This window comes from Oreochromis aureus, linkage group 15 (genome assembly GCF_013358895.1).
Source record: "Oreochromis aureus strain Israel breed Guangdong linkage group 15, ZZ_aureus, whole genome shotgun sequence".
NCBI lineage: Eukaryota > Metazoa > Chordata > Actinopteri > Cichliformes > Cichlidae > Oreochromis > Oreochromis aureus.
The window spans coordinates 1,297,500-1,441,678 of NC_052956.1; the positions used below are offsets into that span (position 1 = coordinate 1,297,500).

The 144,179-nt window shown below is 40.9% G+C and overlaps 1 protein-coding gene and 2 long non-coding RNA genes across 7 annotated transcripts; 1 reads left to right on the top strand and 2 right to left on the bottom strand.

Annotated features, from left to right (window-relative positions):
• Window positions 1-8,297: 8,297 nt before the first annotated feature.
• Window positions 8,298-12,002, bottom strand: LOC120433083. Its single transcript, XR_005608307.1, has 3 exons — window positions 11,970-12,002; window positions 10,854-10,880; window positions 8,298-9,307 (listed from the first exon to the last, which is right to left on the bottom strand). It is a non-coding gene; the product is annotated as an uncharacterized LOC120433083 (long non-coding RNA).
• A 10,718-nt stretch (window positions 12,003-22,720) lies between these two features.
• LOC116315550 (alpha-1-antitrypsin homolog) lies at window positions 22,721-31,457 on the top strand. Of its 4 annotated transcripts, none has more exons than XM_031733879.2 (5): window positions 22,721-22,806; window positions 25,177-25,789; window positions 25,960-26,230; window positions 30,186-30,333; window positions 30,461-31,457. In XM_031733879.2, the coding sequence occupies exons 1-5, from the start codon at window positions 22,798-22,800 to the stop codon at window positions 30,650-30,652; spliced, it is 1,233 nt and encodes a 410-aa protein (XP_031589739.2). In that variant the 5' UTR covers window positions 22,721-22,797; the 3' UTR covers window positions 30,653-31,457. The 4 variants fall into 4 exon arrangements, with proteins under 4 accessions (XP_031589739.2, XP_031589740.2, XP_039455451.1 ...); XM_031733880.2 differs by lacking the exon at window positions 22,721-22,806 and adding an exon at window positions 24,973-24,985; XM_039599517.1 differs by lacking the exon at window positions 22,721-22,806 and having other exon boundaries at window positions 25,086-25,789.
• Window positions 31,458-37,833: 6,376 nt separating this feature from the next.
• LOC120433345 lies at window positions 37,834-57,029 on the bottom strand. Of its 2 annotated transcripts, none has more exons than XR_005608504.1 (3): window positions 56,571-57,029; window positions 55,634-55,732; window positions 37,834-38,525 (listed from the first exon to the last, which is right to left on the bottom strand). It is a non-coding gene; the product is annotated as an uncharacterized LOC120433345 (long non-coding RNA). The 2 variants fall into 2 exon arrangements; XR_005608505.1 differs by lacking the exon at window positions 37,834-38,525 and adding an exon at window positions 41,276-41,467.
• Between the last annotated feature and the right edge of the window lie 87,150 nt (window positions 57,030-144,179).

Sequence of the window (144,179 nt, forward strand, 5' to 3'; positions counted from 1 at the left end):
ATCAAGAAAATATAATTGTCTGTATTTATTCATGTGACCCATAATAAATACCTGCATTTATCTGGGATTTATTTACTATTTCATATTTGAAAGCCCTTTGAGGGGAAGCTCTCGTTTGTTGAGATACATACGTCACAGTAAAAAAAGTATCAAAAAAGGAGATGACAATTAACATCCATGAAAAAATGCATTAGTAGATTTAGTCATTTAAAACATGAGAATAAAAAATAAACTATGTCTGTTTAATACTTTTTGCAGCATATTTCAGATCAGAGGTGCATGATAACAGAAAGCAGATCTCCCGGCTCTGCATGAAGTACAGCCATGATTTGGTGAAATGATTAATAACATTGCAATAAGAAAGGGTCTTCTTACAGACACAGTAGGGAAGACAATATGAAGAAATATGATTTTTCAATGAAAAATCTTTTTCATGCTCTACAATCAGTAAACTCTGTAACAAACATGATCTGTAATTGTTTCAAAACTCACCAGACGACTTCATGATTGGCTCAAGGACAGGACACAAAACACAGGGTTGTGGTAACTGTAATATGTTCTCAGGACACCTGAATAGAGACTTTGCTGTGGCTGAGAAACAAAAATGAGGTCAAGCAGGGTGTTCTTGTCTGTAGTGGCAGAAGTGATCAGCTGTGAATACCCTCTTGACTGAAACTGCTCCAGAATCTGTTTTCTTCCACTCTGTAACTGGTTCTCATTAAAATCTCCACACACAATTATTGGGTGACAGTCCATTATTTCAAGTGAATCTAAAAGACTTACCAGGTTTTGCATGAACGGTGTCAAACTGTAGTCTGGAGGTCTGTACACAACCGCAATGAGCGCAGGGAATGGAGCCTGAACCTTCAACACTAAAAACTCAAGATCAGTGACATTATGCAGATACTGTTTTACCTGAACCTGAAAATGATTCCTCAAATACACAACAACTCCACCACCACTTCTGCTGGCCATGTGAGGAAAGTTTGTGTAGGACACATGTCTGTTGCGTTTGAACATGGTGTAGCCGTCCAAATGAAGACTGTCTGCAACAAAGGAGCCTTGGAGGTGAGACTCTGTGAGACACAAAACATCTGCTAAGCACATTTCATGATGACTCTTGATGTCACTGATGTGAGATGGCAAACCCTCCGTATTGTGATGGATCAGTGTAAGAGTGTCAGGTCTGCTGGCTGTTTCTCTGACCTGAAGAAGAGGCATCATTTCCTCAAAGCTGGCTTGTCTCATGGTTTGGAGCGCTGCAGTTACCTCGGGATTGGCGTAAATCTTTTTCTCATCCAAGTCCTGTAAATAGAGTCCACTGAGAGACGTCACCCTGCTGAGAGCAACATAAGCCATACCTGGTTCAAAAATGTTCTTCATTGAAACTACAGCTGTCTGTGTTGTAAGACCCTGGGTTTTGTGAATTGTGCAGGCAAATGCTAGCTTTACAGGAAACTGTCTGCGTACTGCTCCTTTAAACTTCAGACTCTCCTCTGCTCTCTCAATGTAAACCAGATCATCAGATGCTGCATTAGCACTGCGGTTGTGTCTCATAGGCTGCCGGTTGTCCATTCTGAGCCCCAGTTTAATTATGTGTCCATCATTTTCAGATCTCACCACCTTTATCAGTATACCAAAAGCACCGTTAACCAAACCGTTTAGTGTGTCCAAGTTTCTGGTCAGCATCACTCGAGCTCCTTCAGCAACGTTCAGGGTGTCGGGTAAATCATTTCGCCCACCTGTAAATGGTTTGTCTCTTCCTGCCATTCTGCCTGTACGTTTATCCTTCTGGAAATCGTCTGCAGTGATGATTATGATGTTTGAATGAAGCTTCTTGAGCGTATCTGTGTTGTGGGATTCAACATTCTTGTTGGTGGCATAAATGTGTAAGACCTCGATTGGACATTCTTCTGGTGCAGTCACAGCCTGTGACAACAAATCTCTGTCGCACTGAGAAAGCTCATCTGTCTTTTCTTTCACTCTAATCCTGTTCAGCATCTCTGCAAAGGCCACATCATCTTTCTGACGCATGATCTCGGTTAGAGTGATCATCTGAAAATGTTCCTGCCATAGGTCAATCTGTTCTGGATCGTAAACACAGAGAGGTTTAGACTGTCGCACTGGTGGCAGCTGGTAAAAATCTCCAACAGCTAAAACTGACATTCCACCAAAAGGTCTCTGAGTGCCTTTGATCTGTTTCAGTCTTGCATCCACATAGGCAAAAAGGGGTTTTGAAACCATCGAAATCTCATCAATAACAATAATTTCAGCATTCATCAGTTCAGATCTGACTTCATCCAGTTGGTTACCAAGTCCTTGAATGGGTGGTTTCAGACTCCTGGGTAGTTTGAGTAGGGAATGTAACGTAGAGCCATTGATAGAAAAAGCTGCTGTCCCAGTAAATGAAGTCAGTAAAACAGTTGGATTTGATATGTCAGCTTCTTCTGCATTAGCAGGCAGTCTGCTCAGGATCTTTGATGCTTCAGAGTGAATACATTTAATCAGATGTGACTTTCCAGTTCCTGCACCACCGTTGACATACAAGAAAAATGGATCTGGGTTCAAACCACAAACTCGCTGAATACACCAGTCTCTTATGGCATAGAACACGCAGGCCTGCTTCTGGTTCAGATTCTGATACATTACGCGTACCACAGCTGGATCTACTGCAGGTTGTTCTCTGACGGCTCTGATCTCTGTTACAGCATCAGACTGACGACTGTAGTCGGGAACATTCTCCTGTTCGTTCTCATCATCAGAATGTCTCTCAGGAAGATTCTCATCACATTGCAGCCTCACAACTTCAGATTCAGGAGCAAGATTACACCATTCATCAATCACAACATCCCTATTTTGTTCAAACTCTTCCAGTGCACTCTCAATATCCTCAGAGTTCTTCTCATACTTGTCTTTATTTCTCTTCACAACCCTTTTCACAGACTCACTGTGGTCTGAACATGGAAGTCGTACAAAACCTGAGTTGTAGAAGGACTGATAGGTTTGGAACCCTTGTGGTTTCAGTTCCTGCTCTGATCTGTGTGGAAGGTAAAGTCTCAACAGTCGTCCATAATATTGCTCAGGATCTTTTTCCTGTGAACAATGGTAATACCTGATTATAGCTGGTTTATCATTCTTTCGCCTTTGTACAAATCCAAGCTGGTTTAGAAGAGGAAGCACATCTTTTCCTTCATTTGGACCACTCACCAACCGGCACAAGGCAGCAAAATCAGCCAGGGACATTTCCTCATATTCTGGTGTCTCAGGTCTGCATTTGTATTTATCACTCAAACTTGTCATCCAAATATTACAACTGTCGTGTGTTGTGGTTTCCAGGTAGCTCATGGGGCGACTCATTTTTACCGGGTTATCATCTGTTGGTACAAATACAACACTGCGGGAACATTTTTTCATTTTTAGGCCACAGACTCGAGTCACACACTCCTGTGCACTGATTTCTCTCTTTTTTGAATAAGCCTGCATCACAGCTCTCATTTCATCACATTCATTGACCGTGTTGTTTGCAGAGTTGTCAATAACTGTCTTCAGGTATTCAGAGAGGCCAGATTCTTTCTTCGTTATATATTTACAGAGGTATTCTATACAAGAATAGGCATTCAAGATTAATGAGACATCTAAATTAGAGTTCCAGGCTTCAAGCAGGTCTGGGTTGTAATTGTTGATCCAACAGTCCTTTGGGTCACGTTTCAGAATGAGAGCTGTTTTCTTGTTTATGTCTTGGAGACTTTGTTCATACTCATTCATTGTCAAGTTACATCGTGACAGAATCTGCTCTATGGTGAGCGAAGCAGCTTCAGGTTCCTTCAGCAGGTTCAACAAAGGTCTGAGTTTGGCTTTTGCAGCTTCAGTGTCTGAATCCTCATCCTGTCTCACAATCATTGTTCTTGTGGCTGGTGGTTTTGGAAACCCAAATCTACAACCAGAGTTTACACTCTTAAAGCATGTTTTTGTGTGGTTTTTACTGTGCTTTTGTAGTTCATTGACTTTTTTGTGCAGTTCAGGTTGTTTTTCTGGATCAGGGAGTTGAGCTGAGATGTATCTGTCCACAAAGTCACAGACAGTTTGATCATCATCCACATCTACTTCTACCTTTTCTCGAATCCACAGCAACATGTGTATATGCGGACTACCTCTGTGCTGGAACTCAACTCTGTAAAAGTAATCAATGATCTCACCAAGGGGCTGTGCAGGAGAAAACAGCAAATCTCTGAACAAAGCCTCAACACGCTTATCAAACATTCGCATGGTGGTTACTGGATTTGATCTTAGAATTTCACACTTTTCTGACCAGTCCAGGGCTTCAAAATCAACCTCTTCACCTTGCTGTCTCTTTATTGCTTGAATCACTTCAGGCCATCTCATCTCAGCAGCAGAGAATGTGACAAAAAACTGAGGTGTTCCTATTTGACGAACCATACTGAATAGATCTCTGGTAGTTTTCTGCCAGTAAGCTGGAGTTCCTCTGAGTGGCTGCATAAATCTGATTGCATCTTTATTTCTTACCAGTTTCTCTACTTCTGTCTTACTTTGTAACATTCCTGATGTGATTTTGCGTCCATCTTTGGTCATAGTTTTACCTTTCCTTAACTGTATTGTCATGCTGGAATTAGCCAAGTGTATTTCAGTGACAAACTGTGAGAAAAATAGGTAATTTGTGTCTTTAGCAAATCTTGCATCAATGTTGAAAAGCCTTGACTTGAAGTAAGCACTTGGTGTGAGTTTAAGAAGTCTCTTTTCATCCAGTGTATTCTGACCAGTAGGAAACTGCACAGGAAATGCCATGGCTTCCAAATGAGGAGTTCTGAAGAAGCTAACAGGATTGTTTCTTTCTGCAGGAGCCACACAATATGTGTTATCAGTGAAACAGAGAATCTCTTCTGAAATGTCTACAGGCTGCAGACAACTTTCTAGAGCAAAACCTCCATTGTTCAAATCACTTTCTGGTTCCTCTGGATTTTGTTCCTCTGGTTGTTCATCACAGGATTGCATATTAATATCTTGTTCACTTTCAGACTCAGTTTCACACAAAAGGGCATCTTTTTCATAGTTGTCAATTTCCATTAAATCTGCTTCATCATAATCATCACTTCCCATGCTGGCTTCATCACTGCTGTCATCATCAGGTAATGTTGGATCACAAAGCAATGCATCGTCTCTGATAACAATATCTGTGTACTGTGGATGAATTTGTTTCAGTTTACGCAGGGCTTGGATCAGTTTAGACCAGGTGACAGTATGGAACAGCTGATGGCCTTTGTAGCACAGTCGTCTTTTCAGCTTAATTCTCATTATCTGTGATTGGCTTCTGAGCCGAGGCAAACAGTCAACTGTTTGTTGGACCTCAGATGGTACACACACCACATTACCACGTATGAGTCTTTGTCTGCCCTTTGGAAGTGGAATAATCTTTGCAAATGGTATGCATTTGGCAATCAGATGTCTCTCCAGAATGTTGAGATCACACAGTTCAGCTGGAATATCCTGCAGTTCTAAACCATTGACAGCAGCAAGCCTTGGCATGCGTCCACTTTTGAGGGAACTGTGACACGTGTGACAGATATACTCCTTTTTTCTCTCAACAGGAAAGCTGCAGTGATCATTACATGCTTCATCACACACATGAACAAATTTACCAGTTAGACACTGGTGAGCTACAGTTTGGTGTTTTGAGTAATTTTCTCTTTTGCAGATTTTCACCTGATTAGGAAAAGAAGCTTTTAGACAAACAGTACAAACATAAGATGGTGCTGACTTAATGTTTGATCTGAAACGAGATATGGCCTCATTCATTAAACTGTTATCTGGATGATACTGTAAACTTTCAGCTGGTCGATGCATCTGACGATATTTTCTTTTTATGTTCATTGCACATCTGATATTATGCATCTGTCTAAAAGAAAAACCGTTCCAATATTTTGCTCTCATTCGTTCTCTCATATTCTCTTTGTGTTGTTGCTGAAATTGTCTTTCTTCTCCATAACGTTTAGTGATATAAGAGAGTTTTTTCTTTTTAAATTCTTCACTTTCTTTATATAGTTTATATACATGTGACCTCATGCAGGCTTTATGTTTCTCTCTGAATTCAGCAGAACTTCTGTATGTTCTTCTTATACGTTCTTTCTGCTTTTCTCGGAATATAGAAGACTCTCTATATGTTCTTCTTATGCGTTCTTTCTGCTTTTCTCGGAATATAGAAGACTCTCTATATGTTCTTCTTATGCGTTCTTTCTGCTTTTCTCGGAATATAGAAGACTCTCTATATGTTCTTCTTATGCGTTCTTTCTGCTTTTCTTGGAATATAGAAGACTCTCTATATGTCCTCCTTGTATGTTCTTTCTGCTTTTCTCGGAATATAGGACTGTCTTTGTATGTCCTTATGACACGTTCCCTTTTTCTCTCTCTAATTTTAGCACTTTCTCTATACAGCCTTTTCATTTGCTCCTTCTGTTTTTCCTTAAAATCATCTCTTTCTTTGTAGATCTTTCTCAAATGTTCTGTCTGTTTCTCTCTATATGTAGCATTTAGTTTATACAGATTATTTTTGTACACTCTCTTCTTCTGTCTGTGATCTGGATCATTAGACTTTCTACTGGAATTTCTTTTCTTTGCCTTAAAGCTTTCATCACAACTGTACATCTCCCTTTCCTTCCTTTTCTGATTTTCCTTTCTTTGTGGTAATTTCTGTTGGGCCAGTGACCTTCTCCTCATTTTTTGTGCTTGCTGTTTATTACGTTTCAAAATTTTATGTGGCAGTTCCTGTGTTGCCTTAGTTGAACAGGAGGCAGTGTTTGAATCATTCTGAGGAACAGCATCTGATATTACCTGAGTTTCTCTCACAGAAGATGCAGAGGTTTCTTTCTGTAAATAATCAGAAGGACGATTCTTGTTTTCAGTAGCATTTGTCTCATCTGAATAATCCACTCTGGATGATGTCACTTCAGTGATTACAGTCTCTGTAACAGTTTTCCGTGTCTGCTCAGTGGATGTTTGGGAATTTAATTCATGGACAGGTTCATTTAAAGCTGCGGCTGGAACACTTGCAGCGGTTTGTCTGGATTCGGTGGCTTGATTAGCATCTCTTTGGTCAGCAGCGTTTTCACTGTGAAACTCAACAGGCTGTAGCTCATAAGTGCAGGTTGGTGCGATGCTAAACATTCGGTACAAGCATTTGATCCTGTCAATCATGTCGTTAAGACGTGTGAATTTTAACATAACTGCAGTGCCACCACTTACAGCTAGCGACAATGGCATTCCTGTAGACTTACGTGGGTGAGGATCAAAATATGCGTATTCACCTGAAATCAGCCTGCAAACTGCAATCACGGTTCCTCCCATGACTAGCAAAGCATAGCGAACGTCTGAATCCAAACACTGTAGTCCCTGTTCAAGGCTCGGAAGGTGAGCTGTACCATCAAATGTGCCGTAACGAGCAAACTGAGACATGTCCACTTGATACTCGTGTCTGCGGCTGATGATCACAGTGGGAAGCTCATCGCAGGCTAGAAACACGCTGTTCACAAACCTCTTTCTGGCATCTGAATACACGGCATGGCCTTTGTCCAACACACTGTTAAGATCTGCTCTCGTAATGAATTCATCCTCGTGTAAGAATGACAGGAAAACCAAACTGTTAGCCATGCATTGTTGATTCCTGTACTTTCCATACCTAGCAGAGGCCTGGCTTCGGGATGCACAAATGCTGCTCACTCGTGAACGACTTTCTCTGTTTGTAACTTGTACATGAGACTGTCCTGGAGTTTCTCCATCACGCTGCGTTTGCACAGTTACCTGGGGTTCAGTCTGGATTACCTGCTGTACTTTAGCGTTTGGCACACATGCTGAGCGAACACCTCTCTTTACCACATCTGCATAAGACACTGCGGCTGTCTGAACGCTGCTCTGCACTTCTGGACTGGGAATACTTGTAACAGACACCTTTACCTCCTCACCGCTCTGAGAAACATTTACCTGTTCTTTCTGCTTTTGCCGTCTAAGCTTCTGAGACTGCGACCTTTGACCTTTCCTTGGCATTTTGTTAAGTACAAACTACACCTTAAGTGTATTTCTACACAAATATAAACAAAACTCAATCTGGAAACAGTGAAAAACTTGCAACTCTTCAAATTGCTATCAAATCTGAGAAATGTAAAGTTCTTCAAATGTTCTTATGGATATGTAAATGATGTAAAAGGCTGACTTAAATCCAAACTCAATATTAAAGATATTCAAAGTTCTCTGAAAACACTTGGGTCAGTGTTATTGTAGCTTTTTCAGAAAATGTATATTTTTTTAACCAGACTGGTTAATGATTAGATCTATACTTCTGTAACGGGATATTTAGAAATCACAACAATCAACAGGATATAATAAAACTTCTGGCTCTTAAATAGAGTTTATGTAAATCTTTCAGATATCTAAAACTTAAATCAACTATATGGAGCTGTGGTGGTGCGGTGATCAGATGACAGGCGATGAGGATTCTTCAGCTGGATGTTCTGCAGCAGTCAGGAAACAGGAAGTCTGGGACCTCAGGGCAGCTTCTCGATGACAATTGTGACTGAACACTTACACTGAGTAATAGAAATGGGTTTGAATAACAATAGTATTTATATATAACTTACTGTAGTCAAATGTTATAGTCAATGAAACAGACTTGAAAAATGTATTCGGATCTGATTTAATATTTATGTGAATACAGCAGTCCGAATGTATGTATTACAAAATAACCAATTATCTCATTACAGATAAGCCTTTATAAATGTGTATATTTTATATAATTTATCAAAGTAATTGCACCTGTAAGGCAAACTATCAGTGTAATGCCAAGTCAAACCTATAAATGTGGGGCTGTGTAAGTAGTTTGTACTGTAAAATCTACTGTACTGTAATTCTACTACTGTATATTCAACTTTCTACTTGCAATTTCCAGCAAAACTAGTGGATATGAGAGAGTTTAACAACAGGAAAGAAGGAGCAGTGAGAGCAGAGATCTCTCAGAATTCTGAAAACAGATCGACGAAGTTCTGGTAACTTCAATTCCAAAAACTTGGTTTCTTGACAACCTTGGTTTCTTGTCAAACTTGGTTTCTTGTCAAACTTAGATTTCTTGTCAACACAGGTTTAAGCTTGTCAAAATTAGATAGAGCTCATGGCGGAGAAATGACAGAAGATAGAATGGCTTGTCAAAAAAGATGGAGCAGGGAGAGGGAGAGTGATAGGACAGACTGAAATTGCTTGTTAATGGCTTGTCAACGATAGAGGGAGAGGGTTTTCTGCAGCAGGTCTCCTGTAAGACAAAAAGGGACTGGAATTAGGCATATTTCCAATAAACATGGCTTTCCAGTATTTTTCGGACTATAAGTCACACTTAAAATCCTTTAGTTTTCTCAAAAATCAAAATCAACCTTATGTATTAATTCTGGCTGTGCTTACTGACCTCAACCCAATTTTATGTGCTACACGGGGCTCAAACATCAGTCAAAATGTTTTAGTACGACTTTGGAAAGCTACAAAGCTGCACCGTTTGATGGATTGTTGGAGCATTACAGCTACAGTAGTCAGGTGCCTCGCGGAGTAATTCGTATTGTGCTTAAACATAATATTATGGTGTGTGTATGAGGACCTGGCATCTGTTTAGAGACACGCGTACGAAGCAGATTTCAAACCGATCAATCCATGAAGAATTTGATAGATTTGTGGAAGAGTACTGAACAGAATAATTGAGTGTACTGTTCTGTGTTACCACTGAAAAATGTTGAGAGTTATTGCGAGTGAGTTGAATAGATGGACTTATCTGAATATTTGGTTACTTGAATGCACATTATAATCCGAAAAATACAGTACATACAGGGCTTTACGTATTGAAGAGTTCCACAGTAAATTATTGGACTGAACTTATTGAAAATGCTCAAAAATGGTGGTAGAACTATTCTAAAGAAACTTTTAGATTCTATTAACACAATAAAAACAAACAGTGTCTATAAACTTAAACCAAGATGTGCTGCTACAATAATCTACTGTAAATATCATATGGTCCAACAAAACCCACACACGGAGGTTAGAGCAGACAGTTTCAGGCCACCTGCTTAAAATTTATGCCACATCACATGTTCCTTAATCCCCAAAGTTCTCAAATCCCTGTTTCTGTGTGTACTTACCTGGGACAACAGTACATCATAATATCTGGGCACACAGAAACAGGGATTTGAGATCCGTTAACATAAAAGTAAACAATACTTTACTCAGTATGACTTTTGGCAAAATGAGAAATTTGGAGATGGATGGTTCCTACAAAGCAGTTTCTACATATTTCAGTCACATTTGGGGCACGTTTAATACACAGCCATAAGCACTCCACTAAATCTAGGACATACTTATAATGGCCGATTTAAAGGCCTAATTAAAAATGTAGTATGATGATAATTTCTTTGTAGATCATTTAATCATAAAATACAGAAATGAGTGCTGTATCTGTGCTTTAGATTTTTTCCACTCATCAACAAAATCTTTAATTAAAAGACTAATTCAAAGAGCAGTTTTCAGACAGTGACTTAATTTAATGAAGGGAAAGAAGCTTTTGAAATCCACAAGGCCCTACTTGAAGACTTAATTGTACCTAAACTGCTGTTCATGAGCTGCTGTAATGTGAAAAAATATGCGCTGCTACAATAACCTACCGACCTCTGTAGGTCTGGAAATGTTTACACAGACTTTTCTAGGATTTGATGACTTTTGATGATCACCAATAGCTGTGCTGACTCACAGCACTACACTGAATCTCCTATAATGAGAAACATTTCCCAGCACTGCACCTCAGACAAACCTTTACTTACCAGACTTGAGATGATCGGATCAGCAGTCTAGAGAAAGGAAACAATTCATCAGATCACTGTTTGATGATTCAGACTGTAGAGCCTCTTCACACACAATCCAATTTACTGTGACACAAATTAACTAGTAAAATCCTCAATTACTTTAAGCTTTTTTAAGTTTACTGTAGTCTAAGGAAGAGATAATTGAACTGCAGGGTCTCACATGGGTATAGCATGTGTAATAAAAGCATTATTACTACAGAAATGCAAAGAATGGGCACCAATATTTGTTGGCACAAGTGCAGGATACACCAAATATTTCCTACACAGAAGCCTTGTGGCTCCAACATTTTTCTACAACAGGTCAGAGCTAATAAAGTGTGAAAAACCAAAACTTTTAATGTCCTTTCAGGTTAAAAACATTAAATACAAAGTAATTCTTGAAATCAGAAGCAACAGAAAACCTCATCAAGTTTTGGTTAGTCTGATATGAATATGCAAATCCTAAAATACATGTAAATATTGACATTTTACAATAACAGAGGTGCAGAATGTTTTGTGATTAAAATTAAATGTCTTAAAATATTACACTAAAAAGTCCTTTCATTGTACCGGTTGCTAGGAATATTTATGTATGTTGCAATGTCCCTTTTTGGCAACATTTCTATTTAATTTTAAAACACATTATATTCACTAAATAAGTAATAAACTAATTAGACACACTGGCTGTAAATTACCTAAGAATGTCCACTCACACCTCAGCTCTTAAGTGTTTGAGCAACCACTTATACTGACTCCCCTAAAACACTTTCATTGTTTTGTCTGCTACTTAAATCCACAAACATAAGGAGAAAATGAACAACTGTATAAAGACATCTGACATTTAACTGTTTGGATTCAATAAGCCATAAAAAATTTAAATCATACATAAATCGGGTATTAAACTTCAGGGACATTTTCAGGGACAGTCAGAGGCCCTGTGTGGGGGCTTTGCTGCTACAGGTCAGAAATCCTGTGTTTTTGCCAATCAGTAAATTGAAACATATCACAAAAAGTCAAACTACTGTATGTAAGTCGTCAAATGTGCTACGCAATGCCAGGTTCATACTGCTTCAGTTACAGTCACTGTTTACTTACCAGCAAAGGCAAAACCAAAGATCTCTTTCATTCTGTGTAACAAAAGACAAAGCACAAAAACACAGAATGAGACAACTCAAATCAGCATCACAGTCAATACTGCATCACTCTGTGTAGTCCAAAAGATTCAGTACACTTCTTTGTTTACCACAGCAACAAACAACTCACCTCTTTTTTTCTACACCTTATTAAAGATTACTGTCTTCATTAAGGTAATATGTGGTTTCATCCATTTGTAATAAGCCACACGACTTTCTCAGTTATGTGATAGCTCTATTAGTTTGGTGCTATTAGATAACACAGTAGATTTAATAAGTAATGATTTGCTACACCTAGTACTGCACACGTTATCAAATTTTGACATCACAATTTCAAAGCATGAACAATCATAAATGAAAGCTTGGATGATATATTTGTAGGCTTCAACATTTGAGTTGGTCTGCATTCAAATTCTGCTGCCTAAAAATATTATCACATGCACACAGTATCATTTAGTATCATTTAATATGCTGTTGTTGAAATATCTACATATCATATTTATAATATTAATGGTGCACTGCTGCATTTTATTTATTTGAAAGTGGCCTTTTTTATATTTCATTAATTTTTCACAAAGTGAGAAGTTAAACAGAGCTGCAGGTGTAGGATATATATAAATATATATATATTCCCTTCTGTTAATTAACCCACAACACAAACCGGCACAGGCACGTGACTCTTTTTCTCCCTCCTTTCAGTCAGAGGCGGTAAAATGGCTCCTTTGAAGTTGCCGACCCTGCTGCTTCAGCAGTTAATCAGTGGTTCTAAAATGGCGGCTCATTACCTTACAACCAAGACTGAGGCCGTTTTAACTGACTGATTTGTGAAGAGGAGAACTAACTTCAGCTTCCCTAACAGACTCAGAAACACTGACAAACCGAATGAACCAAATACAACACAATAACTGTATTAAACAATCAAATGAACCATATCAATCTCACACTGGGCCTATAGGAGCTAGGCTAGGCGTTAGCGCTTAGGTTGTTAGGGCTAGCATACCAAACACTCCTTTTAAATACTAAAATTACAACGTTTCACAAAAAAAGCAGCCATTGTGTTACTTTAACATGACTTATACTTCGACTGGCTTTATAAGTCACTAACAACAACTGGGTAAATCACTCAAACAGCTTATAGACATTTCATTTCAGAGAAGAGAGACAGAAGCAGGCTTACCGGTAGGGATCGAGCAGAGAGTGGGCGGAGATTCAGGAGTCAGCCAGAGACATAAAAAAAAGAGGCATTCACGGGTAGTGGGAAACTTCGCCATTACACAAAATTGGCATTGAAAACGTGAAAAATATATGTAAATTTAAATATTATTATACTAGATTTTTTTTGCAACAAAAAACAACTAGCAGAAATTTAATTCTATAAGTTTAATACATGTTTCAAACAGGATTCTTTGATTTTGAAATAATGGTTAAAAGACATAAATAAACATAAGGTCATTATGTTAAAATGTACTGTATTATGATAGATTTATTTAACTGACTGCAGTAATAAGAACAGTCTTCTTCTGAACACCAACACCAAAGAGCTGGTGTTGGTGATCACCTAATCATCCTCACAGGACAGTAGGAGCTGCAGAGGCTCACCTCACTGCTCTGCAGGACTCAAGAGGTCCAGGAGGTCCTTTAACCCCACTGCCATGAGACTTTTTAACAGTGATTCCTGACATGTTCATTGCACATTTATTTCTTTTATTCTAATACGTATTTGTTGTAATCATATGAATTCTGACCTAAATGGACTTGCACCCACTTCTTCACCCCTGCTGCAGTGAGGTAAAGCTGTGGCTGTCTCCAACAAGACTCTTCGGTGAAAGTTTTAAAGACAACCATCTAAACTATAGCCTTAACAGTTACACTTTCTGAAACCACATGTTAATGTAAAAATCATATTTGTAAGAAAAATCGGTTTCATAGAGTGGAAACCTGTTAATACACAAAGACTTGTTCTGAACTATCAGTAATTAGTGCAGGGGTGGCTTTTACACACACACACACACACACACACAGTAATAGAGAGAGAGAGAGATACATGCTTTAGCCAGCACATAAGCAAACACAGCACAAAAATTAGGTAAAAGTGAAAATGACTGGAGTCATAGGAACACAACCTCTTGAACACAATGAGCTGATGATGGAGTTCTCCAGACCTATAACATGGTGCTGGTCACTCTGCATAGATAATAATAGATTGAATTTATATAGCGCTCTTTAAAGCACCCAAAGCGCTTTACAATGCCACTATTCATTCACTCTCACATTCACACATTGGTGGAGGCAAGCTACAGTTGTAGTCACAGCTGCCCTGGGGATAAGATAACACAAATCCTATGATTTAGCAGAACAGGTGCACCCTTACACACATGGAGAAACAGAGAGAGAGACCGTTTTTTGCTGTCTATTTCTCATATTGAGAATTCCCCTCAAATAAATCGCCATAATTTCCTAACTGTGGAGGCTAGAGCGGTGATTCTTACACCGTTTTCTTCAGAAGAGATGGGGGAATCGTCAAGGGTTTTTATTTAAAATAAAAATATGAATTTCCAGAGATATGTGACATGGATGACTGGTTGGCTTAGAAGCCATGAAGGCCCCAATATGCAAATTTGAATGTCTCATCCCTAAGATATGATTGGCTGGCTGGGAAGCCGTGCAGGCCCTGATATGTAAATTTGAATGTCTCAGTCCTCAGAGGATTGGCTGCCTGGGGACCTGGCAGAAATATATAGTAATAGTATGATTAAGCATAAATACTACATTTAGCAGAAATACTGTATTAAGCACAAATCCTATAAAAAGCAGAAATACTATATTAAGCAATATAAATATCCTATAAAAATCCTATAAAAAGCAAAAATACTGTAATATGATTTGGTAGAAAAACTATAATTAATCAGAAATACTATATTGGGCAGAAATACTATATTTAGCACAAATCTTATAAAATAGCAGAAATAGTATGATTCAGCACAATAGTAATAACTTAAACAGAAAAATTGGAAAAGCAAAATGGACAGCTGAAAAAATGCTGAACATGCTAAGGGTCCTTCAAATGTACTTGTTAAATGAAAAAAAACTCAGCAAAAAAAAGTATAACAGTCACACAATCACAAATATGGACACATATGGAAACACACATGCACAGACACGCACACAGGATCAAATTCAGTCAACCAGTCTAAATATATTGAATTTAAATCATACAATAAGATGCTCCCATAAAAACTCTCTCTCGCCCTCTCTTTCTCTCTCTCTCTCTCTCTCTCTCTCTCTCTCTCACACACACACACACACACACACACACACACACACACACAGGGAGAGAAAATCAAGTTTCTAGGTCAGTCAAGCAGCCTGGGAGCTGCTAAATTTGAATCCACCAATCAGAGAGCCTGTGTACTTTTTCCCGCCAAAACTGGTGCACTAAGTGCAGGCTTTTACACACGCAGCACAGAGAGAGACAGGATTTTTGCAGTCTATTTCTCATAGTGAGAATTCCCCTCAAACAAACAGCCATAAATTTCTAACCGTAGGGGCTAAAACAGTCATTCTTAGACCATTTTATTCAGAAGACATAGGGGAATCTTGAAATGCTGACCATTTAAAATAAAAATATGAAATATTAGAGATATATGACATAGATCATTGGTGGGCTTAGAAGCCACGAAGGTCCCAATATGCAAATTTAAATGTGCCAGGACTCAGATATGATTGGCTGGCTGGGAAGCCATGAAGGCAACAATATGCAAATTTAAATGTGCCAGGACTCAGATATGATTGGCTGGCTGGGAAGCCATGAAGGCAACAATATGCAAATTTAAATGTGCCAGGACTCAGATATGATTGGCTGGCTGGGAAGCCATGAAGGTAACAATATGCAAATTTGAATGTGCCAGGACTCAGATATGATTGGCTGGCTGGGAAGCCATGAATGCCCCAATATGCAAATTTGAATGTGCCAGGACTCAGATATGATTGGCTGGCTGGGAAGCCGTGCATGACTTGATATGTCAATTTGAAAATTACAGTCCTCACAGAGGATTGGCTTCCTGAGGAGCTGGCAGGAATACATAGAAATACTATGATTACCCAGAAATACTGCGTTTAGTAGAAATACTATGTTTTAGCACAAATACTATAAAATGGCAGAAATACTATAATTAAGCAGAAATATTATATTAAGTACAAATCTTATAAAATAGCAGAAATAGTATGATTTAGCACAAATGCTGTATTTAGCACAAATCTTATAAAATAGCAGAAATAGTATGATTTAGCAGAAATGCTGTATTTAGCACAAATACTGAAAAGCAGCAGAAATCCTATGACTTAGCACAATAGTAATAGGTTAAATAGAAAAATTGGAAAAGCAAAATGAACAGCTGAAAAAGTCCCACAATCACAAATATGGACACATATGGAAACACACAAGCACAGAGAGACACACAGGATCAAATTCAGTCAACCAGTCTAAATATATTAAATTTAAACCATACAATAAGATGCTCCCATAAAAACTCTCTCTCGCCTCTCTTCTCTCTCTCTCTGTCTCACTCACACACACACACACACACACACACACACACACACACACACACACACAGGAGAGAGGAGCAACTTTCTAGGTCAGTCAAGCAGCCTGGGAGCTGCTAAATTTGAATCCACCAATCAGAGAGGCTGTGTACTTTTTCCCGCCAAAACAGGTGCAGCCGCTTTTTTTACACACACAGCACAGAGAGAGACAGGATTTCTGCAGTGTATTTCTCATAGTAAGGATTCCTCTCAAACAAATGGCCATAATTTCCTAACCGTAGGGGCTAGAGCGGTCATTCTTACACCGTTTTGTTCAGAAGAGATGGGGGAATCTTAAAGTGTTGACAATTTATCATTAAAATATTAATTATTAAAGATATTTGACTTCTAATGCACCATAACTGAGTAGAGGCAAGCGAAAACTGCCTTGACTTGCCCTCAAACAACGCTTTCTAACTCTAAATCTATTTGGAGTATCGATATCATTCTTTCACCGTAAGAGACAGCAGGCTTTGGTGAACAGTCATGGAAATTTTCAGGTCTCTGTGGAAATCCAAAAAAAGATATGACGAGAGAAAAAGTGGTTCATTTCCAGAGTTTGAAATCTGAAGAAATCTGAGCGAAGGACTAATTTCCTACCCTCAAACAAGTCTAACTCATTTCAGAACGGTAATAGGTGAGAAAAAATTCTTGAATTGTGAGCGTCAGGAGTGTCTGAAGATATACGGGGACAAGCCTCATGTTTTAACTTCGCTTCGTTAAGGAGATATGACGATTCGAATATGCCTCTCATTACAGAAATCAAGCGGTGATTTTGAACAAACTCTCCATTGACTTTCTATGGAGAGTTTTCAGAGTTTGTGTTGGTCTTAGGAGATTTGCCAAAATTCTATAAATCTCACAACCATGATAGTGACATTTTCTGAAAGCCAGCAAAAATACCTACGTTTTGATGTATAATTTGTGGAAGTTGAGTGAAAATTGAGCAAGTAGCAAGAAGTTGTTCGGACATGAAGAGAAGACTGCAAAACCTTCAGTGGCACACTGAAAGCCAAGTGCATAGCAACCATAACAACGCATGTATTTTGTGAAAAATCACAAAAATGAAACTCAAAACTTAAAGAGGGATAAGATGAAAACTGTAACAGATATGAAAAAGCTGATTTATACCTGAATAGCCCAATAATTTCAAAACACTTTAAAGTTTGAATGGCTGTTCTAGGTGAAAGTATGAAGAAGTAGATAAGTTTCAAAAATTAGCAAGTTTTAGCAGAATTTTGGAAGTTTTCCATTCATTTCAATGGGACAAAAAATTGCATAAAAAGCTTAATATTTTAAAAAGTATAACAGCAAAAAATACCAAAAGATATAGCGCACATTAGCAGAAATAGCAGAATAGTTTAAAATTTGAACGGTGAAAATCGGCTGAAAATTGTGGAAGTAGATCCACGACGAAAAACGTACGGAAGCAACTTGAAGAATAATAATAATAATAATAAAGAATAAAGAGAAACAGGAACTCAATAGTGTGGATGCTTAAAGCATCCACACAATAATAAAGAATAAAGAGAAACAGGAACTCAATAGTGTGGATGCCTCCAGCATCCACACAATTATAGATTCAACTCCACAGTTTAAAGTGGTTCTTCTTGGACCTGCAATAAAGACTTATATAATACCAATTTGTTTGAACATCTGAATGCATCTGGATGCAACATCACTATTAATAATGAAATGGTAATGATGATTATAAAAATAGCAGCAAATAATAGCAGTAAAATATTTCTCCTCTTGACAAGACATACTCACAAAACCCACTAATTAATGATGTCCTGGCTAAAAATGTTTTACAAGTGGCCATAGACTGATACAGTGTTAGTGAGTTGCTATGTATATATATATAGGAGAAAAGATCAAACAACAGGAGGGAATGTTGAAAGATTTTATTATGTTTATGTTTAGAAGTACATTTCATTTAAGGTTTTCTAGATGTGTTTGCTCTTTTTTACTAGAGAAGTTACGTTGTGCAAGCTCTGCAGGAAGCCTGCACAGTTGTATGTTATCTCTTCCTGCATGTTTCTGAGACGCAAACATGCTTGAGTATAAATAAAGGCTGACAACTGCTCCAGGGTGTGTGAGTCTCCCTCGAGCTCTCACCCGTGTGCACGTTAATTTGTAAAACCTGTCTGAGTGTCATTTGTTCCAATCTGAGTTGCATTACAGGAAAGCTCCTCACACTAACCTTATGAATAAAATAAAGTTCAACATCAGTAACATCACAGCACCCGCGCAGCTGTATAGAAACTCCGTCATGTTAGCTAGTACGCAGTACGAGTTATTGTAACTGACTGTAAAAAGTCAGCACAACGAAAATAAACTCCACCTAAACTTGGTTTATATCTGACCCAGATAGACTGCAGGTCATAACTTCTTACCTGAAGTTCAGCTCACCTGACACTCGGACCGGCGGCTGCCTGGGTCTCTCCTCCTCCTGCCTCCCCTTTTCCTCATCCACCTGCTGGCCTCCACCACTTACTAATGTTACTGAATCTATGGAAGCTCCGCCATAGCCACCACCAAACAACTGAGTTATTTTTACACATCTGCCAGCATCTGGCCAATCCACCACCTGTCATTGTTTATACTGTTACGAAAAAAAAAACAACAACAACAAAAAAAACATCGGCACATCAAAATGAAAAATCACCATCGGCCCACCGAGTCCAGCTATGGCTGCATATGTGTTTAGTAATAATTTATTTTTGTAGAGGGCTAGCAAAACAACCGTTTTCGAGGGCATTGCCATATTGGAATCCCGACTTCTCAGACGAGGCTAACCAGAATGCCATTTACTTGAGTGTGACATTATTCCCAGGTCCGTGTTCCAATTTCCGAGGTAAGTCGAACGCAACACACGAAGTAACGAATACCGACCCTATCTTAATCCCAGTAACGATTAGCACGTTCCTGATTTTGGCATAATGACTAGTTACCGTGCTCGTTACCACAGTAATAACGTAGTTACTGTAACAGGTTACTTAATAACGCGTTAGTCCCTACGCTGATTACAAATGATCTTCTTATGGCCTCTGACAGTGGACTCATCTCTGTGCTTGTCCTGCTAGACCTCAGTGCAGCGTTCGATACTGTCGACCATAATATCCTATTAGAGCGATTAGAACATGCTGTAGGTATTACAGGTACTGCGCTGCAGTGGTTTGTATCATATCTATCTAATAGACTCAAACTTGTTCATGTAAATGGAGAGTCCTCTTTACACGCTAAGGCCAATTATGGTGTTCCACAGGGTTCAGTGCTAGGACCAATTCTGTTTACATTATACATGCTTCCCTTAGGCAGCATCATCAGAAGACATAGCATAAATTTTCACTGCTATGCTGATGACATCCAACTCCATCTATCCATGAAGCCAGGTATCACACACCAATTAGTTAAACTGCAGGAATGTCTTAAAGACATAAAGACCTGGATGGCCGCTAACTTTCTGCTTCTTAATTCAGATCAAACTGAGGTTATTGTACTCGGCCCTGAAAACCTTAGAAATATGGTATCTAAGCAGATTCTTACTCTGGATGGCATTACCTTGGCCTCCAGTAACACTGTGAGGAACCTTGGAGTCATTTTTGACCAGGACATGTCCTTCAATGCACATATTAAACAAATATGTAAGACTGCTTTCTTCCATTTGTGCAACATCTCTAAAATTAGAAACATCCTGTCTCAGAGTGATGCTGAAAAACGAGTTCATGCATTTATTACTTCCAGGCTGGACTACTGTAATTCATTATTATCAGGATGTCCTAAAAACTCCCTGAAAAGTCTTCAGTTGATCCAAAATGCTGCAGCAAGAGTCCTGACAGGGACTAGAAAGAGAGAGCAGATTTCTCCTGTTTTGGCTTCCCTTCATTGGCTTCCTGTTAAATCCAGAATTCAAAATCCTGCTCCTCACATACAAGGTCTTAAATAATCAGGCCCCAACTTATCTTAATGACCTTGTAGTACCATATCACCCTATTAGAGCACTTCGCTCTCACACTGCAGGCCTACTTGTTGTTCCTAGAGTATTTAAAAGTAGAATGGGAGGCAGAGCCTTCAGTTTTCAGGCCCCTCTTCTGTGGAACCAGCTTCCAGTTTGGATTCAGGAGACAGACACTATCTCTACTTTCAAGATTAGGCTTCAAACTTTCCTTTTTGCTAAAGCATATAGTTAGGGCTGGACCAGGTGACCCTGAATCCTCCCTTAGTTATGCTGCAATAGGCGTAGGCTGCCGGGGATTCCCATGATGCATTGAATTTTTCCTTTCCAGTCACCTTTCTCACTCACTATGTGTTAACAGACCTCTCTGCATTGAATCATATCTGTTATTAATCTCTGTCTCTCTTCCACAGCATGTCTTTATCCTGTTTTCCTTCTCTCACCTCAACCGGTCGCAGGAGATGGCCCCGCCCCTCCCTGAGCCTGGTTCTGCCGGAGGTTTCTTCCTGTTAACCCTTTAAGACCTACCATAGAACCAAGTCCGCCAGAGCTTATATTATATTTTTACATGCTGTAGTGCCAATTTTGGGAGCATTTCAAGTTGCTATACATCAATACAATCATTATAGCCCACATTTTAATAATATGTATGCATTAAGTGGATTGTAATTACATAAATTGCAAAAAAGTGCAATAAACTACAAAAAAATTGAAAATCATTTTTGTTTTTTTAACATACATTTCTAGTTAGAGAAATTTAAGAGGCTTATCCCTCAAAACTGTAAATACAAAAAAGTTGCACAAAATAGTTTCCCACCACAGGAAATTTATTTTGAGTGTCTTCATAGTTTTATTTTTGAAATACACCAATTTTTATATACTGCAGAAAAAACGAAAATAAATATTATAATGCAAATTTGCAAAAAAGCAGCATATGCATCAAAATAAACTATTTCCAGCAGTGCAATTTGAGTTCTAAGCATCCCAGAAACGACACAGAAAGTCATAAAGTCAAAGATAACTTTTAAAAACACCAGTATAGGCTCATGAGGTCCTGATAGTAAAAAAACTACATTTCCGCGAAATGACGTCACTTCCGGTTTCTGGCAGGTAATGGCGGACATGCGAAAGTTCGCGCTGACGTCTATTCCAACGTAGGAAGTGTTTTGCGAACAGCTGATCGGATCGGCAAAGCGTGTTTCTGGAATATTATGTTTTTGTTGCTGCAAGCGCTTTTTATGCAGTTTTTGCAAAGCTATATGTGGAAGGAAACCGTGACCTAGGACAAGCTAATGGCACAAGGTGTAAGTACAACTCCTCCGGTCTCATATGCAAAAAAAATTATTGCTCTAGCTTACGTGGTTGCAGTGCTACCGGGATTTAAAAATAGTTACGCAAAACGGAGCGTGCCCGCTCCGACCGGTTTTAAAGGGTTAAAAGGGAGTTTTTCCTTCCCACTGTCGCCAAAGTGCTTGCTCATAGGGGGTCATATGATTGTTGGGTTTTTCTCTGTATGTGTTATTGTAGGGTCTACTGTACAATATAAAGTGCCTTGAGGCGACTGCTGCTTTGATTTGGTGCTGTATAAATAAAATTGAATTGAAATGTCTTTGTGCGATGCAGAAAAGGTCAACGGATGGTCTCTACATGAATGGTTCCCAGATTGAAGCATGGAGCAGGAGGTGTGATGGTGTGGGGGGGCTTTACTGGTGACACTGTTGGGGATTTATTCAGAATTAAAGGAACACTGAACTTGCATGGCCACCACAGCATCCTGCAGCAACATGCCATCCAGTCTGGTTTTCGTTTTGTTGGTCCATCATTTTCACCCCAAACACAACATGGTTAATAATAGTGCATGTGTTGTCTATATATTCTAAGTGTTGTTTAACACCTTCATCTTTAAATAAATATCAATATAAAGATAGGTTTTGCTGTCTGTTGCCTGTATGAGTTGCAAGTTCAGTTAAACATAATTGTTGAAAAGAAGCTACCATGTATTTCATGAAAAGGCTCCAGATTTCTGCTGTCTTCAGTTTTTTCTAACAGTTGTTTTCATTTATTCACTCAGAGTTATTTACCTGTGCTGTTGAGCAAGTCTTGTTGTATGAACAAAGTCAAATGAATCAATCCAAAAGTTCTGTAAAGAGAAGGCTGATCTGTGTTAATCTTTAACAGAAATGCCAGCGAACTGTCTTTAACCTTGCTGAAAAAAAACACAGAGTTTCTGGAAACTGCACTAAATAAGATGTTAATGGTAAGCATAAGCCTCCATTGATTGACTGCTTCTTTCATTCTTTTCATTCGTTGTATTTTATACGGTGTTATGAGGTGTTCTCAAAATTTCAGTTCATTCTGCTCTTTGTTTTTATCCGTATGTACAAGTCAAACATCTACAGTGGCAGACACACTGAACATTTTGATAAAGTTTTCAGTAACAGGTGACAGTGCGGTAATAAGGCAGAAACGAGAATGGGAAGATATAGAAATATCAAGTTCTGTGCATTAGAGTTTCCTAACATTAAAATGATTTAAACCTCAAAATAAATAAATAATTAATCATTGTAGATGTTCCAACATTTCAGGATCGGATTACAACATTATAATATCGGAATTGATTTTATGCTTGTCTCCAGCATTTGTCTTTGTTAATTTTTGGTTTCCTGTTATGTGGAACCAAGTTTGGTAGTTTCTGTGCAGAGAATCCAGCCTGACAAATACAGCTTTAATTCTATGTTAATAACGCATTCAAGCAAAATCCATAAAGTCTGATGATTACTTAGAAAAAAGTGAATTAATTTCTGTGTAATCAAAAACAACCAGGACTGCAAAATGCTAAAACTGCTACGACTTTGAAGTAAGTATAGAAAAATTCTAATTCCCTGATGTTTCTGTTCTACTGGCAGCAGGTTTTAAAAGTCCTACCAAAACATTACTGTGCTATTATTTTGTGGTTTTGCGCTGTGGCCGCCTGCTACCTACCTGCGGTAACACCATTGCTGGTGCAGGATGTTACTTACTTGAATATTACATTGTTAATAAAGTGATAGTAACTTGCTATTTCCATATGTTTACCTTCTTGTTTCCACCCACTATTGCAACATTACTACTGAGCTGTAATAGAGCGCAACCAAGTTTCCTCAAGGTGTACTGGTATATTTTTCTGCCACCTTCAATGTAGGTGCAGACATTTTGCATATTTCGAGGGGAGTATGGCCATCATAGTAAAACTGTAAGCTACTGTATTGGCAAATAATGTTTGAGTGATTCAGTGAAGCACAGTAATGTAAGCTGGCAGTAGATTAACAGGAAATAGTTGGGAAAATGAGTCTGCTAAAGTATGATAAAGGTAAACAATAATAACTCCCTTTAGATTTCAGATACTGTAACTGCATTATTTCATTAAAAAATCTAATTGTTCCACTCTGGAGGTGGCCTAGCTGAGAGGCAGTGGGCAGGAGTGGGTATACTTGTATCCCCCTGGTTCTCTGCCTGTATGTTGGGATTTTACACCAGTGGATGCTTCCTGTGCCTTCAGGTTCGAATACCTTCAGGACAAGTTATCATTCTACCCATGTAACACTGGACTAGCTCTTTATTCTCTTGAGGATATTCAAGGGGTGGGAGTTTTCCCAACCATGTGTTTTGTGGACTTAGAGAAGGGCGGTGCTTTGAGATTATGAGGTGTCTGGCTTGTTGTTGCAGGCCATGGCGAGTGCCTAGTTTGTATTGTCAGCAGTAAACCGGACTTGCTTCTGTCTCTGCTACAGCTTGTCACAATTCTGGTCATAATTCTTATGGACAGAATATTTAGATGTTGCACGGTGGTGGAGGATGTACGCTTTGTCGGCCTCAGTATTTCATCTTTGCTTTTCTTAAATGATGGAGTTTTGTTGGCTTGATCGGGTGATGACCTCCAGCTGGCACTGGAGCAGTTTGCCGTCAAGTGTGAAGAAACAGAAATGAGAATCAGCACCATGGTTCTCAGAAGGAAAAGGGTGGGGTAGCTAACTCAGGCCTGGGTCTCAAGGTGTTGTTTATGAGTGAGAGGAGCGTGGAGCATAAAAGCAAAGCTGTCAATTTACCAGTCAATCTATGGTCCTATTGTCACAAGGTCCCACGAATGAATGATGTTGCGGATAAAAACAACAGCACTGAGTTTCCTTTAAAGGATGTCTGGGATCTCACTTAAGGATAGGGTGGGGAGCTTTGACATTCAAAGCAGCACCGTTGCTCCTCCAAATTGAAAACAGCCAGCTGAGGTGGTACAGGCATCTGACTAGGATGACTACTGGAAACCTCCTAGGTGAGCTGTTTGAATCTCATGCTGGGAGGAGGCTACAGGGCAGGCCCAGGAGTTGCCGGAGAGATTGTAATTTTTGCCTGGTTTGGGAACAAGTCAGTCTATCTCGGATAAGCTGGAAGAGGTGGCTGGGGTAAGGGGAGTGTGTACTTCTCTACTCAGACTGCTGCCCCTGTACAGGTGGTAGATGAAAGCTTTAATTAGATGACTTCTTTTTACCAAAGGTTGAGGAATTATGATTTACAGTACAAATAGATGCTTCCTGTAATGAAAAACTTTAACTGGAACTCATTTTGTATTATTTCTTTGATTTCCAATCCACAGACTCTAAATATGCATTTCTGTAGCTGTGCACTCATTGCACTGTTGCTCGCTGTAGCCTCGGCAGACCACCATCTCCACCATAACCGTGGTTCTGAAGACCATATGAGCTGCCACAAGCTCTCTGCTCCTAATGCCGCCTTTGCCTTTGCCTTCTACAAACGTCTGAATGCGAGGACTGCTGCTGGAAACAACATTTTCTTCTCACCACTGGGCATCTCCACTGCCCTGTCCGTACTGTCTACTGGGGCCTGTGGTGAAACCCACAGCCAGCTGTTCTCCAGCCTGGGCTACAGCACCTTAAACCAGACTCAGGTCAATGAAGCCTACCAACATCTTTTCCACATGCTTGGAGAAAGCCAGGAGAACCAAAAGCTGGATGTTGGCAATACTGTTGCAGTGCACTCTGGTTTCAGTCCTCTGGAGAGGTTTCTGAATGATGTCAAGCAGCATTACTCTGGTGAAGTCTTGCAAATCAACTTTACTAACCCTGCTGAGGCAGCAGATAAAATCAACAGACACATTGCAGATAAAACACAGGACAAGATCAAAGATATGGTGAACGATGTTGACCGTGAAACGATGATGATGCTCATTAACTATGTCTATTTTAAAGGTAAGAAGCCTGATCAAGTCTATTGTTAGGCTACACTAGACAAACATGAATATCACATATATTTAAATAAAAAAGGTCAGCTGATGATTGAAACATACTTTCAACAAGTAGTATGATTCATGCTGACACATCCCAATATTGTCATCACCACTTTCCACTGTGTCGTGCAGGATACTGGAAGAAACCATTTAATAGTGAAATGACACATAAGGCGGACTTCCATGTTGACGGCAGTATCAAAGTTCAGGTTGACATGATGATGAGGACGGGATACTACCACTTTGTTGAGGACAGAGAGAACCACACCAGCATCATCGTGCTGCCATACAAGAGTCACACCTCCATGATGATTGTCCTTCCTCATGAAGGCTGGATGAGGAGTGTAGAGGAAAACATGAACAAGGACCATATAAGAAACTGGCAAAACTCAGCATCTGTGATGTAAGACTTATTGCATTATGTCTGAATATTCTTTCTTGGTAGTAGATGAAGTGTGTTACCCATTTCTGTGTCTCATAAAACTTCTGCTTTAAGCTTTGCTATTACGAGACCCAAAGTTTATTTACACTGAGAATCAGATGCAAGTGCAATGCACTAAAGGTATAGAGTTTATTTGTGACCATTGGAAGGCTGTACACTTCTCTCCCTTAACGGTCGTCATCTTGGCTATGCAATACAATAATTTTCTAAATTTCCATAATCAGTCTTGGCAGTATTTCCAGTGTTACAAGCTAGCTAAAAGGGGCAGCTATGACACCGGACACCTGCTGCTCTCTGGCAGCAGCACCATGCCCTCCCATATTTTAAATGCACTTTAGAAAAACAGGCAGCAACACTACACTGAGCGGGAGGAGGGAGGTATGGGGTCTTCACACGCCCACATTCTCTGTTAGCCATCGGGGTGGAGGAGCTGAACAGAGGTGTTGGCCGTCCAACTGGGGTCTGGGATGCGGGGCCTCTCTGCTGCCGCAGGGCAGGGCGCGGTCTGCTTGTCTCCACCCCGGGGGAAAGGGTAACATCTCCTGGGACTAGGTGCAGTTTCCTCCTCTGCGGGCGAGGGTACCTGGACCTGGGGTATAGACTATGTTTGGGGAGTGTGATTGTGTGTACAGTGTCCATTTGTGTCTGTCTCCACGTTGGGTGAGTGCCGAGTGTTTGTATATGTGTGCATGAGGGAGGGAATGCAAGTTTGTGTCTGTGTGTGCCTGTTTGTCTGTCTATACATCAGGTCGGGTCTCAGACTCCACCCCTCTGGGAACATCTCAGGCCCTCCAAAGAATGGAGGCCTATCTCCCTTCACCACACTCCCTGCCGGTGGCTGATGGCCTCAGCCGTAGGTGCGTTGGTGGATCTTGTTTCTTGGGGTGCTCGGGTATGTACTGGCTCACTCCCAGTGGCTGCATGGTGGGGCCTGCTGCCCATGGCTCAGTCGGGCCCTTTCCGGGGGGTGGGGGGCCTTCAGACCTCTGGCCTCTGGGCCTGGGGCTCGGTTCACTCTGGCAAAGCTGGCTGCCGGCAGAGCCCGGGGGCATGCCACTGCAGCCTCCTCTGGCTTCTGCTCTGTGGCTGCTGGGTGACCCCTCATCTGGGGCTCTCCTCAGCTCTTCCCAGGAAGGTGGCATGGATGTCCCTCCGGTGGTCCTCCTTGGGCTCTCGCACTCTGGGGGCCTCTGGATGTCTAGGGCCTGGATCTCCTCCATGCCTGCTTCATGCCCTGGGGGACAGGGCTATGGCTCCCCACACCCTCTAGCAAACAGGTGTCGAACTCCAGGCCTTGAGGGCCGGTGTCCTGCATGGTTTAGATGTGTCCTTGATCCAGCACAGCTGATTTAAAAGGCTAAATGACCTCCTCAACATGTGTTGAAGTTCTCCAGAGGCCTGGTAATGAACTAATCATTTGATTCAGGTGTGTTGACCTAGGGTGAGATCTCAAACCTGCAGGACACCGGCCCTCGAGGCCTGGAGTTCGACACCCCTGCTCTAGCAGATCGTTACGTGGAGAAACCTTTTGAATACAATATGCCTGTGAAGGTTCTCAGTCATCCAGGTAATTGTAGTCTAAGGAGACCCTTAGCCTTTTGAATACAAGCGTGCTGATCCACACAGGTGTACACACGGGTGTTCACAGACACAAACTACACCTTTCTTGGCTGCTACCTCATAGGACATTGTGCGCTGTCAGTCCTGCATGCTGCACAACACAATTCAACATTTAGTATTTACTGTTATTTATACTTAGCTAGATTAATGCGATGGTGCTGTGTTTATTATGTTGCGCTCTGTTTTTGCTTGTTTTCTCTTTTTTTTTCTCTCAACAGGTGATCCGGGAGATTCTTTTCTTTTTAAGTGTCCTTCCTCACTGTCCCTCTTCCCCTCTGCTTTTCTTTTCCTTCATCTTTCTTTCTCCCTTTCCTATCCCCCAGCCATGTCTGTCCCGTCTGTAACAACTGAAAAAAAAAAAAAAAAAAAAAAATAGTAACCATAAAGGTCGATCAAATGGACCAACACAGCAAGGCCATGATGGTCCATATGGTAAAGAAAAATCCGTTAGATATCTTTGTTGGGTTTCAGACAATTCTGACGGCTAAAGAACCAAACAGGCAAAATGGGCAGCTATGTATCAGGTTTTGATGTTACATGTGTTGTGCCATTGTTTATGTAGGTTAAAAAGTAATTCCCATTGTATGTAGAATAATCTAATGTGATCAGATGCACAACAAGCTAGAAACATTTGCAGATGTGGCGACTTGTGGGACTGTGGAGTCAAAATGATCATTTTGCCATAGTAGAACAACTTTCTGTGTTTGATTAGTATAAATCTGCACACTGTGTAAGTTCAACACTATATAGATATTACGTGTACTAACAGAACCCAAACTGAGGAAAAGTGTGTTCTTTGCAGAATATGTTTTGTATGATGAGGTAACACTGAAATATGTCAATATTGCATGAATAAATGTGAAAGTATTCCGGATGGGAAAGCAGGGCTGGGCTCGGGTCATGTTTGGGCAGAAGAAATGCTGACCTGGACTGGGGATATTTTTGGGTTATGGAAAGAGCACTTTGAGGAACTCTGAGTCTGAAGACCCGAGGGTTCCCTATATCGCCTGTGCATTAAAAAAAAAAAACAGTTATAGCTTTATTACACTGCTGGAAAGGAGGTTCTTGGCAATCATTGAACCTTCAACCAGATTGTTACCCTTTGCAGGACTTCTGGGGGTATCATGGCAGGCTGATCCTCCAGTATATATGTGTTCCGTAGACTTGGACAAGTGACTGAAGAGACGTATTTGTATTTTTTGTGGACAATGTGATACTGTTGGCTTCATCAGAGTGTCACCTTCATCATGCACTGGAGTGGTTTGCACCCAAATGAAATGCACCCTCTGGTTTGGGAGGCTGCGTCTGTCACAATTTGCCAGTGTAGTTGACAGGATGTGCATCCAAATGTAGGACTCATGAGAAGGAAAGGAAATGCAAAGGAGAGACTTAAAGAACTCTTTGAGTGGTGTTGAGTGGAGCAACTCTGGGAGCTGGCCAAGCAACCAGCAGAAGAGGGTAGCCAGGTCAGGGGGCTGGCTGGGAAACCACCGGCAGAGACAAATCAACCCTGGTGGCTGAGATGAATCTGGATGATAGGGATGGAGGGTCTGACAGGAGACCACTGAAGGCTTTGTCCTTTGGAGGCTGAGGGTGGCTGCAAAGACCCTCTGGTAGCACCGCCAGAGATCAACGAAGGTATAGAAGACCTTCTGGTGGCTGTTACAGGCCGATGATCATGTAGAGAATTTAGGTGGCTTGGCAGCAAACCGATGTCAGTGGTGAAGACCCTCAGTGTGGCTAATGGTAAGGGTGATGGGACACCTCTCAATTGAGAGCTGAACCAAAATGAGACAGGTCTTTGGCTGATAAACACCCTGCTATCGCCAAGAGAATCCGGAGCAAGGAAAACACAATACCAAATAGTAAGGACGCGTACATAAAGCACATGGGACCAGAGACTGGCAAAATAAAAAAGGAAGAAACCAACCTACAGTGAGGGAGACCTAACAGCTGCACACAGGAAACACAGGGGAGGCAGCACAAGCTGATATAAGGATTAGAATAAACACAATTACAAAGCACTGAAAACAGAACCTAGAAGCAAAGCCCATTTCTTACAAAAGCAATAAAGAAATATAAAGCTCAAAACACTAAGTCAATGGCCCAGAAACAATTACAGCTTCAAGCAAGAGAGTTAAAGTATCTTGCAAGTTGGACTGGCGGATTGGCGTGGCATCAGCAGGAATGTGGGTGTTGTTCCAGACTGTTGCAGTGAAGATTGAGCTGAGCCAGTTAGAAAAAAATGGAACCACTAGCAGTTTAACTGTATAATTATGGTTTCTCTGTTTCTCAGGTATGTGGAACTTTATATGCCAAAATTTTCCATTGCCACTAATGCCTCCTTGAGGAATATATTGCAAGAAATGGGCATCACAAGTGCTTTTGAAAACATCGCTGATTTCTCTGCTGTGTCTAACAAGTTTCCACTTAAAATATCAAAGGTGGGCAAAGTTTCTTTTTTACTTCTTATTAGAGAACAGGACTAGAGCATGCCTACTCTTTTAGTTAAACTGAATTCTGTGTTAGAAATTAGTTTTGATCTGCCCGCTTTCTTATTTCTTTCCACAGGCGTCCCATAAGGCCACGATCAGTGTCACCGAGATGGGGACAGAGGCAGCAGCAATCACCATTTCTGAATGGATCCCACTGACTACACCAACACCCGTCAGAATTGACAGGCCCTTCTTAGTTTTCATTTTAGAAAACTCGACTGGAAGCATCCTCTTCATGGGCAGGATCAACAAACCAACAGCTTCATAACTGCACATAGTTGTGAGATGATATGTTTGATCACAGTTGTCATCATAAGGATCCTTTCATGATATAAAAGACTGATATTTGTCAGTCTGCACACACTAATTTATGTGGTCTACAAAAGTAATATTGAGGACAATTTGCTCAGGTAAAAAAGAAGAAATCTTAAGACTACCATTGTTTTTAAATAAAAATATTGATACTAAATAAATGAGAAATTTGCTGTGGTTTGTTTCTGAGACGTGGCTCATAGGGCAAGAAAACTAGTTACTAAATCCCAGGCTTACAAAGACACTCTGGGATTTACAGAAGCCACTCGCTCCATTTGGGGGTTACTGTCCCGACTGCTCCAATTACCAGGAAGATCTCTGTTTAATTCTCCCTCCAAAGGGAGAAGGTTAATATCTAACCCCGCTCACTGACATTACATCCCGAGTAGCATTTCAACAGATTCTAATAAATATTCAGAATATTCTCATCTCTCGTCCACTTGTGAATTCTGGTTCCAGTCACCCACTTCTCATCAGTGTGTCCTGACACGACCTTGTTAATCTTTGTGACATCCGAGGAAGCATGAGCACAAGAGTTCAGTAGCACAACTCTTATCTCAGGTAGATACTCTCTAAAAGTGAATACACACTTAACCCTGTAATGCCAACACACCTGTATATCATCAGTGTGATTCTTTCGCCCTCAATCTGAATAAGTTGTACATTTTTAAGGAAAAAATGTATCAAAAATGTTAAAAATCAAGATCCATATTTGAAAACTGATATTTAATTGCACTCTCTTTTTTTAAAAAACTGTCAGAAGGTTCAATAAACATGTATTTTTTAAACAAATTGAATATTCTTGCAGTTATTTCATGTTTCCAGCTTTACAAGGTTAAACAAGGAAGGGAAACTGCTCAGGTGGATATTAACCCAAATTCTACAATCAAATAAATTTAAATCATTTTAGGTTTTGAGTTAACTGCTAGGCAGTTTTTAATGAAACCTATTAAAACAAGTTAAAGACTCATCTGGGTGTCCTTTTGACCTTCCATCTTTTCCTGATATTATTTTGAAATGTGAGAGAAATGGTAAAAGTAGAGTTTAAAAATAGAGAGATTAACTGTTGTGTGTCCACATCGTGCAAGTGTTGACAACATACTAGAGATGGCACGATACCACTTTTTTATATCCGATACCGATATCATAGATTTGGATATCTGCCGATACCGATATGAATCCGATATAGTGTGTTTTTTAATCAATAAAACTGTTTTTTTAATATCTTGCTGCATTTTGTATAAGTTCATACTCAAGTTTAAATAAACAACAACACTAAAGCTATTCTGTTATACCTGTATGTAAAAAATACACTGCACCCAAAATATTTCATAGTTCAGCAACACTGATCAATCTAATAAACTTAAACCTGCTCCATCCTCCCTATTCTGGTATTTTAAAGAGTACTTAGCAGAAATATTAAGCAACCTAACTAATAGGGTTGCAAACTCCCCCCCCCCCAAAAATAGGGAACCACCCCCCACCCTCCACCTCATGATGCTTAATCGATGCAATCAACTTAAATTTGATGCAGTGTGAAAAAAAAATGCACAGAAATAAATTATTTTTCAAGAATAATTAAATAGATTCAACATCTTTCTTCAACAGAATTGCAGAATTCACAGATGGTACCTTCCCAAAGGAAAAAGTACTATAGCTTACTAGGGTATATTAGACTTAACAGTTACTATATACAGTAATGGACTTTTATACATTTTACATCAGATTAAAACTTTGGGTGTAAGATTCAGATAATTATTTATTAAAAGCTAGACATTTTAAATGAGAATAAGAAAGAAAAGTATGTCTTTGTGCCCCTTTTCCCTGTTCATGCCCTATCATTTTTGGCTACACTTTGCTAGATCCGCCCCTGCACAGTTACCAGCCGTCAGCTACGTAGAAAAGGATCCTGGTGTAGAAAGTAATATTAAATACATTCTAACAACAGCTTATCAAGCTTAAACGTGCTGCTGTTGTTCAGCCGCTGGTTTCCTCTTTCTGGTGCAAAGTGGGCCAAAAACAAAGAAGAGAGACGGACTCGTGACAGAAAAGCCGATCAGCTGATCATTGATCAGTTTCATGATTGAAGTAGCAGCAGGAGAGGGAGAGAGGCAGTCGCTCCATATATCGGTTGTAAAGCTTAACATGGGAACGCTTTATAAACATTCAGAGATGAACTTACACACTTGCTTTACTTCTCTCTGGGATAACTTCCTCGGAGATGAAATGCCGGATTGCTAGCCAGGCTACAAATACACACAGCTGCTCTATCACGTGAGCGCACTGCTCCAACGTGCTATGGTTATGAGCCGAGTTACGCCTGTCGCAAGTTTTGTGAGGTGCTTTTTGGATATTTAATGGATCGGATTACATTTTTTTATTTCTCGCAGATATCCGATCCAGTAATTTACATCAGTATCGGACCGATACCGATACGTAATATCGGATCGGTCCATCTCTACAGCATACATTACAAACAAGAATCCCCATATTAGCCAAAACATACGGTTACAGTTATGATTTTGTTTGTGAGAGTGTCTCATGACACGATGACATACGAGCATTTTTAAAAGAGACTTTTTCATTTGATTATATTTTATATGATGGATTATGCAGAAAAAATAGAATTGGGCTGAAAGGTGTATTGAAAGGTCTAACTCAGGGGTCCCCAATCCCAGTCCACGAGGGCCGGTGTCCCTGCAGGTTTTAGCTCTCACCCTGGGTCAACACACCTGAATCACATGATTAGTTCATTACCAGGCCTCTGGAGAACTTCAAGACATGTTGAGGAGGTAATTTATCCATTTAAATCAGCTGTGATGGATCAAGGACACGTCTAAAACCTGCAGGGACACCGGCCCTCGTGGACTGAGATTGGGGACCCCTGGTACCTAATTCCTAATTACCATTCATACACGCCCTATTTTCTATGCTTAAGAGCTTTCTAGCTAACATTCACACAGGACATCCAGAGTCAGGAGAACCATGATTCTGGATGCATCAGAGAGCAACTTTGGGTTAGTATCTTTGCCAAGGATATTTATGCTGACTGGAGCAGCCAGGGATCGATCACCAAACTTCCAATTAGTATCCAATGATGACCTGCTCTAACTTCTGATCTACAGCTACCCCAGAAGCCCCCTAAAAAGAACATGCAACAGTCTCTTTGCTTCTCATGCTGACTTTCTTTTTAAATTCTTCTTAGGGAATAATGCTAGAACATTCCCACTCCTTTACTTTTGCTGGATTCTAAGACACTAAAAGAGACTAACAGTGGAGTTAGAAAATAGCCCCAGTCTGCCCCCCTTAGTGTCACTGAGACGGGAAGAGATTCAGCAGCCATCACATCTCCAAAGCTTGGCTCAGCCTCCCACCATCAGTCAGAAGTGACGGGCCCTCCTTGGCTTTCATTTTTGAAAACTCTGCTGGGAGCTTCTCTTCATGGGCAATATCACCAACCTGACAGTTACATAACAACACATGCTTGTGAGATGATGCTACTGTAATGATGGTTGTCATTTTGAGGATCACAATTGAAAACATTATTTACATTATAGAAATATTTGTAACGGCTATCAGTCATCATAGAAGAATTTTTATAGCTGACAAAATGACTATTAAGAACATTTTGTTTTAGTTACATAATAATGCTGTAGAACATGAAATAAAACATGTTGTTTATGCATTAAACTCATGGAAGCATGATTCCAGCATTTTTCTAAATCAACTAACAAATAAAGAAATGCCAGGTTAACAGATTAGATGGATTCAAACTTTTGGGAATTAACTGGTGACTAAGTCCCAGAGGTTTCAAAGGGTTGTAACAAATTCTGATGGGACAGTACGTGTCCCTCACGGCCATCAGCCTCAAACAGCTCTTTGCTCTTTGACCCATCAGTGGAAAAGTTGCAGCAGAGTGTTTACACATTGAGTACACATACACTTTGTCTCCCTTGTTGGCGCTGACATACAATCACTGCTGTTATGAAAGTTGGCAGAACGTTTCCCAATCAAAAAGCTGACTGGGCAGAAAGTCCCAATACGTGCAGTCCACCAGTTTAAATTTGATCAGGGCTTCACTGTATCATAAATTCTTGAAATATTTGTGGCCTATGTGAATGTGCACACAGATAGTAAAACTACGACTAATTTCCAGGAGTGGAAATTCATAGAAGCTCCATCCCACTGGGACAGGCAAACACTGCACACTTAGCCAGACTCTTTGGATGAGTTGATCAAGTGTGACTGTAAATGCAATAATCCTGTCTGCTTGTCAAAACCAGCAAACAGGATTAATTAGTATGTTGAACTGTAAAGAAACTGGTGGAATACAAATGCTCGGGTAACTGGGTTGGCTGGGTAGAGATGGTTGTCCTCAGTTTAAAGGTTTATGCTTCATTTTGGTTACGTGCTCAATGAGGTTAAAGAAGCATAAAATTAAGCCTGTTTTATTCATTTTAAAAAGTTTGGTTCACAGCAAACGATGTTGGTATTTTAGGTTATTACAATGGTAATGCTAAAGTAAGAAAGATTTTCTGGAAAACCAAGGTAGTGTTCGTTTGTTTTTTTAAAGCCCATTGAATCTGAGAGCTGGGTACAGGGGTACGCAAATCTGTGACACCTTATTATAATGGTGTTAACCTATATACACTTTAACAGCTATGGAACAAAAGTCCAAAACTAGACTTTCTGAACACTTTCATGTTCGTCATGGAAGAAAAACTGCGGTCGGAGAAATGTTGAAGGATTATTGGAGGGTAACGTGAGGAAGCCAGACAAACTCAAGATTGTGAAGATAATTCTGATTGAAGATGATGATGCCATGCTCTGCTCTCTGACATAAATGGTTAAACAGGCAAATTGCTCTTAGTGCATATGTGATTTGTGTTCTGGTTTTTCACTGTATTTTTTACTCTATTTTATTTTGACCAATGTTTCTAAGAACTACATTTGGGCGTGCATTAATAGTTTGTCACAATACACCCAGGTAGAATCCCAGACAGACCCATAGATTAGAGTAAATCCTCCTGGCAGGCTCCAAGAAAGCTCCTGTAGACAGAAGACTAAACCATGAATGAAATTATCTGCACTAATTGTACAATGTAGAACACAATAGTGTTGGCAAACGCTAAGAGGCTTACTACCACTCCCACAGCTTGTGCTTCGATGTGCTCTGGCTACAAGACCGCCAGTATTGCTATGGACTTAACAGATGGCTTTTGTGCATTTACAAAGGTGTAGGTGTCATCACTGTTAAACTCTGGTTTTTGCAGATATTTCATGTTAGGTTTGAAAAACAAAGTCAGGAAAGTAGTACACGTTCACTGCAAAGCATCCTTTGCTATTCAGTTAAACAGGCAAAGTCTGCTCTGTAGCACAAACACATTCGCTGTGGAAAACATCACAAGCCCAACATCATTTCTGAACCTCAGCAGAAAGACATCTTCATTAGTGTTGAGCTCCATGCTTCTCCCTCTTCTAGCGCTGAAAATCTCTCAGATCTCTCTGCTTTGGTTGTTATTCCTGCTTGAAGAAGATCAAATGCGTGATACACATGCAAATCAAGATATGATTTGACACATTGTGAAGTGGCCATCTATAATGCATTCGCCATCGGGGTTAGAGTGTGTGGGTCCTAATGGCAGTTATTTCAGTGTGCCGCTCTCACACAGCAGCTCATTTCTTGTAATGCAACAGGAGGAAGGAAAGCATGTCTCTTTGCAGTGAGACTGATAGACAGGGGCATGGGAAAGATGGTAAAAACATGAACTGATGAGATAACTGGGTGTTCTCAGGTTTTAGTCATCATGCTTAATAACACACCAATGTTCAGCACATGTATGCCACTCAGAAAAGATACTGCTGTGATCTAAAAAAGGGAACTGCTTAAAAAATTCTGTTTGTTGTCATGTCCTCCCAAACACAGACGAAAGACGTGGATGTGTAACCCATGAGCTGCTTTGCACGAGGACAGCGGCACATCCAGTTTGGACCGGTGGGCTGCCGAGCGGCGTCTCTGTACATCAGACGTCCTCTGCCAATCCCAGTGATGCTCGATCACGCGGAGATCCCTGGAGCTGCATTGAGTTTTTGTTGTATATATATTAGAGTGCATGCTGTTGATGAAAAGGGAAAGGCCACTGCCATCAGGAGTGCCTTTGCCATGGAGACTGAGCTTGGTTTGCAATAACATTTAGGTGAGTGGTACGTGTCTAACTATTCTTATCTGCAGTACATGCAATATCAGGACCCAGCGTGTCCCAGCAGCCCAGTGCACTGTATCAAGAATACCAATGTTGTTCTCTATATTAGGCAGGCAGCTATTTTCAACTATTTCAAAGAAACACTAATAGCAGAGCCGCCCAAGGCACGTGGACAACAACTAGAGCCCAAATTCCCGTTTTCTTCCTGACCCGTGTGCTACTGTAACATGTGGATTTTCCCAGCGTGGAACTATTCTCTAATATCTAATATAATATGGGATTAAATGTCTATGTCTAAATAGTAATAATATCAGAATGCAATGATATGCAAATCTAATCAGTAGCTTTAAAAGGTTAATTGGCAGCAGGTCAGTAATATGATTGGGTAAAAAAAGAGAGAAGGAGCGTTTCTCAGAGGTAAATTGCAAAGACTTTGGATATCACATCATATTCGTACGACATCATCAAAAGATACTGGATGCCTGTGATCTTCTGGTCATTGCCTATGGTTCAGATTTGATAGATTAGATTAGATGAAACTTTATTAATCCCTCGGGTGGGTTCCTCCGGGAAATTCAGTAGGAGGTAGAGCTGGCCATACTCTGACTGGAAGGTTGGTGGTTCACTTCCTGGCTGCTCTAGTCTGCATGCCAAAGTATCGTTGGGCAAAATAAAGAACCCAGAGTTGCTCTCTGTTACATTAATCCAAGTGTGAATGAGGCATGTTGTACCAAAGGCTCAACCAGCGTAGAGAAGTGCTACATAAGAACCAGTCTGTTTATTATTGTAGAGTCAAAGCAAGGCTAGCAGGAAGCCAATCAATTACACCATCAACCAACAGCTGATGGTGTAATTACTCTATACCTGAAACACTGTGTGATTAATGTTTATTTCTATGTCTATCACATCAACTAGACTTTTTTTAATGGGGAAATTGCCTTGTTACAGGAGCACGAGAAGCAGGAAGAAACAGTTAATGAGAGATATATTAGAAAAATACAAATAGTGTACAATAAGCCAGAATACTAAACTATGTACAGATGGTTTCTATATAGAGTAAAATACACGAACAATATGTACATATACCACAGTGAGAGTGATAATAACACACATGTATTTTTTAAACACCTTTATCCTGTGTGGGTATTAAACAGTCTGAGTGCTGTCAAGATGAAGGACCTACGTCATAAAAGGTCTTCAGTAATGTCCTGCACACCTCAAAAGACCTCAGCCTGTCCAGCAAATGGAGCATCAGTGTTATCTGTTATCACCTGGCAATTTGCACCAGTCCAAACTGTGGAGAAATTCGGTGGAGACCTATCGCACCGATATCGCACCGATAGGTCTCGGCTTTCTCCAGAAATCAACCAACATCTTGTTTTGATACGCTGGTGCTGATGTGCATGTTGTCGAGTTACACCAGATGACAGTGAGTGTGTGATAACCTTCCTATGCTCAAGATCGTTTCGCCTCAGGTCCACATCCAACGAAGCCCGTATCCTGCTCTGGAGGTGGCAGTTGGTGGTGTTATAACTGAACTCCGATGAGTAGAAGGTAAAGAGGAAGGAAGAGAGCACCATCATCTGATACCACCTCCTCAGACACAGTGCTGAAGCCTCATGTGGTCTGTTTTTGAGGAAAGCGATTTATGAGTTAAGACAAAAACATTTTTATTGCCTCTTTAAATTAAGCACAGTGTGCAGTATTTATTTAGAGAGGGAAAAGATCACCATGTGGAATAAATGACATTTTGGTGACTGTGTATGGCTGACAAAAGTAGCACACATCTGAAGCACAGGGAGTAAAGCTTGATGCCTGATAAGACATTTCCCTGATCGAGACAGCATCAAGGGATTTTATAGGTTTTCAATCATTACATAATAAGATTCAGGCTGTGAAGACTGTTGATTCGTGATGATTTAATCTCATTTACCAGGAATCTGGGGACCAGTGAAGAGAGATAAGAGGAAAAACTGTATTCTGCTTGCTCGAGGCAATGATTTGCATGCGTTCCTCTTGTTACAGTAACATTGATGCATGTGGAAACAACAGGCCAATTTAGGCAGCCTAGCAACAGCACTGCAAGTGAAAGCTACAGAAAGGCATTTGGCTGTCACTGTCACTGGCTGCTCGACTAGGAACAAATCTCCCAGTACTCCTCGTGATTTCCTGCCTTCTTTGGACTTTCAGTTATGGGTTTATTTTTGAACTTGCAATCATAAAGTCACTGATGTTCAGAGGTTACAGTTGATAATAGTATTACTCCATTATATTTCAGGTTAAACGTGAACACCTATGAAGCTCAACTTCAGAGTTGCCTTATTTATGTTACATGACTTTTCCTTAAAAGTCCCTCCCCTTTCCATGGTGTCTAGCTCTTCGAAATCTTGGTGAAAAGAAGAGATTGTGGATTTAAATCTGTCTATAGGGATGAAAGTGTTTTACTGAAAGCAATACTTCTGTTAAACCGCTGGAATTAGAGCTGGAAGTCTGCCCTTCAATCACATTTTGATTGTGTAATCGAGGCAAAACTACAACGAAAAAAGAAGGAAAAAAAAGTCATCGTCCACCAAAGTCCAGTTATATTAGGTCAGCTTAAAGATAGCAAAGTTAGACAGGATAAAAGGAACAGCAGTGCACTGATTAATTAAGCTTTTAAATGTGCAAACACACTAATGCTTCAACACATACCCATGTGTGCCTCAGAATATGATGAAATTGAAGGTCTCATGAAAAGACAGTGCTGTCTGTTTGCACAATTAAAGGCTGTCAATGAATCAGCGTGCTCCCATCCCCATCTGTGCATCCTATTTCTAATCAATCTATTAGAGTTCACTTGACCTTTGAGCTCACGCTGTGCAGATACTGCATGTGCACATATTCACAGATTCTCCATTTCAATCAGGGCGAATTTTCTTTTAAGCACCTCAGTTTATTGATTTTTTCAGGGTGAAAAACACAAAGAAAGCAGTGAGTGCTCACAACACAGAGCGTTATATGCGTACAAAACTTTATAAAGTGGATTTTTAGTGTACAGGCAGAAGCATTTAGACACTCATGAACAAACATTAGAGAAAAAACGTGAAAGGAAGAAAATCAAATGCTTCCTAGGACTCACAATTACACATAATCACACGTAGACACCAGTAGGTGGCACTGTTGTGTCATGGGAAAATAAGTGTGGGCCCCTTGCACCTTGCTATTGTTCACTGAACGCTTTACTCATTTGAGTTTGTAATTTAGACCAAAATTAAAGCGCAGCCGCTCCTCCATTCATTGGTCTACTTTACACATCAAAGTCAAATGAGTTGAATGCTTGGAAGGTCATGGAATGACTCACGCTCCTATCATCAGTTATCATCTGTGTGCTTTCTGTGCCACAGTCTCGGCCAGGGAAAACACATTAAAGGGAGGATCTGCACAAAACGAGAGAGGCTTTTAAAAAAAACTTGGACAGTGTAAACAGGCCCAGCAAGCAAACAAGAGCCAAAGCTTTAATCTGTCTCTGCAGAGGAAAAAAAGGCTGCGCGTCTATCACAGATTAGCGCCTAATTTCAGTTTGCAACAACACTAAAACTAGCTTGTTTATTCAGAGAAATATAAAGTCCAAGATCACAGCATGGATAGTTTAAAAAATTCTGTTTCAGGGTGTAGTTCTCACAAAAGAGGCACCCCGGACTCCTTCTTCACACAGATCTTTGGTATTGTTTGCCGCTGCCAGGACAGAGACACATCAACAACAAAACCCAGCGGTCCCCCAGTACACAAGAGTCACTCGCACAATCCACTGAGTATACAGCGCACAGCGGAGTGGCATCCACTTAACATGCCGAACGACTGGGTACAACCTCGTTAAATGTGCATCAAAGCCAACAAAGACGAGGCAGAGAAGCCAGGTTGACAGAAGGAGGCTGCTGCTGCATCAAAGACAAACAATGAGGAAACTGATCATGTGTATTATTTATGCTGCCTTCACGCACAAAGCCAGAGATGTACAGTGAGCAATCGAGCACCTTTTAATGTTGAGGCCTCTGTGGCAGAAAGGGGATAAACTCATGTTTGTATGCGCAGTGCACATGTTTGTGATGTCTTATTACAGTAAGCTATGCTGACAGTCCAAAGCACATCGCTCGCTAACTGTGCTGACCTATACCTCTGGGCTTACATGTGAAAACATGCACGTCTAGGAAGCCATCCCGAGTGGTGATGGCTGCCATTTAGACGCGTTTGAATTTGCTGTTGGGCGCCACGACCCTAAAATCGAAGCGCATCTTTGCAGTTGACAAATGGGATTAGAGGCAGCTTGTTTCAGTGGAGAACCAGCTGTGTTGGAGGATTGAGCTCGTCTGTGTCTCTCTTTGTACTGTATCAATCCAGGTCAGTGGTAAAACAGCAGCTGTGTTTCATTATTATTCCTTTGTCGTCTTGCATCAGCCCTGCAGAATCACGCTGCTCTCTGTGGCTCCTTGATACATGTGTTGACTGTTTTTTTACACCTGCAGCTCTAAGGTGTGTGGCAGCGTGTGGCTGATCCATCACATCTAACATGGGCTGAAATTGCTGCGGGGCTATTAGACACACACACACACACACACACACACACACACACACACACACACACACACACACACACACACACACACACACACATATATAAACACAATATACATACGCATGACTCAACCACCTACCTGAATGATAGCAGCAATCGCCAAAGGTTTACAGGATTGTAAAAGATGCTCTGCAAAAGTGAACATCTCCAATAGACAGTCATCATGTGCTGTGCTGTGACTTTAAACTTACTGAGCAAAAACATGCACTGAATGTCTTCAAGCAGAAACAACAGCACATTATAAGCATCATGGAACGCAATGAAAAAAAATTAAAAAATGGCTGCCATCCAATTAAAAAGCAGTGAAAAGAACACAAAACAGCGGGACAAAGATCAGAGTGTTTAGGAGAAGCAGACCCAGCTGGAAACGAATCAGGAGAAGCAATCAAATTAAACAAAAGAACAAAATCAAAAGCTACACAATCAAGTCTGTATGTGATTTTATATACTGCTTATAGGTTTCTATATAAGATAAAGTCACATGTTGAATAATTAATTTCGTCCCCCGTTGCGTAATTAATACACGAGTAACACAAACAAAAAAGCAACACAAACACAACATTCATTGTCAGTGCAGAGCATGTTTACATTAATATTCACATCCGTATGCCAAACGAGCGGCTAACGCAGTGCTGGCCGGCTAATTGGTGAACTGCTACATGCTCTGTTATCACATCTATTACAGCTATTCTGATTTATGGTGGGTTCAGACAATTTAAAAAAAACATTTTAATTAATAATAGTAATATGGCTGTAATTATGCCAATAGCTTTCTACGTTCATTTTAACATTATGGACGATACCTCAGAAGGTTTATGGATGTGAATATTAATTGAACTCTGGTGATTCAAATCATTTGTCTCCTTTCTGTTTGTCTTGAATTATGACCAAAAAAAAGAAAGAAAGGTCTGGTAATCCATCGCTCTACTTTACTTGAAGGGTAATTAATAGTAAGCCATATATCACAAAGTAATCAAGAATTTCTTGTAACAATCTCGAAATCTCAACTACTCGGTATGTATTATTTTATGTCTCATTGCCGGTTAGGTGTTTTTAACTCCTTAGACTAAATGAGTTGTTAATATGCAGACAGATGTCAGATGTTAATGAGAGTTACTGCACTGTCATTAAACACACAGTCCTATCATAATTTAGCATAGCTTACACTCAGTGATTTAGAAATCACTACTTATCAAACATTGTGCCATACATCACCATGAAATATGTCTTCACTCAGTTTGGATTTACTTATTGTTTAAAGCTGATTAAACAAAAGCTGGTTAGTGATTTGTTTTTATTTGTTTTGTATTTTATAATTTGATGTACATTTTTGCAACAAGGAAGAAAACAAATCTGACAGTTTCACAATTTAAGAACTGGACCTTTATGAAATTTTGAACATGTTAATGGTGTAATAACTTATGAATGAACGAATGACGCGCGTTCCTCATTCTAAAGCCAGTTACTTTAGCTGAGTATGAATAGGTAAAGTAGGGAAACAGCTGGGCTGGGTCTATCTGAAGTTAGCAATCATACACATTATATGAAAGATGGCCCCGCCCCTCCCTGAGCCTGGTTCTGCCGGAGGTTTCTTCCTGTTAAAAGGGAGTTTTTCCTTCCCACTGTCGCCAAGTGCTTGCTCATAGGGGGTTGTGTTATTATTATTGGGGTTTTCTCTGTATTATTGTTGGGTACCTACCTACAATATAAAGCGCCCTGGGGTGAAATGTGTTGGGATACAGTGCTATATAAATAAAATTGAAGTCACACAATATGACTGTTATGCTATGTTATGTATGCTTGTAGCCAGAAATGACCGTGACATGACTAGAGTGTGAAGTGCTAATTTTTCAGCAGCTAATAGGCAGCTTGGTTACAAGTTTATTCATAAACTGAAACTGTATGGGTGCATACACCAGCCAATAAGATGCAAAGTATGAAAAAGATATAAGAATAACACAACATTTTTAATTTCTTACACAGTCCGTGAGTACCTGGAGTAAACAATATATTGTATACAATGTATACAATATTAGTTAAATAGTGAGCACAAAAAATTCTCCAAAGGTCACCGACAGCACAAACACAAGAAGTCTAACTCAGTGAGTCGAACTGCGAGTAGTGAGTCCAGGCGGACAGCCGGTGGTTACAGCTGCCTTTCACTTAAAGTGGCCACATCCCAAATAATGCATGACTTAAGTCTTAATGCATTTTAAACAGGTGAGTTGTGTTAAAGTGGTTATAAAGGGGTTAACTAGCTATAGAGACTGAAACTGCTTTATGTACCAGGCTGCAAACATCCCTTTTAATGCTGTTAAGTTGGACTTTTTAACATGGGAGCTTTTAGAACCAGCTTCAAGTGGCCATTAGAGAGTGAGTGGAAACTTAACAAGATTGAATGATTTTCTATCCATATTATCCTTTTGCTGGACGCACCGGCAGCTATCACTGAACCACTCTGATGCAAAGAGAAGTCTTTGTACCTGCATAATATGAATTACAGTGCACATTTTGGATAAAAAGTCCACCACATCGCCAATCAGCACGGTGGACCATGAACAGGGCAGGGAGGGCCCACAGGAAATCAAAGTATTTGATGGGAAATAAATAGGTGTGAAAATTGGTGATAAAAAAATTGAATTCTGAAATGATTTTCTATTTATTGGCTGTTTGACAAAGTGGCAAAACAAGTGTTAAGATCCTTTAAAAGTTAAAGTCATACATTTGAGCAACAAACTAGACTTAATGCAGTGATTATAATGATAGACTCATTACTGTGCATATCACTTTACTAACGTGTTGAAATAAGTGGGGAGGGGCGGGTGCCACCCCATGCCTTCCATCTGGACACGCCCCTGTCTTCTTTCATCAGTGCTTTATTCTTCTGCAGTTGTTGACTCACAAACACATCTTCTTCTTCTTCATGACACTGTAAGTGCTCAGTGATACATTGTACTCAGCTGGTTGTGGGAGGTGAGCCACTGGCAGGTAGACTGAGCCAGTTGGAGCTACTTTCATGGAAGTATTGACGTGTCATCCATCTGCTTTTGTGCTTTTCATACCACCAGCAGTGCATTTCACACCCACCTGACATCGACCCTTCAGGCAGCTGGTGTGGGCTGTGTAGCATGAAGTTTGGCTTTGGAGTTAATCATGAGGACCTTACTAGTAAAGTTCCTTACTGTAGCTTTAGCTAAATGTCACACACTTTTTAAATGTATATTTATATATACTTGTATGAATTTAATTGCTCCTTTGTTCATCATATATTTCGTCCTATGTTTGCTTGATTGCTAACATTTAGCAACGGTGAATGCTGCCTCTTTGTTCTGCCTCCACTTTTTTTTTAGCGCTGAGCTCTAATTGAGACTTCAACGTGCATCGTTTGTAAGGTGAACTCGGGCCTTTTCCTCCAACACTTAGACGCTGTGGTTGCAGTTATATAACATCTACAGGTAATATCACCATAAAGACTCGCATCACTCTGTACTTGCTGTAAACTGGTACATTACAAGCCCACTATGGCCTCCTCGGGGAGTTCACACAGAAGCACAGAGCTGTAAAAAATTACAGCCGCTGATTTGATCCTCAGAACTCTGAATGTACAGCTTTGGACTTGCTGTGTAGCCACGACTTTGGGGAAAGCAAAAAATAGGTTGTGGAAAAATTTCATTGCATCTTCTCCTTTTTCCTTTTTCCCCTCAGCTTACCTTTAACCCTTCACATGAAAACACAAACTGAGCTGAATGCTTAGAAGGAGCCAAGGCCTGGTTCTCTGGTTCTAAGAGAGGAGGCGGCATGATGAATAGACAAAAACGATCTTGTTCTCATGTCTCAGAGTGGACTATAATCAAGATTAATGTTTGTTTTTGATCGCTCGCCACAGTCGAAAACTCAGAAATGTTGCAGAGTCTATGACAGCGCTGGTATAGACAGAGTGACACAGAGCGAAAGAGAGAATCAATGGATCATCTATTATGTCCAGTGCCTAATGAAAAGGCTCTGCTGCAGATGAATAAAGTGCTGCCAAAAGGAAGTCTTCAGAGGCCTTTTCTGTCTTTAGCTTGATGTCATGATCAGTTTAATACGCAGGCTGCTTGTCCTCCACTATTGACCCACTCCTTAATGGCTTTCCTTGTACAAGCATCATTCAAGCTGCACTTTATTGCTGTTGTTTTTGTAGTCGTTCATTCTTTCTTACAGCACTTATCCTTAAAGGTACCAAAGTGCTCTCTATCTATCTATCTATCTATCTATCTATCTATCTATCTATCTATCTATCTATCTATCTATCTATCTATCTATGTAACTTGGATCCTTTGAGATTTGCTAACATTATGCATCATTATGAAACATCATGAGATTTTCATACAACTAACAAAAACAGAGAAAGAGAATTGAATTAAAGGTGAAATAAAATATAACACCTGGGTCATTAATTTATTTATTGAGGAAGAGGATCAACTGTTGCACATCTGTGGGTGTGCGTGAACATAGAGGATTAGCAGCATTTGGCAGGATTGAAAGAACCGGATTTTCTTTTCTTTTCCACTTTCTTCAGTTAGTGGAATGACAATCAGGTGTGGGGGTAGTCTGTTTTTTAATTTAAAGCCCAGGCATCTATCAAACTCTGATCACATAGGGAGGGAATAATGGCAACAAAAAAAGAAAAAAAAATGTAGATGAACAAAGACCAAAGTGTGTAACAGTCTGAGATAAACCTCCCTTCAAATAAATGAGACTTTCGAGTAATCTGATGTCCGTTTTGTCTTAATCCATCATTGATTTACTTGTAAGTCATCCCAGTCCTTACAAATAATATTTTGCTATTTTTTAGTGTCACCACATCATTTGAACTTCATCATTTATGTATTTATTTATTTATCGGCGGCTAATTGCAACGCACACGTCAGTGTCTCGGACTTTTTTTTCATTCGGACTCTTTGTGGATTTTTCCGTCTGTGTTGTTCGGGATTGTCAGTATTGATTTAATCATGATTTGAGAAATCTTTTTTGAAAAAAAGGGTCCATTTTATCTCAGGTATTCAAAAATATAAAGACAGTGCTTCTAAGCGTGCTTGTCAAATGTGTCCAGATAAAGCAGATTAGTCGGATGTGAAACTCCCAACTTGGTGTCTCATTTTTGCTAATGGGTCATTTAGTTCGGGGACATCCTCGGGTTTTTCGAGGCTTTGTGCAGTCCGGACTTTTTCAGTGCGCACAGTGGGAATACTTTCCTCACCTTAACCTTGTGCTTTCAATTAAACTGTCATAGTTCTTTCTTTGCTATCAAGAGGTATTGCAGAGAAAGCTTAATGCCACATTCATAAAACACAAGTCCTGGGGAACAGATCTATGACTTTCAAATGCTTTGGCACTGAAATGGCTGCAAGACATGCTTTGTGGTTAACACTAATGCCTTCTGGTGGAAAACTTTCCCATCCATTCATTTTCCTAACCGCTTAAGAAAACCTCCCCTGCTGTCATAGGGTGAGAGATGGGGTACACACCGGACAGGCCATCGGTCTCACATCCACACCTACGTCCCATTAGCTGAATCAGCATGTCTGATTTTGAGAGGAAACCCACACAGACACAGACAGAGATGCAAATTCCACACAGAAAGGCCCGAGCCAAACAGGACGTTTTCCCCCAGAACCCACCGTGCCTCCGTCTTCTCAGAACGATCTGAGCCTGAATCTGCACATCTGGGTTCATTATCTACATTATATAAATATATGCATATGTGTGCCACCTGCAGCACGAGCCCATAAATCAGTCATCCAGTGACGTCAATGACTTTTGGGACAGCGAGGTGGCGAGACACCACATTGCGCCCTTGTTAAAGTGCACTTTGCAGTTTATGCGTCTGCTGGCACTGTGAACTATGGCCTAGGGATTTATAACAACCTCATTACCGAGCCATCATAAAACCCTCATGTTTATAAATGTTAATGTTTGTGATTTATGTTTAAATGTCATTTATATGTCGCCGTTAAAAGGCATGTTAATGAGGGAGGATGACAAAGAGGCGGGACGTGAAAAGACTGATGGACACACACAGACGGGAACATTGTGAGGGACTAAAAAAATGAATTTTCCGGGGTGACTTTTATTCCTTCCATCCTATTGATCTTCACTTTATGCTCTGCAATTTGTCAGGAAGGCTGCCTGTCCCATGTGGCGTCTCTGCAATCAGTTAATTATGGATATCTCTCCTTTAGCCACAGTCAGAACTGCCACTTTCTGTTGTGCCAGTTTGTGGGCGCTGCTGACGATTCCTTGTTATGGTGATTAATAATTTGATGTACAGAACTGTGTGTGTGTGTGTGTGTGTGTGTATCCCACTTCAGATGGCGTCTCACAGATACACTGATAATATCTGTGAGTGGAGGAGTTGGGGAAAAAAGGGAGAGAGGGAAGGTGCGTCCCCTCCCTCTGCTTCTCTCCTCAGGAGGTGACACACTTGCACATCAAAGCTGAAATGTAGCTTATTAGTGTGGCAGAGTGAGGCCGGTGGTACGGTTCAAATGCTCTTGCTCGCTGTCAATTACACTTTTGGAGATAGATACGTATTTAATCTAGGAGAAATATGATTCATCAAAGCAAACAAAGCACCTCACATTCGCCCTCCTCTCCCTCTCAGATGTAGAAGTAAGCCGGAGCTCCTCGATTAAGCCAAATGTCATCACACGCACGTCTTATCTTAACGTAACACAGGAGGAATCTGACAGTCTCACGCCGCTCCACGTGAATCAGAACCTGGTTTTAATGATGAGCTCCCACGGCAAAGCCAAGGTTGCTGAAAGTTTGAATGTGACCGACATGATGGCCAGGAAAACACAGCGGAAACGTATCTACAGCTAAACCGAGTTTATTACCCGGAGCACAAAAGGTAATATGTTCCAGATCCCTGGTAATAGATGTCATTTCAACAGTTTCAACAAAAGCTGTGACCTTCTGGGTTGCCTGCTTTTTACTTCCTCCAACTCTGGCCTGACTGGCAGGGATTGCGTTCCAGATTTTGGCCTCGGTTCCCTCAGCTCGGATTGATCTCCATCTCTCCTCCTCAGCCACACATTTGTGCTCGTAACGCTCATCCAAAATTAAAATTTGGACTATAGAGCAGAGGCAGGGCTGCGCAGAGGTGAAATGAGATGACAAAGCAGGAAATACCACAGGAGGAACACCAGCTAATCAAAGCACATAGCCAGAAAAAATATTCTTATTAAAGTTGCACTTTTGAAACTTTTATATCAGTGACAGAATCAAAAAGTGACTACGTGTAATGGGAAATGCAGAGCTTTCCACCTGACTGTAAAGTTCCTCTCAGCTGTCAAACGCTTTTTAGCATCTTTCAGCTAATTATTTTGGTTTTGACGCTCACAGCTTTGTTGTTTGTCTTCACTCTCGCTGCTTTACTCGTCAGGTTTTTAGCAGCAGATGCTCCATGAATAAAGAAACAACAAAAACTAGCCTGATAGCAAACAGCAGACAATCAATAACTACCCAACATAGTGGAGCATTTAGCAGCTTAATACTTAAAGACCCAAAGGAATATGGAGCCAAAAGGAAAGAGAAAATAGTTTTGGCCATAAACATGATTCAGAATAAATTTTAATGTTGCTCCTTATGCTGCTGGATGTGTAATTAGGCAACATTTTCAGACTGTTTGAAACTGCACCAGAGTGGCTAAAGACATCAGCTAATGGAAGTGTAAATGTGCCCTTGATCAAACAATCCCTTTCAGGAATAGAAGAAAGTAAGCTATTACATTTAAGCCGAGGACATTAAAGAAATTGTAGTTTAAAGTGGCATTAATGGATTTTTGGTCATTTGGGTGCAGATGTACTCCACAACATGATGAAAACACTTCTGCGCACATACAAAACAACTGTGGAGTGAATTGTTGAGCTGTATTGATCATAAATTACATTATAAAATCTTTTGAGCAGTATATTCCATAGATTTGTTTTCAAAATAAGAGCATGTTTTATTTAGACAAATTCACTAAAAACAGCTGAGATGAATCAATCCTCTATAATACTGTACATATCAGACTATAAACGGTTCAAAGTTACCAACTGCACAGCTACCGTTCAGTTTCCTTTTAGCTCTGTTTTGGTCTCCACCAGAATAGAGCCGTGATGGCTGCAGCTCAGGAAGTAGAGCAGGTGAGTTAATCATAACCTCCCCCAACCGATAAGTCAAAGTATCCCTGGGTGAGAAAATGAACCTCGAGTTGGTGTCTCTAAAAACTGTCTGTGAAGGTTCTCAGTCATCCAGGTCATCGTAGACTAAGGAGTTTGGAAAGACAAGCGTCTGGACTTCTTGAGTTGCTTGAAGACGTTTCACCTCTCATCCAAGAAGCTTCTTCAGTTCTAAGGTCACTCTTTCGAGGATGCCAACGTTCACATTTTGGACAGAGAGGACAGATGGTTTGAAAGAGGAGTGAAAGAAGCCATTTACGTCCACTGTGAGCGACCATCTTTGAACAGAGGCGGTGGTTTACGACACCAACTGTCTGCCATCTATAATCCAGTTTTGAGTTCCCTCCCCAGACGCCTTAACGCCCACTCACATCCTGGGCCATCTGACCTCAGGAAATCACATGATATGGTGGGGCCAGGTTTCACAAGGACCCACACCCGCTTTCACACCTTGGCTCATGTGATTAGGTAGAGGATCATCAGGGGGTCCTTTGTCCCTCTTTGGGGGGAAACTCCCACTGGGTTTAAATCTGGGACTCTCCACCACTGATCCTTAGAACTGAAGAAGCTTCTCGGATGAGAGGTGAAACGTCTTCAAGCAACTCAAGAAGTCCAGACGCTTTTCTTTCCAAGCTCCTTAGTCTCTAAAAACTCTTTGGCATAGAACAAAAGCACCCGTATGTGAGTGAGGCTTGTAGTAGTTTAATATATAAGTGCCATTTTTACCAACTCTCACAGGAAATGTACGGCTCCATAGCCTGCTCCCCTGTGCTGACCAGCTAGCCTGACCTAAGAGACTACGAAAGAGAGCTGAGAGGAACTAAACAGCTGCATGGAAACCCTCCACCAGAGAGCTCTCCTTCACATCAAACACAATTATCGATTGACTGATAATATAAAAAATATTGTTTGGTGCAGTATTAAGTTTCATCCATATTTGGCTTTAACATTCAGCTGTAGTGGTTGCCACTTGGATGAACCTGTGCAGTCTTATTTTAGAGTGATTTTCTTCTTTCAGTCTGGAGTCGAGAGCCAAAAATCTCCCACAGCGACTGCATCCCTTCATATGCATTCCCACACATGCTGAGTGCTCCGACTGCATATCAAGTTTACATGGAGATGAGAAGGTAGCACATAGAGACTCACACTTCACCGCTGTAATATTTTGAGTGAAAGCAAAAGTGAAGAACGGCCACAGTGTGTTTTACCACATGTTTGAGTTTCAGGTGGCAGAACACTGTCTCAGTATGAATTACATCAACACTACTGTGAAACTGAATACAAAACAAAATCTATTCTGCATTTGGACAAGACTGACAAGTTGAGGGACCTAAATCAATGCAATAAAGGACACCTTGCAGCTCTAAATGAGCATATAAGTGCGGTAACAGTCATTACGTTGTGGTGATGGCGGTTAAAAACAAACATTATGCTGCTGCGTTTCCTGGAATGGATTGTGCAATAGCCTGTTAGCCCATAAATTTGTGGAACATGGAAACAATAATTAGAAAAGAAATAGTTTAGTTTGGATAACACTGTGTTATAGTAGCAAAAACATGGAAAGCAATGCAGACCGTAACACGGATGCTTTGTTCAGCCGCACTTAACATTAATCATACAAAGCCCGGTCTCCACGGCTCTGTACCTTTGTACCTCTGGGGGCTTATTATTGGGCTTTTTTGAGGACTGGAAAGCTGCACAACTGCACCGTTTCTCCTAGATTTTAAATTGCAATATCTGTAAATGACATAAAATATTACATTTACTTTTAGATTTTAAGGTGCCAGTGTTTATTTAGGCTCAGTGAAAAAGCATCTAATGTATTCAGTCTCCGTCTTGTGCATCAGTGGCACAGCGGTGCAGAGGTTAGCACCACCTGGGGCTTTAGTGCCCTGCTTTCCTCCAAAGCCCAAAGACGTGGACGGTAGGTTAACTGGTGTTTCAAAGTTTGCCTTAGGTCCAGATGTGAGGTCAATGAAGCTTCAAGCTGCCAGTGAGACTAGAATAGTGCTATTATACATATGCCAGTTCTTTTTCCACGTGTATGACCAAATACTGTAATCAGTCATTGGACGCTGTGCCGAATTTCGTCCCCCTCCTCTAACCAAACAACTGCTTTGGGCTCAGTTAAACATAAACTTACGATAATGAGTGTACAGCGTGAGCACGTGCAAGTCTCTGTTTATATTTTTTGCCGTATGTTCGACCTTAGCAGTGTGTCTCTGTACTCCAAATGATTCTTTGTCCCCAAGCTGAAGTGATCCTGCACGTAGCTGCTGCTTCCAACCTGCAATGGGTCTGCGTCGGTGTCCTCATGAGACAAAGTGGCCCAGCAATGCGGCCCAGTTGCGCTTTGCAGAGACGATCCGAACAACCGGGAGATGAATGAGCCGCGAAGTTCTCGTCCCGGTGCTGACAACCGCCCACAGGCTCCAGAGAGGCTCCATACATGATTGCCACTGGCAGTTACAGCGCTCCCTTTGATGAAAAACCTCGGTCACCTGACAACGCTTTGCAGCTCCGCTCCTTTCTTGTTACTTGTTTTTTTTCTTCCCTGTCCTGATTCAAGCAAGGAAGCAGATTTAGTTGCAACACACATGCAGGGCTTTTGTGGAGCTGGATTGTTTTGGAAAAGCTGGATGTATTTTTTTTTGTGAAGTGGTAAAACATGAATTAAAGATGAGGCTGGAGTTTTGCTATCACATTGTGGTTCTGGCACTGAATAACAAAAAGCTGGATCTCTTCAAATTTCTTCAGATGCCATTCACATCGCATCCCACTGCATTTTACAACAGCGCAGCTTATTTTTATGCCATGTTTATATTGTCCAACACACCGACCCCTTTTCGTGGACAAATAGAACAATGGGCCCAATCTATACCATGAAAAGCGAACTTAAAACACCAGTCGCCGGTGCTCCCGCTGTTGTCATAGCAACCGTGGCCAGCAACTCGCCAATCTGCTCCACAGAAGGAGAGAGAGAAGGACCAAAAACAAGCAGCCATAAGTAACATCAGCTGGATAATTAAAGGCAAGAAAAAGACGCTCAAATCTCACACGCAGGTCTTCCTTTTTCTTTTTTACATTTGCACACTGTGGGATCTTCACACAGCTAAAAAGCACAACCAGAGAGTCATTCTCACTATAATGCATCATCAGAGGACGCATGTGGGAGAATATTTCACGGATAATTGAGCCGGTGTGATGCTGGGCAGTGTCATCGTCGGGGGAGAGATAGGGGAAGGACTCCGGAGGAGAACAATCAGAGAGGCTTAACAAGCTCTCGCTGGCTTCTCACATCAGCGTAATTAAACCAAGTTGGTGGAACAGGCAGCCCTTCTGAACCTTTCAGGAAACGACAAGAGCTGTACATGTATTTTTAGAGGATTTTACAGTTTTTGGGGCGTGCTCGTTTTCAAATTTTAATAAAAGTTTTCAGGGTCAGTATGAAACCAACACTCAAAACATACATATTATATATATTTTGTTTAAATTACAGGCAGACTCGCCCTATATTCTGTTTTTCACCTCTTCAACAAATAAGGTGCATAAACAGTCAGGACTAATCACACTGTTGGGTGAAAATAGAGGATTAGAAACCGCGTCCAAGGAAAAACAGTTTGCAATACCTCATTCAATTCAACATATTTTACCATTTTCTGTCATCTGCCGATACCCCTGGGCAGAGATGTAGCCATGACTTACTGTGGGTCCAAGAGAGGTGGAGTTATTTCACAATGAGATAAAGAAAAAGAGTAAAGTGGTTTGTTTCTTATCATTTTTAACAGCTTGTGGACATGGGAACTGCAAAACCAAAGGAATCCCCTAATGGTACAGTAAGGAAGCCCAAACGAACACAGAGGCATAAATGCAAAGTGAGTGAGCCACACAGAGGGAGGCAGTAATAATAAAACCACGCATGCATCTACAACATGGGAGTATTTATAATTTCCTTGTCAGCCTCCAGTTGATTCAGTCTCAGTACTACATGGCACTGACTTTGCTCCAAAGAGTTATTTCACAATATACAGCTGTCAAGCTGGATTTTTCCATTGATATATCATCTTTAAAGGAATTCACACAGTTAAACATTTTGATAGAGGTGGGGTTTTTTTACCCCCCACCCCAAGTGTGTGTGTGTTTCTGTTTAACATTTCAGAGTTTCTAAAGAAGAGAATTCCCCGATGATATCAGTACCTGCTCTGTCATAGCAAACTCTTATGATTGGCTGATGTACATGTCAAGGTCAAGATGGCAAATAATATCATCTTTACCATGACTTAGTATCCCAATATATCAAGTATATCAGTTTTCTTAAATGCGTATCCAGCCTGAGAGATTCAGGCCTCTCAGTGATTTTGTAAAGCAAGTAATGATCCACCCTAGTGAGCTAATTTAGCTTGTGTTGCAGTCGCACTACAGAAAATTGTGAATGGAGACAATAGCTTAACCAAAATTATTGCAACTGTACAATAGTCTTCTTAATCTTGTTGCCTTTAACCCTCTGTTTGTGTGCACTCCCACCCATGGTTGCTTTGAAGGTTGGGATCAGGTTGGTGACTGTTTGACAAATAGCATCCCAGCTGCTGCAGGACGGCAGTTTAACTGGAAAAAGACAGGCGGTCAGGAACGTCGCTTTTATATATTTGAATTAAAGTCCTCAGAGACTCCCCCTGAAGAGCAAGGGCTGTACTAAAACTTTGATGTTTTTAATTACAACACGCTGACGTCAGCTTGTTATGGCATCAGTGTGACATCGTAGGACATCTTATTGAAAAAATAAAAAGTTGTACAGCTCTCTGTCCCTCTTTATCGCTTTCATAAGACACACTACTCTATACAGTTTCTTTAACTTTTTTCAATGTCAGCTATAACGTTGGTCACTAACAGTGAAGCTCAACGTCAAATGTGCAGCCACCCTACGTACAGTACTCATGTCCCACATGATCTATTATATTCTTTTTGTGAAGTTGTAAGATCTCTTTATCCGTTACTGGTAACTACCATCACCCAAAAACGGGAAAGTCATGACGCCAGCTGAAATCTATCAGTAATTACAAAACAATCCTCACACTTAGTGCAAATTAATATCAGCTGGTTCAGTCCCAACCGATCGCTTATAGAAAGGTCTCTCATTATGATGGTGTCACACAAGAAACATCTCCTGATGGGTAAAACCACTGAGCTCTCTCAAGACCTTCACAAACTTTCTGATATAAAACATACTGATGGCATTGGTTACCGAAGAACTGCTGAAGGATCCAGTGAGCACTGAGGTTCATTTCAGCATAAACAGGCTTCGCACTAGATTTCAGACAGAGAGTGAAATGAATTATCAGAGGAGTTGCCTACGAGCTAAGGAGCTTTGTGGAGAGCTACAGAAGGACCTGGAATCACCAGGTACAATTGTTTCAAAGAAAACAATAAGTAATGCTCTCAGCCACCATGGCCTGTATGCACACTCACCACACAACACTCCACTGTGGCAGAAAAAGCACATTGAAGGGCGTTTAAATTTGCTAAACAATATTTAGTGAAGCCTGTGAAATACTGGGAGAATATAGACCCAAATGGAACTCTATGGATGCACCGAGAAAATGTACCGAGACATACTTGATAAAAATCTGCTACCATCTACCAGGTGGATGAAGATGAAACGAGGGTGGACGTTTCAACAAGACAATAATGATCCCAAATACAGCCCAGGAAACTCAGTTGGTTTTAGAGAAAGAAAATAAAGCTGCTCGAATGGCTCAGCCAATCACCTGCCAGTCTCTATTGATTATTCCCTTTAATAAATAAGTTTTATCAATGAGTAAATAAGTCCCCAGGGACGTCATTTGGAAGAAGCAGCAGTTTTTAAACAAATATCCCAACCATGATGATATTCCCATAAACCAAAATCCTCTTACCGGGCATTGCTTCATTTGGAATGACTGGATCTCGACAGCTTGCACCGCTTCATCCAGAAGCTTCTCCTTTTTGTCCTGGGGTGACTGCTGTGTTGCTGGCTGTGATAGGAAGATGGAAATACAGTTTTTAGTGCTTGTTTGATCTTGTAGTCTTTTCTTCATGGAACGCTGCAGAAAAAAGGAAGAACCGAAGTTAGAGATTTCTCCAATTGTCTGAAAAGCCAAGAAAAGAGACAGAAAGAAATATCAGTGCGAGGGGAGTTTGAAAACATCACATTTCGTGCTTCTTTTCATGTCTAAATAAAACATTGATTTAGATTTGCATAAGCTTTATGATTTTGGTTACGCAAAACCTCGCCAAAAATTTAACGTAAATGACCCATTAGGTGGATGTTTCTACTAATGAAGTTTAACGCCCTTTATCGTCCGAGTCTTAACAACGTTTCTGTGGCCACAACAGATGCAAAAATCACATCTGTGAGTTTGGCTGAAGAAAACATGAACCCCTGTAGCTCCATCAAATCAACCAAAGCTAATCAGCGACAAACTGAAATCAGAGAGATTTCGGTGTTTATGTTGGGCCTGTACACTGTCATACGGTCATCGATACATGTTAAAAGCAATAGATAGGTGTCCTGTTTGATTGGTCGGAGTCATGCCACAGCAGTCAGATGCTTAAATTAAAATGGTCATGGTCCGGAGTCTTTTTGTTTTCTTATATCACTTTGTGGTGTTTTTATGGCTTTGTCTTTCATAGTTCTAGTTTCCTCAGTTACTCTTTGGCACTGTAGAGATTTTCTAGCCCTTAGGTTTTGTCATTGTGCCAACCTTGTGTTCCTTGTGTTCCATCTAGTGTCCTAGGTGCTACGTTCATGTATTTCCTGTTTTACTTTGGCAATCTGTGTCCTGTGTCAGTGTAGTCTGTTTTGCTTCCTACCGGTCTCGTCTTGTCTGATTAGTCTCAGCTGTGTTCCCTGCCGTTTCCTCCATAGTGTGTGCTTCCCTTTAGTCCTCATCGGATCGTCTGTGTATCATCCCTGGTCTTCAGCTCTGGTTTCAGGTTTCAGCTTGTTCAGCTCCATGCTTCCAGTTTAGGTTTTTTGCTGGTTTGTTTTGTAGTGTTTCTTTTCAGCCACCAATAAAGGCTTGTTTTCTCTTATACCATCCACATTGTCTGCGTTTGGGCCCACTTCTCTATAACTCCACACATCTGCCGCCGTGACAAAAAGTATGACACAGCAAAGTGGAAGCCTACGCTAACAAAAGCTAAACCCTGTAGTCTCACCTATTTGTCTCAGAAATCTTTTACATGATGTTTACTGCAGCATTTATCTGCACAGATAGTACAGAATATAGGAGAATGATGAGAATGTTTCAAAGACAAACAAACGTTTCTACTCGCTCTGTAACTTCACTCAGTCGGCTGCTAGCTAGCTAGCTGAATTAGCTGCTTTTGGATGCTAAGCTAGGCCAAAGGACCATTCGCACCAGTGATGTTGGAAAAGTGACACATTGCAGATGAGTTGTGGTCACTGGGAAAGGCTGACTTGATATCAACGTGTTGGCAGTCCATCTTTATTTATAAATTAGATCGCTATATCAGTTTGGGGACGTGGCCCATCACCATACAAACCACACACACACTCACACACAGCATTTACAATAGTGGGACATGGACAACTATGTCAACTTTTCCCCTGTTTGAGGTTAGAGTGTTTCGAAGACTTAATAGACTCTTACATGATACTGTGAGTTTTTTTGCACAGTTTCTAAGGTTAATGTGCGTATTCCCATGGGAAAATCTGACCTCATTGGTCTGGCTTGACATTATCTGTCAAGACTGAAAACAAACAGTTCCTTTAAAAAGTGACTATTTATTTATATGGACTTCCTTAAAAGTACAGTATCAGCCTACACAAATGTTTGATGTGTGACAGCGAGAACAATAAAAATGATTGCAACTATTGTCGGCCTTTAAAATGAGAAGCACATGGTGTTTGAGAAAGCTGAAAGACTGACAATGAAATCAAAAGCAAACAAGAAAATAAATATGAATCTCAGACCGAAACACATCAGATGACTGATTGTGGATAAAGAAGACAAAGCCAATAATTCAGTCTTTGAATAAATGAGAATAACAATAATCACAAAGCATGAATTATGAAAGTCTTGATTTACTTTGTGTATTCCTCGGGGAAGGACAAGAGTTTACTTTACGAAATCTCAAGTTTTACTTGATTATAGGAGTATTCAAAGGAACACGTTGTTTTTCTTTGTTTCTGCAGGGCTGCAGTGTGTGAAACCTTACATCCAGGGAGTCGGACTGCAGAATCGGGGTCAGACCGATGAGTGAGAAGACGAGAAATGCTGATGTTTTTAAGCGCGGATAATATCTCCGAGCTTTGGGAGGGAATCAGCGCCAATCCCCCGATTTGCTCACAAGGATTTGTTTCCACTGGATGCCTCGTACACTTACTTGCCTCGGGATGTGATTCTTAAAAGGAATTTTTAACATGTAGATTTTTAGTTGGCTGCAGCAGGCGCTATTCCCTGTTGTGAGAAACCATACTACACTGGTCCTTTAGTTTGTCTCCAATGTCTTCTTGGACCAGATTTTTTATTTCCTATAGCCTCGGGGCCCAGAGAGAATTGGCTGACATGTGAAGAGTCAACAAGCTGAGAAAAAGTTGGCCCTGGCTGAAATCTTCATGGTATTCATCTATCAACAGTCAGTTGAATTTCTGTACCTCTTTGTTTCCCCTGTGAGTGATTTTCACAGACAATAGTTGTGCCTGGCGGGTGCATAATAAATGACAGGTTGATTACACCCATTCAGAGCGCCCCAGTTTTCCACAACTCTTAATGAAAGGCCGCGGGGTTTAACCTCGAACTTTTAAGAAAATAATAGAGAACAACTGCACCCATCAAGGGGTCAATGGTGAGCTCAGCTGCAGTTTTTCATATTTCTGCAGCTGATATTTCTATGCCTATTGTAATTAAGGTTTGCTCAGCAACCAAAAATAGTCACAATACAAATGGTACAAGAAAGATGGGGTTGCATTTATTAAAGGCGGAAGTGCTTACATGCAATCCCAAGAATCACAGAAACGTATTTTCTTTGTTTGCACCAGTTTCAGAAGACTGTGTGAACCAGAAACTGCGTTTATGTTAAATACAGAAACAGGAAATGAAGATACTTCACAACCTCCACCGAAGGTGCATAAAGAAATCCAGACAGGATTCAACAAATTCTCCAGAAAATAGTTGGACTCGAGTCGGCTGCCATCAGCATTGTCCCACTGAAATCAAAGAACAGCTATTTTGCTGTACAGTGTGCTGTGTAACATTTACCTCAGAGGTTGGACGTTGGCGCTCACTACTCTCAGAAAAACGATGCTGCAGCACGTTCATACCCTGTGCATGGCTTATTTACTGAGTCACAAATACATAACAGACTACAAGTTCTACAGCTTTAATACCGTTTGCATGCACGGCCACCATCGTGGATTGTGAGGTTTGGGGTTGGTGGGGCTTCTCTGACTTTCTGTTGGATATCTGACTTGAGAGGGCGTCCTGGCCTCTGGATTAGTAGCCTCCATTTTCATATAGAGTTCAGCATCAGGATGTGGGTCATCTGCACTTGTGGGTGGGATTTTTTTCCCACACAAGAAAGCGATCAGTTTTCCACCTCACAGATTTTGTTATCTGCTTTTCTCTCATCCAGGACCTTTGATGTGTTAAACTCTCAGTACTCCCATAGCTGCATCAACAGTTTGGTGTTGATTGATTTAAAGGCAAATGTAAAAATCTCACCATAGCTCTCTCTCATTGTCACAAATTCCTAAGTCACCCTGGACGTGGCACACCATTGAACAGCTATTGTACTACTTACTGAACGAGTAAGAAAGCAGCCAAGATTTGTCTTGTTGGAAATAGAGCGGCGTGGCCGCCCTAGAAAAAGAAGGATACATGTACCCATTGCTATAACTCTCTATTTAGTATATAATCAGTTCTTATAATATAATATAGCATATAATTAGTATAATTAATAGTTCTCATGAGACTGAATGTAGCTCCATGAAGCTATTGCCCAAAAATGTAAACTTTCCTTTAACCACCACAGCTACAAAGCAGAGCTCCAGGCCAGGCCATAGCCTCCACAACCTCTCCACATGGCGAGCTAAGCTAATCGCTCCAACTCATGTTTAATCGACAGATATGAGCCTGCCATCAGTGGTTATGAAATGCTAAGCTATTTCTTAAAAATGAGAAACTGAAGACAAGAGGAACAGCTTCTACTTCAAATATTTATTTCAAGAAATGAATGTCCGGATATTTCCTTCTTCTTTCAGCAGCTTCCTTTAGGGATCACTCGCCTCACCTTATCCCTAACATCCTCCTCTGTAACACCAACCCAAGCATGTCCTCCTTCACTCTGGTCTTCTTTTCTCCTCGTGCCTGGCAGCTCCATCTTCAGCAGCTGTCCCTCCCCTGCACATGTCCAAACTTTGTCTCCAAGCTGATCACCATGAGCTGTCTCTCTGATACACTCATTTCTAATCTTGTCCATCATCATCGGTCCTGATGAAAATCTTCAGCTCTGCTACCTCCAAATACATTTCCTAGTTTATTAAACAATAAACACAAACTGTGAATTACCTGTCTCCTCGTCTGAGCTACAGGATGAAGAAAATAAACAACAAAAAAATATATAAAATTGCAGTAACACATGACTGATATCACCCAGAATTGCACAGAGAAAAGTCACCGCAAATGTTGCTTTTTTCCCTGCTTTCCTTTCTTTTTCTTTTTCCAGTCAGTCTATAATAAAGTGTTGCATTAAACCAGGGACTGGAAGGGTGACTTTCTACTTTTCTGGATTCAAAAGAATAGGTCTTGGACCTCCACTACCTGAGGAGCTTCCCCTCAAAGAAACTCAATTTTCACTTAAAAAGGCAGACTGATCTGCCACCCTGTCACATCGCCCTTCTCTCTCCCTCCTTTTCTCCTTCTCTCTCCTCCTGTGTCCACTGAGTTGTTCCCCCGGCTTGGACAAAGGACGATTACACAAATCTGTCACCCAGGAAATCCCGACACTTTATTTCCTTTCAGACAAAGAGCCAGTGATGGGTGATGAGTTTGTAGCTGCTGGGGGATTTGACAGACTCTGGGGGAATAATAAAGCAATTTCAGCCTGCCAGAAAAGTCAGAGGAAGGAGAGAGAGAGAGAAAAAGAAACGCACACACACACATGGAAGATATAAATCACTTGTGCGATGGCCACAGTTTTTTGGTGGAGAAATGAGACAGTTAAATTGTACAGAGAGATGAGTGGCTTGACCAGAACGTAACCGTGGTTCAGAGAGCATACAGTGGCCAAATAAAGATGTATTGTAAAGGCTGAAATACAGGTTTAATACAGGTTTTATGTGGGTGAGAGACTGGGGCTGGTGAAGGAGAGTAAAGGAGGTTTAACATGTTAGATTTTTATTTCCAACAATTGGCACTAAAGAGACAGAAATATACTGACTGTGCATAAAAGAGTTGAATATAGATCCCCCCCCCCTACATTAGCGGGCACATTATTGTAATCGGGAAGAAATATTGAAATACAGATTTTTGAACAGAATACTCTCTATCAATCTACAGTATATTTGCTATATTTATACTGAATAAAGACGTGCACCTCCCTAGAAATGTAACTACACGTTGGGTCAAAGCACCTGCAACCACTGTGATTGTTTAGTACCGCCGATTCCTCCCGTGCATGTCAGTGAGAATAACAATCATTTTCTCAGCATAATGAATAATAATCGTGACATAAATATAAAGACTCTCAAATGTCACAAATTCCTTGAGGGAGATTGGATGCGAGGAAATCTACGGGTTAAATATGTTTCACCCAGGAGGGAAAAAAGTCTGAAAAAGCATTATTTGTTTCTATCATGGCTGCACGGTGATTAACACGTAATGCACCAAAACAAGCATAAATGCCAGCAACAATATGTTACAGCAATACAATCTGCCACAATCAGGTTACTTATGATTAGGCTGTCAATTCATCTGTTTCTTCCTCTTGACAATGATGACTGCACAGATTATCCACGTGGTTCAGGTCAGGCAAGCTGGCTGGCCATTTGACTGCATGGTCAGCAAAGTGTTTGGTCATACAAACCCATGTGTGAAAACGGGTGTAGGTCACAGTCAGCCAAGGTTTCGGGTGAGCTCAAACCTAGCCCCACCCTATCATGTGATTTCCTGAGGTCAGATGGTCAATCACAGTGGACATAAATGCTTTTTTCACTCCTCTTTCAAACCATCTGTCTTCTCTGTCCAAAATGTGAACAGTGACCTTTGTCCTTTATATGCAGATGGACCGCTGAGTCTGAGGAAGAAGAGTCCGAGAACACGAAGAAGCTTCTGGAATGAGAGGCGAATCGTCTTTAAGTAACGTAAAGAAGTCCAGACGCTTTTCTTTCCAAGCTCCTTAAAGTAGAATGACCTGGATGACTGAGAACCTTCACAGACATATGTTGACTTTGAATGAACCAATCACCATCTGTATCATCTGATGCCATGGCACTCCAAATGATCACAGACTGTGGAAACTTCCCACACCTTGGATTCTATACAGGGAGTGCAGAATTATTAGGCAAATGAGTATTTTGTCCACATCATCCTCTTCATGCATGTTGTCTTACTCCAAGCTGTATAGGCTCGAAAGCCTACTACCAATTAAGCATATTAGGTGATGTGCATCTCTGTAATGAGAAGGGGTGTGGTCTAATGACATCAACAGCCTATATCAGGTGTGCATAATTATTAGGCAACTTCCTTTCCTTTGGCAAAATGGGTCAAAAGAAGGACTCGACAGGCTCAGAAAAGTCAAAAATAGTGAGATATCTTGCAGAGGGATGCAGCAGTCTTAAAATTGCAAAGCTTCTGAAGCGTGATCATCGAACAATCAAGCGTTTCATTCAAAATAGTCAACAGGGTCGCAAGAAGCGTGTGGAAAACCAAGGCGCAAAATAACTGCCCATGAACTGAGAAAAGTCAAGCGTGCAGCTGCCAAGATGCCACTTGCCACCAGTTTGGCCATATTTCAGAGCTGCAACATCACTGGAGTGCCCAAAAGCACAAGGTGTGCAATACTCAGAGACATGGCCAAGGTAAGAAAGGCTGAAAGCGACCACCACTGAACAAGACACACAAGCTGAAACGTCAAGACTGGGCCAAGAAATATCTCAAGACTGATTTTTCTAAGGTTTTATGGACTGATGAAATGAGAGTGAGTCTTGATGGGCCAGATGGATGGGCCCGTGGCTGGATTGGTAAAGGGCAGAGAGCTCCAGTCCGACTCAGACGCCAGCAAGGTGGAGGTGGAGTACTGGTTTGGGCTGGTATCATCAAAGATGAGCTTGTGGGGCCTTTTCGGGTTGAGGATGGAGTCAAGCTCAACTCCCAGTCCTACTGCCAGTTTCTGGAAGACACCTTCTTCAAGCAGTGGTACAGGAAGAAGTCTGCATCCTTCAAGAAAAACATGATTTTCATGCAGGACAATGCTCCATCACACACGTCCAAGTACTCCACAGCGTGGCTGGCAAGAAAGGGTATAAAGAAGAAAAACTAATGACATGGCCTCCTTGTTCACCTGATCTGAACCCCATTGAGAACCTGTGGTCCATCATCAAATGTGAGATTTACAAGGAGGGAAAACAGTACACCTCTCTGAACAGTGTCTGGGAGGCTGTGGTTGCTGCTGCACGCAATGTTGATGGTGAACAGATCAAAACACTGACAGGATCCATGGATGGCAGGCTTTTGAGTGTCCTTGCAAAGAAAGGTGGCTATATTGGTCGCTGATTTGTTTTTGTTTGGTTTTTGAATGTCAGAAATGTATATTTGTGAATGTGGAGATGTTATATTGGTTTCACTGGTAAAAATAAATCATTGAAATGGGTATATATTTGTTTTTTGTTAAGTTGCCTAATAATTATGCACAGTAATAGTCACCTGCACACACAGATATCCCCCTAAAATAGCTAAAACTAAAAGCAAACTAAAAACTACTTCCAAAAACATTCAGCTTTGATATTAATGAGTTTTTTGGGTTCATTGAGAACATGGTTGTTGTTCAATAATAAAATTATTCCTCAAAAATACAACTTGCCTAATAATTCTGCACTCCCTGTACTTTTCCCTCCAGGACCTCAAATTCCAAATGCTAAAAGATGCTAAACTTACTTTCATTTGGAAAAGGACTTTTAACCACTGCTGCAGCCCAGTTCTCCTCCGCCTCAGCCCAGTTAAGACCCTCGTGGTTCAGGAGTGGGTTGATATTAGGAATGTGACAGTTGGTATCTCCTTTCCTCGAGACATCTGTCAATGGTGGCTCTTGACAGACTGACATCAGTTCACTCTTTATGAAACTCTCAGTTCTTAAATCCACTTTTTTTGACAGTCCTGTCAAGGCTGCGGTCGTCGCTGCAGCTTGTGCACGTTTTTCTACCACGCTTTTCCCTTCCAGTTCACTTTCCATCGATATGCTTTGATAGAGCGCTCAGCAAACAGCTTCTGACGATGACTGTAATCTGGACAACAGTTTCCCACGATTGTGGAGAGACACACGGTGTTTATACTGTTAGAATAACACCGGACTCTATTTCAAAATATTCTAAAATGAGATTCTGGTTTCTACGAGCCACAGTCATGAAAATCAAATTAAAACAAAGGCTTGAAATATTTAATTACATGTACAGAATATATAAACGTTTAGCTTTTTTATTTATTTCTGAGACGCACGAGTACATTAGGACAAAAAGTTTCAAAGAGATGACAGCGATAAAATTCAGGAACAGCAGTTTCCGGCACGTGTTTCCCTGGTAATACTCCCACCTCATTTTAAGTTTTCGCACTGCAGAGTTGGAATATATTTTATACAACGAAGGCAGCAGCTTCTGTGCATTACTCGGCTGAATAAAACAAGTGAATCATTGTGTACTCTTGCAGTTGGAACAGTGTAGGAAAATATTACAGGAACACCACTTCTGAGTGCACATACAGTAAGGAAACGCGGGCTGATTATCATATATCACCGTAAACAAAATAAAACAGCATATCTCATTACAGCGCTGCCGTCTCCACACGATGGCTCGCTGCTGTAGGGAGCGTCGAACAAATGTAAATTGCTCCAATCAGAGCAGACACCAGACAACGCTTTCACTTCATAGTTTTTTGGGGACACAGCTCACCACAATATTTCACTCTGACAGCAGCAACGACTATCGCTCGCCCCTAAGCTTTTCATGGCATTTTTTCCCTGACATCCCATCCATCATTAACTGTCACATTATGAAGTTCCAGCAGAGGATGGGTTTTTATTCCCCCTCTTTCTTTCTTCCTTCCCAGTCAACATTACAGTCATTTCGATCTCAGCTCAAACTGCCCAAATTACCTGCTGTGTCATCGTCACAGGGCGACGGCAGGCGTGTTTGATTAGAGAAATTGTGTGCTCTTTATTATGGTAATGGATGCCTTTCAAAAACAGCACCTTGGAACCTTTGGCCTCCGAGTGCTTTAAATTCTTTTGAGATGCTCCTTTAATGGCGAAGCAGGCTGCATAATCAACCGCAGGTTGACATTTAAAAATGTGGAAATTGCAAATCAGAGTGTGATGTGTGTCCACTGGGTAAGTGGTGAAAGTGGTGTTTGGTGGTGGCGAACGAGGCCAGCATCTGCTGCGAAATGATCTCAGCCTGCATCCCAGAGGCAGCTCGCTTAAAGTGGCTGTGCCCTTTTTCTCCCTTTTTCTCCCTTTTTTTTCAAGACACGAGCACTTTAGCTTTATTTGATGGTTCACGGCAAAGAGACAGAAAATGGAGAACAGAGGGAGTTCAGCCTCTTCTCTTAATGAAATGAAGAGATGCTGCTTCATGGATCAGGAACAAGATGTGTCCTGCTTTCTGTGCAATGCAGGTTTGTGCTTACAAATCAGGAGGTGCAAGGGGATAGAGTCTGAATAAGGAATGGTGCACTGAGCAGTACTCTCTCCCTCACACACACACACATATATATATACACACACCCCAACCTACAATCCCCCTTCACACACACATAGTCTCACTCTTACATTTCCACTCTGCTGCACCTCACCACACAGTGCCGCACTCTGGTTCAACAACTCCCTCTGTGGGGAGCGAGGGAGGCTGCCTCAGCCCAGGCAACCATTGGAAACTCATTATTACAGTGCTAAGTGATGGATCATTTCCAAATGATCTCCATGTACACCTCAACAATTAAGCCACCAGCAAGGCAATTACACATCAGCAATATAGTGATGGGACACTGATATATTGCTGGGCTTTAACCTTTGGGCTGGTGGACAGATTACACTTATTAAGCCACAGCTTTATTGGACCAATAAAAATCGTTTTGCAGCCATATCAGCCTGCATAACTGCAGAGTGGACGTCCTTTGTGCAGGAAGACCTTTTGCTGCTGGAGATGAGAGTCAAAGTAGAGGTTGAGGTGAAAGCAGAGGAAAAGACATGTCAGACCAATTATGTAAATAAATTCAGCACAATTATAATTCCCTGTGCCCGCCGCTGTGGTCTACATCACAACACAGATACTGTTTCCTGACTTTCCACTAAAGGAGGATTCCCGGTGATTGGTTTTTGTTTCCTAGTGGAGCCGCACGGTTTATATTTTCAGATTTTATGTTTCTTTTTGCTGTTGTTGTTTTTTTTAACAAACCAACAAAGATTGATGTGACATCATGACGGCAAGAATCCTTAACACCAGTGTTGTTCAAGTTACTTGAAAAACGTAATTAGTCTTTAATTACTGATTACTTCTCCAAAAAAGTAATCTTGTTACATTACTGATTACTTGTTTTCAATGACGGACGTCGCACGCTCGTACATCATTGTCATGAGACACTCTCACAAACAAAATCACGGTTTAGTCTTAACTCTTCATTGTCATTGCACAGTCATACATAGTACAATGAAATTGGAAAACTGTCCTACGTACATACAACACAACACGACACGATACGACACATCACAGTATAATAACTTATATATAAAAAAGAAGAAGAAGTGTATTTGTATTGCACACTGTTATTATTGCACCTTGTTATAAATATAAATATTATTATTGTTACTGTTTTTACCGTTATTATAGTAATGCAGTAATGCTGCGTGCTTATGGGAAAGTAACAGTAATCTAATTACTTTTTTGCAATAGTAATCCCTTACATTACTCGCTACTTGAAAAAAGTAATTGCATTACAGTAACGCATTACTGCCCATCTCTGTGCTGCCCCTCCCTAAGCCTGGGTCGACCGAAGGAGAGCATTTTCATGTAAAAAAGGGAGTTTTTCCTTCCCACTGTCGCCCACTGATTGCTGGAGTTTTGGGTTTTACCTGCAATTATAAAGTCCCTTGAATGTTGCAGGCTGTTGTTGTGAATTGCTACTATACACTACCATAATAAAACTGAACTGGTCTGAATAGAATTGAATTACTTTTTCACTAGGCCCATTATGGGACCAAACCTTTGGCTGAGCTAGTGAGATATTGAACCATCAACTTGATATATTAACGGGTCATTTTATACAGGCATCCATACTTCCCAGACCAATTCCAACCTGAGGCTTTTCTAGCACACAGCTCACATCTGCAGGTTTTGTGAGAAATAGCTACACAACAGTTTGTTCGATTCACAAATTTCTGTTAGAATCTTTTTTTCTGAAACTGAAAAGTGAGCGATATTCTTATTAGGCTTTTCTGGATGTTGTGTTCAGCGTGGATCAGGAAACATCAGATTGTGACTTTGAATACAGTATAGTGGTTGTTGCCAGGTCTGATCTACTGAGAAACTGCTGATCTACTGGGATTTCTCCACACAGCTGTCTCTAAAGTGTGCAGTCTGAAAAAGAGAAAACATCCACTCAGCAGCATTTCTCTGGGCGAAAATGGCTCGTTGATGTCAGAGGTCAGAGCAGGATGAATCCATCCTGCTTTGTATCAATTGTTCAGGCTGAGGCTGGTCATGTAATGGTGTAATGGGGATACTTTCTTCACGTTTTGGGCCCCTTAGTATCAAGTGAGTGGTGTTTAAAGACCTGAGGATTTTTTGCTAACTGCTGGAAGCAGGATAACACAGCTGCCTCCCTGGACCTGTCACAATCCAATAGAGCACCTTTAGGATGTGACTGTGTGATGCTGTCAATGTGGACCACAATCCCTGAGGAATATTTCCAGCAACTTATTGAATAAAATACATTTTACATCACAGAATAAAGCAGTTTTGAAGGCACCAGCAAGGTGGGAGAGTGTTATTGAGGAGTAGCTGGCAGCTTCGAGGCCTCTTGGAGGTCAGACACAGACTGAAAGCATGTGTTTCATAGCAAAACTTGGAAAGTTGGAGACACTGGCATGATTATAATCATCTGCTTGACCGTTACTGCATTTACTGAAACTGTGTTGAAAGTGATAAGTAAATTGCCATTGGGACTTTAATGGAAAAGTATAAATGGTGCACATTCATACATAATGCCTACACTTTGAGAAGCTGTCAGATTGTCAGATTAACGTCTGAAAAGGGCTGAATGAAAGAAAAATACTCTCTGTGGGCAGCACTATTTCTTCTTTCAGTATTGAGGCCAATGTAACAATACAGTGTCCCAGTTTCACCTCCTCGGGTGTATGGATGTCTTTCATATTTCCAGGTATTGCATTCTGTTGATAATTACAGGTAAGTTTTTGAATGTTTTGAAACTAAAAATCTTGGCAAAAGGAAGAGTAAACAAATTATGTGCCATAAATGAGTTATGGGGTTATATGAGAGTGGTCCTCAGACTCTGGAGGCTGGGTGGGGACTGGACAACCAGTGGAAAATGCAGAGCCAAACTAAGCTGAATAACTTCTTGAAACAAGCAAAATTTCACAGAGAGTCACGCAGGATTCTGGGGAACGCCAGAAAAAGTTTGAGAACCACTGTCGTACGCTGAATATTTTGCAACACTCAGACAAGTTTCTGCACCGGCTTATTTTGCTTTTGCCGAATTTTGACTCTCTATTTTACATGCCCATAAGCCAGGAAACTATAACTTACAGTAAATCTACTGTGACACCAACTCATAGGCTAACTTGCAAAAAGCTATCAGCTAAAACTGGAGGTGACAAGATGATGGGAGAGAAATCAGTTTAAATTGGTTGGATGAGCAATGATTCCACGGACAGAGCGGGAAAAATAACAAAAATGGTGAGTGAGTGAGTTACACGCTGATGGAAAAAAATGAAGTGAAACGGATTGAAAGAGAAAAGATGGGAATAAACTGACAAGCTTTTCCACAGTAATGAGGACAGATTAATTCAAAGCCATGTGCTACAGCTATGGTACTTAATTAACTCCCTCTGTGTAAAGGCAAAGTTACGAGTTTGACAGCAGCTCCTTTCTCTTTCTTCTTTGTGGCCCTCCTCCTCTTTTTCTTCCTACTCATCTTTCATTAAAGACACCCACACGTGCTCCGTCCCTCGAAACATCTACGATTGTAGGAAAAAAGAATATATTTGAAATATGTAAGGACCAGGTGGCAAAGTCAATTCTTTGACACTCTGAATCGCATCGCTGTGCCAAGCGTGTTTTCCTTAGATAACATTCTCAGGTTTTTAACACACTGGTACAACTTTTCTTTTTTTCACAGCAAAAAGAGAATAATTAAAGTAAAAGACTTGCTCAGACATAATTTCTCATTGGTCTGCACATACTGTATGTACCTGATGGTTTTTTAGGGAACCTTTAATGTTTCCAAATTGATAATTAGAGTTTAATTTTATTAATTTTGCTGAAACACTAAAATATAAATGTGAACAGAATAAAATGATTCATTCTTTTTCAACTGTCAAACTCAAATGTCATTTCAGACGCACAGATTTGGTTTTATGTCGCTCACTTATTTTAAAGAGGAGCTTTGAGCGGGCGACTGATTATTCTGCCTCCATTTTTCAGCAGACAAGGAAGTGACAGAAAGAGCCGCATGCTGTGTTTGATTAGATAACTGCACATAATGAGTTACATAAGCAAATGCAACAGCTGAGACGCAACAGTGTTCAACTCTGTTTCTGTTAGGTGTTGGGTTTTAGTGATGTGGTGTTTTTGTTTGTATGTGTTTTTGGTGCCTCCCTTTTTGTATAGGTAGGCGGGGCAGTGAGTCACTGAACCTGGCGCACCTGTTACTCATCAGATGCTCTCTTCAGAAGTGTTTTTAGGAGCTACCTGACAGAAGATTAGTGTCGGAGTATTGGCGTTTTTGGAGTTTGGAAATTCTGCCCTGCCTGTTGGAGCCCTCGGATTACTTTGGTGTCTGTAAGGAGTTTTTGTTTCCTCCCTAGGATTTTGGCCTCGACTGTTTTGCCTAGCCTGGAGGTTTTGGGCTCCAAACTGTGCCAAGTAAGCTCTCCAACTCTCTGTAAAGTTTTAAGTTTTTTTCGGTTAACGGGCGAGACCCTCCTAATTCTCCTCCCTCTCCTTTTTCTAGATCGAGTGCACTGCTTATGTGTATTTTCGTCACTAGCACGTCCTGGCTCCGCGTCCTCATTCACACACGTTGTACATATGTTGTCCTTGTAAATATCTCCCCCCCTCACTGTAAATAAACTGCCTTCACTGCAACTCTGCCTCCGTGCGTTCTGCTTCTTGGGTCCATCAGCTTTTGTCCTAACAGTTTCAGCTCACTTTGATAATAATGGCCACCAAATAACTGATCAATATTTTGAGGGACAGCGAGGCAGCACGTAAAACTCACTGTATTTTGTTGGCTCTGAATTCAGATGCTTAAATAAATATCCTGATGATCTGGTGTCATATTCATAATAGTTACTGCTTTAAGTCATTGTTGCCTGGAGCTACATGTTGATTCCTGGTTATTACACAGACATTACACGTTTCCAGGTGATAAACCGCAACACTAAACTAATATATTGTTACATCCAGGCAAAGAAGACTTCTGGAAGCTTAAAGCAGGATTACTTTCAGTATTATAATATTATCCTAATATCTCAGAGATTCTGCCAGTAATACCTAATTATCATGAGCGTACTGTCATGAGTCAGTATATAAAAATTCTAAGATATCACAGATATCACCATTTTATTGTTTGCCGGTTGTCATGTTGTTACACTATTACTAATAGTTTTGGATGTTTGATATTACTTTTCTAATTAAGAGTTAATAGTTTGCTATTTCCATTTATTAACTTCCTGTTTCCACTTTATTACCCCACTATTGTAAAATATTATAGTGGTTTTCACTGGTTTCTTAGTGTGTTTGCTTCTTGTAGCACTGTTTTAAATAGAATTTAGTTAAAGTTTGTTTAATGCTGGTTGCCCAACCAGTCCTTCTGTTCTGGTGCAAACAGTGTGTTAGGATATCAGCTAAAATGATTCTTAGAGCTCTTAAAGATGAAATTTGTGAAAGTGCACGGTGATAAAGGAAGCGAGTCTCTAAAAATCAACGAACCAACAAACAAAAAAACCTTTGCAGCCTCCCAACAGCACACATACGGTAGTACACCCAAATACTGACTGCAACACTTGCTCTGAGTAACTCTCATTGTTAGGTTGGCTGCGTTTGTCATTTTATAAGTAGGCAGCTGTAGTTGTAGCTGTTATCATACCATTTAAAAAAACAAACAAAAAACTGTTTAGTTTTGTTTTTGATTTCTTGATTTGTTTTAGGCACCAAAACTACTTGGTAAGGTTTAGAAAATAATATTTAACATTTGTATTTTCACCACACAGAAGCTTCTCTGTACCAGACAAAGAGCCCCGCCTCCTCTCCAATGAAGTCATGGCCAAAGGTTTTGGCAGCAACAATTTGAAAGACTATAATTTTTTATCAGAAAGAGCTCGTTTGGCCCGGAATATCTTTTATTTACACATTTAATTGCAATTTCATACAAAGAAAAACAGAAATGGATCTGACTCTTGTTAAAATGTGTTTGAAAGTGTCCTGTTTGCCTTTTCTATAGTTTGAATAGGAGCATTAAACTACTCACAGTCATGCTGTAAATAAGTGTGCATCTCACAGGAAAAGGCAAACTGTATAGCTGTGTGACATCAGCTGTTACAGGAAACTATGGAAACACTTTGGATTTCCATTATGTTTGTGCTACTCATGCAGGGCTGCTGGACTATTGTTATTCAGCTGTACAAGGACAGCAATCGCACTGAAAGCAAATAAACTGTGGCTGTTCTGTATGTGGACTCACTAAATGTACCATCAGGCAGCACATACATTCAAAATCCTTTTACAGATGAGGCCACAAAACTATTTCACGTGGATCGATGCAAAGACTCTATTAATCGTCCTCAGGTCAGATTTTGAACTGAATGTTTTATTAATACCTGCACAGCTACTCACATTAACACCAGTTTTACTTTGTGGACACTGGTATTAAGTATTTGCACGTTAACAAACTAAAATCTAAACGGTCAGAATCATAAACATGAATCAGAACCATGTTAGTATTGTTTGGCTGTTTGACTGACACTCTAAGGAGCCACGTATTCCATTTCTGTGATCAATACATTTACGTTTGAAGCCTATTTATTTAAACACACACATAACACACCATTTCATATCACACTGAATTGTACAAGCACCTTGATAATTATGGCTGATTTCCTTTTTTCATAACCATTAGGCCTCATATTAACACGAGAGAAAAACGATGATATCAGCAATGTGAATTTGTCTACAGTCTTGTGAGACAGAAAGGTTTCTGTGGCCCTGTGAAAAATGAAGCACACCCTAAATGCTTCCATAGACATTAAAAGAGTAAGTAGCAACCAGGTGCTCATAACCCAGACTGACTATCAAGTGTGAGCACCCCCGTAAAAGCTTAAGGTCCAGCACTTTGCTGGTCTGGAAAACTCTGGAAAATTAGGTGTTATCCCAATGACAAAATCTTACCTTTCACCCCAAGGTCAGCCTATGCAATGGCAAAACAGTTCATGAGTTACATCTCAGACTTTACTGGGCTCAGTCAGCATAGAAAAAATAAACACAAATAAATGAGTTCATAGTATCAGAGTTGGAAAAAGACTGAACCAGTAGGGCTGAATGGTTGCCTGGAGAAAGTCTCTAAAACGAAAATGCCAACACAGCTTAGGTTTGCAAAGACTCCTAGACCAATGTCCTTTGGACAGACAAGACCAAAGCGGATGTCTGGCTATAATGCACAAGGCCAAATTGGGTGAAGACCAAACACAGCACATCAGCACACTGACCTCGTACCAGCTGTCAAGCATGGTGGTGTAATGGTGATGATTTGGGCTTGCTTTGCAGTCACAGGACCTGGGAACCCTGCAGTCACTGAGTCGATCATGAACTCCTCTGTATATCACAGTCATTTAGAGTCAAAAGTGAGGCCAAATTAGGTCATGCAACAGGACAACGATCCCACCACCAGATTTAATACAGAATGGCTGAAAAAGAAAAGAATCAGTGTGTAATGGCCCAGTGCAGAGGAACAGTGCAAACCTCAATGACCTGAAGAAATACTGTAAATAAGAGTGTGCCAAAATTCCTCCACAATGATGTGAGACTGATACAAACTAATACAGATTGCAAACAAAGTGTCTCTGAAATGCACCAGTCTACAACGGCAGCATTGTACTCACAGTGGTGCTTTTACAACTGGAAATTCAGAAACCAGCATGTTTCAAATTAAACAAAATTATTACAAAATGAAACTTGAGATTTGTTGTTTACCCCTGAAGCCACATTTTTCCCCAAAAGAAAATGTGGATTTGTCCATTACATTGTGTATAAGCTACAGTTCATTGGCATAAGTCATATTTTATAAGCTAGAATTTCCTTAATCTTTTTGCCAAGTGAATGGATAATGTTAGACTGTTTGTATATACTGTACCTATGATCACCTTAAAAATGAGCAACAACCAGTGTGTAAGGCTTATTGAGTAATAATTTCAACTTCCCTCGTCCACGTTTGTATTTCTTTCTGTGAAGCAGCTCTTCAAAGCAAACATCTTCTTTTTTTTACATCCTGGTTGAGCTTGAAATTATGGTAATAATTTTGGTGAATCGAGATGTCCAAGTAAGAACTGTGGCAGACACAGATAATGAGAGAGCTTCCTGTAGGCCTCTCTGGCTCTGTAGTGGAAGCTAAGCTATTGATTACTGCTCTGTGGGGGACCATTGATTTTTTATCTCGGAGTGAGCGAGAGGACTGAATCCACTCAGCAGAGGGAGGGTTGGTTCAGCTTCAGCAGCAACAGGACAGTGGATGGTAAATGGGGTCAGGCTTGATTAAGTGAGTGAGTAAGGCACTTTCTTTTCCTGATTCATGTTAAGCACTTTTGCGACCATAACACTGCTCTTCAGACTCTCATTTGAAGATCCCTGTCTAATGCATAATGATAATGGCGGCACTTCTTTCTGCAAACATTTTTGTGTGTTTGTGGGTGACATCTGGATTGATTGTCCAGACTTCTGCTTATGGCGACGGTCTAGTAAGATGCGCTTTGCACTCATGTGCTGCAATTTCTGTTACATACTGCTACTGAACCTTTTAGTAGGAACATGCTTTTCTGAACTTCGCAGTGGCAACCACGGGCAGTTAAGGGCACTGGATGCAGGCTGTTACATACAAATCTGTGTGTTTGCTCATTGATTTCAGTTGTTGTTTACATGCCTGTTGAAGGTGGAGCGTTACAGGGCTTCTAAGCGTATTATCTGGCTATGTGCATGGGGTCCATTAGGTTTTTATCCATCAACAAATGATAATCCTTGGAACTTTTTGTGGTCCCAAGCTACCTCTTCTCACATATTTATCTCCTAACATGATGACTAATAACTGCAAAATGAGACAAGTAACTACTTTTTAAACTTGTGCTTAAAATTTGGTATGAGGTGTTACGCTATAGTTTAATTTCCTAGGATTCAGTTTTTCACCCCAGAAGGAGCAGATGCTGCATTTAAACTTTCAAAGATCTGCACTCCAAACTCTGATGTTATCGTGTCTTTTGAAGAACTGTGGAACAACTTTAAACTGAATAGAAAATATTATTCAAACTTTTACAGCCGAAAAGTTTTAGAAACACATTAGAAGCCCCCAATGGACACAAGTTTAAAGGAAGTAAAATAAAAGACTATTTAATAAGATTTGTATTTTTTTACATCCTGTTCATTACAGTGGAACTTCATTATAGTTCACATTATAAATATGATTTGCACAGTAATATCCATGACTGGAAATCATCTTGTGCTAAAACTCAGTAAATAAACACCAGTGATGTGAAGCAAAAGGCAAACAGAGATGCTGCTAAGGTGGCTAGTAAGAGAAAGAACAGATGTTAAATCATGGTGAGCTCTTAATTGGTAACGCTGGCTCTGTTTCCACACAATGTATAATTGTTACAGTGAAAGCAGAGCCAGCAGCTGCTTGTCTAACATGCTCATCTCCCATCCATCTACCACTGGTTTATCCAAAATGCATAAAACAGCCAGAAAAAGCTGCTGGCCTTGCAGCTGGACAACTCAACTCATTGTTGATGCAGACTCAAGCCTGCTTCCAGAGACGATAACCAACTGCAAAATCAGAGGAAACTTGATTTAAAGGATGCAAACAGGCGATATGAGAAGCTGGGAATCCAGTGATATATGGAAAAAGTTGCTTTCACTTTCGTAGGTTTTCACTGGGCATGCACTGCCTGCATTGCTTACCTTGATTTAGATTAGCAAACTAATGTAAACATATATGACTGCTGCCATTTAATATTTAATATATTTAAGCGTACTACACTAAATGCACAAAAACCTCGCAGTACAAATACACAAATACATTTCGGTATTAAAGAAGAAGCTGAGAAGATTTTTTTAAGACATTACAAACATTTTTACTTGACTTGTATTCAGAAGAACAATGTTATAAAAATAATGAACAAAGAACAACAAACCTCAGTTTTCAAAATGCCAAATACGTATGAGCAACATTGTGACAATCCCACAAAAGAATTAAAGCTAAAGACAAAACAACAACAACAACAACAACAACAACAACAACAACAACAAAACAGATAAACAAACATAAAAATTCAAAGACCAAATGTTAGACTCAAACAACGACATTAAAAAAGCCACATTAAATCATAATATAACAATGTTTTTCTACTTAAAAGGGCATTTCTCTCTAAAATCACCTACTGCCAATGTATCACCCAGAGCTGAAGTGATGAGTTTGTGAGTGAATCGCAGAGATAGATGGATTGATGGAAGGGGTGAAGATAACTGAGAGAAATATTGTGTGATGACCCTGAAGCAGATAAGCACAGCCCGCAGGCTATCAAATGATGACTTTCTGAGCTGCAAGCCGACGGCCTGCATGCTGAAGTGCAGAGGGAGCGAGTCAGAATAAGTGAATTGGGAAGCAAAGTGGGAGGGCAGATGTCGATGGCAGCCAGCTAACCGGATTAGCATCTGTAATAATGCTAGCAAAGGTTAATGTTTATAGATGCAGAAAGGCTAATGCTGGGCAGTACTCTGTAATAGTTGACAGGTCAATAGGATTGGATAACAGTCATCCTAAATGGCGTGTGATTACTGCCTATCATATAATGGATGTGACCGTCTCTCTGAAAGGCATGGATGAACATATAGAGGATGATCATAACTCATAACTTATTCCAGTGCAGATTTACAGAGACTGACTGATAAGAGCACGGAGAACAAAAGACTTAGCATTACGAAAAACTCATTAGGAGCCCCCACTCCCACCCCCACTCCCACCATAGTTAAGAAAACAGATGGATTTCTTTTGTGGTAACAATAAATATTTTTTATGGTTTGTCACACTCGCTGGACAAACTGATGGACACTAAAACACAAATATTTCACATTAAATAATCCACAAACCCAACGACATTTCTAGCATGCTTCGTGAATCAGTGAATGGTAAAAGCTAAGTGATTTCATTATCATTAAAGTGAACTGTGTGTGAAGTTTTATTAATTCAGAAGCAAAATTTCTTGCTCAAAGGCATCTTTACTATGAATGTATGCAATTACTTTGGCTCGACGACAGCGCCTCCTCATTTCTCAGTCTGTGTATTAACAGCGCTTTTGTTAAATTTAATCAATGTGGCTCGTAGCTTTCAGGAAATGATAGGGGGGCGGTCAAGATGAATAGGCCTGACACACTCAATTTAGACCCCATCAGCGAGTCGTCAGTGTTAAGCAGGTTGAGATTTATTTCAGAGCACCGTCTCCTCAAATCCAGCTAGTTCATTAGGTGTTTTAATATCAGGCTTTCTTTTATTAGATATTTAATTCTCACTTTAAAAAAAATAATTATTAGAACAGGATGAGTGTGAATCATGCTTTATAACGGCTTTGCATATATATATTTTGTTTCTGGTAATAAATGAGAAGGAAAGAAACACCTATAGGTGTCTGTGCTGTGCATCTTTTGACTGCATCACGAGCCTCTGATCCATTGCTCCGTGAAGCATTAGAGCCCAGCCTTCTTGCTTAACAGTCAATAATCTTCCTGCAAACTTATCAGGGGTGAAGTATCTCATTACTTATAACTAAGGTTAAAGGCTCACAGCAGTGCTATTGTGACAGACTGGTAGGTTAGCTCAAGCTCTTTGAGATTAACAAGTAGAGTTCATTATACATATGTATTCCTGCTTTCTCCACAAGGTATTGTTTATATAGAAAATCTATGCACCTCAATTTCACCTAATTTTCATGGTTATCCAAGTACCACTGATATAAGGCTAAGAGCCAGGTAGGGGCTCAGGTACAATTAATACAAAGAAAGAAACTAAGAAGAAAGGAACCAGGAAAAAATCATGTAAATACAAATCGATGAGCAGAGAAGTATTACACAAGGACCTCCAAATGCAAAATAACGCAGAGTAAGCAGCATTGCTGGCTAACCAAAACCATCTAACTTGCAAGTTTCAGTTAAGCATCCTTTTAAATGTATACAAACTGTAACGATACAGTATTTTGGCCTTTAAAGTCCATACGGTAAAGTGAGGGAATTCAATTACAAGCCATGAGACGGAACCAAAACAGGGAAACTGAGCCAAAAAATCAAATAAAAACTAAATTACAGTATAACACAGAGCTGAGAGGAACTATAACACTGAATGATTTCAGTTGGTTCATCACTACAAACAGACCTTTTCATCACAAAATAATATTGTTTCCAGCAGCTTTAGTTTACTTTGGGAAGTGCTCACAAACAGCTGGGGGCACTTCGAGCCCAAATAAAAAATAAAAGCTGCAGGAAATCGACCGTTATTAACTATTATTGGTTCTGCAGCTTTTTTTTTTCCTTCCCACATTCGGATTGTCATTTTTACTAAGTTCTACTGTGATGTCCTGAAAACTCTGAAGGAGAACTATAGTTTATGCAGACACACAGCACAATGCTCCATCTTTGCTTCCCTATGTCTCGACTATCTTGGTTGGTATTTTGACACACAGAAGAATCATGTCTGATTTCCCTGGTTTTGTCCTGTTTCATTACTGATCTGGAAGTTTTCAGTTTTGCCAGTGAAGCATATCAGTGTAAAAAGCTGCAAATGGAAAAGCCACTAAAACTCAAAGCAATGATTTCACAGTAACAAACATCTAAATATGTTTGTGGAGATGTTGTTAAAGAAGTAACTAACAACGGTCTTCTGGACTGTAAAATATATTTGGGGATTTGTGGCTTGGTGCATATGAGCGGAGTGCTCTTCATCTGTCACAATGTAACATAGTGAAGCACGACTGAAACAGTGGAAGCCTTAAGCTGCGTGCACAGTGGAAGTGATTTGTGGTGATGTGGTGACCAGGGGCCACGGAAAGTGAATGATATTTGGCAAATTCGACGACGGGAAAAATAACTGCTGGTGACGAGAAGTGGGCAGGACCGGCACTAAACTTTCAGGTGAATGACTGAAGAGACGACCAATGACATTTGACCTGCTGTGGTCACCGAGGAAACCAGAGCCTGGAATGTCTTGGAGGAACCAGCCGTCAGCGTCAAAGTGATTCACAACGAGTGAATCGCTTCCAGTGTGCACTCAGTTAAACTGTCACCAGTCACCATACTGGCAGGGAGCCGACGGGCCGCAGACGTTGGGGATATGGAGGCGTGTTGGGAGTTGAAGGAGTGCTCAGACTCAGATCTGAGTCTTTTTAAGTTGTGTCTCTGTGTGAGTCTTTGAGTTTGTAGTGAGCGGTAGTGGCGGATAGCTGCCCCTCCCCGAGCCTGCGTCTGGGAGATCTTTCTTCCTGTTAAAAGAGAGTTTATCTGTCCCACTGTCGCCAAGTGCTTGCTCATGGGGGTGTTGTCTGATGATTGGGGTTCTCTCTTTTATTATTAGGTTCTTTACCTTACAATATAAAGCACACTGAGGCGATTTGGGTCTGTGTAAATAAATTTAAAAAAATGTCCAAAATTGTGGGAGACTGAAGCATTTAAGGATATTTGTTAATAATTCCTCTCATAGAAGTAAGTGTCATCTTTGGAGTCACTGATCCAAAAATCTTTGAGAATGTTAAAAACTCCTCCAGCACACCATTCATCAACAGGAACGGCGATGGGTCCATTGGCTGCTTGCATTGTTTTGTCATCATATGCAGGCTGAAAGGACCCAGATGCAGACTCCACAGGAAGACAGATGTAAACAAAACACAAACCTTTATCTGGGTTGAAAACAGAGTCCAGAACCTCAGAATCCATGAAAAGAAAACAGCAAATTAAAGCCTTCGACTGACAGCGAGCACACGGGACAAACAACAGCATTATGCGACAAAGACAAAGCGATGTCTGTGGCTATAAATATACAAAGGCTGATTAGGGGAATGGGGAACAGGTGGGTAAACAAACAGGTGCAACTAATCAAAAGAAACAAGATAAAGGAAGTAAGGCACACGGAACTACAGACTACCAAAATAAAATGGGAAGTACGAGCAAAGAGACTAAACAACAGACAAGGGAGGCAGAATAAACAGGAACTGAAGATGTGAAGAAAAAACCCTTCAAAACTTCCCAAATACAAGAAATAGAAAATGCAAAAACCTCAAACTGAGGCACAAAGCCCCGGGGTTCATGATATTAGGATATAGTATTTTATAAGGTGCACTGTGCAAATAACAGAATCAGGACTGGCAGGAACAATCCTCATAATTCTGTTAGAGAGAAATACAAATATGTGGCTGTGAATTTTTATAAGTTCATTGTCACATCGTCTTCTTTTATTAAATGTCAGTTAAAACACAGGGACTCCTTCAATTTAATATTTAGTTGTGAAGTCATTTTTTATGAGGTTCACATATTGAATATACATAGTATCTTTCCAATATACTCAGTCTCTATTTAAAATTTTAGAAATTACGATTGAAGCCAAACAATAGGAAAGTGTGTACGCAGAGCGTGACAGTACAGGAAGGATGAAATTGCTTTTAGATGCTTGGTATGGGAGCAGAGAGAGAGCGAGAGATAAAATAAATAAAGAGAAAAGGACACACATGACAGTAAATTGGAGAGTGAGCAACAGTGTGTGCGTTCTCCACTGAGGCTCAGCGTCAGGAAGCTGGAGTCGCTTGACGGATGGAGCCTTTAATTGACTCCATCGACGTGGGACGAACGTTCGCCAATCATCAGAAGAGCTGATGCAAAACAACGGAGGGCTTTTGTCTCCAACAGAAGGGCCTCCATTAGACCAGATAATAGGCCAAGCTGTTGATATCTCTCGCCCTCTGTTGTTTCTGTTCAAGGTAGGTATTTCATTCCCATCCAGATGTTTTTTTGCCTTCCATCATCTTAATATACCTGCTTTCAGAGTGCTTCAGTAAATCGTGGTCCTTTGTCCCCTCAGTGTCCCGCTGTAGTCACTCCAAACCAGGTGAAAGACAACACACCATCCTGTTAGAAGCCTTGATAATCTGAGAATAATTTTGTTGTTTAATAGATTTACAGGAAGAAACATTGATCAGCACATGAATGCAATACATGGCTGGGACTGTTATTCAAGAAAGTATTAAACATTGCTCACTTGTTTCCTTTAAAGTACTAAATTACTTGCTGGACAAAGTCATTTGTTAGACTCATTATATTACTTTTGCACTACACTGTAAAATGACCTGAAACACATTGTCTCATAATTACCAGTAAACGATATAAACCTGAGGCTCACACACGACACATCCCTGTCCTAAAGAGGACACACGTAGAATCTTTCTTTAAGAGTTCGCCTCTGAACACAAAGCAAAGATGAAATCAACTGGATGACACTTAAAAGCGATCTCCACGGTGATTCTACTGTAGGAACATGAAGAGGTTTGGCATACACTCAGTTTGAACCTCACACTGTGTTATTGGTGAGCTTTTTTGTTAGCATGGTGTTTGTACATTACAGCGTTACTGAAAAATGTAATGTTAACGTGTTACACCCAACACTTTTTTGGTTCAATTCAATTCAGTTTTATTTATACAGCAACAAATCACAACAACAGTCGCCTCCTTTATATTGTAAGGTAGACCCTACAATAATACATAGAGAGAAAAACCCAACAATCATATGACCCCCTATGAGCAAGCACTTTGGCGACAGTGGGAAGGAAAAACTCCCTTTTAACAGGAAGAAACCTCCGGCAGAACCAGGCTCAGGGAGGGGCGGGGCCATCTGCTGCGACCGGTTGGGGTGAGAGAAGGAAGACAGGATAAAGACATGCTGTGGAAGAGGGACAGAGATTAATAACAGATATGATTCAATGCAGAGAGGTCTATTAACACATAGTGGGTGAAGAAGAAACACCCAGTGCATGATGGGAATCCCCCAGCAGCCTACACCTATTGCAGCATAACTAAGGAAGGATTCAGGGTCACCTGGTCCAGCCCTAACTATATGCTTTAGCAAAAAGGAAAGTTTGAAGCCTAATCTTGAAAGTAGAGATGATGGCCGTTTCTCAATTCTCAAGTACGCGAGTACGTACTCACCGAGAACGCACGGGAGTACGTACCCGCCGAGAACGGGAGCACGGACTCGCGATTTGTACAATTGGAACACCTGCGTACGTGATGATGTCACAGGTCCGGAGTTTTTACTGCCGTCCCCTCCTAATTTAACTGTGAGTAACATGTTATGAAGCTTAACTGTAATCACAGCCAAACCAGTTTATTCGGGAACAAATAAAACACTGAAATAAACCAAACATTAACATTTAGAAGTGATCTAAGTGACTTATATATCATTTTTAACCTCAGTAGTGAAACCTCTATTAATAAAAATAGTGTACATGTACATACGTGTACATACCTTAATAAAAACAAGCAGGTGAGATGTTAGAACGCTTTTATTTCTATTCTAGTGGACACTCAATACTATAGACACAGCTATAACTAGTAAGAGTGGTTAGTTGCCTGGTTCCAGCCACTCTTACTAGATTGTATGATGTCATCTCAACAAGAACAAATTAAGTTGCTGAATTTCATGCAGATGTTAAATGATTTAATTACGTTCACCATAGAAACATGGAATTATTTAGTTCAAATTACAAGTTTAGATCTTGTGCATGTAACAACCACCCAATTTCATTTTTTTGAGTCGACTCACGAAATTCACAAGATCACATTAGATGTCAAACCACAGGAAAATCAGTGGGGTTACAAGAGGCAGACAACCACACCACGTGTATGCTGTTACTATTTCTTATGGTTTAACTTGTCAAGGACAACAACATAAAGCATCATCAAGCATAGCTTTCCTACTTTTGTTAAGTCTGCATTGACAGATTAATGCCATGGTGGTTCGTGCTGTTGCCTCAGAGCAAGAAGATCCTGGGTTCAAATCCACAATGAGGCAAAGTTTGCAGTGGGTTCTCACTGCGTACTCTGGTTTCCTCCACAGTTAAAAGCCATGCAGTTGTAAGGGTAGCTGGTTATTCTAAATTACCCAAAGGTATTGAAGTGCAAATGGTTGTTTGTCTCTGTATGATAGACTAGCAACCTGTCCAGTCTGTACCCTGCCCCTGTTACCCCATCGCAGCCCAGATAAAGATAAGAAGATGGATGGATTGGAAGTTGCTATAAATCCGTTGAATTTTTTTTGTTGAACATTATGTAATATGAATACAACATGTACTACAGACATAAGTTACATTCCATTCATTCAACAAGATTATCATTGATGTAACAAACAAATATTTTACTAGTTCATGTAACAAGACTGACTTTTGATGTGCCAAAGTGTTTGAACAATATAAGATGAATTTAAATAAATCTAATTAGACTAACGTGGTACAAACATGTTGGTTGAACAAAAGTCAAATTAATTGAATGTTAATGTTAATATTATGTTAAACCTACACACATATATCGTGTTGACACAACACAACCAAGATGGATTAATATAACATGATTTGTTTAGATGGAATATAAGTGGCAAGATAAAATTACGTTCAACCAAAGAATTATTTTTTGAGTGTACTTTGCTACAGCAGGCAGCTCTCGGGAAAAATAACGCTCTGATAAACTCACTGCAAAGTTAGCTGATGATAATAATATAATATTTGGTATTCATAAATAATTACAATCATATTTACAATGTTATAACATGTTAAATATTGAGATTATATCTTTTCACTGTGCTAAAAATCTATTATTGCGGTTTCTTTTTTTCTTGCACTGTATGACCTGTAACAAAGCCACAAACTACCAGAACTGGAGCTACAGGCACGAACAAACCAAACATGATTTATGTGAAGTGACTAAACTGGAAACTGGGAAAATTCAAATTTGACTTACACTTCTGTCCTTAACTGGGGCAAATTTTTAATAACCTTGTCATATACCCCCGAGTTGAACGTCAGGGCCTGATTCCCTTGATATTCTCGTCTCGCGGTCTCATCTGACTCTCCTTTCTCTTTGCTTCCTGTCATGAGCCCATTTTTTAGAGCACCTTGGTCTCTCACTAGATTCTATTTTTGCTTGGTGGTGATCTTCCCCATCACTGCTGGTTTAGAAAAACACCAATCCCTCCAGCAACAACCCATGCTAACAATGTTAGCTATTTTTCTGTAGTATGAATCTTTAACGTAGCTAATTTTCCTTCATTTATTACTCATCTGACAAACTGTAAAGTACCATTACACTGATAGTTTGCTCTGACTGACACTCTTTATAAATATTAGTTTGTTAATTAGAACACTGGTAACATGATACAAGTTGATAGTGCAGCACATTTAACCTGACTGTAGCGTGTACTGCCCCTCAAACTGTATAACAGAGAGGTTGTATCACATTGCTGTTGGCTGGTAGCGAGCTGTTATGGAGACAGTGCAAACACTCTTCAATCAGAATTTGGCATGAATAAAATCCCATGAGGTTTCTTTCTCGGCTGTTTCAGCACCAATTTGTGTGCTACTCTCTGATTAGGACTATTTCAAAGTCTTCCTTACATTTGGATGAATCAGTGCAACACGCACCACTGGAGCGAGTCAGGATCATTTTCTTTCAGAATTTGAAAAAAACAAAATTGTTTATGGCATTAAAATTACAGTTAGAAAAAACCTTGACATGTTTTGAAGAGATTTGGTCATAATGTTTAGAGAAAAACATACGAGATGGAAGAAAGATGTTAAGTGTCATTTAAAAATGTACTGGTACCAAGTGGCAGCATTTTGAAAGGAGTCTGCACTGAATTTGGGATCCAGATCAAAGTTCCCGTCTCCCCTGGCACTGACTGGCAGAGATGGGCAGTAACGCGTTACTTGTAACGCGTTACTGTAATCTGATTACTTTTTTCAAGTAACGAGTAATGTAAGGGATTACTATTGCAAAAACGGTAATTAGATTACCGTTACTTTCACGTAGGAACGCTGCGTTACTGCGTTACTAAAACCGTGATTTTTTGCGAGAACGTCTCATGACAGTGACGTAAGCGAGTGCGACGTTCGTGACAACAGCTGTCTGCAGATCATAATATATCGAGTGCGGGACAGAGTGTAGCATGCAGCGTTTAAAGCGTGGAAGTACTGACCTTATTTTGAGTTTGATTCCATAAAAGTGACAAAAACATTAGTGTCCGTTGTGCGTGGAAGAAAACTACTTTTACAGCGAAAAAACCCTAAACTTCCAAGCAAGCACCGAGTGTACTACGACGTAATGTGAAATTCACAGAGAAACTCGCGGATTCTTCCACTGACCGCTGCGGCACACCTGCACCAGGGTAAACCTCCTCCGCCTACCCCAGTCCTGCTTTACAGGTGAAAATAGAGCAACAGGACCGCTAGTCTTTGATTTTATTTATTTTCTGCTGTGTTTTACTTGCATCTATTTGAAAGAGTGAGTGTAAACACAAAAAAAATATTTTATTTTATATGCTGGAATGTGCAGAAAATAGGTTTAAATGTTAAACAAATTTCTTCCAGTCAGAGAATGTTGCATATAATTTAATTTTGCTTGATGCATAAAGTTAAAAGATTAAAACTAATAAAACAAGTTTTAAAAAGAGACTTTTACATTTGATTACATTTTGTATGATGAATTATGCAGAAAAAGTAGAATTGGGCTGAAAGATCTATCGCTTTATCACCTATTCAGGTTGTAAATCGTGTTTTTAAAAAGTAACTAAGTAACTAAGTAACTAAGTAATTGATTACTTTTGAAAATAAGTAATCAGTAAAGTAACGGGATTACTTTTTGGGGGAAGTAATCAGTAATTAGTAACTGATTACTTTTTTCAAGTAACTTGACCAACACTGCTGACTGGTTTTCTAAAACTTGCTGCTTTTGTTGCTCCCAAATGCAAATGGAGTTGGTTACTGTTAGCTGTTAAAATGATGAATAAGAACCGTTGCCTGTGCATAGGACTATTCACTCACAGACCCCTTTGTTAAGTATATCTGTCTAGCCGGTTGTTACCAAACAAATCAAAGAAGAAAGGTGATTTGAACATGGCGTGGTTATTGGTTCCAGATGTGCTAGTCTGAATGTTTCAGAAACTGCTGATGTACTGGGATTTCCCCCTCACAACCATCTCTAGAGACTGGTCTGAGGAAGAGAAAATGAAAAAGAGAATGTCAGTTCCTTGGGGAACGTGTCTTGTCGATGCCACAGGTCAGAGGAGACTAATCCAAGATGCTACTGAGTCAACAGTGAGTCAATAACTATGTGTTACAACCAAAGTGTCCAGAAGAACATCTGTGAATTTACAACGTTTCAAACCTTCAAGCAGATGTTGCTATAGTAACAGAAGACCCCAGTGGGTGCCACACCTATCAGCTAAGAGCGGGAAACTGAGGCTGCAGTTCCTATTGGTTAATCTAAACTGGACCACAAAGATTGAAAAATGCTGTCTGGTTCGATGAATGTTGTTCCTGAGTATTTCCATCCTTTCGTAACTTCTGATGACTGTTTCCAGGTTCAAAGTCTCTGCGCTGTCTTAATGAATAACAGGTGTGAGAATATAACCCCCAAACATCGTCTTGCTTACTGTTGATTTATTAAGTTAAGTACCTGTTGAAGGTCAGTTGTTCCAAGACATTGTAATGTAATAAATTAACATTAAGCAAGTCAGTGTGGGGTTTGATTCGACTGTGTTGCTTTCAGCAGGATAACACAACAAGCCAAAAGCTCAGATCATCTCAAACTGGTTCCTTGAACGTGACAGTTAGTTCACTGCACTCAAACGGCCTCCGCAGTGGAAAGATCTCACCTTCGGAGATTCACATCGTGGATGAGCAGTTGATAAATCTGCTGCACCTGTGCGATACGATCACATGAACACAAACCAAAATTGATTCAAGGACCTTGTTGAATCTATGGCAAAAAGAATTAAGGCAGGTCTGAAGGCAAAAGGGGTTCCAGTCTAAGTGGCCGGTGAGTATACATTCATGCACTGCGTATAGTATATGTACCACATTTTCTAGGGAGAATATCAACCAAACTACTTTATAAAGAATTATTAAGTACCATTGAAAAGGTATTAAATTAATTATTGTGGTCCAATGAAATAAACATGTTTACATCACATTTGGACTTTGTTGTTTGAACTAACAGGTGGCTTTAGCTAGCAGCTGACTGAACTGTTGGCCAGGCCATCCAGGATTTGAGTTTGTGCTTTTTATTTGATAAAATTCTGGTATTTGTGTGTTGCTTAGCCCTGATTAGCATTGAACCACCACAGTTTATGGATGCTGCAAGCTAACAAGCCTGCTAGCATTAGCTTATAAGTGAACGCTGATGTTGATGGTCACACAGCCAAAGTGGGGGATTCAAAATGCAGAGTCCAAAAGATGAATGTGAATAGAATGGCAATAAATTTTGTACACAAATGTTGTTGGAGCCTTTTAGAGTTCTCTGTCACAAGAAATGTAATTTTGTAGAATTAATACTTAAAGAGACGACATCAGAGAACAGAGCAGAGCAGAGGGAACATTTAAGCCAGCATTATGCAATCACACTCTCACATGAAATGGTGAACAGTCAAGGAATTAGTCCCTCAAATTTATTTATTCATTTCCTTCAAAGAGGCAATTTAATGCATGACTTAATCCATCTTTGTGATGTTGCTGAAATGCCTGCTGCGCTGCATGACACGAGCTGCATATTTGGGCTGCAGATAAATTCCCCGAGCCAGAAATATTGGATTGCTCCAAAACAGACAAGAAGAGCAGCAGAGGAGGGAGGGAGGAAGGAGGTCGCAGATGCTAAGCCTGGCAATCTCGCTTTCAATCTGCAGCCGTATATTGGCCACTTTAAAGACAGACGCATTTTATTCGCACACGACCCACGTGTGAGTAAAAATATAAGTGAGTTTGAAACTCGGCCGAGAAAGGGAGAGAGATTTTCTTGTGGGTGCTCAAGCTGCACTGATCCACTGAAGGGGTCTGATAGGCCAGACGGTCCAATCACATTGCCAAAATCAGAGGAATGTTCATAGCTTATCGGGCGCTGTTGTCATCAGGCCCAGTGGCACGGCGCCCTGTGAGCTGACTGTAATGGGCTGCTAGGACAACGTAGCTGGAAGCAGATTAGCTTGTTGTGGCACCCACTGAGAGGAAAAAGAAACTCAGTTCTTGCAGATTGTAATGTGAACTGGTGAGCTGAGTGTCTGCAGGGTATTGGATGAAGGTTAAATAAAATAAAAAAATATATATATTAAAAAAAAAAAGCAAAGACAGAGAAGCGACACTTCTCAGTAAAGCAGCAGAAATCAAATTGTAGGTGTTTATGCGTGCAGACTGGATTACATTACAATGATGTCCCTAATAATTTGATTTATTTATTCATTTATTCAGGGACAATGCATGTTAACATTACTTTAAACTTGCAATTGTTTCCAAATGACTCATTCTTAACTGGTGTTAAATTAGCCTCTAAAAGCAATGAAACATAAAAGAACACCATTAAAAGCTATTACAGGATAAAGCAAGCATAAATAGTATACAGAAGAAAAAAGCTTCAGAGTGGAGGAAGAAACGAGCCAAGTTAAACAGATACAACACAGACAATCGATATAAGAGAGTCCCGAGCAGTGAGCACACAGATGAGGAAGGTAAAGCCAGGAAAAGGCACCGTCAGACGAGCTCAGTGAAATAACTCTGAGCATCAGTGAATTATGTGTTCCAGAGGTGGTAACGTGTAGTTGTGAAGGCTTTATGTTCAAACAATGCCTTTTTTTGCCTTGAGACACAAACGTTGCCTTTTCTTGTGGATAATATTAACGTGAACATCTTAGACTCCTGATATTGGTCTAGCAACCATGAACAGGCTAAAATGACCCATTTGTTCCATTTACGCATCTTCAACCATTTGAAAAGCGTCGTATAATTTTAATTTCACGACTGTAACTTGTCATTTATATCCACAAAACTTGAATTATACATGAAATATTATGATGCCATTGCGATGTCACCCATGAATGGATACTGTATCATTTTAATTTCACAATGATAACATATTTCCATAAAACTTTCATTATGCATAACATATTATGATGTCATTGTGTCGCCTAGCAACCACATGCCAAAATATCTCTGACCACACAATGCTGTAGCAGTGAACATGCACTATAAGATGATATCAAACGAGTGCCGCTATGACTGCCACTTCTTAATGTTGATGTCTGAGGCATGTGACGTTGAAACACGAGTTTACAACTTCTGACTTCATCTGACTGCCTTTGACACGAGGTGTTGCTACGACTATGGTTAAGTATGGGCATGTAGACGAGGTCAACATGAGACAAAATAGAGTTTTCATGGCAACAATGATGCGATCAAGCATCTCCCAGATTTTCAATTACAGACCTACTAACTTATATATCTGATTAAATCTCCGGGAGGAGTTTATTACAGGATGCAGACTGTGCCAAAGCTGCTTCTGAAATTCAAAGTGATTTACAAAATATGTAAATTATCACTGCTTCATGTCTAAAGCAGTGGGAATGTGGTTTATTTGTGTAAATAATGATGAACGGAGAAATTCCAGCATGACCTTTGCATGTTCAGTGTGCAGGCCCTAATAAGATCTTTCCTGCTAAGAAAACCATAAATAGCCATTTTCCTTCTTCAGTTTCATACTACTTGAAATAAAATACCTGTAGTTGCATGATGCTATAAAACCATGATAAAATATTTACATGAGGTCAGATTTTTAATCTTTTACCTAAGAATCCCTTTTAGGCCCGGGGTTTCTTTTTTTACTAACCAGAGGAACCTTCAGAAGCCGAGGACCCCGGTCTCCTCTATATTTAAGGTGACCAGATGTTCCAGTTTATGTGGGACAGCATAGCATTAAGGCACTTAACTGAAGGGCTGAACCAGTGTTGTGTCTACACATAGCAGACAACTTATCCAAGAACCAGTTTAAATAGTATCTTTAGACACTTTGTCACTCGCAGTCTGTCTCATAAACACAATTTGTTGACATTTCCTTTAGTTGAATCTATGAGAAAACCAAAGTTTTGACGGATATAAAACGGTATTTTTACACCAACCAGGTGAATCCCGAAGAGCTATTAGCAGCATATCTCAGCAAAGAGAGCGGTGTGTCCCTTAAAAAAATCTACTGTTTGCCAAAGTCTCATTAGAAATCGTCTCAGTGGAGGAGCGGCTGTCAAGAAGCTCTCCTTAAAGACGAGGAGCAGGGAGAAAAAGCTGAGGTTTGCCACACATCAACAAGTTTGAAGACTGGTTACGATCATCAAACCAAATACTGACTTTATTAGAATTGTACAAACAAAGACTGCATTTCCATGTATATTTGCAAATGTATTCGTGCAGTTGTTAAACCTTATTTTGAAATTATGTGGAATAATTGTTCAAGTTGAATTTTGTTTTCCCAACAACCTCCACCTGTTTGTCTCAGCTGAACTGAAGAAATCAAGAAACCTATAACTGCACTAGTCTTAGTATTATCATCATTCTCTCTGTACAATCACTGAGCTCCAATACGTGACAGTGGCGACGGTAAAAATGGCGGCTTGCCGTGATTGCGATGATAAAATTCCCATTGGCTCATCAGCACAATTCGTGTCCTCCTCCTCCTCTTCCTCCTCATCCCCATTCGAGCCGAGCACAAAGCAGGAAACAGTAGCAGCAGCTGCAACATTAGGAAAACATGGGCGAGTGCACATTGTGTTTACGAGCCTGTCCAAATTAAAACTCCCCACTGCTCTGTCTAATCTGCCCTCCACTCTTTGTGCTAACCACCGCAGGACAGGAGGGAGACGCTTGTTTTTGTTTGAGTTTCGCCTGAACATGCTCCCTCTTAATGGGCAAATAAAATGTTTGTGCACTTCAAACTCCCTGGGACTTCGCTCCCACTAAGGCCCGCATCGAGACACTGTTCCACTGCTTAGGTGACCCAATTATATGCAGCGAACGTCTTCTGAATTAACTCCCGCACCATCTGAGATGACAGAACCAATTTTATGAAGGGAAAAAAAAGCTTTCTATAAGCGTAATTATTTCCTTTCTCGTTTTTACAGGACTTACAGGAACGAGCTGTAAAGTTTTGATTGCCCTTAATTAGAAGAATTCTGGTGGTGAATGAATGTAGATGTTTTGCTCAATTAGACAAGGCCATCAAAAGTAGTTATGTGACACTTCAGATTAACGCTGCGCCTCATCTCTGTGACTACAAATAACCGCTGTGGGAATGTTGTAATTTGGTTTGAAACAGCCTCGTTTGATGGCTGTGCAATAATGAGTTCATCAGATTGGCTTTGAGGAGAATAAAGTTGTGTCGAGTAATAAGGAGACTCGCACTACAAGCCTATACTCATATTGCTCTGTCAACTATATATATTTATAAAAATACAAGCACATGACAATTATTAAAAAACCCTGATATTTCTAATCTGAAATGACTCTCTTATGAAAATGTTATTAGTCATGCTTTTGCCCTTGAAAGCACTAAATCCGCTGGGATTTGGCATATTTTGCAAACATTATATAATGCCTTAATAATAGTGATGCTAATGCCCTCATTATGTTCTTATCATCTCCTTATGATGTGCTATAATCCTTTATCACCTCAAGCCAAGTGTTACTGATGTGTTCATTAGTTCACTGCTTAATTCGACCTCGGATTCGACCAGACAGAATGAGGGTCCGTGAACTAAATGACTGTATTAATAACTGATTGATCCACTGCAGTTTTTTCCTCCTCCCAGCCTCAAGGACAGTAGCAGCAGACAGCGCAGTTCTTCATAAGAGCTGTTTTCCTTGCTCGCTCTAATGAATTCTCACGCTCTTTGTCATAGCATCAGCCTTTGGTGAGAACCTCCCCGCCACTGCGTCCCCAGCGGACCAGTAAAGTCAGCTTTGAGGAATGCACGCGGCGGCCAGGTTGCCTTGCTTCCTGTCCGTGCAGTAAAAATTTAATGAAACCAAATGTGCCATCCATTTTTTTTTTTTTTTTGAGGAGCAAGCAAGTTGTACTCACCCAGCTTCAGTGAACAATTCTCACTTTCTTCAGCACGAGGGCTTAATGAAACCTGTGCTCAAGCGCCCTCGACAGAAAGCTGTAACGGCGATGGGGCGCGGTGCATCGCCACCTGCCTCCGTAGGTCGATTTTTAAAGAAAGAAAAGGGAAAGGCACACAACAGTGAGCTTTGGTGTGTTTGTATCTGCAGTGAAATCAGTGTTACACAGAGTAGAAACAGAAAAGAACATGCAGCAGACATGACTCAGGGGTCTGCAGTGCATTTTTAATATCTCAGCTCACTCTGTTCTCGCTCCTTTCCAGTGGAAAGACTCTGATGTTCCTTTTGGGGTTGCAGATTTTCGCTGTTTGGGCTGTAAGCAGAGAGAATATCACAGGAATCGCTAAACACTGGCTCGACAAACTTTTACAGCTCGTGGTCGGGTGGATTAATGTGTTCTTCCGAAGCAACATTACACTCACGACTCTCCCAAGACTGATGGGAGTTTGCGATATATATTTCCTTCCACTAATGTCTCCCTCGGCCGACTAAACTTCACAGGGGGAGAGGAAAAAATGAGGCGAGAAGCATTTGCACAAATCCTTTCCAGCTGTATTAACAGCAGCACAGTTCAGTTACAGTCACTGGCTAAGTAAGCAGCTCTTAGAGTCGGCTGATTGCTTGCCGATCTATCGGCTCCGTGGGAGACCGAGTTCTCTCGTGGGAAGAAGGATGCTGTTTATGAAAATGCACGGGCATCCTCTCCTCTGTTAGGATGAGCATTTACTTGTCAGCTGCTAAAACAAGGTCTTTCAAACCCCATTAAAATGCAAAATATAGATAAACACTGCGCGGTTAGGGTGGGTCAAGGAGAAAGCATTATCGATGAAAGCAAAGGTTTTTTATACAGTCCTCATCTATCATGTTCCACAAAAGAGGGGATTCGCTAAATGTATTCATTGCGAAAACTGCCGCGCAGACAGGTGAGCTGTACCCGGCAGGGGCGAATGAAAGCAGGGGGTAATACAAAAATAGAAAAGTGTGTGTGTGTGTGTGTGTGTGTGTGTGTCTGGGAGGGGGGGCGTAGAGTAATGCAGCACCTGAGCATTCCACCGAGCAGCAGACTGCCTGCTAAGTCACATCATCTCTCTGATGTCTTCTCAATGTCACACTTCATGCTCTTGCTCATTTCTCGCCTTCTAAAGCCAACTTGCTGTCTCACAGACATGCACAGTGGTGATTCAGCTGGTGTCCATGCCTTCTGAATATGTGTCTCTATATATGGAAGTGATCTTTGTGCCTCACAGGCAACATTTTTAGCGCTGGATGTGACTATAAATAACAATTGTTAGAAAGCAGAGGGTTAAATCTGCAATGTGAGACTGTTTTAGGCCCCACCGAAGCTTTAAGGAGCCTCTACAGCTGTGTTGCATTCACGTCTTCACTTTAGTCTGAACAGGCAACAGAGGAACAGTTGATTTTAAAAGAAAACACACATCGGCTTACAGAAGGATCCAGTATTGAGCTTAACCAGGGTTGCAAAAGTACTTATGCTTGACTCTACTTCACACTGATACTCTCCCACATTTCAGAGGCAAATGTGTGATTATTAGTGCTGTGCTCTATTGTAGCATCACATAAATCTGATCATTTTTATTACAAAAAATGAGCTTCCTTTGATTTTTGGAAACAGTTTGATTAAAACAGATCAGATATGAATCAAGTTTGTTCTTTGTGAAGTTCCAACCTAACATTAAGAACTGGCCAGGAGGATTGCCAGGATTTATACATCGGGGAAACCAAACAACCTCTGGCGAAGCGGATGGCACAACACAGAAGAGCAACCTCATCAGGCCAGGACTCTGCAGTTTATTTACACCTACAGGCCAGTGGACACTCTTTCAACGATGACGATGTACACATCCTGGACAGGGAAGAACGCTGGTTTGAGCGCGGAGTCAAGGAGGCCTTTACGTGAAAAGGAAAGACCATCTCTGAATCGAGGAGGGGGCCTAAGGGTACATCTGTCACCATCTTACAACGCTGTGATTGCAGCCATTCCCCAACTCTCTGTGAATGGTACTCATGGCCATTGATCAGTGTTCTTTGATCAGTGGGTTTTGGTCAGTGATTGTTGATCAATGGTCATGGGAATTTGCATAATTATGATGAAGGAACTGACCTCACAGCCCATTGTTCCTTCAGTGGGCTGGTTTCAGTCATTATGCAAATGTACTGTTTATAAGGTTTGGGGAAACCTGCAGTCAGCTGAGACTGAAGAAGTCACTTGGATGAGTGATGAAACGTTTCTCCCACCAAACGCTACGTCCAGATGAACAGAATCAACTTTTGGAAACTGACATGTAACTTTATGCAACCATATCTCTGACAGGAGCATTTTTTATACTTAGAGCCAGCAGGCCTAACATCTTCAAATATGAATATGAACAAAGGCTTATTTGCCACACTGGGTAATGATTTTCAAATTTAATTTAAGTTTAGTTTAGAAAGCTGCACACTAGGGAAAAATGTGTATTTCCCTCCCAGTTGGCGGGAAGTCGCTGCACATTGCTGTCACCGCGTTCAACCACAAAAATCGTTGCTACACCAAAAACCTCTTTTCGATTGCTTTGGTTGCTGGCAGATTGTGTGTAGTTTGCATGGAAGATGGCAACTTGTTCTCAAAACTGGCAATTTACTCTCTAACCTGTAGTGAAACATGAAAAAACACAAACTGGAAACTGAAATTGTTTACAGTACTTTCAAAGTAAAAGTTGTGTTTTAATGCTGAAACCAGCCGGCTGTGTTTCGTATTGTTTGTGACATTCCTGTGTGTAGTAAATGTTGTTGATTTGTCCCCTGCTGCTACAGTGCATTCCTGAAACTGTTGGCTCATTTATCATCTGTGAGACGATTCACTGAAAGTCTGAAAAGTATGAACCGCATAAACTTACACAGGACGACACGATGCGCTATGGGTGTGTTTAGCTAACAATACACCAGCAAGAAATGATGATGTCACATATGATGAAGCTGCCAGTGTTTGTTGGTGTCTTCATATTGCCGTGGCGACATCACTAGCAGACTTGCTTGAACCTAATAGGATTTATGGTCTCAACACAATCACAAAGAAAGGGGCTGCTGCTCTGATAACTGCATCTCTTACTCAATTTTCGCTGTCGCTGTCACTTTGTAGTATCAGCTAAATTCACAAATTCCATGTCCAACTATATATATCGTTTTCTTTGACAGCAAGAAGGGATCATCTTTAAAGACAACATCAAATGCATGGAGACTCAAAGTCAAGCGCTCACACTCAACACACACATGCTGCAGATCACACACAGGTGCTCTTCCTCCAATCCTCATCAGCTGTGTGATTTGATAAAATACTTGGCAGGACCCACGGCTGACCTTTCTATCCGTGCTTAATACGGCTGCTCTGTGAGCACCCTGCTGCATGTAACCAGGCAACGGCGCTTCTGAAGAGACCTCAGGTCTGCCTTTGAGTTCCTCACGAGCTCAGAGGTGTGGAGAATGTCACTAATGTTTCTGTTTTGAGACACACAGATTTCCTGCTGGGGAGCTGGACCCTCTGGGGCCGGTGCAAACGGTCTGCACAGGCTGGCACCGTTTTATCTCCAAACTTCATATTAGCGCAGATGCAACAGAAACTTTGTTCAGTTTAGTCAAATTTTCTGGATCTAAAAGGAGGATGTTGTAGCTTTAAATGAATCCATGTGTGTAATGTTTGTCTTTGACATCTCTCATCTTTGATGTTGTTAAAAACAGGCCGGCCGGCCAAATAAATTCAAGTCCCAGTGGTTCCTTTTTTTAAGCTAAACTTACCCCCCTCTGATATTTCTGCCAACATTTCTTTAACCCATGAAAAAAAGCCCCACCGTCTCATCATCACTACATTTTAAGAGCTTTACAGTTTTCCCAACTTGTTAAAGAAGGAAAGGATTATAAGAAGAGAAAATCCATAGAAGAACCATCGAGATTCTGACAGATGGACAGAGGCAGATGACGCCACAGCAGCAAAACATATACGCAGAGTGACGCAGGAAATATTTTCAAGGTTTAAAACTCTTAAAATAATTCAGCTAGATGCCAATGCAGTGCCAGCTGGAGGCAGTAATCTCCTTTTGCAGAATATTACCTCTATACTAAAACATGAGGACATCTGAAACATCAGCCTGTGGGGATTTGTTATATTTATAACTTTTTGCTTTTAAAAATGATCTAGATGTTTGTTTGTTACTCAAACGTAATAACCAAGATTCCTAAAAGAGATGTTTTCAAATGACAGGACAAAATCAAGTCACGCTCGGTGGTCCTTCAGTCCAGACAATTACAGTCTGTGACGCTGTGTGGGAGGATGATCGGGTCGTGATATGTTGTCTGCAGTGTGGGATGTGCATGTGAGTGACAAAATCAGCTCTCGACTCGACGATGACTACAAGTGTGATGACTCAAGCAGAGGTATTATTTGTTCTGCAGGAAGCTTCAGCATGTGTGTACTTTCGAGTGGGGGTTAGTGCACACCCATGGAAATGATCCACAGCCTTAACTTAGAAGTAATAATAATAAAGCAATGTCTGAAATGTTCTGGGCTTATGCTGACATAACCCATGAGATTTATTCATCACAGGGAGATGAAAATGCAATCAAGCTACTTGCAGCGAAAAGCATCAAAGCCTCTAATTTTTGTTTCAAATTACCTTGATTGCAGACTGACATAAGAAACGGCGCGGCTAAGAATACAGATGTCAAAGCGGTCAAAGGAAAGCTCAGCTCTGTGTATTTGTTGTTGCAATGCCCCATCTGGCACCTATGACAACTTTTTGCACAACATACTTTAAACAGCCATCTGCTTGCGCACTGCTATACCATATATATGCTGTTTATACTAACAGGCTGGGTGGAGGCTGTGCACAGCCATAAAAAAGTCCCCTCGATTTTATTTAACACTTGCTGGTTGAATTCTGGGAAATAAGCGGCCACACAAACACAGAGAACAAAGAGCTCAGGCTCCTTGCAGCTTTCATATAATATGTGATTATTTTTTTAAGACAGAAAAATTAGCTGCCCGGGACGCCTGTTTTTCTAACCGCATTAGCATTTCCATCTGGGAGAACTTGCGAGCTGACCTAATCACCCTGCATTAGGTCGGCATATTCATCTGTGCACACCAGCTTCTAATTCCTGTCTGCTTTGCGGTTATGCTCAAAAACAAACATTTATAATGAGTCATATAAAAATCGTGCACGTTTGGCCCCAATAAACGCTGCTTGGTGCGACTCCTCATTTCCCCTGAAACTCTGTAATGGAAGTGCAAAGTTAGCGTGACCTATCCAACCATCACAGCCACACAAGTGAGAAACTCATCAAGTTGAAATAAACCATAGTTATGCTTTAACAGCAGAGCGTATTCACTGCTACATGCAGCAAATCTCAGGCCTTTTATATCTGTTATATTATCATCATTTGCTAAAACTGGCATTAATATTGATATTACAAAGCAATCTGTGCGTGGTGCATGTTTGCTTCTAAGTAACTGGGTGGGGTAATTAAAGCCCTCCACAGACACTGGGAACACATGTGGGTCGCACATTTTGACTAATTATCAGAGCACGCAGACAATCAAACTTTAACAGTTTGTTCACTTTAGCAACCTGTTATGTTGATAACTCACAACAACCTCTAAACACATTAATATATTATTATATGAACTTACTGTAGAAGTTGTTATGTAGAACAAGCTGTTGCCATCTATTTACTCATCCAGGAAGCATGCTGATGTGTTCCCACTCACGCAAGCCTATAGACTGGTCATCGACCAATCTGGCAGCCACTGGTTACTGGGGAAATGGACCATTTTACGAGTGGTTGCGGGCAGCCACATGGTGCGGTTGGTCGCAAATATTTTCATTTTTCACGTGATAAAACCCTCTATTTACACTGTGGGTATACGGTGCTGCACATTGCAATGACTGCCTGTCGTTAGCATCAAAGAACTGCTCCTTGCTAGCTGCCACACAGCCAGGAGTTCGTGAGTGAAAACAGGTTACTGAGGTAATCGGCTAGGACCACAGCAGTTTCCTGCTCGTGGCTAGAAACTATGTTTGAGAGTAATAAACCAAGACAACGAGCTAAAAGAGCTGTTTTAAAGTTGGGTATTTTGTGTGTTTTTCCTACCGCAAGTGAGCGTGTTCACAGTAGCTAATGTCTAATTTATTTCAACAGAAAAATGAAACTTTAATTTTAAAGGTTATCATACCTGAAGCTCGACTCTTGTATTATTCCTGCGTTGGGTGGCCTCCACCTTGAGTGCCGAGGCTGTATACATGGAGCTCACTCATTAACGTCTTTCCTGACTCAGCTTTGGAGTCTAATCAACAATTTGTTGCATTTTCTCGCTGCTTAGAAATGGAAAATATTGCTCTTAAAAAATCAGCCTCAATTCATATTTAAATGATGCCAGCTATAACCTGCTGCCTGCACAGTGAAAGTATCACATGCACACACCTCATTTGCTGTAATATGATAATGTGTATTCTCAGAGTCAAAAAAGAATAACAAAACCAATATTCATTATGCATTCATTTCTCTGTTTTTAGGTTTGCTCCACAAATTGACTCTAAATGCAAATGGCGATGTCCGGTCTGGTTTTCAGAATGTCAGCTGAGAATAGATGCTGCTCCATCACAACACTGGGAACAACTGTTACTGTAGAGAGGCCAGACTTTCTCAGACTCGTTTCCATGGTAAGCATCTCCATGATGCCGCAAAAGCTTTACATTAGTAACCAGACCTGGTGACAACAGCAGGACATACAAGGAGCAGGAAAATGCACTTTTCTTTCACAGATATGACAAACTGTCGATGGTCATTGTTTGTAGTCTACATCTATTATTTATGACGAACAGGGTCAAATGTGTTACATTCCAGGATACCAGTTACATAAGCAAACCCTCATGACTGCCAATCACAGCGAGCGGTTTTTCCTCATTCAGTAAAATAAGTAACTATAAGAAGCAGCAACATCAAAATCAACACCTTCAGTGATGCGTTCCTTTGTAACGAGCGCGGAAAATGAGATTTAATGTGGAACGTGGTAAGTTTGTCTCAAGAGAAATGAGCAAAAAATTGTGATCATAGCAAACCTTTTAAAATGAGAGCTCTTTGTATGAGCTCGCTTAGGAAAAAAGGAACATGGACAAAGCGTGTGCGGGGTTTTGTTGCTTACACTGAAATAGTTAAACTGGGAGCTGTACTAAAATGTTCCAGCATGATCCACACTTGGGTTTGTTATATATTGAATTTGGTTTTCACTCTCGATCCAGTTCCTCTCACTGATACTGACTAAAGATGTTTTATACTCCTTTTTTGTACCAAGCCAAAAAAACATCTACAGCCATTACTTTCCTGCCTCAGGCGCAGCGTCCTGTCCCTCTGCTGCGGCGGCGACATCTCTGCTATAAAATCAGCCACATTTGTGACTCAAAGTACCGCAGCTTAACTCGGCCACATATAAGAACTCTGGGAAATGCCTGTGTGAGAAAATCTGATGTCCACAGTGATCCCATATACTGGGTTTGGAGGAGATACGAGGATTAAGACTGAGAATTCCTTTAAGGCAAAAAGACAATTTTCAACATGGCTACTCTCTAAAACAAGGATGTTGTAAACACTTTGTTTTGTTAGGGTCGTGAGAACACTGTTGCCTTTAGCCATGTGTAGCAAGTAAATTCCCCAAATCCAGACATGCACCCTGTCTGTAGAGTGGAGGTGAAGTAACTGCGCAGACTCCCTCATCCTTTAACCCTTTGATCTGCCGTTTATCTCAGCGCGTCGGTACCTTTGTGCTCTTTCACATGTTCTCCTGTTCTCGCTGCTGATATCCTCTGGGTGAAATGAGGGGCGAGTGAAGCACTCATCTAAATTCTCTCCACTTAATTGCAGCGGGCTGATGTGGAGTGCGAGTGTCTTAGAAATGAATGAGGCTGAACCGTGTGATGAACTGTGTGTGGTGTTACAGAACTGCCTCTTTCACTTCCTTTGAAGCCTCTCAGTCACTTTGCAATGCTCAAGGATTTGCTGACCTACATGCTCAGAGAAAAATTTTACACTCAGAGGTACTAGCAGGGTCTTTGACACTTTTTTAAAAAATTTAGAGTTTTGCAGGAGACCTTTTACCCCATCTTCCTCTTAAAATGGTGTTGCCTCATTTTTATTTTATTTTTCTCAGAGAGCCTCTGCAGGGCCCTGGTTTACAGGAAAAGAGTGACACAATCAATTTGCAGAGCAAGTGACACAATCAGCGCCTACATAAATCATATCAGCACAGCCAGACCCCCGGGCGCCTGCTGAGGTGACAGTTCCATGGCTCACCTCCAGAACGCCACCTGCCAATCAGCAGAGAGTGACAGATAGCAGAGAGCAGGTACTCGGCATTGTCACACCGATAGCTTAGGATGAGGGGATTATTTTCAAAATGAAACTGTAATGATTTAAAGATTACCTGCTTACACCTGTAATCAGAGCACTGGATTACTACTGTGCACGAGCAGAACGAGTATTTAATGTCTCTCAGTTGATGGAGGATTTCCCCGTTTTGCTTCCTGTTATGGCCATTTTCTTTTCACAATATAAAAAAGTATACTGCAATGGTTTGTGTTTATCTGTTGTAGAGCAAGTTCCATGAATACACAGCACAATGCAAAAATAGTTCACAACAAGGTGACCTTGGAAGGTTAGATCGACCATATTTAAGTGTAGAAGACCTGAACTTCACGATGGCGCCTTGTAAGCAGTAATTAAAATTAGACTTCTGAAATAAGCATTGTTGGGTTTTTTCTACTTTATGAAGCGTTTAAAAGTAAAACTAAAGTATCAGGAGAGTGCAGGAATGACAGGACAGTGGAGCAACAAGAAAAGCAAAACACTGACTTTTACGTAACAATCAAAGCCTCCTTTACTGTAACCTTGTGTCATAGTGAAACCATTGAGAAGACATATAAAAGGTTTCCTTTAAGTAATCTGAACACTTCCCGCTGCTGCTGGCTCACGTTATATATCGGTGAAAGAAAATAGCAACGTAAACATAGAATCAATCATACCGCCTGTTCTTTTTATACATACAGCTTCTGGTGCACGAAACATACTTTGTTTCTGCTTCAAATCATCTGCAGGCGAGCTCAGTAATTTCAGTAGATTGAGCAGGCATGTGGAGGCGGACTTTAAAACACTTAGCCTGTACGTTTCTACCATCGTGAAGGATCTGCCTGCTGTTCCGAGTGACTAACTGACACAAGCCTCAGCACCCACTGCAGCAACACTTTAGCCGCTCACTTTCAGGCTAACACAGCCTACACTCAGTGCCTTCAGTTCAGAGAACTAACATGGAGATAAAATAAGAATTTTATTCAATTAAAGCCCTCATATAATTATTATAGTTCATCTGAAGCAGCTCGAGATTCTAAGAGGATTGCAGTTTATTGTATAAAGCAGGTACTTATCTGTTAAACAGCTTCAGGTAACCTTTCACAATAGGCAGGGTGCTATGTAGGATTGAAACCTGTACATAGATTTTGGAAGTTTCACATCTGATTCACATGCTTTTGACTATAAGTGGGTAAAATTATAAGTGAAACATAGAACACCAACATTTTTGGTATTGCTCTGACACAAAGTAAATATAGAGCTGATATTACCAGTATTGATACTTCTGTATATTGCACTCTGTGATGAATACTAAATGTAAATGGAGCTAAAAGTAAAGTTTGTATATTCATTAACAATTACAACTTTATGCACACACCTCTGTTTGCAAGTGATTCAAATAAAGCAACAAATTCTGAGTAATTTCAGGCTTCTATAGCTGACCCATCCATGGTCAAATGTGTATGATTTCATACTCATTCAAAAAGCGAGTCAAGTTTTATTGATTTGGGAGATCCACTAATACCCACATTGAAAGGAGCCAGTTGAGGTGGTTCAGGCATCTGACCAGGATCCCTCCTGGACACCTCCTATATGAAGCTTTCTAAGCATGTTTAACTGGAAACAACAGGGCACTTCCAGGACATGCTGGAGAGATTACATCTCTTGGCTGGATTGGGAATGTCTCAGTGTTACCCTGGAGCTACAGGAAGTGGATAAACACTACAAAAAGAATTAAAATATTTTGCTTTGAAATCCACTTGCAGATTATTTAAAAGGAGGTGTTTCCATAGACGTCACCAACTGGAATTCAGTCTGTGAACTTTAGTCTGTTCTTACATGAAGCTTTTGTTTGTAAATTTTCTTCCAGCTTAGCTGAAAGTTGCTGTCTTAGATTTATAACATATGTCAATAACTGTCTGGGAAAAAACAATTTCAGTTATTCGTGATTTAAATGTTCATATTTCAGACAGACTGTAAACCTATTCACTGCATACTTCAGGCTTTGCTCCTTACCTTGACCTCCTCTGATGCAAACTCAGACCACAGAAGAATTTTCTTTCTTGCAGCGAGTAAAATCTCTAAACTTTTTTTTTCTCATTTTCTTAATTCGAAATAAGTCAAACAGACTAAGGAACAGGAATTCTGGATGTGAAATCAAAGCACAGGAGGTAAACCACCTTCATTAAGTTCATTCAGCTTCAGGTCCCAAAGTCAATCGATCACTGCGGCATCACTGAGAGTTACAAACTGTCTAAATTCTTCCATCTTTAATAAAATGATCAGTGTTGCTGCTTTACCAGGTCTAACAATTAAGTTTAACATCCATGAAAACAGGATTTATGAAGTTTAACAGAGTTAGCAGTTAGCAGGAAGTTAGCTCGCTAGCTTCCACCTAAACATGATATAGCATGTTCTGACTGAGAGATTTCTGAAACATTCAAACATACAGCTCTGCTATCACTTCCAACATAAATGAAGACAGAAAACTAAACAGCAGTGACGTTTGTAGGGTTACTGAAGTTGGGCTAGCTGCTATATAATGATGTGCTACGTGATCGCTAGCGACACAGCTATGTTAGCATAGCATAAACACAGTGAAGCTGGAGGATGAACGCTAACTTTTTCCCACTCGATAAAAGTTAACGTGAGGGTTCCTGATGGTTAGGGACAAATGCAGTCGCATGGCAGGATGCTGTAAGGATGCCTTAATAAACGCAGTTCTTTGGACCTGGAAGCAGGTTTCATACATTCATACGTCATCGCTTAACAAATGAATAAAGAATAGGTCAGGCCAAAAACAAACTCCTTTTGCTTTAAATAAAGATTGATTGTATTTATACATCTGTGCAAGTGTAGGGGTTTAAATGCCTGTTTTTTCATTTGCATGAGTGTAAATAGTTTGACCACTTAAAAAAGTTATTATTATTATTTATTTATTTTAAATTTGTGCATTCTGTAGTAAAAAATAAATAACTGGCCATTACTTGTCTTTTTAGAATGAAATATAAAAACACAAAGTAATTATTGTGCAGCAGAATGGCCTTATTCATCATTATAAACACTTAATAATGTATTTTTGCTGAAAAGTAAATATTAACTACATCCATAAAATACATAAAAAGTACCATATTTTCCTCAGAGGTGTGGCTAATTACATAATAACGAAGCACAACATGGAAGTACCCAATGAGTCAAAGCAGTAATTAAGTAAATGTATTTACTAGTGATGGGACTTACCTCATGGTGATGGCACCCAGTATATATTTTGGCATATATGCTCAGAGCCTTCAAATAATGTGGAGGAGTTCACATCCAGAACAGCACTACAGCAACACAAGCCAGCACTTCTACTGGAGTGACAATTCTGTGTCACTCCTGCGAGACACTAACCTGCCAATCAACCTGCTCACACAGGTAACGTATCTGTGTTCTCACACACACACACACACTCATACACACACCTTTTCACCTGCCAATCCATCATGACAGACAGGTTTGAAACACACTCTTTGTCAGAGCAGAGGCAGCGACATGGGTAGATAGCAGCAGGAGTGAGGACGTGCTGAAATGAGAGGGAAGATTTCTTTGTCCTCAGTAGCACCCCGCCATCATTACAATGTTTTACAAAATGGCTAAGGACCAGAGAGACGCAGTGCGGTCGGTCACGTCTGTTTCCTGCTGCTGATCTGCCCGAGTGCCGTCGCTACATCACCTCGCTCACAGAGACCCTATGGAGAACACTGACAGCATCAACACAATGCATTATTTATGCTCAAGCATCCTAAGAGACGCGTTCTCATTGCAGCAGACAATAACTGCTCTCTCCGTCCAAGTAGCTCATGCAGATTATGATGTAACAAATTCGATGGGTACGCTCGAAATTAAATATTTCACTAACAACCTTTTAGAGGTGGCACAGTTTTTTCTGTACTGGCACACAGCAACGCAGATATTTTATTTATAGTATTTTATTATTTAAATAGTTGAATGATTATTATAGATTTCATCTCAGGTAGAGAACACTTTTACTAGGATTTTCAGAATAAAAGAGAAGTTTAAATTATCATGTCTATATAATTACCAAAGCAACCAAAAGCGATCTAAGAATTCCTATAAATCATCAGCCAAAATGTTAAAACCTCTTGCCTGATATCGTGCAGGTCCCCCCCGCATCACCAAAACAGCATTAACACATGGACTTCTGGAGGCATCCTGTGGTGTCTGGGGGATGTTGGCAGAAGCCCCTAAGAGTCCCACAGTCTGATCCTGGGGCCTTTAAGCCCAGAGCTTCTTTGGTGTAGGGCCGCTCGATATAACGATATATATCGGATGACGATATGAAAACATCTGTCGTTTCATATCACGCTATCGTTTGTTTCGTGGTGTCGTAAAATAAACTGTTTGCGGCAATATTTTTTTTGTTTTGATGGTCACTGTAGTGGCTATATTAATTTCTGTTCTGTCTTTCTCTCATATTTAAAACAACCACACTACGGACGGACAACCGGCTGTTTTTATGCGTTGTCATTAGCAACAACCACGGTAAACACAGCCTGTGGCTCCACCATCCACTTGTTTATTTTCCACATAAACCTTTCACAATAAAGCTGAAGATCCTGTTCAGATTTTTCAAAATAAACTGAAATAATGACAAAATACATTACTCTCAAACATGAAATTTTAGAATATGCATCAAACAGATTACCACAAATAAAAACATGAAGTAACTATAAATGTCGCCTACAGTCACCACGTGGATGCAGGCACAGAGAATCCCAGCATGGCCAGTGACGATGAGGCAGAACCAGTTAGCTCCAAACAGAAGGACCAGTCCAAACAAATCAAGGAGCTTATGTCTAAACGAGGGGCTCCCTCTGTAACATGGACATGGTTTGGTTAAGAAAAGTCTGACACGGACCAGAAAACTGTACGATGCAAATGATGCAGGAAACCGGTCCCCACCTCAGACTCAAACACGACAAACCTCTGCTACCACCAACGCAAGAGTCACGTGGAAGAGTGTGGAGCGAGTTTACGGACGAGAAGCAAAAAAGAGCCGCCAGGTGCTCCAAATACACCTTAGACTCAAACGTTACAACTTATGTCTAAAAATGTACAGTTTCATGCATCAGTCAAAACACTCGACTCCAGGTACACGACGCACAGCTGAAAACACTTCACGCAAGTCGAGTTGCCCGAGATTCACAGAATTTACAGGAAATGTAAAATTTTTATGATTTATATCGTTGTCGGGACGATAAATGTCTTCTATCGGGATATGAGATTTTCATCATATCACACAGCCCTGCTTTGGTGCATGTCAAATATTAATATTATTGATTAGGAGCTACTGAGTTTGACCAAATGTTTCTCCCATTGAAAACACAACGTTCAGCTAAATAGACTCAACTTTCTGGGTGTTCCACTGTTGCCTTCTGTTGTCCTGAAAAAGCCACAGTAACCGAGTGTTATTGCCAAGATGCTGTGCTTGGGCTGCAGCAGTGCTTAGCTGACTGGCCCATCCAAACTAACATCAACATAAATACCAGGACTCGAGGTTTCCCAGAAGAACATTGCATTATAACGAGATGATCAATGTTAATCACTTCAGCTGTGCGGGTTTAATATTGTGGCTGATCAGTGTAAATGAGTGCTTTAGTTACAAAAAAAGATAATGTTCCCAACGCTCTGACCTAATGCCACAGTCTCATCAGTTCACTGAAAGAACTCGTATTAACTTTTGACCAACATTTATAAGTTAAATTTAGCCTCTCACTAATTAATTTGCAACCAATTATGCTGCAACTACGTGGTGCTGGAGAAATCCCAGTGTCTATGTCCTATTTCTATAGCAGATATATCAATTAAGGGCATAGTATGTCTGCAGGGTGCAATCAGGAGCTAGAGGACTGTTTTTAATTAACCACGATGTAGTTACACCGTGTGAGTTTACTGTTGTAAAGACACATAAGAGCCTTAAGAGATGACACGCTGCAAAGATTAGTTGTTTAGACGAAGAATGAAACCTACTTTTAACTCAAAGCTGATAGGAAAAGACAAAGTGAATGGTTGGTGTCCTTATTTGTCTCCTGTATTGGTCTCTATGATGAAAACTAAATGTAAATGGAGCTAAAAGTAAAGTCTGTGCATTCGTTACTAATTTGGTAAATATCATAAACTGGAAATCATGCAAGTAAATGCTTGAATATTCATAATGAATCTTGGGAATGTACAGAAGTCTTTCAACTTCATCACCCCGTCCCACTCCTCGTATATGGCCTGAGAAGCTCTATAGCTGCAGTTATTATCTATTCAGTGCGTTGTCTTTGTAATTACATGAAGATATGAAAATAAATCATAATTTCTTGTTAGCTGGAGAAAAAAAAGACAAAAGACCGCCTTTTCAGTTTTTAGGACTAGAACTCTGTTCTAACGAAAGCGTTTGCATGAAAGGTTTTCCCAAAAAAGTCGGAACATTGAGTAAAGTGTAAATACAAGCCGGATGCAATGACTCACAAACCCATATTTTATTCACAATGAAACACGGGGAACTCATCAGATGTTTAAACTGAGTCATTTTACTAGTTTGTGAAAAATATCTCATTTTGTATTTAATGTTAATGCAACATATCTAAAAAAAACAAAAACTGGGATCGAGACAACAAAGGCTGGAAAAGTACGTGGTCCTAAAAAGAAACAGCTGAGGGAAAATTTTGCAGCTGATTAAGTGAATTGACAGGAGGTCAGTGACATGACCGGGACAGAAAAGAGCATCTTTGACAAGCAGAGTTTCTCAGGAGTAAGGATGGGCAGAGATTCACCACTCTGCAACAAACTGTGTCCACAAATTGTGGAACAGCTTCACGATAATGAATACTTGGACTTTCTCATGTACAGTGGATAATATCATCAAAAGATGCTGAAAATCTCAAAGCGTAAAGGACAAGGCTAGAAATCAATATGGGATGCTCGTGATCTTCAGCTTCTCAGGAGACACGGCATTAAAAACAGACACGGTTCTATCATGGAAATCACTGCTTGGGCTCAGGAACACTTCAAATAATCAGCGTCTGCAAGCACAGTTGACTGCATCATCCTCAAATGCAGGGAAAAGCTCTATTATGTCAAGACGTTGCCAAATGTGAACATAACTCAGACGCTTCTCTGGGCCAAAGATCTTTTAAAATGGACAAAGTGGAAAACATCTGTGGTCAAACTAATCAAAATTTGAAATTTGTTTTGGAAAACATGGATGCCACATCCTGCAGGCGATCAGCAGTTTTGGAGAACCGTATGCTTCCATCCAGATGACATCTTTGTCAGGGGAGGCATTGAATATTTCTGCAAATAATGATAAGCTACTAAAACAGCATGGCTTCTCATTAGAGTCTAGATACTGTACTGAGCTTGTGATGGACTGAATGAGCTACTACGTCACTGATACAGAGGTCAACCCTCCTTCACTGTGCCTGCTCAGCCAGGTGAGCTAAACAGGTACGCAGCATTTTGATAGCACCAGTAAATTTGCAGTAGTTGTTACACAGTGACAGATTTTTACTGTGATCATAACAAAAAGTAATAAAGTGGTTTTTTGGCAGCAACCGTCAGCAGATTTGGGCTAATAATTATTAATTCATGATTCGCTCTGCTAGGGCGTCGTGGGACTTCAGGCTTTACAGTGGTTAGCTGTTCTTCCTCAAATACAGTCTGGCAACACTTCCTCTGGACTTGTCTTCAAGTTTGCACCAGTAATTTTGCTTAATTATGATAAATAACTAATTTCCAAGCTGTGTTTGTGTAACATTTGAACACATGTTTGTGGTGTTATTGTGTTTCCAGCACCAACTACTGTCTGTTCACATACACAAGTAAATACACACGTTAAGCCTGTTTAACTCGTTGTATTTAAACTCAAAGACATTAAGCTCTCTCAGTTATGTTCTGGACGATGGTTATTTGGTCTAACAAAGCATTGAAAATACTGCAAATGTTAAGATTACTAATATTTTACAAAACTGAACTGGGAACAGTGGGTGTCTGTAACTGGCTATTTGTGAACAATTCAGTAAAACTGTATTAAACATGTACATCCAGGTTTCTGAACAACATGATTTGTAGTTAAAGCCTCGTCATATATTTAAGCTGACACTTGCATGCATTTTATCTGGGTTCCAATTTTGTCGACCGACTCAGTTTTCCTTCTCCATCATCGAGCAGACCTGACAGACGACAAATGGCCAATATGAGCCCATCCATCAGAAAATAATAAACACCTGTTAACAGAAATCATACATCCTTTAAATATGAATACGTTTGATTTATGCGCAGCCGAACTCCAAGGATTAATATGATTACAGTTATTAAACCAGCAGGATAATGAGTTATGGAAATTCTAACTCATGAAAGCTTCAGCAGACTGCCTATTAGACATCATTCATAATCAGCTCCTTAGTGTACAGATAGGGTCGATTTGTACCCCCACACAGTGCCACACCAGATGGCTAATATTTGGCATGCAGCAGCGGAGTGACAGGAGTTAAATTAGAGCATCGACATATTAACATTATTGTCGACATGAATAATGGCCAGAAAACCTAAAGCTTGAAGAAATAATTTGAATAATCATGTCTCATCATATTCATGACGGTAAACATAACAGCTGTTTTTAGGTTTCCTATAGAAGCAGAAAACACAAACTTAATATGCACCTTAAATGCAGCGTGAGCTTTGTGTGCTTACACTTTTAGTGACGTGTAAATGAACAGTAATGAATTTAAAAATATACCTACTGTGGACATATACAAACAACATCCAGGTTTTTACAGTAAGATGCTGCTGATGAGGATTTCCCTCCCTCGTGAATCATCCTTATAGAGGAACGAATGAGCCAAAGTTACTGACCATTTCAACAATGCGTGCACAATCAAGAGAGTTAAATGCGCCGTCTCTACAGCACTTTGGGTTAACTTCTGCTGATGTGCTATAACTATAATAGACGTGACAGTCAATAGAAAAAGGTGGATGTTAGAGATATATGCTTTCATTTCCAAAACAATACTTCATTTAACACAGTTCAGTAGGTTGAAGTATCGATCAAATGCCAAAATCAGCAATGGTATCAATACTATTGATATTTGGATCATTACCTCTATGGAGTCAAGCTGGCAGTTATGTGCGACCTGTTTGTGATAATGCAGCGATTACTTGCGATAAGTCATGAAAAACTGCAAACTTGTTGCCATCTGTTGCAAATCTGCCACAAACAGTACAGGATGGGGAGTTAATTGTAAAATGACCAAGATGCTCAGCAGCCTTGCTGTAATATATGAATATAACCTGAATACAAGCAGGTGGCAGCCTGCTGAGCTGAGTCTCCCACAGCAGACGTGTCTGACTGTAACTGCGTTAGAGTCTCTCTGATTTCATGAGAACACTTATTTGCAAAATAAGTGTTTGCAAAACTTCTGTCTGAGAGTGACTGCAGCCAGTCCAGGTTGGACTGCTATTGGTTGCCTCCCACTTGGTGACCTACACAGTATCCTTACAATCAAAGGTCGTCATCCAGTTTGGTTGGCTGTTGCTGTTGAGTGCTCAACCAGTGGGTGACCCAGCGGTTGCTCCAATGAAAGACCATGGTACAAATTTCATACTGGATACAATTCATCTGCATCCCCCATCAAATTATTTTACCACCAGTTGTTGGTTTATGCTCTAATTAGCAAATAGTTAGCATGCAACAGTCTAATTTTCCACACCCACTATGTCAGCATTTAAGGCAACACTGTGCTTAATTATACTACACCTAAAACTGCCCTCTGGACTGTTTACATTTTACCAAGCGTGCAATCACATATCAAGGAAATGTTGCTATGTGGACGGATGAAATTTCCAAGTTTATAAATCTACATCCAGCTGCAGCATGATCGCTAACAGAGCTTTTACTCAGACTCTACGTTGATTTGTCTTTTAAACGTTTGCTTCTAAAATAAATCTTAAATATGCGACGGAGTACAAGGAGCACAAACAGCAAATGTGAATGATGCACGTCACCTGACACTGCATCTGTGTCACGTTTATGGATTTTTATATGTGGCAATGCTGACATTTCTACTGCTGGAAAAAGCAAAAAAATCCAGCATTTGTCATCGTCTGAAACCAAGACTTCTTTGTTCCTTTTGTATTTGCTCACCAGCATAGCAAATGAATTTTTTTTAATATGACATACACAAAAATAGATATGTTCCTGAAGAAAAAACAATCACTGGGAATATGTACGGCAGTGTAGGAAAGTGTGTCGCTACGTGGTGTCAGTCTGTATGCAAATACACCTTCATTAGTTTGGGAGATCAGGAGAATGAGGTGAGGGTACGATGTGTTATATTAGAATGGAAGGCACATGACAGTCCTATTTCCTCAGAGACTTTCCTGTTCACTGTCTTCTATTATATTAAACCAAATCAATTATCCCAAAGGCAGCATGCTATAACAGGAAGCTGGGTGGGCATTTTTAAACAGAGTAGGCTGGCTGCTCAAATCTAAATAAGCTGCATGTGATTACAATGATGAGGACACTGAAATCCTGTAATTGAGACACGCAACATTATGATTGCATACTGATTGAATATAATTAGCTTTGGCTTTTACTTTGTTTGCTAGCTTCCTTTAATTAAAAAAGATTTTTCCTTTTCTCTTTGTGGGAATGGATTCAAATTATCCGGGGATGTTTGATAAGTGATTAGCCTGGTAAGGCCCGCTAAGATAATTAATGGTCCAAAAATGTGCTGCAGTCGCCGAGCGGCTTCCCCCCTCTACGCGGCCGCAGCGGCTATAAATCTAGCTGTGCCCATGTTTAATCCATAACGAGTCAGGCCGCCTTAAAGGATGTATTTTCGCTCCTCTCCTTTAGTCATTTTCATTTCAAGCTTCTACGAGCCGCTGATAAGCAGCTTTGACATCCAGGTTAACATTGCTCTGAGAGGTTCATCATGAGCTGCGCTATAAATAGCTGCTGCAGATACAACCTCATGTATGACTGCTATGCATACTTACTTCTAAACTCTGCTGTGGAGTTGTGTCCTGACACATCCCTTACATTTCCACTGCAGGTCTCCAAATGTGCCTGCCTGCCTGCAGTGAATATTAAGTCCATTCTCCTCCAGTGTCTCCGTGGGTGTAAGGCCTCGTCCTTGCAGAGCAGAGCACACTCCATCCCTGACAAGGGCTCCGCTTTTATCACCTGATGCAGTGAGAGCCAAATGAGGGTTCGGCCATGTTCAGCCATTTATCATCCGCGATCAGCGAGCAGCCACAGGGGCAGAAAGGACCTTGGCTGCGTGTATGCCCCCCCCGTCCCCGCCATTTGTTCTTAAAGTCAACCAGGTTTAGTGTCACTACGGTCTGCTGCATTCTCTGCTGGGAAAACAAACATCAACACGGCGGCTTTGCTGATGCACTTCGGGGCTCGTGGCTCGAGCTTTTGCGTCCAAACATGCTGCATCTTGTGCAAAATACTCGCTCCGAGGTAAAAACGGATGATAATGATGAATGTGGCAAACGCGGTCAGAGGCGCGTTAAATGGGTGCTTATTTAGTCTTCTTCCTGGCATCCATTCTGTTTGCCAGCTGTACTGTAGAGCGGGGCATTCAACCAAGAAATGTCTGCATCTCATAATCAATTGAGAAACTTGTGCACGGCATAAAAAGTTACTTGCGAGTCATTTTGACAAACAGTGCTGCTTTGTAAGATATTCAGTAGCCCTAAATTGAACACGTTGAATTACTGCACAAGCCCACACTGTTCTACAAGCTTTTTTTTTTTTGGTGTTTGATGAATGTGCGCAGAAAACCACCTCCAGAAAGAAAGTAGTTGCTGTTCTCAGCTTGAACAACGAGGAGGAGAGGAAGGTAAATGAGTTGCTTTCCCCTCACATTTTCCTAAAAATAAGGGGGTGTGTTTCTCATTTGTGCTGAGGAGAGGGTTGGTATTCTCTTTCATCCGCCTCATTTGCAACACAGCTCCACTCCCTTCGTAATAGCGTGTTTGCACTCACCCTCTGACATACTCTTAAACATACATTTGCTCCGGCGCGGCTTGCCGAAACGGGAGTGTGGGAGTCGCTCCTATTCACCGTTTAATGGTCACACTTAACGACCGCTTTCACAATTGCCCGAGTGTCCTCAAGAGGATATGCTGCTGTAGGCAAACAAGCAAATTGTATAGAAGAAAAGCTTCTAAAAAACTGTAATTTGTTTTTTGTGGGATGGCAGTGATTGACCACTGCGGACTGAAGCCAAAACAGTTGGTCTCCAGAGCAATAAAGGATGAAGGTTTTTTTATTTGAGGTTTTTTCATCTTAAAAAAATAAAAAATGTATTTCAGAGATAAATGGTGCCTGGCGTGTCCTGATGACAGATTCCACTTGTCTATTTATATCCCTAATTTTTTAAATATGTCAACATTTATGAAATGCAATAACACAAAAATGTGCAGACAGTAACTGTTCCCCTAAAAAGGAAGTTTGAAACTTTGATCTTCTCTTTGACTTCCAGGTGTTTACGCCCAGATGCTTATATTCTCATCAGGCTGATCAACGTCTGTTCTTTACATTAAAATTTCACTTTGGTTCTCAGTGACATTTCCATCATTTTAACCTTTACTTGGGCCATTTTCAGACCTCTGCTTCATTTACTCTGTTCCGAATGAGTCGATGAGTTTGTAAACTTAGCATCTTGTTTGGTTTGTTTTCACGGAGAAAAATCCAAGCGAAGCATAATGCGTCACTCCAAACCAGGTGAGAGTGTTCAGTCTGCTTATTGGCCAGATGTGTCTGAGCAACAAAAGCAGATGCAGCAGGAAGGTGTTACATTCTTTTCACAGCTAGGTGCTAGCCTGTCCAGAGGTTTGCACATCTCTAGTACCTTACTGCAATGAAAAGCATACGTGGCTACGCAAGGTTCTTTAACTCAAACTCACAACAGACAGCAGGTAGCTGCTTCGGATTGCGGTCAGATCACGTTCACACCAGTGTGGCTGTTTTAGTGTTCACAGCTGAGCGCACATTTTTGAGGTCACGTTGACAGTTAATCCAGTCTGTCATATCATAGCAATGAACTGATAGATAAGCAAAAATCCCAAATCTGCTCCAGTCTACATACAAAGAAATTCATATTAATGACTTAAATTCAGAGTCCAACCAGAGCCTCAAAGTTTTGAAACAAATTCAGAAATTCCTCCATACGTGGTGGTGCTGCAGGACGGTGGCTTAACGTAGGCACTGTTACAATATAACCGGTTTAGTCCCCTGCTGCAAAGACCTGCACCCCAGACTGACTCAGACATGCTTATAAATTAAACACGACTTATTTACAAACTTTCACCAATCTGTCTGAGAGTGATGGCAGTCAGGACTGGGACTGTTTGCAGATGGGTCCCTCCCCTGCAACGCTCTCAACCTCTGAGAGCATCACAGCTGCTCGCAGTCTGTCTCTGATACCAAAGCATCGAGTTACTGAACAATTACCGACCTTTTCCTAGTCACAAGGAGGCCGTCTTTCCATTTTTACTCTAGTGTAACTAAGCCAGTGCTTCAAAATAACAGTCAGTGCCCAGATGTGTTTCAAGACGGCTGGCACACAGTCAAACGTGTTGTTGGCTTTTTCTTTTCCTAGTATGGTTTAATAATTTTACATTATATACACGTGTGTGTGTGCATAATAATTTGAAGTTCCCTGCTGCACAGCTCAAATGTTAGCATGCTACTCTGCCAAATAAAGGTGGTGATTATCACCTGGCTTGTTTGGCTTATTAGCATTTTGCTTTGAGCTTAAATTAATTTTAGAGTGTGAGCTTTTTACAGCAGCAGATGGTGTGCCTTCTTTCTGTTCAATTTATTCTTGTCGTATTTCATTCTATTAGCACAAAATTAAAGGAAAAAAAGCATTATTATGTGTTTCGTGCCAGTGCAACTGGTATTTGTTTTAGCAAATCCAAAGCAGAGTTTACTGACAAGTATGGAAAACTGTTCTACATTTATAAATGACTATTTTCAGACCTCGTGAAACTTGTTTTCTAACTTTTGAAGTGAGAACTTGTACCTGTGTGGAGTAGATATAATTTATACTTGTGTTTTCCTAATCTGTTCTATATTTTTAGCAGCCCGTGCCTCCGTCTTCACCATTTTGAATTAGAATAACAAAAGCCAGATGATTTATTCCTGCTCCTTTTGTAGAGTTTTCTTTTCTCCTGCCTGTCTTCAGGAGAAAGGAGTGATGCAGTGTGCTGATATCAACATCTGTGCATCCGTGAAGACAGTGCTGCCCAGATAAGACGCTCACAAGTGTACAGAGGAGAGCTGTGCCACGGGGAAAGATATGCAGCACAGACAGATAAAGAGAAAAGCATGAAAAGAAAAGGTTGCAGCGAGAAATGGAATTGATAGTAACTTTACAGTGACCTTAATGCAGATGCTGTACAAAGAATTTAAACACACAACCACTTCAGCTAAGAGCCAGCACTGCTGTTTGCTTTATACACACTCCAGGCTTCCTTGTTGGAAGTGTTGTTGGTTAGAAACAGACATTATTTTTGTTTGTGCAAATTGCAATGGATCAATTTTCTTGAATGCCTGTCCTCCTTTGCAAGTCCCACAATGGAAGCAATTTAGACGTATTATGCAAATACCACTCCCGATAAACACTGTGGTAAGCTTTAGAAATGTCTTGGAAAACATACTTAAGTGGGTAACAAAATATGATCACGTTCCATTTTGTCAACATTTTTGTTTTTTGTATCTGTAATTTTTCTACCCAAATAAAAAAGCAGTATTATACGCCCCTGTTTTACACCTCTACTATAATTACCAGCTCCAAAAACACTGGGACACTGTAACGTGTAGAAAGACAACGCAGCCATTCAAAATGTCATAAACCCATATTTTATCCACAATGAAACAGAAAACAAATCTCATGTTTATGCTGAAAAAATGAAGCATTTTAAGCAAACTATTTGAATTTGATGGCAGCAGCGTACAGTTGTGATAAAAAAAAATGTATTTGTACTCATTGTGGGGATGCATGTCATGATCATTAATGTTCTTTTAACTTTGCACAGCATACATCCTTAATGCACTTTAATAACTCGAGAATCGGGTGCACATGTATGAACTGGTTTTGCATTTACTCTAATACACACCAGACAAACTCAAAGGCACTGACTGGATTGACCAGTAATCTGCTGTTTACTGAGCTCTTTACACTTTTCCATTGTTCTGAGGACGAGAACTGTAGATTGACACAAGCTGTGAAGGTCTCTCAGAGATCACCAGCAACCAAACACCAGTTATTCAGACATGTCACAACTTTGCATGCTGGCCATAAACTGGAAACAACAATGTCACTGCCCACAAAGAACTACGAGCCATGGACTAAGAGGGTGTCAAAAAGCCTCTGCGCCAACATCAACACCTTAAAGCTCAACTGAAACTTGCAGCTCCCCACATGGAAAAACCAAATGTCTTCTTTTTATGGCCAGAAGACACAAAGATTGAGCTGTTTAGCCAGAGGTAAACACCTCTGTGTCAGCAGCCAAACATGGTGGTTTGGCAGCTGTTACTGGTACATCGCACAAACCTGATGGAATAATGAAGGAGGAGGACGAACTTCACCTCAAATCAACAGTTAGATGGTTAAAACTTGAACACAACTGGGTGCAGAGCAATTATCACAAACCATGGACAGAGCAGGCTAACATTAAGCTTCATAATTATCTTCCCAAAACTCTTACGTCAACCCTGAACAGAGATCAGCTGTTGGACATTTGAGTGAAGAATGTTGTTTTATTCTTGCCTGGTGAACAATTCTTGCTCTAAAACTTACAGTTCAAAGCACTGATGGTGCCTTTCCAGATTACATCCCATACCATCAGAGGTCCAGGCTTTAGAACTGAGCACAGGCAGTTTCTCTGCTCTTTAGTCCAGAGGACGTTTTGCAAATTCCGATTTGTCCGACCACAGTTTTCCACGTTGCCTCTATCTGTTTTAAATCAGCAGTGGTCCAGAGAAGTGTTCCTTAGCCCATGCAGTGATTTCATGATTCAATCATCACAGTTTTAAATGCGGTGCTGCCTGAAGTCTAGATGATCATGGGCCTTGTCCCTTGCACACAGAGATGTCTCCAGATTCTCTGACTCTTTTGATGATATTATTTACTTTAAATGATTGGATATTCAAAGACTTCTCAATTCTAAATTTAGAAACATTAATCTAAATTTTCCCCTCAATTTTCAGCATTTGGTTGACCCTGTACAACATGTTTGGTACTTGTTGCTGCCATCAAATTCAAAATAAGTTAAAATCATATCTATCTATCTATCACATGGAGAGGTGGGGCCTACCTGTGCCTCCAATTAAGGGCAGAGCCATCCTTTCCTCGTACCTGCACATCCTGTCACCAGGACCAGCTGCGGCTGCCACCTTCCTCCTCATTGTCTTGTCTGCTATGGTTTTAAACTGGTTCACCCAGTCTAGTCTTTGTACTCGTGCTTTCCATTCTGGAATCCTCTCTCCTTGCTTGCTTCCAAGTTACCTACCAGAAGTTTGTTTCCCGTCCCTCGAAGTTCTCTCCTTTGTCCCAATACGGAGTTTGAAACAAAGACTCACCTGTTGTTTACAGGTTTACAGGTAAGCACCTCAAGTTACCCAGAAGTCTGCCTGAGGCTTTTAACCATTTGCAAATGACCATAATCAGCCAGCACTGGCTAATAACCAGTTTCCCTGTCTGCAGAGCCCCCCAGTTACATTACCTGCCTGTTTTTTGTTAACTCCTTGAGTTCTGTAAATAAACCTTGTAAATTTGCTCTTTGGGTCTGATCACTGCAAAAACATCACACTGTGAATAAAATATGAGATTTGCAAATCATTACATTCTGTTTTTATTTCAGTTTTCCACATCATCCCAACATTTTTGGAATTTGAAATGCACATAAAAATATCTTTCTCTATCCTGCTACACCCACCACTATGTTTATTAGTAAATATTAAAATGTGCTAATACAGTACTGTGTGTTCTGTTTGCTCTCCAGGCTCTGTGGGCCACAGCTTTTGGCTTATCTGCTATTAGCTGGTGAACCTGTGGAGCTGCAGCCAAATGCAGACCACTGCCAGCTAACAAGGAGCGTGTACAAAGAGAATTTGTGTCCTGACTTTGTGAAAAAATCATTTTTGTGTTGTTGCCAGGGAGCTTGTCGTCCTGTTGCTTCGATTTTAACACACTTATCAGGAAACGGTTTAGGACAGAGGAGCCATTTCGGTTCCTTCTGTTTTCTCTTTTTTGACTTGTTTGGAACGGCAACGTCAGATATTTTGGGTGGAAGATTTTACAATGTTTTGGCCTCTGCTTTCATATTTGACAATAAAAAAAACAAACAAATAAGCCTAAAAATGGAACTGAAGGCATTTGATAAGATTTGATTTGAATATGCAGAGGTAATCGTGTCCTAGACTACGATATAACAGAAATCAAGTTTAGACTGCAAGTCTACACTAAATTAAATTAGATGCTTTTGTTGTTGTATGTGGGGGTGACCCTCATGTGTTTGGACTCTGAACACTGTGAATGTTTAATCAGCAGTACTTTGCTAGCATTTCTATGATCAGCTAGAACATTTCTGCCAAAAACAGACCGATGGAGAGGGCTGTACGCTGCGTTTACTCTGAGTAAATGATAAATGTAAATGAGGGCGACTACAAAAGAAAATAAATAAAGTAGGTCAGTACAGTCAGTTCTATAAGAAGCTAGGATGCCAGTAACTTCAAAGAAACACCCAGCCTGAAAAATATCCGAACTGTGAAACTACTCTGCACAAGCCTGCTAAACCTACAAGAGCACGTAACAGAAAAGAGTGAACGGCAATCAAAGGACTCGTCGGTCTCGTTAGGTATTCATGCAACCGCTAGATGCAAAGAGGGTTTGGACTTCATTTAACCGCATTTAAAACGTGTGGAGAAGTGCTGCGGTTTAGCAACAACGTTATGAACAAGCGCTGATCTGTTTGAAAGCTGCACCTTGATGACCGCTGATAATCAGAGGATAGTTTTCATTGGACGGCAGATGATTCCTCGGGAACAGAATGGCTGCCTCAGCCTTCATCAGAACTGAGACGTTACTGTCACACCTTCTGTGGAAATACGACACGCTGTAAAAATAATGGAAGGAACTGACCGGAGGAAGGCAGGTTGTTGCTGTACAGCACGGGTACCTCACAACAACGAGGTTCTAGGTTTGAATCTCCTGTTCAGCTGGAGCTTCTTCTCTCTTTTTGTCTTCGCCTGTGGCCTTCCCCTCACAGCCCAAAGAGTCCTTGTTGTGTTAGCTTGCGATTCTAAATCTGCTGCAGGCATTGATATGAGTGTGAATGCCTGCCTCTGTGTGTTAGCCCTGTGACCTGCCACCTGTCCAGGGTGTACCGTCAGCTGGGATAGACTCTACCTCCCCCAAGGACCCTGAATTGGATATCGGTTAAGAAAACAGATTGACTGAAGTTAAATGGATACTTCAGTCAAACAGCAAAGCAGATGGGACTCTTCAGAAAAAAGGAGGGTTAGCAGAAATCAAAGCTATTACATAACCATTACAAAAGAAGGCGAGAACATCCTGGTCATTCATTATAAATTCATTGAGCATTGTGTCGGAGCAACAATGAGGTTTGTTTCATGCTCTGGACTCGGGAATTCCACGCAGGTGTCCCGTCTACTCCTGTTTCTCCTACAGGAGGCGTCCTCTCACACATGGCATACTTGTCATAGCTGGCGGTGGCTCATCAATAAGGTCACGGAGCAGCAATACAGATGCTGGGTGAGGTCTCTGTCCTGGAGAGAGGAGCTAATCAGAGTCTCTGCAGGGGAACAGCAGGGGAGCAGTCTGTCTTCTAATACTCGATCTGCATGCACTCACACAAATACACAGCAAACAGGAAGGAGAAATATAGGAGAAATTTAGATCTCTAGAACTCCGAATTGTAAACATTTAGCATGCTGTATATTCTGGACAAGCGGGAATAGGAACGGAGAGCTCCCGACGCCAGCACAAGCCCTTTTTAAAACCATAAACCTTGTTTATGTTTTAAAAAAAGAAGTCTTTAAATTTTCTTTACCGAGCCATCAACAAAGCTCGTGTCCCATGGGGAAAAAACTGACGTGAGGTCAAATTCATTCAAGGATTTACTCAGGATGTCTGCTCCATCAATGCTTGTGTAAACGACATTAGCAGGGTGTAAAGGTATAAAGGGCTGAAAGACACACTTACAATGTGATTCAATCAGCAGTAAAACACTCCCAACTGTGAACATGCTGTAAAGGCCACACTCACAGAAAATATAGTCTTGTGGCAAGATAGTGCTGCTTGGCAATAACACACACACACACACACACACACACACACACACACACACACACACTCATAAGTTTCTTCACTGTCATCAAAATGTAATACTGTGCAATTCACAAAGATTCCAAGGACATTTGTAAGTTAAAGGGATGGAATTGAATTTATATTAATAAAAAATAACATGAAAGATTCATCGGGTCTATATTCTTTAAGTTTGAGTCATCAGACTCTATGACCTCACCGTGACCTGGATATTTGTGTATTTTAAGTCCGACTCGGGGGAAACGATGCAGTTTCATTAGTCTTACACTGTGACGAATATCTGGCCACTCACAAAACTTTACCTGCCCTCAGTGATCGATACTTAATTACACCGGCTTTTCCTGGTTTTGTGGATTATTGGTTGGGGGGGGGGGGGCAGCTTGTTTGAGAAGCCAGTGAAAACCAGCAAGCTTATAAAGACAGAAACTGTGTGAGCGATCAGTAAACATGCATCATTGCTCGGCAGTCGATAGTAACAAACTGCCTTGAATCATGTGTAACGACATTAGAGGCAGAGAATAGGGAGGGATGGCAGATGCTTAGTTTGTTACCCGGGCCGCATTTGATGTAGCTATGTCAGCCAAGCCACAATTATGCTGTAATGTTCCTGGCAAAAAGTGGGCAGGCCAATTAATAATCCAGAAAACATATGCTTCTGTTTGCAGCTTTAAAGTTTCTTGTAGGAACTTGTGTTTTATAAAAAAGAGGCGAGAATTTATGTACAAAGGCAGCTAAAAAAAACCCCACGAAGGGCAATTCTCAGTTTGAGTTTATCTAAAATATGCTATAAATCTATTCTGGCTATATAAGCTATACATTATACTTACGGCACTGCATTAAAAATACATGTCTGGCTGAATCAAATATGTACGTTGTGCCATTTCTACTGAGAGTAAATCTCTGACTGGAGTGTGGCATGGCGGAGGGAATGGCAGCGGTGGTCTGTTGAGCTATCAGCGTGTTGGTTATGAGATTGAGCTCTAGTACCGACACAATCTGGGAACCTGTGAGCATGATCGCCGGGGGCAACCATGAAAGTTTTAGGGCTATTGGTGCAGCCACCGGATGAAATGCTAATACTAATAAAAACTGTCATTAATCCCTTTTAATTACTTAATCAATGACGATGCAATTCATTTTAGCAAATGCAAACAGGATTAGTCAATAGTCCTCAGACTACAAGCAGTGAAACTAAAAAGACTCTGGTACCAAAAATATTATTGCTATCTAAATATTCATATGCAGAAAATGTTTATCGAAATTAATATCATCAGGAAGTTGAAATCTTTGGTCTTTAATGGAATATTTTGAAAACTGTGGGCTGGATTACCATGAAATGTGTCCTCTGGTACCCACAAAGAAATCGTTACAGCCTCTGACTTTTCATCCTGTACCACCTTTAGCTCAGAGTCTTAAGTTGGCCCCAGAAAGTTCAAATCATCTGATTGATACTCTGGCAAAAAATGTGACATATACACTTATGGTTCCAGACATTTTGTCCTATTAAGTTATCGTATTCAAACAGAGCAAAGGACCTGTATGTGCCCATCAGGTAACCATCTCTCATTAAGGTAACTGGCTGCTAGTAGCTGCCAGGGTCAATGTAAAATCAGTTCCTGAAGGCCTAAAGAATAGTCAGTGACACCCTACTAACCTCCAGTCACTAGGGAATGGTTAGAGGGTCTCCAACTGGTTGAGAGTAGTTGTTGAAGGTTGCTAGCAGTTGTTAGCATGAAATTATTCAAAAAAGATGAATATAGTGCTGCACTGAAAACCTCCTTATGATTGCTTCGGTTGATTGCAGGTTCCTGCGGTCACCAATAGTTTGCATTAAAAAGGTCGGCTAACTTGCAAACTACTGTTCACTGAGCTGTACTGAAACTGTGAAAAGTACAACAGAAATCAGAAACAGAAAATGTTCTAAATAAATAAATGCTGTCCCTGTTAAAATATGTTCGTAGCAGTGGTAAGGCCCAGTTTCTGGTCCGAAGACTAAGTGACGAGTGTTTGCAGCCAGTTTGGTGTCTTCCATGTTAAGTATTGGCAGCTACAGTAGTCTGCTTTTGGTGCAGGGCCCTCTTTGCTACCAGTTTCACCCAGTAACAGCCAGCAACCTCTCGCAACTACTTGCCAGATAGTCTTTTTTTTCCACTTTGTTGCTTTCTCTTGTTTTGGCAAACCTCTGTTGTAAATTACAAATACTTGATGACACTGACGCACCGCCTGCATAGAAAACGTGCTCTGGGACCTTAATTACAATTACCACAAGAAACCTGAACCTTGAAAAGCCTGTCCCATTTTATGCATGTATGTCCAGCCATAATATGTTTGATATGAATATGCTACTGTCCATCACCCTGTGAATAACGCCTTCTGTCAATTTGAATAAAACACCACTTAAAGACAAGCTATAGTAAAGATTATCCCTATCATCAACCTGTTTTTTTTTAATGTCTCCCCGCTCTCAAGGACAAAGGAGGAAGTTAATAAGACTCATTTAGCACAATGCAGGAATTGAAGGCTCACCAGAATGCAAAGATAATGAGATAATGAGATAATAAGGTTGCTTTGCAGTAGATAAACATCCAGTAAATATCGCTGGCTGTCACAGGTGTTTTTGCATAGACCGTGTTTAATCAGCACTCATCAACATTCACAATGCAAAGGGGTCGTCCTTTGGAATTTAAACAAGGGTAAAAGATGTGGCTGCTGGTATCCTAAAAAGCACTGCAGCTAGAAAGATCTATCCGTCTATACACCTGCACTGATGATTCTAATGTATAATGCTAACGTAGGCCAGTTTCTTCTTTGTCCTGCTGGAAGTCTGTGAGACGTGCTGTGACACTGGACCGGCTCTGGTGCATGTTCACCAAGCGGAATAAAGAAAGATCTTTTTTAGTCTTGGCAACTGGACTCGAGTGATGTCAGGAGCATAATGTGGTAGTCATTATCCAAAGGCTGAACACATACGCGTGCATCAAATTAATTACAGATGACTTTGATTTGTTTGCTTATTTTCTCAAATGCGCGTTCTGTCGTGTTGTGATGTGACTGATTTACACACAAAAAGGTGCAGATTGCACTTGGCAGTGGTAGATTTATGTATTTGGATTGGAAACCAGAGCAATTAGAGAATAGCTGTGACTGCAGGTTGGTAAGTTTACCTTTTCTGCTGCTTTGCACGTTGACAACTTGAATTTAGATTCATCGCTCAACACAAGAAAAAATAATACCGGACCGACCGAAGCACCCCCACCTGACTGAGCAGCGCCGGAGAAACATATCGAGCAGTCAGCTCTTATCGAGTCAATAGATTTTTAGCAACCGTGGCTACGCTTGTCAGCTTTAGCTGATTGCCTGACATATTTCCTCAGTGTCTCCTGGCTCATCTACAGTTGTCAGTTCTCCAGACGTGGCTGTTGAAGCCATGCCCCTGGCCGTTCAGTTAATTCCCAGTACAGCGTGTCTATTTTTTTCTTACCTGGACTGGAGCCAGTTCTGTCAGTCCTGATGTCTTCATTGCCCAGAGTGGCTCTGTCTATCTGGCTCAGGCTTCGGTGCATTACATTTTTCCCCCGTCTCCCTCTGTCCCTCTACTTTCCTCTGACCTCTCTTTATTTCGCTCTCAGTCTCCCTCTTCCCTTCTGTTCAATCTTTTCCACTTTCTTAACTCTATTTTGACAGTCAGCCTCTCTTGCACAACCCTACCTTTTCTTTTTGAACTCTTGCAGCACTCCCAGCTGTGGCCCGGCAGTGCCACAGCAGTGCCACATCGGGCCCTGTCAGACATATGGAGAACGCAGTGGACCAAAAGCTGGGTCACTTCAGCTGCAGAGCGCCAGTGACGCATAACAAATAAAGATGTTATGGAGCTAAGGTAAATTTGTCACAAGTGACATAAAACACTCGCTCTGGCACCTGGGATAAAATAGGTTGTTTTCTATAAAGATCACACTCAGTCATTTTCAGCCTCAGCTTCTCTGTATTCTCTCTCAGAATCGCAAAGCTGATGCAAATCGATAAAGTAATTTTCCCCCAGACTTGTCGTAATTAACAATCTGCCACGTGTGCTCAGGGGAACTGCGGCATTTGAATAGAAGCGACTTCCAGCTGCTGTGATTTAAGAAGTTTAAGACAGGAAGGCGAGAGGAGCTCTATATGAGTAAGCATTTCACTAATGCATTTATCATCTGTGTCCTTACAACTGATCTAAGCTGACATTGTGCTAACGTTTCTATTTAAGTGGAACTTTTCTTCTCAAGAGTCCTTTACTCTTACGAATTAATTTGCTCCAGGTAATCAAAAAAGATTACCGGGTTATCGTTCTGCTGGCTAGTTTTAAAAAAATAACAATAAAAGGAAAAAAAACAATTTTTGTGATTTTTAGTATCAAATTAGAACAAATGGTATAATTTTTTAAATATTTGACATGACGGCAGGGGGATTGAATATGATTGTTAACTTCTGGTGAACTGGTGAAAAGTATTAAACAGTATAACAAACAGTTGTAACCACGAGAGACTAACATATTTCTACCTGTATATATTCACTGAAGGGGTGCAAAAGGAAATCTCTGGGGTTGAAAACTGAAGACAACACGAGTTTCCAAATCTGCAGTTCCTCTAATGACCACTTGAGGCCGACTCCAAAACTGAGTAAATCCACACCGGCTTCTACGTCAAAACGCCTGCTTCAGACTGTGGATTCACTGTAGCTGATTGGAGTCACTGAAGTGGAACGTTTGTCCACGCTGGTGTTTTCTGGAATTAAGCTGAAAAATCTGCCTGCTCAATAAATCAGTGTTTCACCTTTAATTAGTAACATTACAGTATTTTATTAGCTTTTATATGGCACAGAAAAGTCTATAAACAACCAATGCATGTGTTTTATATACAGTGTGTGAATGTCTTATATTTATAGTCAGTCACTAAGCTAACGTCTAAGCCTCAGATTTTATAGTAGATGTATCTATGTGGTAAAGTTCTTATAAAGCATTTTTCTACTCTGAGCACTCAAAGTGCTTTACACACCCTGCCTCATTCGTCCGTTCACACGAGCACTTTCTTGTTTGCATGTTCTCCCCGTGTTTGCGTGGGTTCTCTCCGGGTACTCCGGCTTCCTCCCAAAGACATGCAGTTAGTGGGGTTAGGTTAACTGGTAACTCCAAATTGCCCATAGGTGCGAATGGTTGCCTGGTTGACTGGTGACCTGTCTAGGGTGTACCCTGCCTCCCAGGACAGCTGGGATATGCTCCAGCCCTCCTGTGACCCTGACAAGGACAGAAGGAAGAAGATGGATCATCAGTTTAATCCAAATAAGATAATTTGGATTAAAATATAGCTTTGTGAGTTTCACCTTGGGGATAACTAAAGTATCCTATCCTAAACCGTGCACGTTAGATAATGATGTATATCGAGTGCATTTAAATGTTATAAGAAGGGATGCTTGCTTTAATCTGTTGGTATGACCTCCAGGCTAATGACGTATTGTGTGGATCTTTTGAAATAGCAGCAGCTTTGATAAAATGTCAGTACTTAAATCCCAGCAAAGAGAACAAGCTTATTCTTTATGCATTTGCTTTATTTCACAAAATAAATGAATAGAAATTAAATGAATTCTTTACTCAAGGTCTGCTGGTTAGTTTCCTTTCTTCTTGTCTTAACTGTAGATAATGTAACATGCACGAGTTAAATGAAAAGTTAGCAGGTGGATGCATACGTGAGATGGTTTTGTCCACTGCTGTCTAAGGCCACGTCCAAGTGTAGAGCTCATTGTGCTTCAGCAGTTTAAATAAAGACACATCTGTATGTATACAAATGGATTTCTGATATAAGATTATGTGATCAGGAGACAAAAGCGTTTTGTTTTTTGGTTAAACAGAAGATAAATGAAGTTTCTTGCATACAAACTGACACCGTTTCAGTGTTTCTGGATGTCTTTAGATGTTTCAACACACTGTTATCTAAATGCTGCATTAGAGGCTTTTCAACTGTGCCATCAATTGTATTGCGGGGAGAAACGCTCTTCACAATCACAGGCAGCCTGCAGCGTTTAAGTTTTGGAATTAATGAAGGGAAGTTTTATTGACGTGTAATCAGCGTAATTATCCCAAAGAAGGCAAAGTGAATTCTAATCACTGCCAGTGCAACTTTTTCCAGATGATCACCTTCACTTCCTTACAAAACAGCCTCTCGTCTCAGACTCATCATTCAAGAAAGACAGCTCTCCATTGATGAGGAATAAGTGGGCAGCAAACAGCGGCGGCATTACCAGCGTGCCGCATACATACTGAACACTCACTGTGCGTTAAGTACGCTCCTCGCTTGAAATACACTGATGAGGTGAATCCAGGAAAAAAGCTATTATCCCTCCGATTTGCTGGATTAAATCCACGCCACTCAACACGGAGGAAGAGGTAATGAAGACAAGCGAGAGGAAGGATTGCGTCGCCTTCAGGCAACTCTGGGGAAAAAAGTGGGGAGGTTTGATTCAATAACAGGAATATGCTGTAAATATAATGTACATTCATGTGCAGGCCCCCCCAATAACCGGATATGCACTCAGTTGAGCATTTATGGGAGATTTCGAGATGATGTGTGAAATAGAAGTTCCATAAAAGTGGCCGATGTGGGCGATCCGTCACATTTATGTTAGTTTGGGGCTGCATATTTCTATCCCTGTCACCACAACAGCTCCAGACACACAAAGCCACTTCTGGGGGAAGTGATTGTGTTCAAACCCATTTGTTTATGGACACGACGGTTGTAGCGAGAGATAACAACGACGTGGTCTCACTGAGAGTTCTCTGGCTATGAAATCTGAACTGAGCCATAGATGGTGTTGAAAGAACTGTTCTACCGAGCAGTGTGGCAGAAAGGAAAAAAGTAGTTCTTTCAAACTTGACTTCACCTTACTGTACTTACTTTCTTTTCCTCACCTCTTTCTGTCTTTTTGTGGCTTCTTTTTTTGTTTTGTTCTTGAGCATCGTGAGTCAGGGTGACTGCTGATTGGCAGCTTGATGGTTCAGAATACGACCATTAGAAGAAATGAGATCTGACTGTCCCCACACTTGATGCCTCACTGTACACTTTTTTTCTTCTTTTTGCCAAGAAAGCAACAAACAACAAACAGACTCACTAAGACCAGGCAACCGGGCCAACATATAAACAAGATAAACAACGTCTCCGGGGTAAGCGAGAGGAGCAGAGGATGCAGGGGAGCTCTGTGTTTGTTCTCCGATCGATGCCATACATACTGCATGAGTTCCCTAAGAACTATGGGTAGAAGTTGTTCACTTCTATACAGGCAGTTCAGACAAAGACAGCGCTGCACTATTATTGAGATGAGGTAAAACTATAAGAAGCAATGAGTGTGTGCATGAGTGAGAGCGAGAGAGAGAGCAGTCCTGTTCTCAGCTAATAAAACGTTGGGATCGATCCGCAGGCTCAGCCAAGCAAAGGCCGGCGACACGCATGCTTTAAGTCGGAAAATAAAGAAGGAAAACCAAAACATTTGGATTACGTCGTCATATCCCTCCATAGAGCTTTGATTCTCTCAAATAAACACCCATAAACCCCGGCTATACCCGAGCTCTCAGCGAAAATTAAAAAACAAAATTGGCTTCATAAATATTAATCTGTGTAAGGCAGAGGTTGTGCCCTTCACGATTATTCATGCTCTCTGGAGCACATTTGTCAAGAGTAAACAGAATCCTCCTGTTTACCTAATGCTGAACATTTGGTAGGTGAGTGGGCATAATTGATGCCTTCATACTCTATTCTTGAGGATGTAATTAAACATGGTCTGCTATAGTAGACATTCATCTCTTTCTTCACTTCCTTTTGCCCTGCACGCACACACACACACACACACACACACACACACACACACTCATCAGACTAACATGCAGAGCACACTTCTGCACGATTGCACTCTCATCCATTTCTTCAACAGCAGTGCCTCGATTCACTCGAAATTAAAGGCAGAGAGCAAGTTAATTTCACAGCTTTTTGGCATGTTATCAACTCTCCTGCAGCTGTAACTATGGCCTCTGCCTTAGTGTCTTGGTTTTTTATGCGTGGGCGGGGTAATGTATGATTAACTTCTCGCTTAAGTGTGACGGAATCATCAGCACGCAGAAAATAAGCCAATAAGACTTTTTTTTAATGCCTGTGCATCATTGCCTGTGAAGCACTGATGACAAATGTCTGGGGAAATCTTTTATTAAGGCGTGGCCTTCAAAATTTTAAATAGTACACACACATATAGAGACAAAAATGTTTGCGTCAGTTGGTTTGGGACGTTTACAGCCCTGCACTCGTCTCCATCCAAGATCTCAACCAAATTCTGGGCTCTTTTCCTTCTTTTTCTTTCCCATTTTTTTTTAGTTTTTGTTTTGCTCGGTAAACCGCACTGCACATATTTTAGCTGAAGTCTGTGATGTTTCGGTGCAGGAATGCCTGAGACCGGCAGGGTGTACTACCAACAGAAATTCCTTTGACCACTCTAGTTTCTGGATTACACTAAAATATTTCCAAATTTCTGGATACAGTTTCTGTTTCTGCTTTGTCTTTAGGGGTGTCCAGCCCTGAAGGCAACTTAATATACATTTCTGTCATTTACACCATTAAACAGATAGATGTGGACATTAAACATGGCAACATTTCAGGTAACGAGTTCCATGTTTGTTCTCGTCTCCATCCAGTAACGTGAGCTTAGTTTCAGGCTTCAGAGTGATTATCTCAGGCAAACAGCTCTCTGGCTGTGAGCACAGAAGCCACACCCACCTGCTGTTGGAACTGTCTAAATTTGAGGGGCAGCCAATCAGGAGAAAGCTGCATAGAAAGCAGAGGAAAGGGAACTAAAATGGTTTTATTCAGACCTTGGATGAACTGAGGAGTTGTGCAAGAGAAATAAGTACTTTATTTAAATGGGACTCATGCAAAGCTACTCTAGTAACATCCAAGTAGTGTAGTAGTTGTAGCAAGAGTAAAAAAGAAAATTTTTTTTCTTCTCTACAAAATGACTCAAAGCCACAATATTTGTGATTTCTGTAAATGAGTTTATGGCACTGACAGAAAGAGGAAGTAACAATCCTAACTGCTCCATCAGACAACCAGGTAAAAAGCCACCAGTGACCACAGACTGCCCCTCTTTGTACCTATGGGATTTAATGCCAACAGCATACTGGAGCAGGTACGGGTGTAAGGATGACTGTGTGGCACAAACATACCTAACCATGATTTTTTCTTCTCTTAATCATCAGCTACACCCGTCATTAGTAACTGCATTTAATCCAGCGTAGCGTATCAGTACGTATCAGTAATGTACCAATATCAATGACTGCCGAAAAAAAAAATCACTATACTCTTACATTATGCATAACGCTATTCTGCATGCACAGCCATTTCTGCTGAAGCATCCTTGAACAAGCAAGACACCCTTGAAGTTCCAAGTACCTTCCCTTTACTGCCAAACTGCTGCTAGTGAAGTGTGCACAAATTTACTGTGTCTCAACGCATTAGAAGAATTAGGTCCTGGCAACATTGTGTGTAATGTGATGATTTTATGGCAATATATCTTAGAGTGTATGTCTCCGTGTGTGTGTGTGTGTGTGTGCGTGTGTGTGTGCATGGATCACTGAATCTAAGACATTTTTGCATTACATTTACCTGCATTTGTCTTTGTCCAACTGTCAGCTCAGTTGTCAGAGCAATGAAACAGGGGCTAAGCTAAGCTGGCTGGGCCCCGGGGAGCTGCTGGCCTACCTGTAGACAGCCACATCAGATCTTATTCCCTGCTCTGCAACACAATCATACAGTGAGAGAGGGCGAGGGAGCGCCATCAGTGGAATACTGATGCAGGAAGAGGCCAGGGCATCGACAAGCTCACAGAGGCTCGAGGAACATCGAGGCCAAGGGATGAATTCTTAAAGATGCGTTTTGCAGGACTTGGAGGAATGTTGCTGGAGGAATCACACGAACTGCAAGGAATGCAGGAGGTCGATGTGAGTTTGTAGGAGGCTGCTCCCAACGAGGTTAAAGGGGAGATAATTAAGAGTGATCTTTCAGCTGCTGTTTTTTTGCAAAAGTTGAACTTTCAAAAAGAAAAACCAGCTGGAACTTAGTGAAAAGTTTGGAGGCAACAGTTCACAAGGTCAGTGAAAAGAGTCTGTGACACTGTAATGTACATCATGACAATATAAAAGCTGCACTCTCTGGTTTGATTTCCATGAACTTAGACAAAATGAATGCAACGTTTCACAGATACAGATAATATCCTCCTTCTGTTGGCTTGCTGTTTCTTGCTATCTGGTAACTTTGACAGGAGAAACAATCACTGACATGTTAGAGAAAAGCTGTCCAATAGCAAGCAAAGTCTCCCCTCTTCCCTAATGAGTTGTGATAGATTGCTGCCCCTCCCAGAGCCACGTACAGGAAGTTTCCTACCATTAAAAAAGGAGCTTTTCCTTCCCACTGTCGCCAAGTGCTTGCTCAGGCGGTCATGTGATTGTTGGGATTTCTTTCTGATATTATTTAGTCTTAATCTTACAATATAAAATCTTTTGAGATGATTGTTGTTTTTTGGTGCTATATAAATAAACTGAACTTTACCTGAAGATCCATGTGAATCAACAGGAATCTCCTTTTACATAGTGAATGTCTCTACAGGCCAGGGCTGCGTGGAAAACAGCTGGATGAGATAAAACTGTAGGAACTTTTAAGAAACCTGTTAGAAACCAATAAACAAGGACCTCGTCCTCTTTGCTTATTGGAAAAACAAGGACTGGCTGTTTTATTTTACTTGACATGAATCTCAACAGACTGTCTGTCAGCTGATTACATCAAATTGCTTGTCTCATTCTCTCAGTGCTCACATATAGTTCATTAATTTCCATCTAGATTCCCAGGAAAGCTCTTCTCTGTACTTATTCTTGTTCTGTTTTTCAGACAGACAACAGAGTGATTAAGAAATTTCGACTTTGACGTAAATATAAGAGTATTTAAAGTTTCAGCTCAAAATACCACCGAGATGCTTTCTTCCCTGCCATGCCTGAATACCCCTGGTCTTTTCCAAACAGTCTGTTTCAGTGTCTGTCGATGTAAATGGAACTGGAACCAGTGACAGACAGAAGCTGCCAATGGGAGCAGCGCAGCACATTCACAGTCGTCACAGATGAAGGCCTGAATCAGACAGTCTTGCCTAAGTTTTGGTTGACTTCTGTTTCCTGGAAACTAAATTCTTCTTTTTGAACAATCCCACTTTTTATTCAGTGAACAACAACAAAATCCTTTGTGTTTGATGTTTTGGCTGCAATTAAAAGTTTTACTTTTAAATTTCTAACCTGATTAAAATGACATCCCCATTAAACCCATTTTTGATGATATGACTGATAACTGATAGAAACAGGATGTAGCATGCATAAGTATAAGCCTAATCAACTTCACTATTTTGTTCTGACAATCTGCATCTGTTTCATCTGATGGAATAATAAACACTCAGAATCACTGCTGTCGTCAGTAACATTTAGTTTCATTATCAAAAAACAATAAAAAATGATGGTAAATTAATCAAGCTCTGGTTTGCAGAGAGATTAGACTCTGTGTGCAGCATACAAACATGTATATACATATACAGATTTGTGCTAAATTCTTGATCACTGCCTCATTTCTTGATAGCTTCCTTAAAAGGAGACAGACTTTCTGCAACTTTTTTTTTTTTTACAGCAACTTCTTAAGAAACAGGAAAAGCCCCAACAAGGAGCCGACACAGGACCTGAGAAACACATCTGGACCTTCATCCATCTGCTGTTTGCTGAAGCTTCATCTTAATTTGAGGCACCATGCACCATTTGGAAAGCACCTGATTGGCAAACACAACACGAGTGCAGTAAAATGTAACACTGCCATGATGGACTGGGCTCCCCAGTGCCAGGACCTCAACATTAGTGAAGCAATGTTGAATCATCTTGATAGAACAGAAGCAGAAAAAAGCAGCTGACAAAGAAGAAAAGCTTTGAAATGATGTCAGCACGTGCAGAAAGTTGAGTAATCACCCAACAAGTGGGCCTGAGGAGAGAAATTAAAACATCCATGAATACAGCATGAAAGCTGTTCATGGCTGACGGACCAACAGCAGCACATGGGAGAATGGCCCACAGACCAGATGTACCACATACCGTGAACAGCGCCTCCATCTGACAGCAGAACTCTCTGCAGGCACACAGGTCATCCCTGAACACGCTACAGTACATCTGTTGGAGCATAAATCCCACTTTTCAGGCCTATTTACCATTTTTGGTGCAAAATCTAAATAAATGAGGGGCTGAAGACTTAAAGGAAGGAAGGGCACTTAGCCTCTAGAGAGCCCTGTGACAATCTGAGCACTGCTGCTGGTTTACCTTTAGTCCTCTCCTTTTGAAACTTTTTGCATTATATCTCGATGTATTGAAATGTTACACAGAGGCATCACTGCGGGGTGAAGAATATTAGGAAAAGACTTGTGGCTAGAAAGAAGGCAGTTCAGATGCAGGCGGACATCTGGGAGCCTGCGAAGAGAAACTGAATAAGAGGCGCTCGCTCCTTTCCGTACAGCTGATATTAATAAGCGCCATTTGCTCCTAAAGAGCTGTTCAGAAGCCAAAAAGCAGACGTGTGGTTACACTGGCAGCTCCAAAACTTTCACATGTATAACTGTGCAACTGAGAGTCAGATGGAAAAAGGTAAGTCGCGCTGGAAAATCCTCCCTGAATAAATAAACATTTAAAAAACACTGTTAATTTTTGCTCCAAGAATCTGTTTATGTCTGCTGTTTCAGGTTATTGGAGAAGTTCATGCAGAGACTACAGAGCAGTCAAAGCACTGCGAGCCATTTTAGCTGATTTACAGTATTATTCCCATCTAATAGCTGGCTTAAAATGCTAATCATGCATGCTAATTCCTAGCTTAGTGTGCCTATGGATTAGAGGTCTGTGTAATGTACAGTTAATCCCATATACACTGCACTGAAAATCCGCCTTAAAGCGTTTCTCATCATCACAAATTTTCTCTCTAATTATGTCTCCTGAGAGAGGCTCAACTCCCACTTGGGCTGAGTTGGTCCACGTTGGATCCTTAGATCCACATTAACGTGAAAAACAGAATACATGCGCTGGATCAGGCTCTGCTTTTCTATCCAGATCGATAGATTGGACTTGACTGACGCTGTCTTGCATGCTTTGCAGCTCTTAATAGAACTGAATCATATCAGAGAGCAAAAACATTTCTATCTTCCCATTCTCTTTTATAGCTTTAATCATCAGTTCTACCTCTGCACAGTCACATCCAATCACCACTCAGTTTCTTTAAAGTTCAGTTAAGACATCCAAGAGCAGTTTGGAAAACTGTACGAACTCACAAACAATAGCTGAACTCAAACGCGATGTGACTTCTCTTCTTTCGGCAAGTGTGTGTTCCTCTGTGCGTTGCTGAAATATTAATAACCTATTAATTATCAGAAAAGTGGGAGACATACCAGGGAGTGAGACAGAGAGATTGAGGCCACACAGATCTGAAAGAATACAAAGAGAAGGGGAAAATGAGGCTGAATTTGGCTTCATACTCTCCATCCCTGGAGATTCTCCTCCAGGCTGGTGATTGTTCTGCCCCTTTCAAAGCATCCACTGTGCTTTCATTACTGACTTCTGCTCATATTTTGATCAAATCTAGAAACAAGCTCCATTAGCACTCTTTTAGTGCTCTTTTCATTATCAGACTGCACACTCTTTGGCCCTTTGCCACTGACAAATACAGAAGCATTAAGCTCTTCAACTTATTCAAGTCTGATGTCTTTCATTCTGGAGCGATATGAGTCCAAATGTCAGAGAACACAATTTTTATAATACGTTACTATAAAATTGTATAAATAAATCCAAATACTATTGCAACATAATGTCATTAAGTATTTTGTTATAATATGATATTGTAGCTGCTGTACAGCTGGGACAGGCTCCAGCTCCCCTGAGACCCTGAAGGAGAAAATGGATTGATGGGAATCCCACAGTAGCTTGTTCATGTCAGTATGAATATTGTTGAGTCATAAAATATTGGAAATACCTGTTTTAATAAATATGCTTTGCTATTTGGAACATGTTAGCACGTGGTATGCTAGCTAGCTGTCCTCTTTTCTCCGCTGCATGCCTCCACCTCCTCCACCTGCTCTCACTACAGATCACAGTGTCATCTGCAAACATCACAGTCTCCAGACTCCCACCTGTCTCAGCACTGGGAAACCAAGGTTAGTGCAGCAAACTCAAACTAGATTAGAAAAAAAATCCAAATAAAAACCAAGTGAAGCAATTTTGATCGTCATGCTTAATGAGACTCTACAAGCCTGTGAGTCGACTGCTTTCAACAAGGTCTGCGTCTGTATTGTAACACCTACACTGATTTTCCTAAATCTTGCCTCCTGCAACATTACCAAACAATAAAAGCTAAACTGAAATGAGCAAACTCTGGAAACTAGCATGAATTAAAAAAAACAAAAAACTATACAAACTTGTAAACAGGAAGGACCTCTCGCCCCTCACCTTGAACCCGTCTGCCATTCCTACGGCACACCTCACCACATGTCCTGCCCTCACATGCTTCTCTGCCAATCCTCATTTCCTCATGCAGTGCCAGTTTCTCTCTTGGCACCCGATCTCAAGCTTTCTCTGGATCCACAAAGACGCCGTGCGACCCCTTCTTCTCTGCACTTCTCCATCGGCGCTCTCAAAGCAAACATCCCATTTGTAGCGCTCTGTCTCGGTGTGAAGCCATACAGCTGCTCACTGATCATCACCTCTCTCTTTAACCTAGCTTCAGCAACTCTTTCCCACAGCTTCACGGTATGGCTCATCAACTTTAGTCGCTGCAGCTCTGCACATCACCCTTGTTCTTGAATGATATTAGAATTTCAATTGCCAAAACAGCTGAGCAGACTCTGTGAACTGGCTGTTAGTACAACTAACCATACAGCAAGGCCAGTTATTCAGCAGTTAAGTGTGTTATCAGGCCACAACCATGACTGAGAGACCGAGTTCAGGGCTCGATTTAGCCAAACAGTGCGTACAGACCCGTATGTCAGTCAAAGGGGCTTCAGCCCTAATAACACATAACTTACAGCTAACAGGGATTTTCATTAGATACAAAAACAGTTTTCTACCACGTAAGCGTGTTTATTTGAAGGACAACACGGGACTCCATCTGTAAGGCCATCAGTGCAGTTTTTGGCATTTATGTGTTGGCTTTGTTTTTCAGCCCTGGAGGTCGTCGGCTTGGTCCTCTGGTTCAGATCGTAGATGCGTTTGGACCACCTCAATTTTTTACATTAAAAACAAAACTCGAGTTCATAAAATATAATTCATCACCTCAGTTTGAACAGACCGACAGTATGTGGAGCACACAGCTCTTAAAATACTTCCTACCAGTGGACCAGATCTCACAGGACGTGTTCTTCTCCTGCTGGGCTACAACATGCAGGTGCTAATGAACACAGCCCAGCGAGGGCTAGCACAGTCTCCTGCATGTGCACTATACACTTGTGGTTAAAGTCCTAGAGGTAGTAAAAATACAGCTTTTCTTCCTGACAAATAAATCCTAAGGTGCAATTATATATGTTCTTTTAAAGTTTGTGAAGAAGAAATATGTGAATTTGGAACATACGGGTCCCAAAAATGTCATTTTGGTGATTCATGGATTACAAAAACTTTTTATGCAAAGTTCAGTTGAATTCAGAGAATGATATGCGTGAAAAACAGATGACTCAAAGAGTTTACGGTGACAACTATAGATGGTAAAAGCTGCAGGTTTATCGTCTTAAATTTATTGTGGCGTGCAGAGTTCTTATGCAAATCTGTGGTCGCACGGATTGGAAAGACATTATTTGATATGGCCTTAAAATTAGTGAGGAACTATTTTGCCAAGAGGGTGCTTCTATTTCACATTCGTAGCACAAAAAATACCTGAAACTGTCGTCCTGAGCCAGCAAGATTAATTCTTGCTTCTTTTATTGGGTTCATTAGCCAGTGAAGGCTGAAGCCAAATATGCAAATACTGTACATCTTAGGTTGATACAGAGCATATATAAAGAAGTTGATCATCTCCTGTCCACCTCTGCCCTTTTGCTCCATCTAATTTAAATGATCTCAGCATATTTCTGCAGACGTAGAGTACATCAGCTGCACAATGTTCATTGATTTATATTCCTGTAGATACTTGAAAACCAGCGCGTGTCCCGTTCCTTGTGTCTTGTATTCCCTAAAGTCGGTGTTTGAGGGCCAGAATTGAATGTATTGATGCATTGACTTCGTCACTAATACATATGCATTTTCTGACATTCCACAGTGTTTTTGTCCCAAACTGGCATTCCTGCACAGAGACCGTCGCAGCACAAATTAGGGTGTTTGTGTACTTGTGTACACACGAGCGTCTTATCTCATGTTGTCTGAGTGATAAAACACAACATTTAGACATCATGTTACATCATTTACATTATAGATCAATAGTCCTTTTGGTATATTTAATGCCCACTATAGTCTTAAAATAGCCTGTACATAAAACGGGATCCTTATCAAAGATTGCTCCTAATCTCCAGATTTGCTTTTTGCCTGCGACGCCTCTGATGGTGGAACAAAATATTCCGTCTTCTCCTCGGGATATTGCTGCTTGCAGAGCTAATCAGGCTGGTAATGATGGCTCTGTGTGTGTTGGTGCGCACACAGGGACACGCCTGTTCGAGTGGCCCTTATCTCGTGTCCTCTTTCAGCCTCGTCCATACAGCGCATTAACCTCTCTGCCTTTCTCTAACTTCTACATAATACACGCACATTTAATATGTGCTTGGAATATCAAAAACGCATTGTGAGGACACATCTTATCTTTCAAAAGAGCCTGTTTTGTTTGCACCCTGATAAGCAAAACATAGCGTCCGTACATCTCCGGCGATTTCCCCGGATGTTTGCTCGGTTCTTCGATTCTAGCAGGGATCATAAGCTGGTCCCTGCTGACCGCACTGCCTCACTTTACGGAGATTATAAAGACGCTGTGTACCACGAAGGTCGCAGAACAGCGTAAGTCGAGCAGGAGTCCACATCAAAATGCAAAATGGATGCAAAATATTATAATAGAGATTATAAATAATAAATATTTTCCTTTCTTTATTGATCCCAATATCCACCCTCAGGTTCTGAATGCTAATCCAATACCAGGGTTCTTTCCTTTTGAAATGGAAATTCTGACAAGCCTCTGAGTCGTACTGCTAATGGCTGTGTGAGCTCACGTCAGGATAAAGCTGCACACTTTTTCCCATTTCCATCAGCTTTTTCTAACTTAAAATGGATTGTTTTTGATTTTAGAAACAGTTTGCCATTTATATCCTTTTGTTGACAATTGATTTTCACTTCATATTCCTCTTATTGCTGCATGGTGGGGGCACTCATTAGCTATTCCTCAAACAATATGTGTGACTGGAGCTAAACTTTAATAATGATTATTACAGGCTTGTTCAACAAAAACAGTCCACATCACATACAGTGACATTAACACACTCATGTGAGGCTTTATATTCCCTGATATTCTGCTTTTCTTGTGGGTTTTTGTTCAGTCCTGACGTATGGAAGCACATGAAGCATCACACAGTTGCTGCTAATTTGTCAGCTGCACATCCATGATTAGACTCTCCTGTTCTCCACAGATTGTGAGCTGGTGTCTGTGCAGGCCTCGCTGTCCTGTTCAAAGTTATTGAGCTTTATGACATGGATCATTACCCTGTTGGAAGCATCTGTCAGAAGATGGGTACACTGTGGTCACAAAGGGATGGACACAGTCGCCAGCAATGCTCAGGTAGGCTGTGGTATTTAAACAATGCTCAGCTGGTACATACAGGCCTCAAGAACTCTACAGCCCATTCCACAGAAATAACAGTAGATCAGCACTTTCTGAAATACTCAGACCAGCATCTCTGGCACTGACAACTATACAACTTTCTTTGTACCCTTTGAACTTCAGGAGATCTTCTTGATGATGTCTATATGTGACAATGCACTGAGTTGCTGCCATGTGATGTGTATTAATGAGTAGTTGAAAAGAGAAACCGAATGTGTCTGGTGAGCATGTATCCAAAGTAAAATAAACCACGATGATGTCCACTAACCTTCTGCTGATGCATGCTGATTGGTCCACTAAGGATTTACAACAGGACAACTTCCATCTCATATCAACAATGACTCCTGTCAGAGATCTAGTTAAACCATAACAGAAACTTTCACGTGTGTATAAGAAGAAGCTGTTTGTCATGGTTGAAGAAATCTGCTTCAACGCTGTGAAGAAGCCCCCAACAGAAAAGTGCGAGTCTCATTCACTCTGTACGATGAAGCTGGTGGTTCACAGAGTGGGACTTTTTGATGATATTATAAATTTTTGGCATGATTGTCTTTCTGCTTCTTCCTTACACTCAGAAACTACACCTGCTGATTAGGAGCAGGGGTTAAAGCGTTCGGGAACTTTCAGTTAATGAGTAATTACATCTGATAGGCAGGTTACTGCACGCTACCGTCATGTGACGGGATGGAGATACTTGCTCAGTAATAAGAAAGTACTCACATGCCACGGCCTGCTTACAGACACAGCTCATCCTTTTTCCTCCTCGTCCCTGTGATGCGTGCATGGTGCAGACGTAAAGTTCAGGTCAGGTTATTGAGGTATCAAGCTGCAAATGAGGAGTGAACATTAACAGAGAACAAATATCACCCAACACACAAACTTTCCTGCACAGTTTGTCACTAAATGTGTTTGTGAGTTAAATGTAAAGCTGCATCACCCAGAGAAAGATTAGTGTGCAACACTGAGAATGAGCGGAGGAGATGGTGTTCAAGGACAGGCACTGCTCAGCAAGTGAAAGTCTTTATACTGGAAATTTATAACTTGCATGTAATGTCCTAATTCACTGCAGAGCGTTTAAATCAGATATGAGAAAGCCGAATGATGTTTTTGGGAAAAGTCTTGCAAAAGAACCTGAAATGATTTTGTAAACTTGGAAAACTAAAATAAAATTAAAGAGGAAAAATATGCTTACTTTTAGTATCTATTAGTCTGGTAAAATATAGGACATTTTTATTTAGAGTAAGCTGCTTTAAAAAGTTGTTTTTATTGTAATACTGTACTGATTTTCCCAAATTGTTGCCTCTGACATTGGCCTGCATACACTAATAATAATTAAACCAATTAGACTAAAACTAACAGAGAAACAAACATGGATTAAAAAAAAAACATTTTCAAGCAATAAAAACTAAAATAGCAATAAGAAAATCAAGGCGGTGAACTAAAGTGAATTAAAAACTGAAAATACAAACTATAATAAGTCAGTTACTAGATTACATCAAGAGTTACTGGCATGAATTTGTGTTTATGGTAAAGATGCTGATACTCACTGAACCTTTGACTCTCTAACGTCTATCGTGCATAAATCTCACAGAACATTTGTTTCATCTTGTTGAATTCAGCTGATCAGCTGATCGCAGCCCGCACACACAGAAAAATGGACTGGAGCTCACAAAACGAGTTATTCTCTTTTATTTTACTCTTTAACTTTTTCCTCTCACACTGCACTATAACACCCAATCTTAGGGTCTCACCATCTGCAAGATCCCAGTGCTTATGGGTGTTAAACCCATTGCACAGTTCACCCCTTCTGGTATGAAGTGATGCCTGCAAAGATAATAACCATGGTTATCTTAGCTTCGGCTTGAAGACATCACTTTTGACGGTAAGGTGTTAGAAGCAGGGGGCATGAAATGTGAAAGATAGTGACATTTACCAAAAGAAGAAGGTTGTATTACAATCACGAAGCCTCGAACGACATCAGTCCTTTTGTAAATAGGAGGAAAACGTCATGACCATAAAACTGCGCGCCGTGTGTTAGAAGTTACAGGATTGTCGGACAGGTTTCGCTTTTTTCTGTCGCTGGCTTTTCTTTTCTTGCTTTTCCCCACTGGCTGGGTTTAAGTAATTGGTCATTTTACGAACAGATCATGGCTACGGTCCATTACAAATGCCATAAACCGTGTACGTTACTACTTTCACAAACTGGCATTATGAGTTTGGATGTGCCTGTTACGTGTTTGCGTTGCAATTCCACGACTCCACCAATCGAAAGTCAACGCACGAAACAAAACTGTGATTCCTACAGACTGGTACCATCTTAGATCCATTATACGCACAAACTGAAAGAGGAACCAGGATCCAGATGCATCAGCTGCAACACTTTAAATGTCTGTTGTGAATCCATCAGTGTCACAGGGTAAATATAAATGCTAAATCAGTACTCTTTTAAAAGTTTTGAATGTTGTCAACACGAGCCCCCGAGCATCACAACTACTGCAAAGCAGCATCCTGGGAATTAACCTTCCTTCTCGGTGGTCTCCGCGGTGGTCTTTTTTTGCTTCATTATAACTTACAGCCACCAGTCACTCTTCAAAAGAATCTTAAAGCGGCCTCTGCCTGTGGTGATACTATTTTAAACTCATGCTGTCTCTGAGGAGCGAGCATCTCTTACAAGTTGACGCACATTTAGAGACACGGGGAGCTGCGAGAATGAGACCAACACGGGACATTTCCCTGTCCAGCGTCAGATGCATGTATGCTAAGTGAGAACAACCTGTCAAGCTGACGCACGCCATTTCCTCTTCTGTGAGTCAGCGAAATATTCCTTTTCTCCCACGTACACAGCACACTCAGCAACAAGCAGGACATCTGTGATCAGAGATTTCTGACAAGGTGTCTGAGTAGCCAGGAAATGTTTGCTATGCATTATTCACAAAAGCATGTCTTTTGTTTCAGAAGTTTTTAAAAAGAAGAAGTTAGAAATATAAAATTAGACACATAAAGAAAAAGATGATTGAATAAGATGATCAGAGGCCGATTTTCACTCAAGTCTTTTTGATTGGATACTTTTACTGTGGTAAAATGAATTTTGATGCTCCTTCCATAATTCTTCTTCTACTCCACTGCAATCGGGAAATATAAAATATTTAGGTATTAATGTTTCTCCCAAGCTTGCAGATCTAACTAAATTAAGCCACATCCCACTTTTAAAGAAAGTAGAAGGTGATCTGGCTAGATGGAAATGTCTACCCATATCACTCATGGGAAGGGTTGCCGCTATAAAAATGATGGTCGTACCAAAAATAAGTTATTTATTCTCAATGATCCCGACTAAACCGCCACAAGATTGGTTCAGATCTCTAGATTCATATATGTCCAAATTCCTTTGGAAAAATAAGCCCCCACGTATCAGCTTAAAAACACTACAAAAGACCAAGGATAAAGGAGGATTAGAACTACCTAACTTTCAGCACTACTTCTTAGCCAACAGGCTTCAGTTTATCTCAGGATGGCAAAAACATACCCTCTTAGATGAACCTTGGCTAGATGTAGAACAAGCACTTTGCAATAATCTAGAGATTTCAGATCTACCATTTATCAGCTCAAACATCCAACGACATGAATGCTTCAAAAGCATCAACATCAGCTCTTCTCTGACAGCGTGGTGGGAGTTTCTGAAGTTGACAGAGTCTTCATTAATCCCATGCAAACGTACACCTATCTGGAACAACCCTGACATATTACAAAACAATAATATGATAAACTTTTCAGATTGGAGTAGTAAAGGAATCAAATACTTAGAACATATACTAGAAGGAACAGAATTTATTCCTTTTGACAGACTAGTTACACAATATGGGATCAACAAGAAAAGATTTTTAGAGTATCAGCAAATTAAATCCATAATAAAAAAGAGATTTAAACCGGGTCAAGATGAACTACAAACACCACCAAGTGTGGTTCAATTTCTTACTCTTAAAACCCCCAAATTACTGTCCAAAATATACAGAATGCTTTCTAAAACAGATGAATCAATATCACTTCCTATTGCAAAATGGGAAGCGGATTTATCAGTTAACTTAGACCAAAACTTCTGGTCTCAGATTTGCTCAAAAACCTCTTTCATCTAATTAGAAATCCCAGTCTGCAATTAATTCAATACAAAATACTACATAGAGTGCACTATACAGGCCATCGGATGTTCAAGATGGGCTTTACGTCTACCAACAACTCCTCACACTGCCAAACCAATTCACCGGACAATTATATCCACGCTCTTTGGTTCTGTCCACCAGTTCAGAAGTTTTGGCGCGAGATATGTGAAGACTTATCAAAGTGTCTGAAATGTAACATTCCAACTTCGCCTTTAGTGTGTTTGTTGGGCAGCTTAGATAATGTCACTACAGAAAAGAATATAGCCCGTATGGTTTTCACTGCCCTATGCATAGCCAAGAAAACAGTCCTCATGAACTGGAAAAATAAAAATAATCTTAATTCTAACCAATATAGAAATTATCTATTAGATTACATTAGTCTTGATACAGCCTCTGCCACCACATCAGATCAATTGCTCTGGGCTCCTTTGATCAGCTCCATCACCTAGTGGGGTGGGGGTCATAGTTTGGTCCCACCTTCACTGTTGTGATTGGTGTGGGGTAGGGACAGGCTTAGGGCGTCGGGGGGTTCCCCAGGAGCATCTTCCTTGGGGGGCTCAACCCGGGGTAGCGGTCATGGCCAATTAGGGGCTCTGTTGGCTCTTAGGTGACGGTTTCCTCGTGGCTGCGTGCAGCAGGGCTAGGGGAGGGTCTGTGCTGACGGACGTGGGTTACTGACCTGGTAGCCTGGCTGCCCCTGGGTGGGTCCGGGACAAGCGTGAGGTTCTGGGGGCACTCCGTCTCTGGGCTGGGGCCCTGGCCGGGCCTCAGGGGCTTGGGTCCTGGTTGGTGTGTTGCCGGGGTTGTGGGCAGGTGGGTGTATGGGGGCCCAGCCCTGGCGCAGGGTGCCGCCAGTGCATCGAGCCACCTGGGGGGCTCTTCAACTGGTGGGGGAGGTTGTCACATCTTGCAGGAGCTTTCCTCTCTTCAGGAACTCTCTGCAGGAGGGGAGATATAGGAGAGGTGGAGGAAGATCTCAGCCTGGGCGTCTATTGTCTTGTGTAGTCTGGAAGATGAGTGGATGATGGGGTGGGTGCAGTTTTCTCTGTGGTGGGGTCAGGTGGGCTGTCCCAGGCTCTGTGGGGCTGGGCGGCGCTGCTGCACTGGGCCCCGGTCCGGATGGGCCTGGGCCCCCTTTCCCTGGCGGGTTGCGGAGTATGGGGGTGCCTACTGGGGTCAGCGGGGAGCTGGCCCCAGGAGGGGTCACTGCCCCTCCCTTCCTTCCCTCCCCATCTCCAGCTGCCTCCCTCTTCCCGCTCCACCACAATCACCCACACATGCAGGGCCTTGGGGTAGGGGTGTGTCACCAGGGTGCACAGGAGGCATCCCCCCCCCTCTGTCCCCTTCTGGCTGCCTCTGCCTCAATTTTATCCCACAACTTAGACATTCACATTACTCACACTCTCATAACACATACATATAGGATCTTGGGGGTGGGCACGCCACACAGACTCCAAAAGATCATCAGGGTGTACACCTCACCCCTGGCGTCGTTGCCCACCTCTCAATTTTAAATACATGTAGACATTGAGGGCTAGCAGGAGGGGCTATACGCCTACCTGCTGCTCTGGCAGGTAGCTCCATGCCCTCCTGGGTTTTAAATGCACCTTAGAACACACATGCATCAACACTACATATGAGCGGGTGGAGGGAGGTTTGAGTCTTCACACACCCCGTTCTCTGCGGCCTGCTGGAGCGGGGGGCTAGGAGGAGGAGTTGGCCGTCCGACTGGGGTCTGGAATGTGGGGCCTCCCTGCTGCTGCGGAGTCGGGCGGTCTGCTTCTCCCCACCCCAGGAAAAGGGTAACACCACCTGGGTCTGGGTGCAGTTTCCCCCTCCAGGGGCAGGGGTACCTAGACCCGGGGCTTAGAGTACGCTTGGGGAGTGTGATTGTGTGTACAGTGTCTCTTTATGTCTGTCTCCACGTTGGTTGAGTGTGGAATAATTGCCTATGAGAGCATGAGGGTGGGAATGGATGTTTGTATCTGTGTGTGCCTGTATGTCTGTGTCTGTATGTCAGGTTGGGTATCAGACGCCACCTCTCTGGGGACATCTCAGGCCCTCCAAGGTATGGAGGCCTATCTCCCCCCACCACTCCCCCTGCCGGTGGCGGACGCCCTCAGACATCGGTGCGTTGGTGGTTCTTTGTGTCCGGGGATGGGCGTCTAGGTACACACCGGCTCACTCCTTGGTGGCTGCTTATCAGGGCCTGGAGCCTGGGGCTCGCTCGGGCCACTTTGGGAGTGGGGTGCCCTCGGCCTCTCGGCCCGGGGCTCGGTCACTCAGGCACAGCTGGCTGCCGGCGGAGCTCACGGGCACGCCACTGCAACCCCCTGGCTTGCTGCTCGCGGCTGCTGAGTGACCCCTCATCTGGGACTCTCCTCAGCTCTTTCTGGGATAGTGGCGCGGCTGCCCCTCTGTTGGTCTTCCTTGGTCTCTTGTGTTCTGGGGGCCTCTGGATGTCTGGAGCCTGGATCTCCTCCATACCTGCTTCATGCCCTGGAGGACGGGGCTGTGGCCCCCCCACACCCTCTAGCCGATCATTACATGAAGGAACCTTTTAAAAACAAGCGCGTTCATGCTCACAGGTGTACACACGGGTGCTCACACACACAAACTACACCCTTTTTGGCTCCTACGTCAAAGCACACT

Bases quoted from the DNA above. Each gene is read 5' to 3' on its own strand.
- LOC116315550 (XM_039599517.1), top strand. From the start codon at position 25,108: ATGCTTCCTGTAATGAAAAACTTTAACTGGAACTCATTTTGTATTATT. The intron at 26,231-30,185 runs GTAAGACTTATT...TCTGTTTCTCAG, and splicing joins CAAAACTCAGCATCTGTGAT to GTATGTGGAACTTTATATGC. The intron at 30,334-30,460 runs GTGGGCAAAGTT...TTCTTTCCACAG, and splicing joins TTCCACTTAAAATATCAAAG to GCGTCCCATAAGGCCACGAT.